Source organism: Ornithodoros turicata, chromosome 6 (assembly GCF_037126465.1).
Source record: "Ornithodoros turicata isolate Travis chromosome 6, ASM3712646v1, whole genome shotgun sequence".
Taxonomy (NCBI): Eukaryota; Metazoa; Arthropoda; class Arachnida; order Ixodida; family Argasidae; genus Ornithodoros; species Ornithodoros turicata.
In genome coordinates, this window is record NC_088206.1 from 15,210,084 (window position 1) to 15,354,262 (window position 144,179).

General features: G+C 46.6%; 3 protein-coding genes across 9 annotated transcripts; 1 reads left to right on the top strand and 2 right to left on the bottom strand.

Annotated features, from left to right (window-relative positions):
• Positions 1 to 12,673: 12,673 nt before the first annotated feature.
• On the top strand, positions 12,674 to 113,566 carry LOC135399238 (transcription factor Sox-17-alpha-A-like). Of its 3 annotated transcripts, none has more exons than XM_064631046.1 (3): positions 12,674 to 13,091; positions 108,297 to 108,807; positions 109,363 to 113,566. In XM_064631046.1, the coding sequence occupies exons 1-3, from the start codon at positions 12,743 to 12,745 to the stop codon at positions 109,904 to 109,906; spliced, it is 1,404 nt and encodes a 467-aa protein (XP_064487116.1). In that variant the 5' UTR covers positions 12,674 to 12,742; the 3' UTR covers positions 109,907 to 113,566. The 3 variants fall into 3 exon arrangements, with proteins under 3 accessions (XP_064487116.1, XP_064487118.1, XP_064487117.1); XM_064631048.1 differs by lacking the exon at positions 12,674 to 13,091 and adding an exon at positions 100,462 to 100,703; XM_064631047.1 differs by lacking the exon at positions 12,674 to 13,091 and adding an exon at positions 104,686 to 104,848.
• Positions 113,567 to 126,011: 12,445 nt separating this feature from the next.
• Positions 126,012 to 128,460, bottom strand: LOC135397649 (uncharacterized). Its single transcript, XM_064629260.1, has 2 exons — positions 128,391 to 128,460; positions 126,012 to 127,810 (listed from the first exon to the last, which is right to left on the bottom strand). Exon 2 carries the CDS (start codon positions 127,732 to 127,734, stop codon positions 126,163 to 126,165), a length of 1,572 nt encoding a protein of 523 aa, XP_064485330.1. The 5' UTR covers positions 127,735 to 127,810; positions 128,391 to 128,460; the 3' UTR covers positions 126,012 to 126,162.
• A 4,275-nt stretch (positions 128,461 to 132,735) lies between these two features.
• Positions 132,736 to 142,777, bottom strand: LOC135399239 (uncharacterized). Of its 5 annotated transcripts, none has more exons than XM_064631051.1 (2): positions 142,633 to 142,777; positions 132,736 to 136,206 (listed from the first exon to the last, which is right to left on the bottom strand). In XM_064631051.1, the coding sequence occupies exon 2, from the start codon at positions 136,153 to 136,155 to the stop codon at positions 134,293 to 134,295; it is 1,863 nt and encodes a 620-aa protein (XP_064487121.1). In that variant the 5' UTR covers positions 136,156 to 136,206; positions 142,633 to 142,777; the 3' UTR covers positions 132,736 to 134,292. The 5 variants fall into 5 exon arrangements, with proteins under 5 accessions (XP_064487121.1, XP_064487120.1, XP_064487123.1 ...); XM_064631050.1 differs by having other exon boundaries at positions 132,736 to 136,209; XM_064631053.1 differs by lacking the exon at positions 142,633 to 142,777 and adding an exon at positions 140,158 to 140,330.
• Between the last annotated feature and the right edge of the window lie 1,402 nt (positions 142,778 to 144,179).

Below are 144,179 nucleotides of genomic sequence, written 5' to 3' on the forward strand. Positions count from 1 at the left end.
AATTTGTTCAAGGAGATCAATGAGAGCCGGCTTCGCATTGTCGGCCATCTTGACAAAGGAGAGGGAAAGCGTTATTGAGTTTTCTTTCGCTCATAAATCACGAACAACGCAAGGGATGAATTTCGTTCCTTTTGTGTCGATGTCAAGGTAACGGCATTTTCATTGTGTAAAAGGAAATTTATGACGTGGGCGTGCACAACAAATCAGACAGCGCAAATGGGCATTAGATGAAACGTAGGAAGTGACATCACAGCAAGTATCAATGCCAGTGATGGGCCGCGGGAGAGATCACGTGCTTATACGACAACCAGTAGGAGTAGCGGATATTTCTATTGTTTATACGTATCTCACCGACTATACGACGCATAGAATAGCTCTTTCTTTTTCTTTTTGCTCAGTGTATACTGCAGTACAAGCAGCGTGTATTGCAATATAACCAGCAATTATCGTTCTTTAAACGATAGCCTTTCTAACGATATCCCTGTAGTCCTATCACCCTGCATGACAAATGCTAACTGTGCAGAACATATTTAGCTGTCTCTTTCTTTCTCTCTCTCTCTCCAGGAATTCCCTGAGTGACACAGATATCGAGTACCTATGTTGCACAGGTGTTATCAGCCGATTCCCGATCATCCTATTGTTTCAGGCGGACACCTCGTGCCAGCTCCGTCTACAAGAGATAAAGACCGTAATGTTTTTTCCTTTTTTTTTTTTCTTCTGATACTAGTGTACGCGTTGTCACTGTCAGATGCACGATAGCTGTGAGGATATTGGCAGCTTGAGTGTCTGCAAACTAACGGTGATAGGCGTATCTGTTAGGTTCATGGAAGCCGTTCCGTCTCGTCAAGCTTCGGTAAAGAGTTTGCTCGCTGAGCTCAAGATCGCGGGTTCAAAGCCGGTCGAGGACGGTAGCAATGGGGGGGAGGTAAACATTACTTCCAGCACCGTGTGTCGGAGATTTCCGGCGCACGTCAAAAGAACCCCAGGTGGTAGAAATTATCCGCCGTCCTATCCTGGCCAGTTGCGTGCAACATGTCGCCACACATACAGGCAGACAAACCTTATGTTTAACACCACGACAGCATTATTTTTTCTCGGTTGTGGAACACGTGGAACGCGGCGTGGGAAGGGTAGCATCAGATGCGTCAGAGTGGACGCAGCGGGAATTACGATCTCTCGTACTTGTGGGGCTGTACACTCGTAGGACTTGGGAAAAAGGTCCAAAGAAGACCGATGCACTTGTAGAGGAGGTCTACATGGGTCCCGGTTGGTGTTTATGGAAAGTCCCGGAGGGCCAAATATGCTGGGGAGTTTCTCAAGCCTCCCCAGGGCGCGGGGGAGCCGTGGCTTCACTACAGGACGTTGTCGATAGAACAGAAGCTGCTTCTGGTGCTGATGCAACCTTCCGTGTAAATCTACTATTGCTGCTGGTGGCGCGTGTCCGTAGCGGGGTGACTTTGTCTTTGTCCACGGACCGCCACAAACGTTCACGAAATGCCTATCTTAACTGTGTCATTGGAATTCAAAGTAACAGCCGTCCTAATGGTGAATTCGCGTGGCCATTTCCCGGTACATTTTTTTGCCAGATTCCGAGGAACTGCGTTCGCTTGGTCAAAACGTAGCAATCTCATGTATCCTCGTGGCTCTTTCCGAGCACTAGGGGGGAGGGGGATATGTTTATTAGACGAAAAGGAAAAAAAGGAAAAAACGGGGAAAGGTCTGCCAAACGGGACGTCGGCTTGCTATTCCAGAAATAAGAAATAATAATAAATAAATAAAAAGAAAAGATAAGAATTAAAGAAAGAAAGAAATAGGAAGGAATAAGAAATAAAAATAAAATAAATAAATAAAGAAAGAAAATTAAGAAATAAGAAATAAAGAAAAAGAAGTAGGAAAAAACGAAAAACGAGCACTAGGAATTTGCAAGCTATATCCCTTTTTCTGCCCGGCCTCGAAGCGACCGTGCAGCGGATGGCCCAACTATATCCGGTGTTGTCACATCCGCATCACGAGGGTGGCGAGGGCCCTCATTGACCCGCACGTCGAGCTTCACGTGGGTTAGCAGACGACGGAACCCGAAAACGAGCGACTGCGATGCCCCTAGGGTGGTCTGAGCGACTAACACCGCTAGACTCCTGCTGGCACTCATGTTCGGGTGGCAACGGTCACGTGATCCAGCGTGGGCGCCAACCTAGCAGTTTCCGAGCGCTGTAGGCCGTGTTGCCAAGAATTGACCACCCGAATTCGCCGTAAGTCTTTTTGTTACCGTGACAAAGGATGTACCAGCTCTCGTGGCATAGTGGTTAGGATGATCGCGTTCCACGCCAAGACTGGACGGTGACGCGGGCTCGAATCCTGTCACCGGCGGTGCTGTCTGAGGTTTTCCCTGGGTTTTCCGAAGGCTTTCCAGACGAATGTCGGCACAGTTGCCCCTGAAGTCGGCCCGGGACGCATACTAAACCCCTTTCCCCCACTCCTTCCTGCAGTCCTCTCTCAATCTGTCCACGTCTGTACGCTGCTCATAGCCACAGTTGCTTCGCGGCGCTAACGCGGCATAAAAACAAAACAAAGGATGCAATCCGCGCCAATCATCATCATCATCATGGCGCTGCTGCAGCAACAACAAGAACAACAACAAATAAATCGCGACTATATGACATGGGGTGATTCATCGCTGGAGAGCAGCACGCTACCCCATTACGCGCGAAACGTTGGATGTGAGATATGCTAGGCTATGACTAGGGACGTATGATTGTTTTACCGTATTTACTAGATGCTGTACCTGTAGAAGCTCTTAGATTTCTCCAGTTCTCCGTCATTCTGCTAAAGATATCAACACATACGCTGCTCTCATTGTGCCATTGATGGTCGCTTTTCTTCCTTCCTTCCTTTTCCTTTTTTTCCGACTCCCGAGAAGCAAGAATTCGACTGATTATACACGTGCAGATGGGCAATGGTATTGAAAGTAACGTTGAGTTGACTACGCTCGGTAATTATCACCGAAGGGAGAACATATGTTGCTAGGCCATCATCCACCCGCTTTTTACAGAGGGCGGTTTTCGGCTCGCATGACTCGTATACAGGTGTACGCCCGGGTATGGAGCGAACGCGAACACCAACCTGACAGGTTCCGGTACGGCCAGACACATCTTTCTTTCTCATTGCCTCCAATGTCCTCGGGTTGTCCAATGCGTGCGATGAAACGGTGTTGCACGATATACGAGACCGTCCGTTCATATTGGGGAAGAAAACGAAAGCTGTGCCATCAGCTTATGGCTATATATGGTGAGCTCACCATATTATGGCCGTACCTGCGACCTCTGCGTTGTCCCATCCATTATCATCACTTTTAAATTTTCATTCCCAGACTCAAAGTCAAAAGGAGCCGTGTGCGAACGTTAGTTCTTGAAGAGTTGCCAGCAGACATGATGCATATAGGAGGGTGGTGAACACACTACAGTCTCCACTGATTTGGATCATCTACTCTGGAATGCTCATAGGTTGCTTTTCTTTTTTTTTTTTTTTTTTTTTTTGTCCTGTGATGTTAGAGGTGTTGGTGTTTACCGTCTACCACATTGTACACCATCAACGTCGGCAGAATCCTGTAAATGAGAGATGCTATCTTCCTTAAAAGTACTATGTCCAAAGTATATTCAAGCAGACACCTGAAAGAACGAATCTTACAAACCTCTTCGTGAACCCTGAGTGCTGTCCCATTAGCAACCGATACGTCATTACAAAGCAAAAGTAAAAAGCTACAGTTGCACACAATTGCGTAATTTGTCTCGTTACTTGTTGGCAGCGTTCGCTGGTTGTTAGTGGCAAGTAAAGTGACGTTATACTGTCAAACAGCTAACAACAATTGAATGTGCACAGCAATGCTTTTTTTCTGCCTCTATCTGCTGCTTGTTTGCGCGGAAAATTATCATCTCGCGAGGCCTCTAGGTGATCAACCGATAAATTGTATTGTGTCCGCCGTGCAAACCCCACGCAGACACAACGTGTGCCGTGGAAACTTCTCACACTTCTCAGGGGCATCGACATCGAGAGTTCGGAAGGCGCCGGTTACGTCCGATCGAGTCATGATGGGTTAGTGTCCCTACGTGCTTCACCTAAGCGAGCATGCCCCGCAAAAAGACCTCTCGGAGTGGACGTATTTCTCGCCTCTACACCCTACACCCACCCACACCACAGCAAGACCTTGCGAACGACACATTTCAGTTCATAGGGTGGCGTTCTGTAGACAGCACTGTACCAGCAGCATTGGTAATCGCGTGTAAAACGCACCCACTCGTTGGTGGTGGTATTCAAGGTCGTGCTGAAGACTGGGAGGTGGTGTGTTCGAATCCTACCACGGGGCTGTGCCGTCTGAGGTTTTCCGGTAGTCTTTCTAGAAGAATGTCGGCACAGTTTTCCTTGAAGTCGGCTCGGGACGCAAACTAACTCCCCCCACGCTGTCCCCCACTCCTTCCTGCTGTCCTCTCTCCCTCTGTCCACATCTATACACCGCTCATAGCCACAGTTGCATCGCGGCGATAACACGGAATCAGAAAAGAGGAGACAACACGGCACAACGGAGGACAACCTGGAGTGTAGCAGCCATGGTTGCCAGGTTAAACTCCCGAAAAGTCGCGAGCGTCCTTGAGGAAGCAGCTAAAGGAAACCCCCATATACACATACACACGCGCGTGCACGCGCGCACCCTACGCACATACAGATGATGATGATGATGTATAACAGCTGTTAAGTTGTTACTCTATGTGGGAGCGGCAGCATGATTATCTTTATATTATATTCAAAAGTAGGTAATTTTCCTTGCGTGTAACCAATTCTGTAGCCAATGGTATGCAAGCGTCAGGCTATATGGGGAAGGAGTCCGCCTAAGCTAATTTTGCCGCATATGCATAAACTGTCATTTGGACTGGAACATAGCGGTATACATTGTGACAGCACAAAATTGCACGACATGTTTAGAGAGAACGATATGTCCAGAGGCGTGAATGTGTAATGTGTTTTCAGTTTCCACGCGAGTCATGGCCAGCCTATAGAGGCCACTACCAAATCTAAGAGAAAGCTCATGATAATCCGTGACTTCACGTCGCGAGATAGCTATATAGAGGGTGTTTATTTTTATCCTTCACAGAATTTTTAGAAAAAAAGCTATGAGAGCAGCACAGATGTCGTTTTTGCCGTTGAGTTATACGGCCATGCAGACATCCTCTGGAAGAGAGCGTGCAACTATAAGAGGACTAATTACCTAAAATTCGTTAATTAACTCTTTAATTAGGGTATTTTGGGCAAAAGCGAGATAGTAGAATGAAAGACTATCTTCGTTGAAAGCCACTCCATATCTAACAGATCGTAAAACAAAAACAGATACAACTAACAACAACTAACAGATCGTAAACCGAAACCGAAACCGCGTCGACCGGGAACGCCGGGAGCACAGCGCTCAATTCACGTCAGAGGGCCACGTGCTTTGAAGTGACGGAGATGATTGGAGAAGGTGCCGATCTGCCTGATATGTGTACATACGAATGAAAGATTGTAGATATTTTTAGCAGTATGACATTCTTGTAACGATAGTTTGCACGCAGAGCATCTACGAGGGGTGTTCAAGCGAAACCGGGACTTTCTGTCTCCCCAGTGTACAAATGGCTCGCGCCACTTCTTTTACGTCATTTTCACACGCGACAGGCCTCAGCGTTCAAACGTGGGGGTCCAAAATTTGTGCAAAACAGAAGACACGTGCTGGACGAGATGGCCGACAACGACGTGAGCGCGCAAATCGAACAGCGAATTGTCATGAAGTTCCTCGTGAATGAAGGCATAAAGTCACCTGAAATTCACAGAAGACTTCAGTATGGCCACGATACACTTAGCCGCAGCAAAGCGTTTGAGTGGTGCAAACGGTTCCGAGACGGCCGTACATCAGTGCAGGACGATCCCGGCCGGAGCGGCTCGGAGCCCAGTGTCAGAGTTCCCGAGAACATCCATCTTGTGGAGCGCCTGATCCTCAAGGACCGACGTATAACATATCTCGAACTGACTCGAAAGACGGCGCTTTCTGAGGGAACGTTGAACGCTATCATTCATGAACACCTCCAGTTTCGGAAAGTTAGTGCCCGTTGGGTCCCGAGGCAGCTCTCCGTGTTTGACCGGCAGAGAAGACTGGAAATCTCCCAAGAGCTAAGGTACCGTTTCAACAGTGAAGGACAGCCGTTCCTTGATCGGATCATCACGTGCGATGAAACGTGGGCGCACCATTTCACTCTTGAGTCTAAACGCACATGAAAAAATTCGGGAAGCATCCGGGCTCGCCAGCTCCCAAGAAGTTCCGAAGCACCCCGTCTGCGGGTAAGGTCATGGCCATGGTTTTCTGGGACAAGGCTGGCGTTGTTCATGTTGATTTTCAGCCAAGTTGTACCACTATCAATAGTTGCATATTACTACCAGGTTCTCAGGGATGTGCATAAGACGCTGAAGCAAAAGCGGCCGGGCCTCATCACCAAAGGAGTCTTCCTCCTACAGGACAATGCATCTCCGCATACGCGCAGGTAAGGATTTCTACGCTGCTGGCATCCAAGCCCTCGTGAAACGCTGGGACAAGTGCATTAGTGCAACTACGTTAAATAAAATATTCTGATCAACCGATCTCCAGCCCAGAGAAGCAAAGCCTCCGTCGGCGAAGGTCAACTGAGAGTCTTAGCGCAAAACCATGGAATATACAGGGTGAAAGATGAAAGTCACTGAAAAGACAATGAAAAAATGGCTAGGAAGCAAGCAAGCTGGTGAAGATGATGCATAATGTAAAAACCCCGAGACTAGGAAACACGAAGGGATAGACACAACACGAAGTCTCAAGAGACATCGTGTTGTGTCTGTCCCTTCGTGCTCCCTAGTCTCGGGGTTTTTACATTATGCATCACTGAAAAGGTTTGCCAGCTGTAGGAGTCGAACCCACACCTTCTGGATTGTCATCGTTAATTTCTTAGGCAAATTGAGGCTTTGTACGTATTTGTCCCTTCTATGTTGTTCCAGCCTCAGAACATCAGTTCTCTCATATACAAGGTGTTTCAGTCAAATCCCCGAGCTAAAGAATTCGCGAACGGATGCACCAACCGAAGAACTTTCTTTTCTGCAAGTATCTGTCCGATACCACCTACAAGCTGCGCACCGTGTGAATGAGTTGGAGCCCTCGTTATTTAAATAAAAATTAAAATGAGTTTCGTGAAAAAACGCAACTTCTAAAGCAGGGCGCTGTTGGCGTTAAAATGGGTACTACCCCTTTTAGGACCTTCAGTGGACACCTTTTAGAGAAAAATCTACCACCGAAGCGGGTCATTTGTTGCAGTAATTAATTGGTTCGGTTTACATATTTTTGACTTGGCTGGTTGCGTCGAGGCACAAAAGGACGTAATTCATTGGTGTAGTTCATTGGCATAAGGACTTCATTCATTGATATGTAAACCGAAACCAACTAATTATTGCAACAAATGACCGGCTTCCATGGTAGATTTTTCACTAAAAGGTGCCCACTGAAGGTCCCAAAAAGGGGTAGTGCCCATTTTAATGCCGATGGCGCCCTGCTTTAGAAGTAACGTTTTTTTCACGAAACTCATTTGAATTTTTATTTAAATTATGAGCCCTCCCACTCATTCACACGGTGCACAGCTGGTAGATGGTATCGGATAGATACTTGTAAAAAAGAAAGTTCTTGGATTGCTGCATCCGTTCGCGAATTATTGAGCCCGGGGATTTAACTGAAACACCCGGTATAACAAAAATGATGCAATATATGGATGACTGCACTGTAGTACACACGTTTATAACTCGAAAGTCACTGTACGAGAAGGAAAGTATTGTCACACATTATTTGTCCACTAAAATTTGGCCGGGAAGAGGGAGTACATACTTGCAGTGATGGAGTTACACGGTAAACGCAGGAAGAAAGAGGGAGTAAGCGACTGACAGGGTGAGTGCAAATGGAGTAAATGTGGGAAGTTACTCCCCCGTCATGTGGCGCTCTCTCGGTTTCGGCTCATTTGCGTACCGAAATTCAGCTGTGGATATTTCAACGCACGTGCGCGTTTCAGGGTGTTTTAAAACATGGAATGGCTTTCAACGAGGATTGTCTCCTGTTCTGCTATCTCGCTCTTGGCAAAATTCCCTAATTCAAGAGCTAATTAATTAATTTTAAGTAATAATTACTAGTCATCTTCTTGATACATCATATCTTCCAGAGCATGTTTGTCAGGCCGTATAACTGAACTACAATAACGATATCTGTGCTGCTCAGAGAGCTTTTTTTTTAAAAATAAATATCCTGTAAAGGATAAAAATAACTCCCTGTACTATCAACAGCGACGCCACGGCACGGCGTCTGTAGAGCGATGAAATTAAACGACTCAGGAAAAATTTGCTGATGCAAGGACTCGACCCTAGACCTTCCTGATTTCCGGTCACAGATACAACCACATTCTCCAGCTATATGCAACCGTTACACCAGCAGGGACTCTCTCCTGACGGTATAGCATCCCTGGCCGAAAATCAGGAGGGTCTACGTTCGAGGCTAATTGTGAGGGTGGGCTAGGCTAGGTTAGCTTAGCCTAGCCTGAGGCTAGGCAGGTTGTCTGTAGGGCAGTTTTATCCGTCCGATGCCTCTTTGATGGGCGCTTAAATACCTGTGGGGGGGGGGGGGTGAGAACGTTCCCAGCAGCCCCAGTGGAAAAGCAATATCAATGACGTCACAGTGACTGCGAGAAGGTCGATCATCAAGGGGGGGGGGGGGGTGAATGGATCGCACTACGACATTTCACCTGGCGCCACGTTGAAGCGAATTTTCCTGATTTAAGTACATAGGAATAGTACATAGGAATAGCAAAGTAGCCAGTTCGCCATCTTCATTTCTGCGCCACAACAGCCGGGACGCAGTCGTATCTGGCAACCCTGGCAACCACAGAGACGAATCGCGAGTGTCGGATTTCGTCGTTTGCTTGGGGACGTTGTTGTAAGGCCTCCTGGTTAGTGAAGCAGATAACACGTATCTAAATCTTCTTAGCAACATCTAACGATTACATAAAAGAAATTTATATCATAAGACGAACATCGTTCTGGCACCTGATGGGACAGCGGTGACGTCACACACGTACCATTTCATTATTAACCCGTAGAATCACTTCCTATGCTCACATATAAGTGAATAAAGTGAATAAGTGACTTTGACGTCACACATGTACTACGTCATTATCAACCCGTAGTGTGATTTCCTGACCGAAGTTCTTACTCCGGCAACTTGTTTCATTACTCCTCCGTGTTTCTTATACAAAACGTCACTTCTAACACCTGCGCATTTGTTTCTATAGAGAACTCGTGTCCCCTTTTAAGTCTTGGTTTTTGTTGTCTTTATAATACTTTTTATTGTTCCGACATCAGGTGGTTAGGCGCGCGTGTGGAATTGCCGTTTAGCGTGCCATTGTCAGACTCTTACCCTGAGGAAAAAAAAAAGAAAAAAGAAAGGAAGTGCCAGGAAAAACACGTCAACAGAAAGTCTAAGCACAGGACTTCACAACTGGACACGAACCACGATGTCGCTTTGTACCGCTGGTCTGAGTAGCTTGTCAACCACTGTGTCCATGTATTGTAAAATGTCTCTCAACTTACTGCAAACGACTTTTCAATGGACAATGGTATATTCTGTCTGGCTTTGTGCTACGGGAGCATTAAAGTTTGCGAGCATATGGTGCGCAACTGTATGTTTTGTGCTTATAGTATATGCTCTGCTTAGGTGTTAGAAAAAGCTGACAGGGGCTCAACATCGGCAAAAAAAAAAAAAAAAAATCGCAGCACGGTTACGGTTGTGTAACTCGAATTTCACCGACAGCACCGCCCCTGCATTGTCCATGGCAAGCGGCATGGCAAAGCAGCTGAAGACTGGGAGCTGGTGGGTTCGAGTCCTACCACCGGCAGACTTTCCAGACGAATGTCCACACAGTTCCCCCTGAAGTCGGCCCAGGACGCATACTAACCCCTTTGTCCCCCCCACTCCTTCTCGCTATCATCGATCCACGTCTGTACGGCGCTCAGCCACAGTTGCTTCGCGGCGCTAACACGGAGTTTTTAACGAAAATCGTACTCCCTATAGGCTCGCACGGGTGTCGTGATGCATCCAGTTATATTTGGTCATAAGACGCAAGGACATGGAAACGTTTTGCAAACTAGCTTGATGGGTCCGCACGATCTTGTTCACATTACGTATTTGACGTTAATAAACAACCGATAAACCATAAAAGATCTGCAGAGAGACGTCAAGCGCCGGTCAAAGCACCCTACGCGCCATACATCACCCAGTCTAGCCTCAATGTCCAAGAAATAGAAGTATTGAATCCTGAATTCGAATGTCAAGTGTACATGATTGCGTAGATACATAAAGAAGAAAGATGAAAGTCACTGAAAAGGTTAGCCAGCTGTAGGGAACGAACCCACATCTTCTGGATTACCGGTCCAGGGCTCTACCAATTGAGCTAAGCTAAGACGCCTCTCCAACGACTTTCGGGGTGCGTCATCTGAAGGGACGACAAACCAGCCGCTCACTCTCACTCACCCTCCTTTCACTCTTACATTTTTTTGCTCATTCATACACACATTCATACGACGGAAATCGACGCAAGCGGCACCTGTAGAACAAGAGAGAAACAGTTTCTCTCTTGTATAAAGAAGAATATGCAGATGATAGTTCCGCAAACGTGGATCCGTGTACTGCATGACACGGACTGCCGCATCCGATTCCGAAACTACGGTGCCGTTTTACGCGTCGTTCATCACCGACAATAGCGCCGAAAATTCGACACGAACTGGTGGAGTAGTTTTTCTGCACTTTGATGTGCATGGCAAGAGCAGACGACGGATGTTGAGAGTATGCCGGAATGCCCTCTCTGGAAATCGGAGGAAACGTCACTCGGACGTGCAATCAGAGAGCGACCGGATAGATACAGAAGGCGGGCTTATTGCCTCCTCTCCCTCCTTCGCTATATTCGGGCATATAAAGTCAGAAAATTCGTCTGCTACTGCGAATTCCCTGAAGACTTTTCACAGAGTATATCGTGGGCCGAAGCAGACGAGCTTGGAGACAATCTCTGCGCTGCGCTCCCATTGGTGTGCCTGGGTTACGTCATCATGGTGTTACTATCGCTGGGGATTCCTTAGCTGCAGAGGGAGTGGGAATCTTTAAAACTCGTTTATTTAATATATGAGAGGTTTTCGGAAGAGATACTTGGCCGAGAAAGACGGTGAAGCGGTGGCGAACATTACCTTGTCTGCGTCATACACACCTTTCCGGATGATAGTCTCTTTAAAACTGAGTGTCCAGCGACCGGGTCGGGGGATCGGAAGGACATGGAACATTACTAGTCAAGAATAAACGCATAAAACGTCAAAGCAGTCTAAGAGGAATCAAAGAAAGGACAGTCAGGATGGAGAGTTGAAATAAAATATAATGGTACAGCGCAGCAAACAAAACTAAAGGAAAAGAAAGAGAGGCGTGAGAAACAAAGCAAATGAGGGAGAGGGTAGAGATTGTCTATATCTTCTGGGCACTGTGCTAAACGCGTTTAAATATCGTACTTTTATAGGGCCATCATCGGCTGTAAACGTTTGGCGAACCCCTTTTGAAAACACAATGGGTCTGCACAGTGTTTGGCACTATACAAGCCTGTCCCTAGGAAAAGTTTGCCGTTTTTCTTTTTTTTTTCTTTTTTTTTTGCGGAGTTTTTTCGCCAGATTGTTGGTTGAACTTTAAAAAAAGGTTGGAGTTGGAGTTGGACGGACTCAAAAAAGTTAATTGTTCTCTAACAGCTGCAATTTTGCGATGCAACTGCACTGCTCCACATGAATGTTGGTTTGCGCGAGCGAAATTGCTAGGTTAGCTGCAGCAAGGTTAGCGAAACTAGGCATGACTGTCTGGAGTGTCCTTGCCAAGTAACTGTTGAGACCAAGGATATTATTCGTCTTCGTCTGAACGTAACGAAGGGCTAGAAGACGAAAACATTTCGAGTCGAAACATCCAATGAACTAAGATGTCCGAAAGGTCAAAGGTTACAGTCGGGAAAAAAAGTTTTTTTAAAACAAGGTGGTGACCTGCTGGACCATTTTGACTGGTGATCCATCAACGCTCAGCCTCGTTCGGAACATACGAAGGTAAGAAAAAACATCACCAGGAAGTTGAGCTCACCGCGCACCACACCTTCATGACAACCATCCTCAACGAGCGCGTGCTCAGTACTCGCGGAATGATACCCCGATTGAGAAACCTCTCAACTTCATCGCGCTTTCCTCAAACACCTATACCACAAGAAGGCCACATGAATCCATATCGCATTCATTGTTCTTCTTTTTTCTATTTCCTCTCCTTTTTTACATTTGTCTTTTTTTTCCCTGTTGTTTACAAACAACCACCACACTGCACGTTCCACCGAACTTTCTCCGTTGCCCTTATTCCGCTCGTAACTTGGCTTCGCATCGCCAACTTTACGCTCCTCCCATCCAGGAGCTCCCCACTCCTCATATCACGTGACGCTCTAACGTCACAGCTTACGTCTGCGGCGCACCGCCTTCTCATTGGGCCGCTTCCGCTGCCCTCGCCGCGGCGCTAGATCGCCGCGTCTGTCGGGCTCAGTCGAGCGGCAGGATGCATTCGCGCTGCCCGGAGTCATGAAGTGGTGCTTTGGATTATAAGCCTGGCAGCATGGCGTTCCATATAAAGCAAGAAGACCTGAGCTCTGAAGTGGCCAGCACTTGGGTGGGACCCTGGGGCTTCCCCCACGCGCCCGAGAGTGGTGGTGTGCTCTACGGTGGAAGTACTGGTGACTCCATGGGGGGTGATGCGTACTCGAGTCCGAAGCCGAGCAGCACACCCCCTAGTGATGGTGGTGGGGTAGTGATTGGGCAGCAGACAAAATCGGGGGGCAGGGGGTCGCAAGAGCAGCGTATCAGGAGACCCATGAATGCATTCATGGTGTGGGCCAAAGGAGAACGGAAGAGGTTGGCTGATGAGAATCCTGATCTGCATAACGCCGATCTGAGCAAGATGTTAGGTGAGTAGTGACTTCGTTTCTCGGTTCTGGACATGGTGCAGCGTGTGACAAACGTCGTGGTAGTATACAGCTGGGGTTAAGTTCGCTTTAGTCTCGGAGAAGGAGGGAAATGAGAGGATGAAGTTTCGCTTCTTTGAACAGTTCTGGTGTGGAGTTCATTTCATGCCTGTGGTACTTCCGTGCAGCGTTAAGGAAGTAGTAGATGCTACCTCGCTCATAGAAAAAAGAAAAGATAAGAGTAGTGGTTCATACAAAGTTTAGTAGACGTTTGTCAGTGACAAGTCTACTCCATTGACCATTTCTCTGTCTTCAATTCACGGCACCCAGCCACATCTACTCACCTCAGCACCTACAGCAGTGCAAGGAGTTCACATTTGTCGTGGCTCACAACCGTAACCGTACGATTTGTCGGTTGTTTTCTTTGCAAATTCGTGCGTGTTGAGCAACAATTTCAAAGAAGGTAGTAAGGCACAGGAAAGAAACTTTTGTTGATTACATTGCTTGACAAAAAACTTGATGAGGTTATGCCACACTCTTATGAGGTCGCACGCAATCTATTAACGTCTATGTCTATGTCTATTAACGTCTAAATCTATGGCAGCTTGTTGATGGAAGTACCAATATTATAGTGGATCGAAGAGCAGCATTACATTACACAGACCTGCAAGTGCTAAAGGCGGGAAATTTCCTGAAGCTCTCGCAAAAATCTTCCTGCGAGAGGAACGAGAGGAACACGCATGCTCTCAGAAAAAAAAAAAAAAGGAACAATTTTACTCCTTTTGGCGACTAAATGCAATGTCACAAAAAAATAGTCCTTTTAAGGAGTAAATGCACGGGACTAAAGGAAGAGTGGGGACTGCATTTCACGCTGCGTTCCAACAGTCTCAGGTACATGATTCATGTGCATGAATAAAAATACTTCGAATTAAACCATGATATGTCGAGTGATATCTTGCGACACGCATAGGGCACAATTTCGCAAGAAAACAACGCGAACTATTCCTCCCTCTGTGTGGTTGAAAAATTGCTAAGTTAGCTAAGTTATATAGCCTTATTCCGTGAAATTCGCGACGAGCACATATTTACGTAGATTGTTGCATATACCGGAGACCATTTGCGAAGCTTAGTGACTATATTGCAGTCCTGGCGGGAGTAGATTTTGGTGTTATGGAACTAAAATGGGGAGTAACTGGCGAATCTAGGGGACTAGAAGCTGCAATTACTGCCTGTTCTCCACTTGGATTGGGTTGAAAAGAAAAATAATGCGAACACGGTGGTTGCAACGCTAGCAGTTGACCGCTCTACGACCCCTATATAGGAGATGAAGTTAATCATGAAGCGACAGGGGAAAAAATGGAATGAAAAAGAACAACAGTTGAATATTGATCTTAAATGTATTCGGATTGTATAACGCAATATTTGCTCATAAATATATATATAAAAAAGACTTAATTGCGATATCGAACTTTCGCGTTTCCGTTCCATTCCTTGAACGTGCCTTCGGAACTAAAAGTAATCGATTCCCTGAATCAATTTATACGCATCTTTCCACGGCGTTTCTGCTTTTTTGCTTTTCCTATCGCTAAGCCATTTTCTTTGCGGATGATTGATTGATGGCATATTGCCCGGTTACTCACACACGCGAAATGTGGACGTGCAAAGCCGAACGCGCACACGTGAAATGTCGCACATGATTTGTATTTTCCTGTACATGTGATCTATGAATATTTCCGTGCGAAATAGTCGTTGCCTGAAAATAATAATGGCGGCAAAAAAAAAAAAAAACTAACTAACATCCGTTCTGATATCGCGCGATGTCCAACATCAACAACAATCAAATGGGTGACGACGATGACACCGTTGTTCCATCGCTGCGGAGCAGTTCCCTATACTGAGCTATATATGAGCCCCCCCCCCCCCCCTGCCCCCAGTAGCGAAAATAAAATTCATTCAGACGAACGTACACCTCCTGCAAAATATGCCTCATAAGTTACAAGACACAATATCACTCAGACCCCCCCCCCATCTGCATGCATTAAGGAGGGGGGAGGGAGGCTCCCTCAGCCTGAGCAGCCTGAGGTCAAACGGGGTAGCCACCCCCCTTGTCCCCACCTTCCAACACCCCTGGCAGGCTGCGAAACTATTCACTTAGTTGCTGTATACAACATCGCTTCCAGTTCGCCCACCGCCAGTCCCATCACCCGACGTATAGCTTATTACTTCATCAAACGAGGACCTTTACTTGAATCACATATCACCAGATGCTGCGCGGAAAAGGTCGATTCCACCGTAATATACGAGAAAACAGGCATCGTTCTGAAGTGTACTGCGTGCGCTATATACACTGGACGGACAGCTTTCGTCACGGAGATTTCATCGGTCATGTCTGGCAATTAAGGATAAACTTTCTTCTAGAACGTTCTACGAACCGTGCAGCTTCCATAATAAAATGTTTTCATGGGAAATTATCCAGACGTCGCGCAGTGAAAGGTTGGGTTCACCGTAATGCAGCCTGTGGTCCTTTCTGCTTCGGAGTGCAAATTTTGGTTAGATATTTCATCGCCGGGTCTTTGCACATCCGTTGTAATATTCGTGTTACGTCTTTGATGAAGCTTAACTATTTTGGGGTATATCACTTTGCTGATAAAAGAGAGAGAGAGAGAGAGAGAGAGAGAAGAAAAATAGCGTGTACGGTCATCGTTCTTCAGAAATATGGTGTGATTCAAAAGAGCATACGACAGCCTACTTAAACGTAACTATGGGATGACAAACATTTACTCATGGAAACGGATTAATATTGTCTAGTGCACGCATATGCTTGTATGTCTTGGGAGATGATGGTAAAATGGCACTGTCATTCGTTACCACGTATAAAAATGCCGGCGTAAAGAGGTTCGGTTTGTAAGAAATGCGACTATATATAGACTATAGAAGACTATACTTTATCATGCGTAAGTCGGTAAAAGAGCTATATGGAAACTACAGACTTCTTAACACGACCAAGCTGTAATGTATAACGCAATCAGCTATACTGTTCACCACTATCACCACATGCAAGGTCTGCAACGGGGCAGCGGATAGCGTCAACAGGGTGTTTTAGTGGATCGCCTATGAGCAAACGGTTCGCGAACGGTTCCTCCATTATACCCAACCGGAGGAATCCGTTCTGAGTCACTGCCCCTTCTCATTGGCAATCCCATTCACTAAAACTCTCCTAATGTCAAGCAACAATCCCGCTTCATCGTGAACTGTGTTTCTAGACATTCGTCCGTGCTGTATGAGAAGCGATCTGAGTTGATTGACCTCCATTAAAACCGTAACCCGAAACAGACTGGCTGTGCCTAACTCCAACAGTAGAAGCGCTACACATGAAAGTGTTGTATAGTATACGGCGTACGTGAGGTAACGGGATGTACGCTAGTGCGCTTGCATCGAATGTGGCTTTGCGTTTAGCGCGAGCGCAGAGTGAGCGCACTATATCCTTGCGCACGCAAGTCGATCGCGTGCTATAACAGGTAAAACTCTCTATTGTGAGATCTACAGGGCTGTACCCGTTACCGAAATATGGTATTGGTATCGCGATATCGATATCCGTTACTTCAGTAAAAAGTAGCGAAATACCGACCCAAGCAGCACAACAACTTGGCCCAATATTGGCGATATTGGGCCAATATTGGACCGGCATTGCGAATATTGGGCCAATATTGGACCAAGATGTTGTGCTGCTTGGGGATATCGATACTTCGCTTTCAATGTAACGGAGTACCGCTACCGTTAGTAGAAAAAAAGTAACGCGATACATACTGAAAATAATGAAGTTGCACGAAATCTACAACATAGAAATCTCGCCTACGTGAGCAGTCAATTTGTGTAACGGCAAATTGGGAGAAGACAAGTTTGCAACGAAAAAGCGGAACATTCGTCAAACAGCATAGACACTTTGGTTGACTTTTAGCAATATAGCTTATGCAAAAAGTTTTTGTCATTCCGCGCTAGGCGGATCAGTCACAATGAATAAAAGTAAGAAATCGTGTAAGAACGGTTGGGGGCACTGCAAAAGTATCGGTATCTGTAACGACACGGGAATCGCGTTAAATTTGTAACGGAAGTACTTTTCCGATACCGAATTTTATAATCAATATCGCGATCCACACTTCGATATCGAAAAAAGTATCGGTTTCAGTAACTGTGTTACGTACAACACTGGAAACCTGTCGTATATAGTCGCGGCGATCCCCCTCCAACTCTCTTGTTCTGCAAATTTTATCGACACGTGTTTTCACAGGTATTCCAGATGCACCCAATTTTATGTTTTCGCATTGCACTACGTTATCATATTGTAAAGATATAGCAGTACCCTGTAATGCTGTTATACGGGTACTAGTTTCGTCGTGTGACACTAACTGAGCAATAACTACCGACTAACGGTACCTGTGAAGTAGGGCAGTTCAATTAGTAGTCCATTAACCGAGTCGTACGATAAGGGTCACTTGTTCTGTTTTTCTCCTCCAGTTCTTGGACGTTATATACTCCGATAGGCTGTTCTCCTATAAGCCCCAAAATGGACTCGCAAACCAATACGTCGAAGTATAGTTGGTGGTGGTGGTAGCGTTTCGCGTAGTTAATGACTACTGCGACGTCTACTGCACAAATAATGCACTCCTAAGGTACAACAGCAACTAATACACGTAGTGACGATGAAAGAGGAAATTTGTCTCACTAGATTATGATGATGATGATGATGATGGTAGGGGAAAATATATGGAGATGTGAGCCCGCTCACCGCGGGAAAAGCTACTCCAGATCTAGTATAGAGGATAAAGAAAACTCACTAGAATATGCAGCTGACCACGTAGCTTTGCTGCAACGCAGCGTGGGTTTATCATATCGTTTGATGGTTTCCAAGACTTTAGCAAGCGCATACAACAACACCGCCCGACGATATGTGAACACGAATAGTTCTTTCTGGAGTATATCGATTCGTATCAGATTGGGAATTAGATTTGCAGTTCGTGGACCTAAAGTATAATTATATGATTGTTTTGTTGTGGGTAAATTCAATAAATGCCGTGGAATGCCCAACAGTAATAAGTTGGGCAGATAATCTTGGGTCAACCGTACGAACATGACCGATTCCCCAGCTTTGGCCCCAGTTTAAGTGGTAGGATCTGACAGTGTAAGAAAAATGGAATTTCCTTACTTTGCCTGTCAAAATAAATCGATCGCCCCCTCCCTGGAAAGGAGAGTTGAAGAAGCGCGGTCACAATATATTGAAATTCCTGCACATCTTAGATGTGGAAGTCACTTGTACCCGTGACAGACGGGCACCCTAAAGGACTTTCGAAAGGACACCTATCCGAACGGCGCCTGCGTCCAGTGACCCACGGCATCGGAGAACGGATTCTTTTTCTGTACCTGATGATGATGATGATGATGATGATGATGATGATGGATAGAAGAAGATTCGGAAGAAGATTCGGTATTCTACTCTGCGACTGAAAACGGGTAGCTTCGAACGCAGGGCCAGCCGATGATTTTGCATCTCACGAATATGCGAAACTAAAACGTGTTAGTTTTCTTTTTTATTACTATTTTTTATGTATCGTTAAAACAGTTTCGTAAACTTATTAGAGGGGCATTCGCCCGCTGGTAGTATCCAAGGTCGTGCTGGAGATCGCGAGGTGGTGGGTTCGAACCCTACCACACGCTGTGCTGTCTGAGGTTTACCCCGGGTTTTCCGGCAGAATTTCCAGGCGAATGTCGGCGCAGTTCTCGTTGAAGTCGGCCCAGGACGCGCACTGACCCCTCTATCCTCTCTCCATCTGTCCACGTCTGACGCCCATAGCCACAGTTGCTTCGCGGCGCTAACACGGAATAAAAAAAAAAAAACGCAACGGAGTGGATGAGTAGATTGGACTAGAAGCAAAATGAAAAAAATGGAGAACTGAAAATGAAAAACACGGTCGGCCAGTATCCAGTCAGTACGAAAGCACAAAAGTCACGAGCAAGAGTCCTTGCGTGTGATTTGATTTGAAAAGAAAAAAATGGAGATGGTAGTCTCGAGCCACTCGGGACTGGCTACTCCAGGACGCGTTATTAATAAAAGAAAGGGAAACTACACTAACCTCGACGCTTTGAAACGCTTTGAAAGACTAAATGAACATCATCACCGAGCTTGTCACCAAAAGCGAAGTCTCAAGGCACTTGGTTTTAGTCCTTGCGTGTATTCCTTCATGTCCGTATGTTTTGCTAACATTTATCTTAACCAACCGGGCCAACTTCAGGTGCTGAATTCAATCAATCAATCAATCAATTTATTGTACTCCCACATGTCCCATACGGGCGTTACATGGGAGGAATGGGTTACAGGAAGTGAAGCGAAAATAATACATAGAAAAAAGGCAGTAAAACAGCAACAGAATTCTGCACTGGTCCTTCTGTACGGGAGCCAGACGCAAAAACACGTCGTCTCATTTTTCCGCAGATTTTTTTTTAAATGTAGATTCCAGATTGGCTTTTGAATTTTTTTAAAATTCTGATTCCGTGTTAGCTCCGCGAAGCAACAGTGGCTATATGAGCAGCGTTATGTGGACAGATGGAGAAAGGACACAGCAGAACGAGGGAACTTTTCGCATTTTATAACGACTTGTAAACAAGGCGTACATTGGAAGACCGTCGAACGCAAATTGTGACAAACTGTTCAGATAAATAAACGAACGCCACCAAATGCCGTCGTCCAGCCCAGTGATGAATTGGCGACGGCGTGACAAATTGCCGACAACTGTCTATCGCCAACTTTTGTTATTATATACGCTCGATACATACTAGCATATAGCGCACGCCTGTAGCGCCACGAGTGTGAGTTACGTGCGCGCTCAACTGCGCGACGACATGTGTTTCGTGTAGCGGAGGTGACGACAGTGGAGTCAGCCGAAACACATGTTCCGATTGACAGGGTACGAGCTAGCTTCGGTAACAAGGTATACCGCGGGGGGAGGGGATAAGCCACAGCTGCTTTGGCTAATCACCAACGTCTGTGCTACAGTGCGGCAGATGGGTTTTTAATTTACCAGCTCCATTACAAAGATTGCTGACGCTCAGACGCTCAGACACCTGCGTTCGTGTAGGTTGGCGGGTAATTCTCGTGCGTAGGTCAGTCGTCGACTCCTAATTGGCTATTTCTTTTTTTTTCTTTTTTTGCGGTTTGAGCAGTGTAGTGACGGTAATGATCACATGTCTCCTTTTTTTTTACAAGTGAATCAATCAATAAATCTCCTTTTTTTTTGCTGCTTGCGTCTTACGAACCGTCGGACGGGGATCTCCCTCTTACACCGAGATGTTGAGGGAAAATTTATTATGAACGTAATATGCAAGCTGTACTCAACACACACCAATTCGATGCCAACACTAAGGGTCTATATACGGCACCCAAAAACACATGCAGGCACTATACGCACTGTGCAACTATAGAACTACTATATAACTATGCACACTATATACATCTAAAATTCATTAGTCGTATAGTCTGTAGGCCATATGTCCAAACGTGAAAGTATAAAGAGAAATAAGATCCTGGCGGCGATATGTCATCGAAACTTCCACTTCTTTATTTTTTGTGGCATTGTTAATTTAGTATGCAATATACAAGTTTATCTTAGGACTGTTTGGTTTCCTGTGCGTGACGTTATAGGTCAGTAGTGTCACTTTTCAGGGAGGTGAATGTATATATGACTGTTAAATTCCACCTCACGGAATGAAAGGTGCCGTTACCTTGGCAGCAATACAGAAGTAACTGGATTCATCGCTTGCGTCATTCGCGATTTATCGGATCGATAGGAGAAAAAAAAGAAAAAGAAAAACGCACTTTACGCTTTCCCTCTTCTGTCGTTCTCAAGAAGCACGTGGAGCAGCCTCTTATTGTTCTCCTCGAAATTTCTCCCCCTATAGGGCAAATCCGCATGTATCGAAATGTCACAGCCTCTATAGTACGAGGAACACAAATTTTATTTTCAAAAGCGGGAAATGAATTGGGCCCGAAACGTCTTTTCGTTCGTTTCTTTAAACTCACCTTCCCTCTTACCTCTTCTCTCTCTCTCTCTCTCTTTTAACCACTTATTATACTTTAGATAGAGCACGGAACAGGGAATGCCTATGACGATGACTTCCAACGATGACATGTGTAGGGCTGCCGTTTTGTTCCCTCATGCGTGCCATGCAAATCTTCGTCCGTCGCCACATCTTTCTCTTTTTTGTCTGTGCAGGAACAATGACCAGGCGATGAAACCCTCGCGTGTCCAACGTCATCGTCTCGCGACCACGTGGCTTTTCCTTCCTTTTTTTCTTTTTTGTTGACCAAAAGACACATAGGCTGTCAGACCGTTTCATTTTTCTTTACGTCTTCTTAGCAGCCAAGTGCTAAAATTCGTGTACGAACCTGACTCACTATAAGTCGCTCCACCGACAGATTAACAGTCGCGACAAAACCTACTTGGAATCTGTGAGATGTGGCAGTTACAATAATTGCGCGCATTCTGAGATTGCATTTTGAGCAAAAAATGGGAACGAAAAAATAAAGGCCAGAGTCACTGATATGAGCGGCACAAATGTACGATGAGGGATTTGTAAGAAAAAATAACAGTAATAACTGTTGCTACGACTACTATTACCTCCGCTCATAACATGCTAATAGCTACTACACAATACGAACAACTCCACATTTTTCTTTCTTCTCAAATCTAATCTAGTTCTGTTGTCTCAGGAGCAAAGTGGCAGATACATCTCTCGTAGTCTCGCGACACTTTTTTTAAACATATCCTCTCTCGTAACATCTGCAAAAAAGGGAGAGGTTCATATGGCAGCCTCTGGCTTGATGCTGAATATAGCTTTCCCCAATGACCCCTATATATCCACGTGCAACAGCGCGCAATCCTCGATAATTGGGCGCGCACACAAATCACATTAATTTTTGCTATAGATCATATTAACTGTAATTTAACATTCTGCTATTTAATTACAATCAGACGCTTTCGAGCAAGAGGTCATTTATATTGTTCTTTACTGTCACGAGAGTGGCAGGCTAATAACCATTTTCTGAGGGTGACTCCGGTCACATGGCAAATTGAATGTCATTCGCACTGAATGACATTCGTTCACTGCCATACGCGGTGATATCAAGTGGTATTTCATGAAACTGGCAGTGAATGACTTTGGGGAGATCATTCACTTTTCCCTGTCCCATCAACTGCGTCTGCGTACACTCGGTGTCAGAGAGGCAGCAAAAAATAAATAAATAAATAAAAATAATAATAATAAAATTAAATAAATAATAATAATAATAATAATAAAAATCAATAAAAGAAACAAACTCCAACGGGAAGTTTTAACGTGTTTTCGGAAAACGTTCAAGCTTCACGGTAACGTTTCCGAAAACATGATAAGCCAATCGCCTTTGGAGTGGCGACGTCACTTTGCTGATATCTGATTGGGTGACAGCGAAAGAGAGTCCGAATCGGAAGGTCGCTTACGATTCTCTAAAAAAAACTCCCTGATGGGGAGTTACCAGCTCCGGTGGCGCAGCGGTAACGCGTGCGCTTGGAGACTGGGAGGTCCGCGGTTCGAATCCGCGGGCCGGCTGTGCCGTCTGGGGTTTTTCTTGGGTTTCCCTCAGATGTGTAATAGGCGTATGCCGGCACAGTTCCCCTGAAGTCGGCCCATGGACGCAGCTATCCTCCCCCCGAGCGGATTCCGCTCGGTCTTCCACTTCACCCTTTCCTCTCCTCCTTTCCACCACCTTTCCCTTCCCGAGAAACATGCCGCCTAATCAGGCAGGCAGACCTCTCGGGTTCCTCCCAACGACACTCCTCCTCCTCCTGATGGGGAGTTTTAGGGAACCGTGAGCGGCGTCAGTCAATCGGCTATCAGCGTAGCAATAGGTGATTGGCTGATAGCGATACGAAAAAGGAATCTGAGGGTGCTCACGGTTTCCTAAAGCTCCTTATTGTCCGATAAGCCTTTCTGTGTTTCTTTATTTCTGAAATTAGGGAGAGTTTTAGGAAATCGGGTACGCGCCCTCCGATTCCGACTCCGTATCGCTGTCAGCCAATCAGATATCAGCAACATGATGTCACCCACTCCAAAGGAATCAGACAATTGGCTTATCATGCCTCGGATACGTTATCGTGAAACTTTTACGTTTTCCTGAAACTCCTTATTGAAGAACGGAATCTTTACGCAATAATAATAATAAAAAAAAATTCCCAGCCAACTTGTTCAGAAACAAGCTGATTCGCGCCATGCCTACACATCATACTGCCGTACTAACCGCCATCTTGCCTGCCCATTGGGATTCGCTTATGTACTTCTCTGCGGTTGTGCCTTCCACGATCGTCAAATCGAAGCAAATAGTTCAGTTGGTTTAATTGTGCCAACGCCGTCCATAAGTACTTTTTAGTGTAGTAGACAAGTAGACAATAAATTTATAAGAAATGCTGATATTCTTATTCATAAAAAAAAAAGCACGGTCAAACTATTTCACGGATCGTCATCGTCGAATAACATTTCCTTGCCGTATAGCTCCATCTTGCTCGAACACATGACGGTCAACGTGAATGTCATTCATTGGGAATGACATTCACTTTGCCGTGTGACAGTGACGCGCTATGGGCGATCCTTACCGTACGGCACTCTCGAAAGCGTTTATCTGCGCGAGGACGCTGTTTCTTTTTAAAGAAGTAAGGAAGATAAACACACGGGGAGGGAGGCGTATCGGAGTGGGACATATCCTGTTCGCCGTGGCAATCCGTGCTCACGCTCCGCTTGCGATTCGTTGTGTTGAAAATAATCAGGACTATATAGATTCGAGGACAACGAAGGGGGAGGCGTTTTCTACTTTTCGGATTCTCCCCGTGTTATGTTCCTGTATATCTTACAATATAGACCCCAGATAGAGTTAATTTGATTTTTGAAATCTTTCGGTGTGCATCCACGCTGTGTACTTTCATGCCAGAAGTATAGCCTCGCGATATTCTAGCTGGTACGTTAGCGAAAGTTCGTGTTCAAGTGCATGAAGCTCGAACATTTAAAGGCTTCTCGAAAAGCTTTTCTTCGGCATCGAGGTTTTCATCGACTATTATAGAGCGAGTTGAATTACACATTTCTGCTCACTCAAAAGTCAAAACGTCTCTCGAAACTCTGTGCGCGCCATCCAAGGGCAATGGAGTGCGACCAAAACCTCTCCCCTATCCCCTCGATGGCCGGCAGTACCAACATCACCTATGTGCAGAACACCTCCTCTCTCTCCTTCGCACGTAGACATATAAGGTCAAGATGTCGACCAATCGTCACACACAATTTCAAACAGAGGCTTGCTGTGGCTACCAGTAGCTTCCCATGCGACTCATGGCGGCCCGTCTCCATGTACATACGGCTGCCGAAATCACGGTCGTGATTGGCGGACGCTTAATTGTTACGTCACGCCGTTTAAGCGATCAGGCCTTGTTTGTAGGTGGTGTTGGCAGAACCTCGTGATCGTGACATTGAATATGACGTCAAAAATTTAGCCAATCGCGACCTGGAGTGCCAATGGGTCGTCGTCTGCCGAGGTCTGTCGCCTGTCGGTTTTCATATTTCTGCTGCGCTATATATAGTCGAAAAATATAAAACATTTCTGACACTGTGAGTATTAAGAGGTCTATCTTTTACTTGAGGAAGTGCTTTTAGTCGACGTGACAACGCCCCCGAGCTGCTGTGACGAACTACAGAGAAGCAGAGCCGTCGCGAGGCGAGTTTGCGCCCACGAAAGGGCAAATCTGGAGCTCACCCCCCCCCCCCCCCCCTATTGCCGTCAGAGACCCTGTAAACACTGCCGAGATCGTAAATTGAAATTCTCTTCATTCCCACTTTATACTGTCCAACCAACCTGCCAGGGCCTGCCGTTGGGTGCCGCCTCTGGCGAGGGCGCCCGGGGCGGCCGCCCCTCTCGCACTACGGCTCTGCAGAGGAGTATAGAATACTGAATCGTCACTTCATTCTAGGACGATGTACGACAACAATGCACTTAACTTTTACTCCATCATCCAAGCGGTTCGGAAACAAACGTACGCAGAGACTTCCGATTCATTGCATTGTTACGTCGTCCGTGCGCTGTGTACGACGCAGTCGTCATTTTGTTTACCTCGCTTGGGACTTTCTCGTCGGCCAAGCATGTGTACCGGTGTGTGTGTGGCCGTTCCCCGTGTGTGTACCTCGTACTGTCGCCTAACCAAGGTCGGCCGGGCTTCAAACGGGCAACATACTTGAACTGCGCTCCTGTGCAGTAGATTAGATAATAATTAGACACGTCCGTTGTCCCTCCATTGTCTCTGACACATTTTGTTGTCGCAACGTGTGGAAAAAAAAGATCCCTTTCCTTCCTCCTCCTTCTCTTTTTTAAGGTGCCCTCCCGCGTTATCTTGTACGTTTGTACTTGCGCGATATCGGAGATTCTTCTAGATGTGGAACGGCAGCCATACTATGTCCTGTGCTTTCTCCCTCATTAGGTTTTTCACTTGCTAGCCTGCCTATACGAACCAAGCAAAAAAGGAGGCAATTCTGAGGATTGCACGCTGTAATGACGTCACACGGCACAAGCGCGGATACCGTCCTGTACGATTAGTAAATCGGAAAGGTGCCCATGATAACGGTTACGAAAAAAAGATAAGCCAACTGCCTGATTCCGTTGAAGTGGCTGACGTCACGCTGCTGACCTCCGATTTGACAGCATCCTTTTTCGTGTGTCGTCGTGTGAGTGCTAGCACTTCTTTCGGTTGCTGTCCGAGCTTGTATCTTCCCGAATCGGAACTCATGTGAAACACTCGTCAAATCGAGTCCATGAAAAGATATCGCTCGGGTATCGAACTTTACGCTTTGTTCCGATACGCCACCTGTACTTACCGATCCATGTGTTTCTGCCCGCGTGAAGAATTAAAAGCAGGCGCTTCAACTCTCGCTCGAAAGAAAGAGCAAAAATAAATAGGAAAACTACGTATTTCCCCACCTTGTGAAAACTGTTACGCCCCGATTGAATTTCACTGGGACAATGATAAACTGAGAAGTTCTGCGCAGTGCTTATGCTTACGACTAGCTCCGCCCCTGAAACCGAAAGACAACAGACAGAAACTGCGAAATGTCTAGAGAATACTTCCGATCCTTAGGTGCATACTCGTGTAATCACACGAACGACATTCCCCGTAATACTTCAGCGGAAGATGCGCAAAACGTCATGGCTTTCTGCCGCCACGTGAGCACGAGCGCTGAACGTCATGTCTCTTCGTGGTCTTCTAGCCATGGGGGACATCCTGCGGCCCAGCCGCAAGACATTCGGTAGCAGACGACAAGGTCGACGGTGTCGTCTGCAATGTGCTCATTACGTCACTTCAGATATACCGGCGCCTTGTGAATGCTCAACGTAAGACCCGGCTGCTCTTCCGCCCCGCGAGCATCCTTTTGCCCTTTCTTCCACTAGAATATTCCGTCGGAATGTCTGTGGTGTAAATACACGGTACACCTTTTGTGCTGTGTATTATATAGACGTTAACGCAGCATGTATACATACACCCGTAGTGGAATCTTTTCTACACCGTTTCGCTTCTGTTCTCTCTATAGCGGGTTCCAGAAGGCAGGATGTGCAGACCCTATACTCCGGCGGGTGCGTTCGCTTGTAGTAGAAGAAGCAATGTACGGTTCGCACAACTGCAAAGTGTCAACGTGTAGGTAACGCACAGCTTGCGGCTGCTGTGAGCGAAGCACCTGTTGTTTTGCTGTGTCCGCGCTGGAAATACACGCTATTGGAGGTTCCACGGTACCGCTTGTAGGTTAAATAACACCACGTGAGTTTCTTTGCTGGAACAGAGTGCGTTTATCTCTGAGAATGGCCGCTCAACTCGGAGCCCGCTGACATTGATGGATAACTTTGCTGTTGATCGGGACATAACGGCTTATTCCACCTTTTTCAGATTCATGTGGTATGCCAACGGCCAAATGTGCTCTGCAGACACTGCGGTACTATAGCTGCGTACTCTTTCTTTCCCTTCCTATACTGCAAGCCTGTAGGTACTCTGTAAATGGGAGATGGAGATAGGAAAAAAAAGAGTTCAGGAGGACGAAATGTGTTCGTAACCGTTAGAAACAGGGTGTCCCCTGCCTTTACCGTCTAAAAATAGCTGAATAACAGATCTCAGAATGTTCAGATCTCACATCTTCATATTTTTCTCTCAATCTTTTCATCTCAATTTTCATCTCTATTTTTCATCTCAATCAGTCAATCGGTTTCTCAGTAAGCGACAACGCGCAGTCTGCAACGATTTTTCTGTAACACCACTCGGTTGCAGCAAACCACAGCATCACGTCAATTACTTGCTTATTACTGCGCTTAAATCGATACATGCTGGTGTCCTGAGTGCTTTTCGAAACAGAAGGCAGAATTTTCGTCTGCTCCGATGATGTCGTCCGCAAAAGAGATCACCCATTCAAAGGAGAGGGGACAGTTACAGTGTAGTCGTATTATTTTATTCATAACGTGTCCTTTTCGTAACTATACTCTCGCGCATAGTTCGTAGACACTCGTGTATAACTGAGGGAAAGTAAGCGTTATCGTTTAGGAAATGTCGTGAAGAAATTGAATGTCGATGGAGCTCTTTACAACCCGCGTAAAATAGATTGCGCTGTGCTCTTTTACTGACATATGGTTTGTTGAAATGCAATTTTGTTAGGGTCACCTTGTGAGTGATGTTTCCGAGGCTTCATGTTGTAAGGACTTGTGGAACTCACCTCGTACACACTCGTATATTGTGAGCTACCAGAATTAAGGTATACATACAAATAAAAATGGGTAGGCCTCCAGTCCACATTTGTGCCGTCTATATACACGCGAGTGTCTAAGAAATCTACAGTATATAGTACCATTGACGCTCGCTAATTCACAAACATAACCAGCACATTTTTGCGAAGTATGAGATACAGATGCAAGCAAAATTTCCTTCTAGCTGGACATAACGAAAGTAATAGAAGTATCGGATTATCTTGCCGGTGTAAATGGAACGGTTCTACTGGTAACGCACGTAGTTGTGTCTTAGACGAAACCATCGGCCGTCCATGACATACACGAGCATTATTAGAAACATTGATGAAAATCACCGTACCAGCTCGCGTGGCGTAGAGGTTATAATGGTCACCTTCCACGCAGAGGCGGGGGGAGTGACGCGGGTTCGAGTCCCGGCACCGGTCGTTGCTCTCTCTGAGGTTTTTCCCTGGATTTTCCGGCAGACCTCCCAGACGAATGTCGGCGCACTTCCCCTCGAAGTCGGCCCAGGACGCATACTAACCCCTCTATCCCCTACTCTTTCCTGCTGTCCTGTTCTCCGTCTGTCCACATCTATACGTCGCTCATAGCCATAGCTGCTTCGCGGCGCTGACACGGAATATAGAAAAACACCCATCAATGTGACAGATAAAATCTCTCGCAGACAAACATTATCTAATGTGACAAATCTTGCTGTGGTTAAAGTGACCAAGGGATCATAATATCTGCAAAAGAGCATCGCATGCAGTTCCTGATTGACATGATTGATTGATTGATTGAAAAAAAACAAAAGCGTGGAGACGTTAGTCCCGAAACACTCGGGACCGGCTACTCCAGAGACGATTTTAAACAGATGCGCGCGCCACCAAGCGCGCGGCGCAAAGCAGCATGGAACCTTTGAGGCACACTGCTCCATCGTCTCCTTCGCTTATGGTTTATCACGGCTGACGCTGCTGCTGCGCGCACCGAGAATGTTGTTGTTCTTCTTCTACCTCCGCCTCTGGCCGTCTCGTAGTGCGCTAAGGTGCGCTAAGTTCCGATGATCCCTTGCGTGCCACAGGTGGCGGTAAAGGGTGGCCACAGGTAAAGGGAAAGGTGGCCCCCGACGCGAGCAAACTCGGCTCATCTCATAGAGTCAACAATACAAACTCGATAAAAAAAAAAGAAAATTGAACGCCACAGAGTACTATGTACTGTTGTAGGATTTCACGTCAATGGACCTCATTGACATGAAATCCTACAATAGTACATTACCTAATTGTGTCTGCTTCTGCATAAACCCGTGGATGGACAGCATTGTTAAGTTGTCGGTCCTCCTTGAAATCGGAAAATGCGCAACGTTGCATAGCATAGCAACGCCACGTGACGATAGCGCGTTGATATATGCGCAGCGTAACATAGGATGAACCTCTAATACGCACTAGGGCTCTTTCGCGAGATCGGACACTGATGCTGATTAGAGATATATACTTTCTATTCTATAGGACAGGATGGACACAGCATCTATGGCACGTTGGTGGTACATCACGGGTCGTGCTAAAGACCTGGAGGTGCCGGTGCATTGTTAAAACAGCACTTCGCCACATAACACAGCTCGGAACCAACAGTCATTCAAAATGATATCGTTTTGTCTCCTGGTTTGTTGGGAATGGGATGTATCTACTTATTTTCAACGAATCAGGACAGAGGACAGTCGGTACGCTGATTCTCTATAGTATAGTGTTCACGCGGTGAGGTTCTGTTTTAACACTGCAGGTTCGAATCGTACAAACGGCTGTGCTGTTCGAGATTTCACCCGCAGGCTTTTTGTGCTGTTTAAGCTTTTCACTCGGACTTTTCAGGCGGACGTTCGCACAGTTTCCCCCGAAGTCGGACCACGAGGCGCATTAACTCCTCCAGCTTTTTGCTATGCTTTGAACACCTGCACATGTCTCTAAGCAGTTGCTTCGTGCTGCACGTAACTTTTATCGGTTGGAGCGGTGTCCAGGTAATGAGTTGTCCTCCTGACCGTGACTGGAAATGAAGTCAAAATATTGCACCGCCTATACTACGTAACTTTTATCGGTTGCAGCAGTGTCCAAGTAATTAGCTGTCCTCCTGGCGGGACTGGAAATGAAGCCAAAATATAGCGCCACCTACTCCGAGCTTTTTTATTTTTATTTTCTAACGAACTCGATAATTTTTCGGTCCAGAAACCTCTCTAATAGCCTCCTGTCGCTGTCCACTGCCATATAGTTACATGCTCTGCCGAATTTCGCTCGTGAAGTTGATAATCCGATTGCCGCGTGTATCCGTTGATTTCCGTTCCCGTCCACCGTCAAGACGGGTGATTACACTGACAATAAAGTGTAACAGTGCACGTGCCCTGTGTCGTTTCCGGTTCCGCCTTGTCACTGAAATTGCATCACTCGGTGATGATGGCGAGCGTTCGAGATTTTCGCGTTCAAGACGGCTTCTTTTCGCGCGAGGTTCTCTTCAGAAAGTGTTTCCTGTCAAATATCATCCGTAAAATAAATTTGTACTCTGTGGGTCACTATAGCGAAGATATTGTGTATATAGCCTACCCACCCTTGTCGGCGCTGACCAGAACATTATCCTGGAGCAGCCGCATGATCATTACTGCATAGGGCAGACAGACTTTGCAAATATGCAAGACCGCTCTAGTGTAGGTATAGAACGAGTCCGACGTCACTCGTAATCATATAGTCGGCAAGCATGCGTTGGACGCCGAATTATCATCGCCATCTTGTATACTGGGAGGCCAGCAGGGCGGTAGAATAGCTGGCGTTTGGTTCTTGATGTAGGAAAACCGAGAGGCACGGACAAAAAAGGGGACAACACAGCACACACCCCTTTTTTTTTTTTTTGTCCGTGCCTCTCGGTTTTCCTGCATCATGATGAAGGACCGCTTGCCTGCGCCCTACCTCTATACTCTCGTTTGATTCTTACGTCATTAGGGCGGATAGTTTGAAAAATTTAGAAGTTCTGTCAAACTGACTACTCCACAGTAGCAATAACTCTCCAACTCTGTGTCGGACCAACGAGGTCCCACGCGAAAGATATATTTCACCTCTGAGGGTGTGAAACGTATGTTGCGCTGCATCCAGCGTCGTTCAGTTCGTAGTCAGTGGTCGAATTCCGCAGAGCCGACGTCGCTGCTGCGCAGAATTGACCGCGGACCTGTCTTACCGAATCCCTCCGCGGATGTCCCGGCCGCTCGAAGCTTTGATTCACAGACTCAGACTCAATGTCCCGTTGACCAACGCATTTCTGTTCAAGGTATGCGCCCATCCTTCGTCGTTGTGTTCAACGTGTGGTGTGCGCGAAGGTTCGGAACATATTCTTCTCGAATGTGCGCGGTTTCCTCCGAAGTTCTGTAGGCACAGTTTTGGCAAGCTATTTCTGCCTCATGCATGACTTCTGATCCTCGTAAATATTTACGTTTTTGCAGAACAGTGAGTGTGTATAGTGTCCATCAAGTAGCTGTGTGCATCAATGTGACGTCATTTCCGGTGTGCAGGCGCCGTGCCGCCTGAATGCGCACGGCATTGCATGATTGGCTGTTTGTCGTCGCACGGGAACTCTGGAAAGATTCCGTCACTCTGTGGGGACGGATCCCCCGCTGGCAATTGGCACCTTGCTTGCATGGCAGTCCAAGTATATGCACGTTGCAGCGTCGGGCCCTACTTCTAACGCGAGAGAACGTAAAGAAGAAGAAGAAAAAAAAAAAAAAACTGCCACGAACTGAGACCTGTATATCACACTTCTTCACTTGTATAGTGTGTGTGTGTGTGTGTGCGTGCGTACGTGGCTGCAAAGTGCTCTCTAGCCTATTTGTCGTCTCCGCTTCTTGTTGTAGTAGGCCTCGGAAGTTATATGCGCTCCGCTCACTAAAAGAAATAATAACACAGGCCGTCTTGCAGGTGAACCATTCCCGTCATTTTCTAATGAACGTGAAAAGAGAAAATTATGCGTTAAATATTGCCTTAATACGCTTTACCGCATATAATAGGGAATAATCCGCAGGCATACTCTTGCGTGATCCTGCCTACTTTGAGGTAAACAACAACAAATACACTTTGAGGTAAAAATATGTGGGTAAACATGAGGGTGTAGCATCTTGCAGTGGTAACGGGACGGGATAGGTCCTTGTCTCGCTTGCACGAACGTTGAGAAAATTCCTCAGTGCTGTCCTCAGTAGTCTTGCTCGTGCTCTAGCAGCGAGCAGCACTGAGAACAGGAGCGTTCGGCCGAAACATTAATAAAGCTTCTGAGGACGGCATTCTTCAGCGTTCGGGCATGCCAGCTATGTTGGCACACCTGAAGCATTGGTCGTATAGGTTGTCCTCTTGTGCTCTTTTGCCATGGCTCTGAACTATAGCAGTGGAACGCACAGCTCTCTTTCTCTCTCTCTCTCTCTCTTTTCGTCTAGTTTTAGGCTACGATCAGGCACATACAAGCATGCAACATTGTCAGTAAAGTGCGATGGGACGTAGCCCAACCATACGCAGCCTTCCGTGCGATGCTGCGTGCGTGTGCAGATTACGGAAGGACTAAGTCCCGCATAATATTATCCTTGTACATATTGCTCCTCTAAGGATGACTGGCCTGGATGACCACTCCCACGTGTGGTGATCCCAAGACTTCCTGCTCCGTGGGATAGATTGCGTCGACCGAGCGAGCAACCTACAATTTGAGGAAAGCTGGATGTGTGATGGTGGTTAGCCCCTCTCACACCTCTCATACCGCGTGTAACGGTCACACAGCGATTTTCCGCTACTAACTTTTGGTGTCAGTAGAATTTTACTGACGAGTCCCCCTGGAGCCACGACCGTGTTGAACTTACCGCATCGGCTCCGTTCTTTTACGATCCCTAAATAGGTGGTATCGTAGACGTCAATGACGTCAGCCCTGCTTTCCATTCTTTCGGGACCTATTCGTTAGGACACGCGATCTCAAAACTGAACAACTTCATCGCAATGCAAATTGCGGTGGGGGGGGGGGGATATGTTTATTGAAAAGAGAAAGGAAGGAAAGGTTAGGCGTAGGCCGACTTGCTATTCCGGAGGGATGAACATGCCCGTTGCTTCTGGGCGCTTACGTTTTCGCGGTGAAGGCTGTGTCGTTTCTTGAGGGAGGATTAGTAGAAGATTTGTAAGAAGTATTTGCTCGGCGGCATGCCAGCGTTGACTTCTTGTTTTCCTTTTTGCTAGAAGTGGCTATTCTTGTTCTGCGAAGGAGGTCGGTGGCAGTTTGTCTTTTATGAACGCTGGCTTGAGCATGGAACGCAGAGAGACTTCGTATTCCGACATTTGAGTTACGGCAGGTGCCTTACCGATCGTCCTTCGAGGCAGGAATATTTTCTTCATGAAGTAAAGGCAGAAGCGGCAAAGGCCTCACGAGGAAGGCATTAAATTTGTCCTCGAAATTAACCGTGCTTTTCATCAGGTAGGTTACGCGTCGTGAGCATTGTTTGCGTTGGTAACCGTAAACCGTTCGAAGCTGAGATTCTGCCTCGGGAGCAACTTTCATCCTTAGAGCAAGTGATTTATCCAGACCATCCCACCCTCACCCCCCAAATGTTTGGTGACGATCCGTTGTTCTGCACCCCCGCGTATGTCGGCTAAAGCTGTTACAAACCCTCACCAGATTCTTCTTCTTCTTCTTTTTTTTTTTTTTTGTGTGCAACATCTGCCCCCCCCCCCCCCGCAAATGCCTGTAAGCAAGTCATTGTGTCACATTATGACGTTTTCTCGCACAGCGACGATAATCGAACAATTGCTGTTGGCCAGCTTGTCTACAACACATAGGGTCTCCCAAACAGAATTCTGAAACCGCGGTGTCCTCTCTTGGGACCCAAAGGGAAGAATTCTGAAGCCGCGGTGTCTTAGCTGAATCTTAGGGCCCAAAGGGAATGTGACCATAACCATTTCTGTCGTCACTCTATACTAAAGCCGTGTAGAGTGCTTCATTAGCTGCGTGGAAATATCGTGACACGTCTCGAAGACAGGCTAGCTCTGCACACAAGCCAGACTCCTCTTACGAACAGTCCGGGCGTCGGCGACCGTCCTACTTCTAGTCTGGCGTGAGAACGTAGGCCCGAGGAGGGAGGAGGCGGCGTCGAAGGCGCAATCCAGGCTTTGGACGGACGCTGATCACGATTCGCGGCCCCATGATCGCTATCGATGCTGGCAGACCGGCCAGTGGTCATTGTTGTTGTTAGCTCGTGTGTTACAGTATAAGTACACGGTTGAGCGGGAGAGTGAAGAAGCTGGAAATTGTGGGGTGGGGGGAGAGGGGGTCAGCGAAGGGCTGTGACCTCTTCGCCCCCTCTGCGCCAGTGTGATGATAACGGGTTGTTAAGGCAGTGGAGAAACTAGGAGCAGGTCAGTGAAGAAAGTGATGTGATGGCGGTGCTTTGAGGTGTGCCCTGTTCCACAGGAAGGCGTTGGTGAAGGAAAGTGTCTAATGGTTGAGTGAAGGATGAAGGTTTCGTGCAAGAACTGTAGGGCACGGTTATGAAGGTGGAAAAAATTGTTTGATTTTGGTGGAAAGGGCGAAATAAAATGGCGGAGAGCGGCGCCCATGAAGAGGGAAGCTGCTCCAGTTCTCGCAATTGGAAGAGAAAAGAAATGACAGATGAAACAGAGATTTTCTCGGCACCTCATAGATCTCATAACACTCCCTCAAAATACCTCGCAAAAAGACCGGAAAATTCCGAAAAACCAGCAACCATAGGCATCCTCTTACTGATATGAAAAGCCTGCGCATAGGTGACCCTGACAGGGACATAAAAAATCACGTTCATGCTTGTCCAACAACTTCGTGTCTGTAAGAAACCGCGGAAAAGCCTGCAAGGTTTGGATATGTTCGATTGCAGGCTACTGGGACCAGCATGTTCCTCACGTTGGAAGGTTTGCTGTTCAGTCAGGCTAAGGGGTGCCTGGAGATGCTGTCGGTGCTGCTATGGGTGAAAACTGACCAGGAGCAAATGAGCGTTGTCTTTGCTTGCTGTAGCATAGTTGAGAGTTTATTCGTCAGCGAATGTTTTTTTTCCTCTTGGGAGTCTCATTCGTTTTTTTTTGTCTAAGTGCGTGTCTAAATTTGTCTAAATGCGTAAAAGTCTAATATGGGAGCGGTTGTCGCATGTTTTGCGCGTAGCTTATAACTTATTGTTTTGTTATCACCTGCATTGCAGTCTTAGTGCGGCTACGAGCCTCCAGAACTATCTGAACGTTGTTCCTACTTATGCCTTTTTCTCTCTCTCTTTTTTTTTTTTCGCAAAGAATTCTGCATGCATCTGTGTAGACTTCGTGAAAAGCAACTTCATCAAGTACTCTTGTCATCAAGTAGGGGAACTACTTATGGAAGTGAGCCCGTTTACACAAATAAAAGAACCATCTCATCGCTTAAGCGTAACTGAGCGGTCAAAGCAACAATAAAACGAACAATGGGAATTCGTGGCAAAATCCATGAATGAACACGCAATGTCGCCGGTTTCCCCGCCCAATCGCTTACATCATCGCAACACCAACCGAACAAGCGCCGTCTCATTATGGCCACCACAATTTTGCCCACCCTCCTTCTCCATGTTTGGGAGAGGGCCACATGTAGGGGGAGAACGACGTGGTGTCAGAGGTCGCTGGAGAGGTCGCACCCCGAAGAGCAGGTGCGGACGGGTAAAGCCGATCGCGCGTGATGGCACGACGCCGGCGCGTGAGCGTGCAGTCGCCATATCCTTAAGCCTCGTTGTAGCGTGCGTTAGGCTTAGCTCTTTAGGCCTAGAAAGAGTACGGAGCGAACCGTACGTTGTGAACACAATGTGCATGTGAGAAAGCGAGATCAAAAGGAGGGCACGGCGAACAAGGTGCACGGTTTGGAACAAGGGCGGGCAAAGTGCTGGGGCAGGGCCAAAGTGGTAAACTTCCTCATAACTCTTCAGCACCGTACGTCCTTATGAATCAGTACCTGTATACAACCAGTGTTTAAGACCAGTGGATACATCCGCCGAAAGAAAGTAAAAGACAGTCGTTATCAAATGGAAAGGTTGCGAAACGATATGGACATCGATTAGAGCCTCGCGCAGTGCACCCGTGTGTCTGCTGAACTGTCCTTTTTACCGCCCTACCTTTGGAAAGGTTATCGGGGCAAAATAATTCGCTCTGGGTCGGAACAATAGCAATTTGTTTTTGTAATCTTGCCTTGGAACACATCATCGTCGTAAAAATGATGTCGCCTCTGAAAAATGATAACTCTAATGAGCGAAGTTGGCAAGTTACAGATTGAGGTTTGATTTGATTGAGCTTAGATAGCATTTTCACATTTAGACTCTCTTTCTGTGCTTGCGTTCATGAGTTTTCTACCAGATGACCGTTTGCACGTCACAGCATACGCTACGTGCCATTTACAGTCCACCTATTCAAGAACATCTCCTTTTTTTTTTTTTGCTAACCAGTCAATCAATCTATATTCAAGAATGCTGTTCGCCTTAGTAAGCCTTTGATAGCTTGAGAGAACGAAGTTTGTCGGCAAAACATTTCCTGCTATCAGCTGCAAAACGCAAGGTTAGTATCGCGACATTGGGTAATCGGTCCAAGGACATAATCGGTCTACGTATCATATGTTGTGGGTACTGTCAAGCCCACTATCTGCCCTTCTAATGCATGCAGACTTTTATGTTTAATTGCTTGTATTCATTAGAGGGCGTCATCTAGACAAACACTGCTGTCTTCCACAGCCGACACTATTTGTATAGCAGTCTTGCGCACGTATGAAATCAGTACAATCGCCATTACGAGTAATTTAATGTGAAACGCGAATAACATGTTACAGCCGTAAATGTCCGGAACGTTAGCTGTCGACAGCTTGGCATCGCTTAGCACAGACGACAGCAGGCGTAAGCTTAGCAGACGACAGCTTCGCTGACACGACGCTGCTGTCGTCTGCTACGTTTTTGGCATTATGTATTGCTACATCTTTAGTTGTAACATCTTACGCTACGTTGCTGCGTTGCGAAAATTTTGCTCTATATCCGTGTGCAACCTAAGAGCGCCACGAGATGTAGTCTGCCAACCCCACCAGGTGGTCGGCGCACTACTATACGTAATGTGATAGGGTGGTGCCGCTATTGCAGTCAATAGGAACAGTCGTATAGGGCTGGACTTAAGTTTGACTTTCTGTAATTCTAGTCGAAATGACTATAGTCATGTTCAACTCATGAAAGTCCCGCTTATCCTCTGTAACTTCTCGAATTGGAAAGTCTCTAACTTCCGTTTCCCCTATTATTGCCATCCAACCTGTCTAGAAAAAAAGTCCAAGAATGACACACTGCAAATACTGCAGGAAGCGCAGTTGGAGAGTGCAGAAAGAGTGCAGCAACATTGCACATAGAAACGATGGAACACGATCACAGTATAGGTACTACTACATCCGAAGATCTCGTTATTTCTTCGAACAGCGCCTCCGCATGTGTATATCTTTTCGTCAGAACATGTATGACGATGTAATATCTGTAGAATCCAATTTTCTGTTAGCGCGAAATTATGTACTTTTGGCTTCACTCAGATAGCAATAATTCCCGCTTCGTTTAAAAGCGATCCCGGTGAGCCCGTCTAATCACGTTCATTTTTAATCATCGAAGCAGGCTAACAGATGTATCTTGATTCAACCGGCAGCTGGAAGACTTGCACAGGTGCTTGTACGGAAGAAAGGTCAGAACAGTGAGGCAGGGATATATACTGTATACGCGAAGATCTGTTGCACGTACTCATCAGATTGCGATGACGAATGACTGCCAGCTGAATTTCGAAGACAACTTTTCAGAGAAGTCGTAATCTGTTCGTGAAAAGATCTCTTTCCTCGTGGATCCAAATACCTGGGCTCTAAAATCCTCCGTCGTTAGAAACAGGTGCTGCTCAAGAGGGTGATGATATCGAGGTTGTACGTCTACGTCAAGAGATGTAGATTGCGGTATAGAGGTATCCAGTTTACGGGGAAGCGCTGAAAGTATAGATTGTTCTGGAAAACGATAACACGAAGTAGTTGGTATAGTGATGGTGGCAGTGATGACGGCAGCTTGCCAATGCTAGCCTCACTCATGTGTGGGCAGCGCCACGACTGTACCAACGCCAGCTGTAGAAAGAGAAAGTCTTCTTAATGCCTCCTCTTCCGGCACGTATTCACAGGAGCGACATCCCCAAAGAATATTCTAGTGGAGGAAACAGCAAAAAACTGCTCACGGGGCTGAAGTTCCGCCGCGTCTTACGATGAGCACTCGCACGCGCCGGAATATCGGGAGTGGCTTACTGCGCACATAGCAGACGACACCATCGGCTCTGTCGTCTGCTACGAAATATCCTTTGGCTGAGTTGCAGGATATATTCCTCATGGTGCGAAGAACACAAAATGCATTGGCATTGAGCGCTGGTGCTCACGTAGCAGCAGAAAGCTATGACGTTCTGCGCATCTTTCACTGGAGTATTTTGGAAAATGTCGGTGTAAATACATGGTTTCAGTCTCGATGTCGTCTGCTGCAGCCAATCTTCGCAGATTTCAAATAGAGGCTTTCCGTGGCTTCCAGTGACTGCCCATGTGGCTGATGGCGGCTTGTCTCCATAGCTACGGCTGCCAGAAGCACAGTCATGATTGGTGGACTCAGAATGAGTATACGCCATGTCGTTCAAGGGATGTGGGTGACGTTGCCCCAGGGCGTGAGTCGTGACGTTGCCCACATACGTGAGGCCGACAACGGCAAGCCCTATCACCACCACCACCACCACCATGTGGGTGACGTTGACTGCATCCGAGATTGTATGAGAGAGAAACTCACTTGAGGCGTAGTTTTGGTTTATGTTGTCCGAGGAGCCAATCTTGTAAATTGACAATTTAGTGAACGCAGATCCAGTTCGCAGCCTACAAAGCATATAGTTCGTATGTTTCGGGGAAGCCCTTTCATGGGAAGATATAGCCTATGATTTTGCAGAATTTCCTCGATCCCAGGGTGTTATATTTACCTGTACCAGCTCATTAAGAACAATACGTCTGTCGTTGCTTCCAGGGATTGGCAATCTTGGGTTGCAGCTGAGGTGTTGATCCCCTGTCTCGTTTCCTCTAATCCCGACTAGCTTCAATTAGCTTTGTTGACATTTCGCGGTAGGCACAGAAGTCATGATTAAATCGTTTCTGAAACTTCAGACTGCGGTTTCGAAGAACGAGAAGAACGATGATGTGGGAAAATTCGCCGATTCAGATTGATATATACCGCGAATCGTAACAGCTTGGCAGTTGCGTCAACATTGGTTTCGGTAGTTCTGTGTAACTTGTGTCGCTTGGAAATCACACACATACAAAAGGCAACATTATGATGGTTGACTTCGAATATGGGAATACCTCGTTGGATGGTATCCGAGTGCACGTGATGTGTTCTCTGTAATTGGTTGTCTTTTAGTGCGAAAACTGTAAGAGACCTATCGTACACTCTTAAGAAAAGAGTGTACAGTAACTCCTTTTCGGGGAGTACACCCTTGCCACATATATCACTCCCTTTTTGAGAGTACAATTACTCTCAAAAAGGAGTTTCCTCACTCCCTTTAGGAAGTAAGGAGACCCTTTAACTCCCTACTGGAGAGACTGGAGAGTAACTGTACACTCCGAAGGGAGTGAGTGACGAGGAAAAGGAGTTAAAGTACACCCTTTCTAAGAGTGTATACACTCTTTAAAAAAGTGTATACAGTAACCCCTTTTTTGGGGAGTACACCCTTTCCACTGGCCACCCAGACTCCTTTTTAAGAGTAATTGTACTCTCCAAAAGGGAGTGATATACGTATGTGGCAAGGAAAAGGAGCTAAAGTACACCCTTTTTTTTAAAGAGTGTACAAGACGCATGGTATACGTGTGACGCGGGAGGTGATATCTGCTACTGTACGGTTGCTTGCATCCGGTAGTTGCGGCTTCCCCCAGCCAAATTTCACGCCTCATTGCCTCCCTCTCTCCCTCTCTCCCACATCATGGCCGACACGGATGCGACGACACATCGACCTCGCCAAAGAGACACGTTGCCGTCATTATGCTTGTTTCATATATATGTGGAGCTCTTGATTCCTTCGAGGCACATTAATGACGTTACCTGGTGGGCAGCTATGATACACGTAGGGCATAGTAGAGGTTTTTCCTTTCTTGTTTGAGAAAATTTATTAGGCGACTCATACTATAGAGCACACTACGAGTACTAATACTAATATTAATACACTAGTTGGAATTAGTTATAATGCACAAGACACAATGTATATATGGTTGCATGACTATGGGACTGTACATATATGACTACACGACTGTGACTATATACACATGACCACCATTTTCCTTTCTTCTGCGGTGGTCGTGCTCCCGCGATCCTTTGCTTCTGGAGCCGCGCTCGACAAGGAGACTGCCTTACTATAACACTGCTATGCGGTGTTATGTGTTTTATGCCTATTATGTGTCTATGATGCACCTTGCAACTGTCGCATGACACCTACATCTTACGGAGTATTGCCGGCTAACCGTATAGCTGGCAAGAGATCGTGTATAAGGTATATATGAGGTTGATCAACGCGGGGGAAATATTTTTGGATGTAATGAGTGTTAGGTAGTATGATTTTCTTGCGCTTACTGAGATTGGAATTCTCGTTTGAGGTGCCATTATTTTTTTAAGTGATCAAAAAGTGAACGTGAAACAGGAAAGCGCCTTCTGAGCTCGAGATTATCCACTTATTCCCACTACATGCGTTTGTTGTTGTAGAAAACTTTAGAACTAAACTTTGTAGAAAATTATAGAAAACTTTGTAGAAAACTTAGTTGTTGGAGAAAACCGAGGCCCAAAAACCGAAAATCTAGCCTCTTTTGCGCTAGAAATCATTTGAAATCTATCAGCCCGCTTAAAGGGACACTAAAGTGCGAAAGTTTTTCCTCGCAGATTGGAAGATGCCGTTACCTTGACACTAACACAAAAGGAACGATAGTCATCGATTGCGTCGTTCGTGATTTATGATCGATAGAAAAAAATGCAAGTTACGATTTCCCTCTCTCTCTCTCGTTCTCAAGATGGACTACAATGCGGCGTGGACTCTCATTGGTCTCCTCGCACGATTTGTCCAATCATCTCGAGAGATCGTTTGAGGTGACCAGTCGGAGGCCTCTCCGCATTGTCGCGCTTCAGAGGAACAAGTAGGGAGAGGGAAGATGTTAGTCACGAACGACGTAACCGATGAACCCCGTTCCTTTTGTGTTGATGTCAAAGTAACGGTAACGTTGACTTGACTCAGAGGTGGGGATATTACTTTTATTTTGTAATGCATATACCATTACTCACTATGGTTTTGCAGAGGAATGGATTACTTTGTTCGTTACTTTTTGTGCGTAGTAATAATACATTTCTAATGTCATTATTTTGGCATTGCATTTTCCCAGAAACCTCTTGATGCGCGTGCTATATAGAGGCATGTATTTGTAACTTGACGGCTTGAAACAATGCGTGAATTTTCAGCCGAAATACAACAACAACAAACACATCGTGACTGTGACATGGGGTGATTCACTCAGCGCAAATAATGAGTAATGTCGGTACTCATTACTCGGCGAAAATGTAATGTCGTTAATTACTGAGTCCTTCTCCAGAAAACGTCCTTCGTAGTATTACGTATTACAAAGATCGAGATGTAAGTGGGTGAGTGTAAAAAAAATAATATGGAGAAATTACCTCAAGATGTAATGCATTACTTCCCACTCCTGGCTTAACTCACATGACCGTTTTTCTTGTATTCACATTTTTATTGCAAGAACGACAAAAATGGACTGTGCGTCGTTGCTCCCTCTATATTTTGTTTCTCTATCCAATCCAATCCAATCCAATGCAATCATCCGTTGTAACGTACTCCCAGACTGGTTACACGTGCCGTCAGGAGTGAAGACGAGTGCGAAGACCGTCAGAAGCGTTTCTCCATCCGGCTTTGTGAGTGCCATTACTGACATTCGTAAGGAACGTGTGCCAGGAGCACTTTGCCCAGAGGCCGCAGTAATTGACTGGCTATTTCAAGCAAGCATGTGTAGGCATCTCATCAGTGCCGGATTTAAGGGAAGGGGAGGGCAGACGGGGCGTGTGCCCCAGGGCCTCAACCAAATAAGGGCCCCCCACTGTCGCAAGGTCCGATTGTTATAAAAGCTATTTTCTTTAAAGCCTCATAGAAATCACTTATATCGAGTCAAAAAATTTTTCCGTGCAATATTTCTGCTACGGCAGATTAGAAAAACAGAAGTGATAGCTCATAAAAAACGGTAGTCCTATGGCGAGTACCTCGACGTTATGACGGATGACAACTACCCGGTGGTAATCGCCATTGTTTGAAATTTGGCGCGGTGCCAATAAGTTGAAATAAGTGAATCAGTATATTTTTGACAAGAGCCTGTTAACAACAACAACAACAACCAAACTCTGACTACCGCATGCTGTAGGGGTATGTTAATAAATCAGCCAAACTCTGTATACCGCGCAATTTATTTTGTACGTCAACTTGTGATCTGTTACACAGTAATATGGGTAAAAATGTCCATCATATACTTTCATGTAGAACAATCGATGCAGAGTGACGCAATCTTCGAGTTACAAATTTTGCCTGGCCAGCATGACGTTTGTCCCACCCGCTGTCTTCGTGTACCCTACATGGTAGAATTTCAAAAATAACGCATCGGTATCGGAGCGCGAAAACCAAGTTGGCAGTTTTGCCTTGCTGCAACCGGCAGAATTACACAAATTACCGCCGAGGCAATTTTCATCTAAGGTCATACCTCGTGCAGCTCCGAGTAAGTGACTAGTCGCATCCGCAAGGCCATAGCAGTCTGCCTGCCCTTGAAGGAGTCGTGTCATCCCCAGCTGTATCGGAATGTTTCAATTACTACGTTGGCTACCCGATGCGCACCATTCGCACACTTCGTGACCTTACGTCGGAGTACCTCTGCTAATGGGACAGCTGATTCGGTACAGCGCTCGTTGTGCGTGCTGATACCCCAAGCTCAACCGCGCCGTACATCGAGGACCCGGCAACCGAGGCGCCGGCTATGTCACTTGCGCAAAAAGAAGGGAAAAGCCAACTATGAAATATGTCACCAATGTCCACAATGAATTTGACAAAGGCTCCCAACGGCAGTCCGCATTAGATCGTCCTCCGGCTATTTCCTAATCTGGACGGTGCGGGACAGCGTGAAGACCGCTTCGATGGAAACTATATCGAGTGCAGCACGGAGTAAGATGGATGTTCGGCATCTTTCGTATCTGCAGTTACGAACATTTGGGGGATTCGTCTTAACGGTCTTGTAAAGAACAGCGCGATGTTCTGCGCTTTCCATGGTCAGCGTCTGTTTCTGCACCTCTGTACTCAGCAATACTGCTAAAAAAGCTGCCTGCCCCTGCATTGTCCCAATGCGCAAGCCTTTCCCTTACCTTGCAGGACAGCCATTAATCCATTCTTCCACTAGTGCGCTCCCAGTCGCAATTTGTCAAGTGTGCCCTTTCGTCCAGAGGTCGCGGTGCTGATACGAGCCACCCAGTGTAAACAGAACATGTATGGTTGCACTGCTAATTGGACCGGAAGCAGAGCGTGGGTCGAAATGCTAATCGATCGCTCAACGCCGGTCACACACTATAAATAAGAAGAGGCGATTGGCGCATAATTACAGTGTGCTTAGTAATTAGGTCTCGTTCCAGTTTCGTTCGACTTTTGATCCGTCGATTGCCTCTCGATGTTAGCACTGTATTTTGTGGGCCGGACACACAGCTTCCTTTACTTTGCATGTCTCGAGGATTGCACGCTGAAGTGCATGTGGAAGCTGAGGCAAATGATACAAAGACGAACAGATCAATCGTTTGCTCACAAGAGCGACACTCCCAAGAATAGCCTACTCCAGCGCAAGATGTGAAAAAACGTCATTATATATAGTTTTCTGCTTCCACGTAAACGCCAGCGCTCAGCGTCATAATTTTTCGTGCTCTTCTACCACGGGGAAAATCGTGGGGCTCAGCCACAAGATACTTCGTAGCAGACGACAGGGCCGACGGTGTCGTCTGCTATAATTGCGCTCTCTGCCACTCCTGATATTCCGACGCTGTGCGATTGCTCAACAAAAGACGCAGAGGAACTTCCGCCCCGTGCGCAGTATTCTGCTTTTTCTTCCACAAGAATATTCCGCGAGCGTAGTTGCTCGTGTAATCACACGGATAAAGGAGCAAGGAAATGACACGTAACGTTGCTCTAAACGCTGCTTCATTCCCCAAACAGTCCCTCAGGAGCCTTGTACAGTGTCTTGTCACCGCGCAACGAATTTTACAAATACGCCCTGAAGCCACGAGTTGTGCGGCGTGAACTTGGAGTATATTACTCTGCCCGAATTCTTGGCGTGACGTAATCAGGTCCGTGTGACGTAGCATCACCGGTAGCGAGGAGCCGCGATGCCTTCTTTCCCACTGAAATTTCGTCTGCTACGGACACGGCGCTTCCCTACTTGCGACGGACTCTCGGACTTACACACACTCTGAAGGAGGGAAGGGTTTTTCTAAAGGATGCCCAGACAAAAAAAAAAAAAAAAAATTCTCTCCCTCGTGCGCTACAGGTCACTTACGATTACAGTTCTTGCGTAAGAACGCGTGTTACTTGTTGTACAGTCCGCCGAAGCCAAAAACAAAGCAAAAAAATGGAGGGAGTCTTTGCTGGTCCTTTAACTCTTACAACGCCATATTTCGATTCACTGGCTTCAGCTACTACTTCATTACATGAAAAGAGTGGCGCCCTCCTCGTTTGCGTGAATATCAGTCTGAAAGGGAAATGTGCATGAGATGATGGATAGAAGGCGAGTGCGTGTCGTTGTGTTCCTGAACGAGCCCTGCCCTATCCATGAGAGAATAGCGGGTATCGTGTAATGGAATAAAGACAAGCAATAAGAACAACACCACCTCTGATCTGAACGCGTATGATGTGAGACCGAGCAGCGCCACCTAGATACAGAAAGTCCGCTTAATGCCTCCTCTCCCTCCTTCGACACGTGGGCATTTTGAGTGGCGATGACGTCAGCTTCAGCTAATCTCCGCAGCGGACTTCAAACACTGGCTTTCGGTGGCTATATACCAGTGGCTATACCTGTGGCTTGTTTCCATAGCTTCGCCCGCCGAATGCATGTCGTGATTGGATGGCTTTTAATGCCCACGTCACGTCGTTTGACCAATGAGGCTTTGTCTGTTCTAGGTGGCATTGGCCCGACTCCCACTTCATCAACTACCTTTCTTCAACCGCGTCGTTGCGTGTGACTTAACGCGTGAGCTTGCACAACGATGATCAAACGTAAATTGCATAGGCTGAACGAACAATTAGAATGATCCTGTAACACGTGCGCGAATCATTGGTTGCATAGCTGATGATGACGATGGTAGGAGAAAAAAAAAAGACATCAGTTGACATGTACTGCAGCTATATGGACGGTATATATTACCACGAGCTCATCTTGCAAGAACTTTGTGCCGCTGTGAAGGGAACCTCGCAACTCCAAGCGTCCGATTCGCAAGAAGAATTCGATATAGACAGTCGCGTACTTAATGCGGCAAATGGGATATGTTTCTTCTCCTTGCGATCCTCTGTACGCTTCAGACGAATGTGCATTGCTCTGTGTAATGTTGACAATGTAAGGTGCAAGATAATGTCATTTCTAATGTAATTATGAATACACTTCTCAGTCGAACGTTCAGAACAACGCACGTCGGGCAGATTATCCCGCATTACTACTGAAAGGAGAGGTTATCGCTTGTTCCGGAAAACAAGGTCTTTAATCGTACCTTCGACAAAGCTTGCACAGAATTCTGAGATCCACGTTATTCAGGCTTAATTGTAAAATCAAAACCAGATAGTTGGATCCGTTCACTGAAATTGTTTGCTGACAAGCTTGTACATTTTCCCCGTAGCACTCTTCAGGAAACAAACAAAACAACCTGCGAAATAGCGTCGCCAAGACGTAGATCGTAGACGCAATCGCTTTGCGTGCGTACCCAATCGCTGCGCGTACGCAAATACATAGCGGGTGCACACTCCGCATGCTCCGAACATGGCTTTGCATTTAGCGCGAGTGCAATGTCTGCCCGCTATTTCCTAGCCAACGCAAGGCGATTGCGTACGCTACGCTTCAAACTCCCTAAGCTCCCCCAGAACACACACAAGCATGTTGAATAACACAACATTGAAGTTATGTAAATGACATACAGTTGCATAAAAGAGAGACTGTGCAGACACGACGGTATAAGCGCTGCACAGGGCAACCAGGTACACCATCCTGCTTCCCCTCATGTAAGGTCCTCATGTACCTATCTCTTGATGCTGTAGTCGGCATTTCCGGGCTCTGGGCCAGCTTGCGAATCGCAGCGATTTCCGAAAATACGCCTAAGCACGAGCCCTAAGTAAGCCTCCACAAAAGAAACCTCACGAGTCTATTGTTGTCGTTGCGGTGACTGCCTGCGCGACGTTCAGAGGGGTGACAAAAGCGACGGGCCAGAACTCCCAGAAGCACGTCGGGTGGCTCAGAACGGAATGTAGGCGTGCGTCAAAGGGTTGCAACTCTCATTAAGGAGACAGCCGGTTGTGTCGTCGACTGAGCTTGAGATTGGATTTGCATGACGCTATAAGGTACGTGCAGATGCCACATGCAAAGTTTCGTCCAGCAGAGCACCGTAGTTTCTGAGATGGAAAAGAAACAGACACACACATGTTTGCGACCGGCATGCGTCCGGCCATGCCCGGCAACCAACGCCACCTATGTACAGAAGGCCTACTTAATGTCTCATCTCACTTAGCCATCTCTTAGACATCTTTTCTTTATCATCTCACTCCTTCGCACGTAGAGGTATAAAGTCAGGATGTCAACCAATTGCCACCGACAGTTTCAAACACAGGCTTGCTATTTGGCTACCAGCGGCTTCCCACGTGGCTAATGATGGCTCGCTTCCAAAGCACGGTCGTGATTGGCGGGCTATCCCCGGGAATCAACTGTGGCTACAAGCTGTGAACACGTGAACACTCGTTGAGGGAATAACGGGGAGGAATGGCAACAGTGGAAGTATCTTGCGTCCCGGGCCGACTTCAGTGGCAACTGTGCCGACGTCCGTCTGGATCGTCTGTCGGAAATCCTTCAGACAGCACGCCTCGCCTGTCTCAGACTTTCGTAACAAATACTGTACCGTTGAGGTAATGAGTGCAATGAGGCAAATCCCGTAGAACACAAATCAGAAAGATGAAGAAGGCATGAAAGATTGGGCGGAGCTAGTTTCTGCATGCAGTAGACCAGATATCTTCGCCGTAATTATTGATACGCGTATTGCATCGGCAGTCCGCCTCAAAGAGGATGCTTTGCCGCGACGGTTCGTATATGGCAGAGTTCGTTTGCCCGTCGCCAGAGTTGGCTCGTTGACGCACATGAATGAGTTAGCCGGCTCTGTCCGCCGGTGGAGGTTCGTAAGGGCGCGACCGTGTACATGCCGTGGTTCCTGCTCAGGGCGTGTGAACCTCCGCGGCCAGTTCAGCGGAACGACCGGTCTATCGCACATGGAACGGCTCCGGCAAGGACGTTACCCAGGAGGAGTCTGCTCACCTTCCTTATATAATGTACGGATCTTTATGAAAAATGAAGCGTATGAGTGAGACAGCAAGGGCTGCATGGGACGGCATCCTGGCCGCCTTTCATAAACAAAGCCCACGAAAGCTATAGACCTGGGTACTGGATGCTTTGTCTAGTGTTTTGTCGAACGGACTTGGTGACTCTTGACTTGGTGACGAACAGAACAGCCCCACATCATCATCATCATTACCACCACCACCACCACCACCACCACCACCACCACCACCATCATCATCATCATCATCATCATCATCGTATATGTGTATATCATTAACTGTTCCTCGCTGGGACTGTTTTCTTCAACAAGGCTATATTGACCGGTCTACTTCGATATCTCTTACTGACACCGCACTGTAATCATTTAGCTATACGTCCACTTTTTGTGTTTGCCTTTCGTGAAATACCCTCTATGAGTTGAGTTGAGTTGAAAGAGAAAAAATGGAGAAAGAGGCACCCATTATGAGATCCGGCTACTCCAGATCACTTAGAAAAACGAAAATGGCTTACCACCCTCCATACTGTCCTCTACTCAGGCTATTTCATCGATGTGTCTCAGTGCCCTTCCTCAGGTTCCCGTACTGAACTCCTCCGTAGCGTCGTTCTTCTTTCTTTTTCTTTTTTTTTTACCGGCCTCGGTGGCTCAGTCGGTAGCGTGTTCGCCTACTGATCCCGCGATCGCGGGTTCGAACCCGGCCGAGGACGCCAGCAACTTGGTGGCAGGGTACAAGTTGCTTAGACACGCCGTCTTCCGCGAGGGACGTTAAATACGGGGAGCCGTGTGATGAGCTTTCATCGCACGTTAAAGAACCCTCAGGTGGGCAAAAGCAATCCACAGACCGACCGCTGTGGCGTCGCTCATGATCTCAGTTGTTTCGCGACGTAAACACCCAATTATTATTATTATTATTTCTTTTTTTTTTTCTGTGTACATTACATACACTGCCTGTTTCTCAAGTTTATTGCTGCTGGGTTTGCTATTTACTCTGAGTATATACATACATTACTGCCATCATTTTCGCAGAAGACATGATTCCCTTACGAGGAACACGTGTGACGACCGTGAATGCGGGCCAATGTAGATTTTCCCCTCCTCACGCGTCAGTGGCACAGGATCGCGTGTTCCGTATGAGTTATGTGCGTGATGCGTCTGTTGGTAGCTGGAGATGCGGCCAGCCGTGCGCTACTGTTGGCTACATAACACGCAACGACAGAACGTCTACAAAGAGCAGCAGAACGGCTTCCTCCTCCTCCTCCTCCTCCGACGGAATCAGCCACGGATGGACGATCCCGAGACCTCGCGCATATACGGGATAGATATAGGTAGATATGCGCGGCTTGGAAGGAAGAATGCATGAGATATACGAGATACGCGTTAGACTTCTTGATAAATGATATTGCATTTCAAACTTTGATGAAACGATATATTGCACATGTAGCGCGGACGTGTACTCACCCGGCAAGGACTCTGAATTTCCTTAAAGGGTGGTAATTATTTTTTCTGATTTTGCGGTAGGTGCGTCTATCGTCGTTTAAATTTTTCTGTGTTTTGTTGTTCTTCTTTAGGACTCCTCAAAATTTTTATGAAACAAAGTGTTTTGCTAAGCATTGTTGCGCATAATTGTCGCGATAGATAATCTTCCTATCTATCTATGGTTTATCATTCTGTGCTTCACAACTTAACAGTTGAGGTCTGGTTTGTACTAAACAAAAGGCCGTGTATCGTTCCGATAATGCCGTTTATAATTTATAGTTTACGGGTGAGAAAGTTGAAAAGCAATAATTCACACTGGTAAAACAGAACTACAGATTTTCCCACCGTATAGTCTCTGTGTACGTTGCAGTATATCTTGATATTATTCGTACGAACTCACAGACAAATGGGTCAGGGTAGGCGCAGCTTAAGAAGTGAAACACGCCATAACATCGTCATAACGCGTTTCTTGTTCTTGTTGTTATTAAAACAGATGGCAGGCCTCACATCCCTTCCCCCGTTACACACCTCCATGTGCAACGCTTTATATTGAACGCCACTCTTAATGTTTCAGTTTCTACGGCATTCGTTCAATACTCACTCCCGTAAAAATCTGAATAACGCAGCTCTCTTTTACGTCCAGCGTCCGCTGTATGGTGTAACTAAACTTGTTTCAATAACACACATAGAAGGCAACCTTCGTGCTGTCTGTCCCTCCGAGCTGCATGAAAATCCTAGTGGGGGCCGCAATACTCACTCGTCCTTGCCTGGAACTCAACGGGTTGGCAGATTGGTTTCAATCTGACTGACGCTCCGAGCCGACGAGTAAAAGCTGTAAATGGCAGCTTAATGGCGGGGTCTGGTCCTTTTTAATAGCCGTACGCTTGGGAAAATCCCCCTTGCCTTGAGATGCAGCAGCGCTCTGCATGTTGACGGCTGCGTGATTGCGACGCTTCGGAGGCCGAACCGGTACCAGACCAGGGAGATTCCGGCAGCCTTTCCCTTCGTGCTTTCGTGAACAGCTCTCGTGCAGCATATAGTCGGTTCATGTAGATCCGATCGGTGTAGCTGTCCAAAGTGATTTGCTATGCAAGAAAGGAGCTAGCGTTAAAGCCACACTTAGGCCGTGATGTACAAACACGAGCAAAGAATTGTGGGTAGACTTTATAACCTCGTCTTATCTATGCAATCCGATAAGCTACACCACGCACTCCTTTACAATACTGAGGTTTCGACTTGCACCAGGTGAATCAAATACGTGTGCAACTGCCAAACTAGTTATTTCATGACGTTGGCAACATGTCCCTGAGATTGGGGGAAGGACAAAAGACAAAAACACAAAAACGAACAGCACAAGACAAGGCTCAAAGGAGCAAGTATAACACCAGCTCGCTTGCATTTTACTTCTATGTCCAACATTTCATGTAGTTTACGTAGAAAGTAAACTCCTAGCATACCTAGGAGTTGTATATACAATGTCTGTGCGTGGACACGAGCTGCGGAACAAGAAATACGACGAAGAGATTTGGCACTTAATGGGAATCATTACCCCATTGAGCACATTGGTTAGTGTTTGATGAAATGATGTGGGTACGGAGGAAAATATGATAGTGTATCCTTATCCTTGGTATGACGTGGCTTTACGATGCCCCATGGGTCAGAGCACAAAGGCATGAAAGGAAGAAATGGGTGGAGGTCCTCATTTGAAAAAAGAATGTCCGCTGCCAGAAGAATTCTGAGAAGAGCACAGTATTCGTATAGTGTAATAATAATCTTAAAGGGGTGTTTTTTTTACACTTCTTTGTTTATATAACTTATTTATTGCCATTTGAGAGTTTGCGAGAGAGTCTCCGAGACGTTTCTAAAGTTCGCATGAAGCATAAGCATCACGGCATGAATTGAAGCAAAAGAAGTCCTTTGTCGAAATAATGCAAATGCTTCCTATTGATCCTCTGAGACAATAAGTATCCTTGCCATGCAGCTTCGAAGCGGAGATGATTCCTCGTATATTTATACGGGCTTCAGCGGGTGTAAAGATGCTCGGTTATAAATCATACCTGGCGAAATGGCGAAGAAAGATTTCCTACCTGCTGTTTGGTCACTTCCAACGGAGGGGTCAGTCGCGGGGTCAGCAGGTCACAGCTGTTGAGTGTGTAGTAGGTGGAGGGAGGGGGGCGAAGGTTACACTCGTTTCCGGGGGGGAAGGAGGGGGGAGGCATAGCGGTCGTGAGAAATCGCGCGAGCGTCAAGGGCGATAGCAAATCGCGTCCCTGAACAGCCCAGTTTGCACGCAGAGGAAAAGGGTGATGCTTATTCGTGATCGCCTCTTAGAGCAGCAGGTGTAGAGATGGGCCTTTTGGTTATATACAGGGGAATAACAGTACGTAACGTCTGCGTGTGGTGTGGGCTACTAGATTATAGCGACCATGTCATCGGTATCTCTCCCTATAGCGGCGCAATTTGGAGGCTAGCGGTGGCGCTGGTCATCGTCCCGCTTGTTGCTTCTTCAACTTAAAATAAATGGAACGGTTAGCATCAATATAGTTTAATTTGGCAAGCTTCGTCCTTCATCAGGTGCGACCTGATGAAGGACGGACTTCGTCCGAAAGCTTGTCAAATGAAACTATGATGATGCTTCTAACCGTTCCATTTATTTTTCGTGGCTATTCCTTCCTGGACTTGACATCGTTTTTGTTTATTATTTTTTTCTAGCAGCCAGAGGCTCATATCATCACGCTTTAGCTACGTTATGTTTTTCATTTCAAGGTACATTGTTCTCGGCCCTGGAAAGGTACACCTATCAGGGGCCACAAAGAAACAGCTGTCAGTAAAGGGTTGCACCTCCGATGATAAGGCGGCTGACAAGTACATCGTATTAATCATTCCAGGCTGTCACCAAACCGCGCAAGGGGTTTTACACTAACTCAGCGCGATTTTTTTTTTTCCACCCATGGTCGAAAGTGAGTGAGGCTGCCTATGAACGGCGTTTTGCGGTAGTAAACAATGCGGCGCGTGCCTTTGTTTGGGTCCTTCCTTAATCGTCTCCCCATTGTGTTGTGGAAGCCATTGTTCAGTGCCAGTCCTTCTGTGATGCATGCCACTTGCTTTACTGCACCGGCCCTGCACGGATTGCCACTTACGAACGGCGCATCGTTGTATAGCTCTTTTCCGACCGTTAGCTTATCGTTCCTTACCGTCGAGTATAATTTCTGCTTCAATACGATTCGTTTGACCAACTTTTGCCCCGGGTACATGTAAAAGATGCCGTCTTTGTCCACACTATCTTCCACGGTAAGCTACTCATCTTTAGGTAGACATTCGTATCTGTTCCTTTGTGCCGTTGTTTATCGCACTTGAACGCAGCTTATCGATTCGGTACTGATCGCGATTCTGCTTCTAATTCATCTTGCGAGCTCCCCCTAGGAATCGCTAGGTGCACCAATATATATAAATAACTCAGTGTTTGTGGGCGGATAGGGTTATTTGTCGAAAGCAAGCCTTAGCCAAGCATTGTTAATTGATCTGGAGTGTGGAGCTGATGAATTGATGTCAGTCAACTCAATGTTGCTGCTTATTGGTGCCGTGATTGACGTACGAATCTTAACGAACGTTCTTTTCTCTTTGCAGGTGAGTGATCCGTACCAGAATACGTCTACATCCTTATGTGTGTGAGTCATACTCATAACCTACTTGCATCCGGTTATCGCCCGATATACATCCAGGTAAATGCAATTAGAGTTTTGCAACCGCCGTTCCAACACAAGGAAACATTGGCGTTGTCATGTACAAAACGCCCCTGAATCTTAATGGCATATACGAGTACGTGTACGCTGTTGCAGCCACGAGACACGTTCGGTCATTAATGCGCATGCGTGGTGTATCCATAGTAGACACGACACTCTTGGGAACCACCGAATGTGCAATAGTGGGTTCGTTCTATCAATATTCCATGCAATCTGAGTCCCGGTGTCATAACTGGAGGGCATATATGAACGAAGCTATTTAATCAGTGATTGGTGGATGATGTTTTTTTGACATTTTTCAGAGTCGGTGTGTACTTGTACTAATAGAAAGACATTCGCAATGGTCACGTACTTCATTGCGTAACCACCCGCCCCCATCACCGCCCCTTTACGATAGGCTAGGTGCTAGCTGGGCCCATGGTCCAGTAGCATTCATATGCACAGGGGTCTCCGTCACCTTTGGGATTTCCTGTCATGAACAGGCCTTTCCACCGTGCTTTGATCACCTGAATCCTCATCTCCATCATCATCTCTCACTATCTACAAATGCCACTCGGGCAGCGCCCAGTCTGCTGGTCGGCATCAGCTCTATCTCATCATCGTCTCTTTATGTGTGTGGTGTGTGTGGGTAACCACTGTCTCGTCGTCCAACTGCTGTTATACGATACTAGTTATTTCATCTGCTTACACTCTGTAAGTAGTCCGATCCCGTATACATATATACAGTCGCACAGCATATACGTGACAATATCGACGTATACTTATCGAATGCTAATATCGCCTTCACGGATGCGTCGTAATCAGCGTACACGTTGCCTCGCAAGGACTAGTACACGTTAGACATATAGAGGACGTTGTCTTTAGTTGTCTCGGTCGAGTAGCTGAGGTGCCGTACGGCCATGACCCGCAGGATGCTTCGACTCCTCCCTCGACGACGACCTCTTTCGATCCGCCGTTGTGAGTACGCGGACAAGGTCGCCTTCACGCTGGCGTCGTCCAAGCCGCGTTGCGTCCCAGCTATGGTTCCTTACGAGATCGTCCGCTTTGTTTTGGGCGGCGACAGCGACTCCTCATCTGGATGCTCCAAATGTGGCGTCGTAGCGAACATTGAGCACGTCCTGACAGAATGTGAACTCTACTAAACGGAGAGGCGGCAACTCTGTGCTCAGTTGAGTACTGCTAGCCGACAGGCATTCAACCTGGCTGCGATTCTTGGCCCATGTCAGGCCCACGTACAACACCGTCGATGTCTTCTGATGTTCTTGGAGTTCCTCTTGTCTACTGGTTTGCTCCAGACGCTGTAAAGTCATACTCTGTATCTCCATAACCATTGGTGCTCCTTTCATGAGCGTTCCTTTTTTCATCAGCTTCCTTTTTGCGGCGTATAGCGTAGCCAGTGGAGGACAGCTCGATTGTTGTACTTGCACATAACTTCATTCTCATATCTCATATCTAATGTTTCGCGTGGGGTAGTGTACTGCTCTCCAGTGGTGAATCACCCCAGGTCATAGGCACGATTTATTTGTTGTTGTTGTTCATCTGGATGCCTTCGTTACCTTTCGTGTACAGCGACAAGCATTTGCTCAGCGCTGCGCCGCGCCTAGTTCTGTTGTGGTGGCATCGAAGACAATTTTATTTCGCGAATGAGGGACAGCCGGAATCCTCAAACGTTCTGCTATAACCTTTTGTCTTCGCACTCGGAGTTTATGTCCACAGCCTTTTTTACATTATAGTTGTATATTCAGCACTTCCTAAAACGCGCGGCTGTCGCGACACAGTTATATCTTCGGACGAAAAAGAAGTACTGTATTGAGAAACATCCCGGAGATTTCGGCGGGCCAAGTGCTAGTTAGAGACAACTACGCAATATCTAGAGACAAAAGCTGTACAGTAGCTCGCGTCGCTGAACTGGAGAGGGTAAGCAATGAGGCAGAAAGAGATGGACACCAACAACTGCGTCCCGTAGCTGGCGACAGATATGCTGGCACGGAAGCTAGTTGGCGAAGATGTAGGACGGTTAGACCGACTGGGCGACTGTGAGCACGGGCAGATATAGGTACAGTCAAGCGAATAGCAAGTGTATACGCGACACGATCAGTCTCGCAGTGACCGCGAATCAAACCTTTTACCGTAAATAAGTTGGAGCCTTCTGTCTGCAACCCGTCCAAATGACACACTTCAATTACATCAACCACCGGGCAAATATTTCACCGCGAGTATCCGCTGTTCCCTATAAGCATATACCACGCATCTATACACATGAACCACTTTATATTTACAGCCCGATGAACCAGGCCCCCCCCCCTTTTTTTTTACGCATACATATACGTGTACTGCTCTATCTTAAGTGGCGCAACAGCAAAGCGTCCTCTACATTCTGTGGATGTTCGGTTTCGCTTGGCAGAACAGGTTGGTGGCGGATCGGCGCGTTTCGCTTGGTGGCTCTCGGCGCCCGTTCGGCCGCGGCGAACCTTGTGGGCGGGGGAGGAATCCCCCCCTCAGGTACCCTCTAACGAAATCCCTCCACCAGTCTGTTGAAGATTGGCATCGCTGCTGTGGTATAGACGATGACGTGGAAAAATGGGTATACGGAGGCAATATGGCTTAGCCGCAACCTCACGGTGGTGGGATATGGAGCATTGCCACACCTCTCAGAAAATAATGCGGGTTGTGTGTGGGGGGGGGGGGGGATCACGGGGAGTAATCTGGCGATCGGGAAATGACAGGTGTCTTCGGCCTCGCCGTGATGTAATTATGTCCTTCGTCGTTTGGTGTGTGCCTCAATAACAACAACAACGAATAGATGATGCTGATGACATGGTGTGGCTCAGGTGACAGTGGTGATGTATGCTGTGTAGAGGGATACATGCTTTAGAGGACTCGAAGACAGCAATTCGGATTGGCGAAACGAACTGAACGACCGCGTGTTCGAAGTTCTCCTTAGTGCAGATCTATAGGTTAAAGGGATCGTGACATCATTTCTCCCCAGGTTGTGCTGAGTAAATGTAGAAGACCGTTTCTGTATCGGTGCGAACCATCCATTCAAGTCTTACAGCAGAAGTGGAAATAGATGCGTAGAAAATAGTCACCGCGAATTCCGAAAAGCATCCTGCTGTGACCTGACGGCAGGCACCTCCTGCAGTGAAGCGACCGCGGGGGAGGTCACGTGCGTACGGCACCCAATTGGAACGGCAGCGGCTCTGCTGCTCCGCTGACGTCAGATCTCGACGCCCAAGCTTCTTCGAGGGTCCGTATCTCGCTAACTGCGACAGCTAGAGCAGTATTTCTTTCCGGAATATTCTGCTGTGTGGTATGATGCAATATATCTTACTACTTGTGCATAGCGCCGCAACTCCTTTAATGTCATCCAGATGTTTCCTTCTCATTCCGTTCTTACATTTACTGTGAAATTAAATACGTACTGCGTGACCAGCTGCAATAGTACTGTTCTTGTTGTACGAACGATGTACTCTTGAGAACACATCCTTTAACCTTGGACACACAAGCGGTGCGGAAGCGAGCTCGTGTGTACTGTTGAGAATATATTTGATATGTTGATATATTGTGAGACAGAATCTGCAGCCCTCATCACCACAATCGTCATCTTCCGGGCGCGAACGTTCGAGCCCTCAAGAAGGACATCTCGTTCGCTATCGTTTTTCATTTCAATTATTTATTTGCTCATAAACGGCTTTATATAGCATTCTTAACGGGGCAAGGTGGTGGTTTGTCTCACATAAAAGTGCCTCTTAGTACGTCTCACTCCTGCTGTCATATTTCATACTTCATACTTAACATGAGGTATGGTACCGCAGTTGTTGCGGTGACTCACCTGATCCCATCGTCACTAATGTAGTTGTTGTTGGTGTTGTTCATATTTAACGATATTTAATATACTTAACGTGTATACTTGGCATATGGACAGCATATCACTGAGAGGGAGGACATACGTTTGTTCGAAGAAAAGTGTATGGGAAAAGAGACTATTCATATATCCCTAAGTCTGGCCCTGTGGTCAAGGCAATGAAACAATGAAACGAACAACGCAGTACAAGACTCAATGACTCGCAAGTCCTGCCCCGTTGACTACCCCAGTCGAGACCTAACCATTTACCACACCGTGTTAACCACCTCGTCAGTTGCGATGCTTAGCCGCCAAAATTCAAGTGTGGAAGCCATTTCCGCCGCAGTGCCTTTGAGCGCATTGCGAAGTGCTTGACATCTCCTATACGTTCCTCCCCATCATATAGTGCGTTACCAAGTGTGTCGCTGCTGACAAATGCCCCCCACATTTGTCATCTCCGCTGAAGAGCAACACGTGAGCGTCTGTTTCCCAGCGTTCGGCTGCTGTCCTGTGAACCTGGTCGGTCGCCCCACAGGTTGCAGGGGTCGGGCATCCGTCATCTACTACGGCACCACGGGAGCCTTTTCCTTCTCTCTCTCTCTCTCTCTCTCTCTATTGTGCTAGGAAGAGGCGTTACAAGCTGTGTTAGCGGGTTCAGTAGTGTCGTTCGCTTTGTAGGGATTATGCCTACGCACATGCAGTGGAACGAGTATATACGATAACGATAAAAACGGGACTATAGTTTTCTGGTTTTGATACGATAAGGGGGTGCTTGATAGGTAGTGCGTTATCCTCGTGACTAACGTTGTAGATATTGGAGCCTTGTTGCAGAAAGAACGACAAGAGAATATAGAGAAAGAATGTATACGCGAGCTGGTATATAAACTATTGAACTGTGACATTGTCCTGAGTCTGCCATGGGGTGATGACGGACCAGACGACACGAACAGAGGACAGAAATGTGTCCTCCTGTTCGTGTCGTCCGGTGCGTCATCACCTGAGGCTCGGGGTGATGTCACAGCCACAACACAACGCATAATGACGATTAGTACATGGCACGTTTTACCGCTGGTATGCTGTACCCTATAGTATACCCCATCACATTAGATGGGTGATTATGAGGCTGAAGTGAGTGCTCGAAATGGGTGAAGTGTTAGTCTTTCACGGGACGATTGAGATGTGTGGCGCTGTACCATACAGAAAAGAAAGAAAAAGAGGGTGAAATTAAGAAGAAACGCAGCAACGAAAGTAGAGAGAGACGCACTGCGTATTGGAAACTAACCAACGAAGCGAACCCTGTTTGCATCCGTATCAACTATAGACGACGACCTCCTTCTCTTAGCAAGCCGGCTCTTTGCCTGGCTAACCTTTCCTGTTTCTCCTTTCTTTTTTAATAAACATATCCCCCCTTCTCTTAGTCGGTGTCACGAAAAACTTTTCTGTTTCTTTTTACGATTTCCATGGTACATGCCACGAACGTTTCCTTAACATGCCGGCAATGAATGTCGCTAGCTCGAGGCAACATTCCAGCGTAATCATCACCACCAGGTTGAAGTCGAATTTGGAGTAAAATAGTAACTATATAGTACGATCATCATCCGACATCTGTTTTTCTTTCTCACCATTTCACTACGCTTTATGTCTACTTTGCTTATTATGTTCATGTGCTCGCGAAAAGGTGCTTTATTGTGTCTGTGAATGATGGGAGCAACAAATTAAATCCTCTTGTAGCGCGAACAATACAAAAATCATCCAGGCAATCGGAAAACCATATAGCCGTTACGCATTCTTCATCTTCACCTCTCGGCTCTTCGGGTTCCTTTGATGCCCCCCCCCCCCCCTTACATCGCCATTTCTCAGCGTACAAGAAGATGAGACCCCCGGCAAACAAGCAAACAATCAGAAACGCAGGTACCAGCAAACAACACTTGAAAGTGTGCTGTCACAATAAGCGGTTGGGCGCCTCGAGAGGGCGCTAACACAAACATCTGCGAACGCCCGTCACCGCGGGGGAGCTAGAGCCGTCAGCGTTTCTTTTTTTTTTTTTTTTTTCTGTTAACGTCTGGCCGGACGAGCAGGCTTCCTCCCGGTGTATATGGAGTACCTGCCATGTAGCGCACAGCGGCCGACACAGCAGGACGTTATCTTGCGTTTTTTGGGGCCCCCAGCGTCGGCTTCCTGTCTTACATGGGGCCCCCTTCTCCCCCTCTATACATAGAGGGATTAAAACAAAACAAGACACCGAGAAAGTGCGTCGTCACACGAAGGTGACGATTGAGTCGTCCGTTTAAATCTTTCGTCTGTCGACATTGTTTGGGGATATGTGTAAGGAGATATCATGGGGATACGTTGAAGATGTATATCGTCGGATCAGACCTCTCCTCCTTTCATTAAAGAAACGGTGTTGGTGTTTGTAGCGCGCTGCAGGATTAGAATGTCCTTTATTCGTGCCTGTTTCCTTCTTTTATCCACCTCCGTCTCGGTGACGTATATATATTTCATATAGTTATATGTCCATGCAATGCAGTCTACGATGTGTTACAATCAGGATCCTGGATACCTATAGGTAATCATGTCTGATACCTTACCTTGCGAGACGCGGAAGTTCACGACATGAGCAGTTGGTCATGTCGCGTGCTCTCTATTCAACGTAGGTACTGTTCTGCAGGGTGTGCATTCCATGGTTTCACATTCTGTGAAGTCATTTATCGACTATACTGCGTAACCGAAAATACCTAGCCGTTAAAGAAATCTGAAGCTAGCAGGATCAGTGCAACTTAGCACAACAGGAATCTAGTACAAAGGCGTGAGCATAACAGAAATTGTGACCTGGTGGGCCTTATGTAGCCACGATGTGGAGTAAACAAGAGAAGGAGCTAGGCCTCGAAGAAAAAAATATGAAGCTTAAGTCTGGAGCGCTCTCCTAACGCTGGGTTAAGCCAAAGTACATCTGTTAAGTTTATGTCCTTTTCTTGCTGAGGACAGCCATCGACAGCTTGCAGTCGACGTTTCAGCACCATCACCCCCCACGATAACATGCCCAAATCGCCCGTTCGCGCAGTCACTCAAACCCCGTTGCAAGCTTCGATTGAGCTTCTCACACTTTACCGCGTATTTACAAGAGCGACTTTCCCTAGAATACGTCAGCGGAATATGTACAAAACGTCATAGCTTTCTGCTGTCACGTGTGTACTCGACGTCACGTCTTTTCGTACTCTCCTACCCATGGGGAATATCCAGCCACAAGATATTCTAGAGCAGACGACAGGGCCGATGGTGTCGTCTGCTATCTGTGCAGTACACCGCTCTCAAGATTCAAGCGCCCTGAGAACACTCAATAAAGACACGGAGGACCTTCCATCCCATGAGCAGTTCTCTCGCTTTTTCTTCCACTAGAATATTCCGTGGGGACGTTGCCCGTATGAGCACACGGTTGAGATCACGTTCTTCTAGCCAGTGACACCTCGAACCATTTGAAAAGTACTGATCGTCTGAACCAGGTGCCCGCAAAATGCAACTTCGAATGAGAGGCAATTCCGATGGCGTCTGACGGGGAGAGCTATCTGAAGAGTATTACAAAATGACGCGGGGTCGTCCATGTTAAACACTACAACGTGACTCCGCATACGAATTAGACGCACTGGGCGGTTGTCTTCGTTGCCACCTTTTCTCTCTGTGTATCCATCCTGCCGTTTGGTCGGCGGTGCGGCGCTTCAACGCGTGAGCAGTGCTAACACGAGCTATACGCAGCTTGTTTGTTGAAGAAAAGCCAAGGTGGGATGCGATTGAATAATGACTGCACGTGTGGATAATGTTTCAGTTTCGAAAGTAATTACAAGGGTGCTGCGGCACAAGTGTGAAGTAGGGGGAAGAAAATAGGAACACGAGCAAGGGGAAAGGCTCATAGTGGTGAAAATGGCACGGTGTTGTCCTTTGGTCCCCATTCATCATCATCAGTGTATTCGTTGTTGTTGTTGTTTGGTATTACTACTAACAACCAAGTTGTCCCTATTGTATCCACAAAAGAAAAATAAACAAGAAAAACAAACAAAATCGTCGGGTTTTCAAAGTGACGTAACCTTGATAGCGGTTACAATATTGGAACGAAGATGTTTTTGTTCTTGAAGTTTTAAAGTCGATATACGGGTAGACTGTGCAAGGTGTATCACGTTTAATTTCACTTTACGATACGATAACGTATTAGACATCTCGTTGGGCCTGTTGGTCTCACGGTAAAAGCGCTAAAAAATACACAAGACATAGGCGTGTATCGATTATTCGTGCTCAGTCCTATGTGTATTTTTTAGCGCATTTATCCCTTTTTAAATACGATAACATAATACCAGAGGCGACCAAATTTTTTTTTTTAAATTCTGTGTTAGCTCTGCCAAGCAACTGTGGCTATGAGTGACTTACACATCAGGACAGATGGAGAGAGGACAGCTGGAAGCATTGGGGGACAGGGGGGTTAGTATGCGTCCTGGGCCGACTTCAGGGGGGAACTGTGCCGACGTTCGTCTGAAAAGTTTTTGGAAAACCGAGAGAAAACCTCAGAAATGGTGGTAGGATAAGGATACGAACCCACCACCTCCCAGTCTTCAACACGCTCGGCCATGTCGCTGGTAGCTGTGTAAGTGAAAATCTAATAAGATGGCATACATTCAACTAAATGGGATGCCATTGAAGTTTACATTATTGGGGGATGCTGCTTTTGTTCTGCTGTAACTTTTAGGACTTTACTCGAAACACACTGCACGTACTTTCGACATTTATTCTTGTTCAACACGATCTGTTTCTGACATGTCTTCTTAACACTCAGGTACACAGAAAGGCAGTCTGCTCCGCTGAGAATAAACACTGCTTAAACGCGCATTGTAAGGTACGCTGCGCTAAAAATACGTGCATTGCACACGGACCATAATAAGTAGATTAGCCATTACTTCCTTCGAGAAATAATTGGAACAAAGTATTAATGATTTTATCGTCGCCGTTCGGAAAACGGGAAGGAAACAATGAAAGAAAGACCTTCATTCTAACGTGCTGATCATGCGATAACAATATAGCCAGTTGGAATCCAGGATGCTTGCTGTACGAATCTCGGCTTAGCTTGGATCCCGATTGGAGGCCAGTGGCGTGAGATGACGTCATCGACGTTTCACGACGCCTTCTGCACAAGATCACGTCGCGTAAAGTGAGGTGCATATAAAGTTCGAATAGAACGCGTTCATTTGCGCTTTCGTCGAGACTTTTTGCTGTAGGTAGACACTAATCACGCAGATGTTTTTAGTACATCACAGTGGTTATGACATGAATGATTCCTGCTTTGATTCTTGTAATGATTCCGCCTTTAGTTTACGCTTTATGTAGATAGGTGTGAATAAACTGTTATTATTATTATGAAGCACGGTTTGCTGGAGAAACCTTTCCTCTCACTATCATGCGCTAGGCAAAAGGGATAACACACGGCACAACGAAGTAAATAGCTGTTAGGAGCATGGGGTACGGTTTTCCAACATTCTGCGAGAAGTCACTTATATATAAAGAAAATTTATTACATTAACCTGATTATATGCACAGTGTAAGCAGTGAATAACAGTGGTATATACAGTGAAACCAGTTAATAACTTATGTAACTTCAGGTGGGCGCTAACTGGACCACCTTGTCCCGTGTACCTCGTGTTATCTGTCTTGTGTCTCTTCATTCGAACTCAACGAAACGACACGTTATTGGCATCTACACCAGCTTGCTAGTATTCTACACTTTTATCGCCATATATCTTGTTTCATATGTATTGTTTGGTTTCTTTTCCTTCCTTTTGTATATTGCTTTGCTCGACTATGTATTATTATAGTTCTGGTCTTTCGTTGTGATTTTACTACCGCGTTGAGTCAGTGCATCTCTTAAGTGTATGCCTCGTTCGTTATATAAGCAATTCGTTATATCCCACCAAACATTCGTCTCACGTTCGTCCAAAACAAAATTCTACAAATTGCGTCGACTGTTTGTTCATTAATAACACGTACCATACTTCCCAATCTCTGTTCAGTTGTAATATATCGCTGTGTGATTCGAGAGATACTTTGATATAACGATGTATGGCCAACGTTCGCTCTGCATGAACGAGAGTTGTTTATGCGATATTTGTCACCAGGCGTGTCCGTCATGGAGTCGATCGACCTTGAAAGTCTCATAGCTGGACGATTTACACGTCCGTCCCCGCCCACATCGTCGTCCGTCGTTGGAACGTCAAGCGTGTCGTTGCGGTCTGCTTACCGTTCAGGGACACTCCCTCCGTCTGACACTCCACAGGCTGATTTATGTTCTTCTCTATTACTCCTCCGTGGTATTCGCCTCTTGCACAGCGCACAACGGTGTCGGAAATGCACTTCCGTGTCGGAATATGCCGTTGGCAGAGCTGGAGTGGTTGTCAGGACTGAGAAAATGGGGGAGAGGGGGGAGGGGGGAGTCGAAATCTGAGTGCTTACTACACCGTAGGTCCAGTGCCCACTGGCGTTTACTCCAATGTTACGCTGATGACAGGGAGGTGGCGGAAGTGCATCTAACCGCTGGCTGTGCTGTCTCGTGTTTTGCCTGGATTTTTCGAACGGGTTTCGGCAGAAGGCGTCGACAAGTCTTTGTAGACGCCTTAGAGATTACGGGATGTTGTCGATGAAAGACTGACAGAAGATGTTGGACAGCCTTCGCGTATACGATGATATCTGCACATCAGTTCCTCCGGAAGACGGCCACCGGTTTTGCGGAAGAGTAATTTATGGTAATGAGTGGAAATTAAGAGAGAAGTTCACAACAAGCATGAAGTGCGTCTAAACTAAGAGTTCCACCCCCTCTAGCTGTGCCCTCTCTCTTAAAGCATCTTTCGCATGCTTTCCGCTACTAATTGCAGAAGTCTACGAAGGCAAATTTTCCCAGCACACCCTCGAAAATATAAAAATAACATGCCAAAGACGCCACAAAAGCAGCAGGTATGGGCATCATCCCCCCACGAGTTGACGACGGTACAGTGAAAGTGAATAAGAGAAGTGTGAAGAAATAGAAGCCGTCCCTCTGCACTTACTTTGGTTAAAGTATAGATGTATAACAATAAAATGTACTTACGACCGCGCTCTGATTTCTCAGCAAGATTCCCTGAACCGAAAAAAAATCTGACTGTGGGTATGGCATCATTGCCGCATGCAGAGTTTCCGGTCCTGACTATCGTTGTTTGGAGTACAGTATCCGTAGCTACCTTCGATATATGCCTTATTGGAAGGAGCGCGATTCACGATGCTGTGTTTGTTCTCAGAGACTAGCAGTCGAGCGTGACGTCACATCCTGCTTCTTCCGGAAGCCGATAAATTACACCCTATCCACCACGTCCACACTGGGTGTCGTGTCCTGATATTGCACGGTGAAATCTAATCGTCGCGCCGGTGCCTGAAGCCTTTGATCTGGGATGCGACCTGCATGGCTCATAGGACTCTCATGTGAAAGTGACGGGGACACACGTATTGGATTACCCGACCAGGTGTTGTTGTCGCCTGACTGTTTTCTTGCGGAGCAAATCGGCAAGACAAGCACCTCAGACGTTGTCGGTATCTGTGTTGTGTTTCACTTTAGGATTCATTTATTGGGATTGTTCTTTCAATAATATTTGCATGTAATGTAGTAAACTATTAAGTGCTTTCTATGCACAAAATAGTACAGAAAACACTCTTGTACAAAGATCCACAACGTAATGCTTTGCCTTGTTGAGTCTTTTGCCCTGGAATCCTGGAAGTGTTGCAGTGCACCAGTAACTGTCTATGTTGTTTGCAATAATGGCCTAACATCTTCCTGTCCTTGCAGTAAATTTCTTTCAGTCGCACCGATACAAAGCAACACTGATACGAGTGCAGTTTTAAAAGAAATGTAACTATGGTATCTTGTTAGTATGTGGGTACATGGCAGGCATCAGGCGAAGTAGTCATATATGATCGACATATGTAACTTTTCAAGTATGTTTTCTACCAGTGCCAGCCTTGTCTGACAAGGAAAACGGATTACGATACACACTTAACATACATTGCGTGTAAATAATTACTTGAGAATGCCTTGAGGGAGAGCGTGAGGAACAATTAAGGTTCTGTGAATATCAAGACACAGTTTCGTAGGCAAACGTTGCTTAGCTTAGCGAGAGCTGTCTGGCCCATCCCTTCGATAATCACCGACGTTGCAGCGTCGTAGATTTGGTCCCTCGGACGTGTCTTCTACTACATACTGAAACCTCATTCAGCTGTGTGTGTGTGTGGGGGGGGGGGGGGGATCTATTTGTTTTGACAGGGAAGTCAGCCAGAAAAGAAGGCTTGCTATTCAGCTGTAGGCTGCGCCAATGTAAGAACACGCAAGTGCATAGTTCCCTTGTTAGGAACAGAATGAGGCTCGGGCCCCATTGGCTTGTCTCTTCACCCTATACACTAAATAAGCTTATTTAGTGGCTACTTAACCCTATATCTCTCTTTTAAAAATTCAATAGAATTATAAGTCTTCGATGAGGCTTCCAATGCTGGTTGAAAGGCACCACGTTCATTGTACAATTTAATGAAAACCCGGAAAAGCATTCCTCGCCGTAAAAATAGCCGCTCAGCAGGAGCTGAAAGGAGACGATAAGGGACTTCCGTGAGAGGTGTGCCACGCCGGAGTCCCTTCCATATTCCCACGACAGAATCTCCTTGTGCATGCGCTGCCATCCCTGCAGCCGCCGCCGTCGTCGTCGTCATCTTATGCCACCAACTGGTTCTTTGTTGGAGGCTATGGGAACTGGGCACTTGGCGCGGCAGTGTACGCTGCTTGCCGCATATCCTGGATGCAACGGGATGCACGACGTTTGTTCCAAACCAGGCACAGTTTAATTGATATAATTACTGCAGCTGAGCCGTCGTTTAGCACTGCCAGATTCGCGCGTTCAGAATAGGAAAAGAAATGAGTAAGCTGCACACACAAGGATACGGATGCATTATCCACGGACATGCTTCGCGCGATATCGTTCATTAATGTCGTGCTTATATATACTAAGCTACTAAGATATAAATACTGCCGATTTTAAAAAGGGAATCTAAGGGCGTATGCCCGCAAATAAGCGCTACAGGACAACGAATCGGAGCTTTCACGGGGGGGGGGGAGCTACCGAAAACGCTGACCTATACTCTCAGGGGTTACTTTACCCCTCAACAACAATATACTCGGGGTCATGAACTGAAAGAGCAGGTTGCATTGTTCTGGAGTTGTGCCACTTCGTCCCAGTTATACTATAATATGAAAGGTATAGTTATTATTAATTATATTAATTAATGTATGTATGTGCCTTAATTTCAAAATTTACAGCAAGGGTGGTAATAGACGCGAAGAAAAATGTCACCGCGAATACCGAAACTCCTTCGATAACGTCACGCGTGCATAATGTAATGAGCAATTAAGATCAAGGTCACAACCACTTTAATCGATGGAGAAAGTCCCAGTGTGTTAATGTCGTTCATGGCCCGCTCTCCGACCACGAAGTCTTAGTTAACCTGCAGTACGTAGATCAAAATGAACTGAATGAGAAGAATAATGACATACAGAGTTGCTTGGATGGCTATCAGGCGTTCAAGCGTTCCCGATCTTGGAAATTTCCTATACCTAGATTATCGCGCGAAGCCCATGCAGCTCTCGCAACCCAGGTACCTTCGTACCGATCATGGCGTATCTGGTCTACTCGCTTTTAAAAGTGAATTTCACTAGAAAATGCAAAAGAAAGGGTACTGACTCTACAAACGCTGGATCCTTCTATGAATTATGGTTTTCGAAGTCCCTTTCCAGGCTGGCATCTGTCTGTTCAGGAGAATACTGCGCACTAAATACTGAGCGTTTCCATTGGCTGTCAGTGTGTCAGCCATGACGTCTAGCGAAGATATCATTAGTTTTTTTGTTTGTTTGTTTTTTTCGCTGGGGGATACAGTGATACAGGGGATACCCAGGAGAAAAAGCTGCTAAAAGCAGCTTATAACTTCAATAATTTGTGTTTATATAACAATTATAATTATTTACTCTTTACTGATATCTACATAAAGATAACTCATTAATTGCATATATAAATTTAATAAAGATTCAATTAAGGTTGTTAGGAGATACAACAAAAATTTTAAAAAAAGTGGCGAACTAACTTTAATAGATGCACTGCGCGCAAGCAAACATTTCTTCTTGATTCCTCGATTTCAGCACCTGCTTCTATATAACCTCCTCCGCTATACCTTCTCCGCTATACCTTCTCGGCCTGTATGACTCATTGCTTTGCTCCATTTCTGGAAAACCTTGACGATTAAGATATCCATGGGCCGTATCTCTGAATATCTGAGTAAGAACCTGCCAAAAGCGTGAAAAGGGTATCAGTATCTTTGCATGTATTACGAGTGTAATAAAATAAAGAGCTCCACGGCACACACACACACACCACACACCTTGAGATCAGGCGTAATCGCAGAAGCGGATGCCGAGGGTTACGTGGAGCGCACATAAAGCCGGCCAGATCAGTGAGCGCTGCAGGAAATCATTTTGCTGTTGAACGAGTTTTCTCTCTGTTTTTTTTTTTTTTTTTTTCTGTGGCGCTTTTTTCTTGGGTGTCTCCAGCGTGGGAAAATTGAGGAAACAGAAAAGAGAAAAACAGGAGCAGAAACGGAAAGCGTTTGCTCTTTAGTTTCGCCACTTAATGGTTGCATAAATGCTTATCTTATGTATACGGCGTTCAGGTATACGTAACATATATATACACGTCGCACGAGAGGTGCGTAAGCAAGTGTGCTATAAAGTGTACGGGGCGTCGAAGTATAAACTTTCTTTATGTGTCTTTGGACGATCAACAACAGGAAATACATAATGACAATGTTGTTCAATTTAATTCAATTTGTATTTTTGTGGTGCCCACGAGCAACCGTTATGGACTGTATTACCGATGAAAGCGACAGGCGGAACCCAAACCAAAGTTATGAACTGCCAAATACTTTGAGTTGAGTTGAGTTGATAAGAAAAGAATTAAAAAAATTGATAAATAGGCACTCACTATACGGGAACAGGCTACTCCAGATCACTTAGAAGAACAAAAATGGCTAACTACAATAAGAACAAGAGTGACAAAGACCCTCAGTCAGTCACTCACACAGACGTTGTCCACACACACTGTCCACACACACTGTCAGTCACACTGTGTCCACCAACTTGGAGTCTGCGCAAAATCGCACAAATGCCTGCATGGCGTGGAACCGTGGAACTGATGGTCGAATACTTTCTTATGATGCTTGCAGCTAGTTACCGTGTAAAATATTTCGGTTAACAACACAGACACACACTTAAATGGGATGATGATGTGGTGGGTCACTCACCGCCGTAACGGCGGTACACTGCCCCATTGCGCTTATGGAAGGGATGAGAAAGTGATGATGATGGAAAGGTGACCTTTTGGAGTTCGTCCATTAGTCGAGTGCTGAAGGGGAACTCAGCAACAACTCGTAGACCTTGCATCTGATGTGAGGGGTCCGACCACGGCAGGAGAATTTTGGCCAAGTCGAACTGGCGTTGATCGACGCGTTGCAGAGCATTTTCCATGAGGGCACGCTCGCGATCGTACTGTACTCAGACCAGGAGGGCGTGATGGAAACAAAAAAACACGGACCTATTGTATTTTTCCTGTCAGACCTATAGTACCCATCCTTTTTTTTTTTTTTGACCGCGCTTTAGCTACCGTGACATCACTGTTAGTGTGCTCCAGGCGTTGACTGGGAGGTGATGGGTTCGAGTCCCACCTGAGGTCGTGCTGAGTGAGGTTCTCCCTGGGTTTTCCGGCAGATTTCCCAGACTTATGTCGGCAAGAGTTCGCTCTGCAGTCAGCCCAGGGCGCGTACTAACCCCGCCGTCTCTCACCCCACTCCTTCCTGCTGTCCTCTCTCCATCTGTCGTCGTCTGTACGCCACGCATAGCCAAAGCTGCTTCGCGGCGCCTAACATGGAATAAAAAGAAAATCCAATTCCTGATACGCCGTGCAATCAAGGTACCGGTTCGAGGTGAAGCCTACCAGCTACGTTTTACGGTACATCTCAAAGCATTCCTCTGTCATCGTTAGCTGACGTCAGAGCTCGACTTCGAAGTTCATCCGAGTGTTTTTATCTCGCCAACTACGAACACGTAAGAATAATTAGTTACACAATCACAATTTTGGAAGTGTCACAACCCCTTTGAGAGAATGTGTGTGGTGGTGGTGGTGGGGGGGGGGGGGGGGGTATATGTTTATTAAGAAAAAAAAGAGGAAAGGTTAGACTTTCCAGGCGAATGTCGGCACAGTTCCTCCAGAAGTCGGCCCAGGACGCATACTAACCCCCCTGTCTCCCACTCCTTCCTGCTGTCCTCTCTCCATCTGTACGCCGCTCATAGCCACAGTTGCTTCGCGGCGCTAGCACGTAATAAAAAAAGGAAAGGTTAGCCAGGAAAAAGAGCCGGCTTGCTATTCTAAAAAAAAGGGAAAAGGAAAAGAAGGACAAGAGAAAAAAAACGGAAAAGAATGTTAACGTTGCGCGCACAACAAATGCACAGTTATTGAAACATATATTCAGGTCAGGTATTGGTTTTCCTAATTCCAACTCCATACATTCAGGTTCCAAAACAGCCCACAGTTTAAACCATATGTCTGTTATAGCAGATGCACCGCATGTTACAGCAAACATGAAATCAATTGTGAATTTATTATAAGGTTTACAGCACCTGACGTAGGAAAGTTAAAAAAAAAACATGCGCAACGAAGATAGGATGACAAAATTTACGTTGAAAGAATATATAAAAAAATAGGTTTTGAAAGAAATCAAGATGACACTTGTAAACATTAACAAGCATCTCTAAACAGGTTATCGTGAGAAACTTCGTCAACCCGGTGCCCTGCGGCGGCGAGATCCTCCTTTTAACCGTCGTTGCGACCGAACCGTCAACGCATGACTGCGTAACGCCAAAAGAAGGAAACGTACCTTCCGCAAAGCGTCCTCTCCCCCCCCTCCCCTCCACCCCTTATGCTAACCTTACCGAGGGTCGTCTTCCCCCCATCAAGCATTCTGGCCACTTGTGCACATTATGCTCACCCTTATACGTATCTAATGATAGCGTGCGACCCGAAATGCGTTTTAATGAACCCCAAAACTCATTAAAATGCTCGAGTCAAATGGTCGGGCTCGCGGAAACAATGGACAGCGCGACACTATAGTAGTTTCGCGAGAGGGGTGATGTGGGTCTGCGTCAGGAAGGGGGCGCACGACTTCGTAAAAATAAAGGTGTATGAAACAGAGCATTCTGTGCGTGTGCGAAGGGAGAGAGAGAGAGAGAATGATGGTATGATAGCGTCTCTATACTTCCTTGGACTACAGAGTGATAGGGCCAGGATAGCGTGATGGTCTTTATTTTTAGGTTTAGGTCAGCATGAGTATATACTTTAACCAGCACGCGCACGCAGGTTTAGAGTGCACTTGATTCTCGACTTAATCCACAAATCGTAAACTGCACTACTCCCACTAATCCTACTCTACTAAACTCCACTAAAGCTATAAAAGCTCGAAAAATCACCTGGATTGAGGGTGGGTGGGGCGGTGTCGAAGTAGCTTGCTATTGTTGGCCGCACTCAAGTGGGCATCGGGCACCTGAACTGAAGTATCAGATCCTCCAAACCAATCGATACTTTTGCACATTATGAGGTTAGCTTAATTCGGAATGCACTGTACTTTAGATCGGGACTGTATTACAGGGCCTGCCCTAGCAGTCCCTATTGCTCTTGCATTTAAATGTAATGAGACGTTCGACTGACTGCTAGGCTGGAAGAAAAGCAGGTTCAGTGTTCCGTAACGATTAGCGTTTTTTTTTTTTTTTTTTGTGAAGTACGTGCTCCTCAAAATATTTCGCAATTGTTACGGTGAATCACCTCATACCATCGTGATTCATGTAGTAGTTGTTGTTTCACACCAAACAAGTTGCACTGACTCATAAACTGTACCGAACTGTACCGGACTGTGCCGCTACAGTAAAGAGTGTTAGTAGGCAGTTAATAGGCAGTTTTAGCAAACCGTTGGTAGGTTATCGTTCCTATCGGAACCAATTGCAGTCGTGCGTGACTCAGAATGCTTTCCACTGATTGGTTTCGGTTGATACGGTTCGACGCAAACCACGCTATCAACGGTCTGCTAAAACTTTCTAATAGCGAATTTAGTGCAGCGGAATAACCCTACGAAAACGATACGATAAAGGGAGTTCTGAAATCCAAAATTAGCAATGTGATGTCACCAGCTTCGCAGAAACAGCCGATTGGCTTATCACGTTTTCGGAACCGTTATCGTGAACACCTTCCGATCTCCTAAAACGTGCTATTAATAGCGAGCGTGAGTATACCGTTGATAACGTCACCGTGTACGTACCGTACCTACCGGAACAAGTGGCAGCGTACATGACTCAGCATCTCTTCAGTGGATTGAGTGCGGTAGACACGGTATTCGGGAAGCCACGTTATCAACGTTTCTACTAACACACACTAATGTTCCCTCCGAAGCACCGTATCTGCCACACCCAATCAATGGATAACATTCTGAGTCGTGCATATCAGCAGTCTACTGTAACACTCTCTACTACTTTCCGCACGATCGCTACTGTTCCGAAAAACGAAATCCCACGGACCTCCCAAATTAAACCGAACATTCTTCCCGTCGAGATAGCTTTCAAGGATGAGCTCGGCAGAGATGGATCGAGCAGCGAACAGTGCAGCTTCCCAAGAACGCAGCCGCTTGTCCGGAGGGATTCCGTCTGTACGTGCGCGCTAAATCATTTCAAACGATCGTGTCAAACCGTCTCCCGCCACCACTTCCACGCGGGGGAGGGGGGGCCTTGGAACGTTTGCCAACTTGGCCAAGCGGAACGTTGGTAGACCCCCCCCCTCTTAACGTTGACGGGCGCGTTTTTTGTGTGTTTGGTCCACCGTATTGCCCCCGATGTTATGCGTTGTTGCGTCACTTGTGTTTCGATAAGATGGCGTTGGCAGGGCATGCTGGGTAGAAATTGAAAGGAGAGGTGACGTGCCCTTCGCAGGTGAAGCGACGACATATGCGTTGCAAGAGCTGCGGCAGGTCGCGACGTCATTGGCCTTTCATAGCGTTGCAGTTGTTGACAATATTTTATTAACGTAATTATCTAATTACACGAGTAACTGCCCAAATTACATTTTGCTTTCCACTAACACTGTAACAACGTTGTAGTTGTGTACTGTCTGCGTTGAACGATGGTGGTGATAGGAGTCGAATCTACTTAATGGGGCCTGTTAATTGAATGCATTTAAGAACATTGATTTTATAATGGATTTAATGGTGATGCAATGACAGCTGGAGGAGAGTGAGGTCTAGATTCCGAAGAAATCGTAAAAAAAGAAGAAAAAACTGCCTGGCTACTCAAGTTTTATCTACCTTTGACTCTTTGGGAGCTAATCATTGTTTGAACCGCCCGGAACTCACGTGATGAAATGTACAATGGCAACGTATCAACTTACCCGTCTTATGAGACTCTTATTTGTTTTAATTACGATATTTCATGCAGTCTCAATGTTAATTGCATTGTATTTCTTATAGTTTGTACAACCACTTCGCTTTCCTTTCTTTCTTTCCTTTTTTTTTTTCTAGTACCTCAATGGCTGCCACAAATGCCAAATAGCGGGTCCTAATTGTTTGCGACCAACCCCGCTCTCTGCATAAAAGTTTTTATATAACCCCACCTACCAAGATTGATCACGTGTTGAAGACGTCAGTCCATTAATTCTGTAGAACACAACTATGTATGACTTCATTTTTAATTGGGAACCTATAAATGACGTCATTCATAGTCATTTTCAATGACGTTATCATAGAGGTAATGACGTTTTAGCATGCATGCCTGCCTGGAAGAAAAGTAAGCTGTTTTTACGTATAGTTATGTACCAACTTGCCCAAATCTCCGCCTTAACTAAGAAAAGTATACCAACTCTAACTCTCTAGTTCTCAGATTCTGCTCCGTCCCCAAGGTCGCGGGCTCAAACCCTGCCGATGACGTGAGCAACATTGTCAACTTGCAAGGCTCGTTGTCTTAAGCGAGAAACGTTTAACACTTGGGGAATTTTAGTGCACGGTATAGTATATTAGGGCGTAAGGCGATAAACTAGTAGCAAATTAATTTAAGTAAAAGGCCACCACTCCAGGGTCGCGGCAGCTAATATATTAGCTGCTACAAAAGATACACGTACGTAAGCGACAGATAGTATCGCTTTGAAAGTCTTTTGCAATACATGGGGAGGTCGATGCCTGTAACACGTATCCTCTTCATTGGCTCGCGCAGACACCTGGTTGAAGAGCATAACACGTGATCAATCTCGGTATAGGTGGAAAGGGAAGAAAATTGGATCAGGCGACACACAGACGTCAAGGAATTGCCATGTAGGGCTCGACGCATGAGACTCAGATGGCTGGCGGCGCTTGTTATCTGCACTGGTTGGAATGTACGGTTGACCTAAGAACAATAGGGTGGTTGCGATAACCACTCACCGGTATCTCACCGATAGATATCGGGCCTGCAGTTTGGCTCATTAGCGGTTAGATAGGCTTCTCTCGCTGCTCTCTTAGGTGAACGGTGTTCTAGGAACTAATGGTGCGATGTAGAGGTATACTTCATTACATTTGCGTTAAGTAAAATACGTTTGCGGTTTTCATTCTGCGTCGTGCCTCGTTGTACGACAAATAGGCTAGGCGGATAGATTGGCCAGGTTGCAGCTAATCGAAATCGTGGTTCTTAAACGCAAAGGGTGCCTAAAATTCCTTAAAGGGGTTCCAAGTAACGCTGGGTACCTCTCCATCATCATCATCATCATCATCATAATGGCTGTACATGATAAAATCGCTAAAACACTGCTAAAAACAATAAGGACGACACAGGACGGACGCACTGCTTGGTCACACACAATAAAATCACTGAAACGCTAAATAAATCGTTGTGTCGTCTTTATTGTTTTTAGCACTGTTTCAGCGATTTTATTATGTGTGACCAACAGGCCCAAATTGGTACTTTATTCAATTGTATACATGAATGACAAGAAGCACAATCTAAAAGAGACACCCTTGCCTACATTCTAGCTACCTACAGCTTGTGAAGGCTATACGCAGGCCATCCAGAAGGGGCAAGCATGGCTTGTACTAACAGTCAACAGATTGCTTAATCTGTGCCGCTATGTCAGTGTCCGTGTCCTGAATGCTCGTCTCATGTGAAGACGCGGTGCTTTGGGGGGGAGCACTTTTTTGGCCCACACTTGCTTGACAAATTGAGTGTGTTGTCATCTGTCACGGAGGACCGCGCGTTCGTGCCTGATGCCAGGGCGGCGTAGCTTATCAGCCGTGGCGCATCAGTCTGCTCGCTATACCCGCATACCCGCTGATGGGGCTCGCTATCCTACGATGCCTAAACTAAGAATGAAGCCGGTGCGCTCAATTTCCTGATCTCTCTCTCTCCCGTAGCCCTCTCTTAGAGGTAATTTTTAGAATGTGCATCAGAGTCTTCCTCTGTACCATCGGACTTCGTTCAGACTACGTTAGTTTGTTTCCTAAAATGAAAGTGTGCAAACCTGGCCACGTCGACGACACGCAGTGCGATTGAGGAAAGTGTAGTTATGATATCAGCGGACAAAGTTTTAGCACTGCGTACGGAAAGAAATTGCGTGTACACACTCCGCGTGTGCCGAACGTGGCTTCGCGTACAGCGAGTGCGCAGTGTTTCAGGTAGAACTCTATAGTGGCATTTAATAAGACCGTTTTTCAAGCTAATATGACGAAAGAACAGAGGGCTTGGTCGGGATGAATAGGCCAATTAAACTCCGTTTAATTTTAGGTCATCCGTAACTCTCTCAAATGCAGCGTATCCATTTTGAAATTTGACCGAAATTGAGCAGTCATCCTCACGGCAATATCAGAACGAATAAATCTTCGGTTTTTCGAACATCTTGCGAACCACGTCGTACATCCAAAGAAAGTTCAATTTTTGTATTTTTTTCGAACGCAAGGGAGTATAGGAGGTGATCTAACGAGCTGATATATAACGGACAACAAGCAACATATTTTTTGCGTATAAAGAGAAGACAGAAAACACACCTCCCCCCCCCCCCCTCCTTGTGTGTTTTCTGTTTCTCTTCATGCTCAAGGAATATATTGTCCACAAGCCTGTTTCCCTGTCCTTGCGTCGTATCGAAGACAAGCCTGACTGAAACGCGTGCTCTTAGAGCTGAAGACTAACTAGAAAATGAAGATAAAAATGTCTTCAGAACCGGCCACGTCAAGTCGTGAGAACGTCGTCGCAAACAGCAGTAGCAAGAAGGCCTCGCGGTGAGGCATTAACCTCCTCTCTCTCTCTCATATGGGTTTCGAGCGGTCAGCTCATCCACCGCGGGGGTGCGGGCCATCACCAAGTTACCACCTTCCGTACGCAAGACGTACTGAATGCCCCTCACACAGAAAGAAGAGGACAAACCGCATTGCGAAAACAGAAATCAAAGAGGGCGACGTCCATTATCGTCATCATCGTCATCATCATAACCACCACCAGAAGAAGTAGTGGTAAGCACACTTGGCCCACATAGATATGACGACGGGAAGCGCCGACTCCTCCCTTGCCTGCTTCTCTTTTTGTCCCTCGCAAGAGACAGAGAGAGAGAGAGAAAGTAGTTTTATTTTCTCCCGGTGTACTTTTTTATTTTATAAAGGCGGGTGTTATATTGGAACGTCACTATATGAGAGCGCGAGAAGTCGGTCGGTCTTAATACGGCCGGTCACAGAGGAACATACGTGAAAGAGAGAGTGCAATCATAGCATAATGTTCATAATAATAACTTCCTCGTGAAAGTCGCGCTGTTTGGGTGAGCGGACGAATGGTTCCAGACCGGTTGAATGGAAGGGTTGCGCGTGAAAAAGTAGGGCAAGGTTCGACTACGTCGTGTGTGCGTGTTGTCTATCGAAAATTCATCGTCAATAACGCATTTCTTTCTCTTTCTGCCAGGGGGGGGGGGGGGGGGGGGCAGGTTATGCGAGTCCTTCTTGGTGCTGTGTACCCCGCAATCATTTTCTGAAGTGTAATATTGCGAGTTTCCTGTCAGTTATACCGTAGCCATGCAAGTTGCAGACCACCCCTTTATTCACAACAACACATACGCTTCGGATGTTACGGTAGGCCAGTTCTGTGAGTTTTACACCGTCCTTCTAAATTTTCCGAAGAGTTCGGGTGAATGTACGCGAGGTTTACTTTCGGAAGTAGCGCATACCGCAAGTTACTTCGTTGACCTCAGGAATGGCAACTTGTTTTCGAGGAAACGTAATTGTTGCCTCCAATTTCATAATGCATTATTTTCTGCAAATCAATGCATCGTGTTGCCCGGTATCGCTCTTCTACAATGTTACTCACATTTTATGTTATTGTTATTTATGTTTCAACGTGTGAAGAATGTGCTAACGCAGTGGAAGAGGAAGGCGTGTAGCAAAGCTAGATGAGCCTGGAGCCTAGATGAGCTTGTGTGATTGCGCCTGAAGTTTATGTGGGCATGCGGAGCGCTCTCACCTCTGTTGTGTGAAGGACATGTAACTCCGCGCTTGAAGACGTCAAAATCCTGACAGAGCAAGAGATGTTGTGAAGACAGATGAAAAAAAAAATTAAAAGAACAAAAACAAAAGAGATACTAGTACGAAAAAGTATAAAAGCAAAAGCGAAGGTCTAGAACCTCTCAAATGGCGGCACTAAAGTCGTTAGTGTCCGTGAGGGGGCGGGACCCGTTTGCTTCAAATGACTGCCGCCGCCGCTTCTGGTCTGACTCCACTCCGCTTTGTGGAAAAAACAAACTCCGCTTAATGCGGACATATATGTGTGTCCACGGCGAATGTAGCACAGTTCCCGCGTTCACGTGTAATTTTTTCTTCTTCTTTTTTTTCTCCAATTGCCGAAGGAGGGTCACAGTTTTTTCGCGGCACGCAACCTTCAGTGCCACATCACGGAACCGGATCGCTCTTACTTCTCACTTTCGAATCATTGAGGGTGCATGACTGTGTTTTCGCAACCGTATGCTGTGCGTGTTGTTGTTGTTGCCTTGTGCAAGTTGGGCGAAGGCGTGTTAAACGAAGCATACGTCGTCACCATGATCGTGAGCGATTTTTTTTTATATTATTTGAAAAATATCTCTGAATTGGTACGAAGCACAAGGATGACCTACACACCCGCCATTTTTAACGCACCCCTCAAGAGGTCGCTTGGTGGCGAAATCGCAATCGTCTCATGGCCACACGTCATAGGCATAGGAAACATCGTTTTGAGGTCATGTGACTTTGTTTATTTGTTCGATTTTGGCGCTTGCCGCCATTTCCCTGCCTACACAAAACGATGACATGAGCACATTTCGTTGGTGTAAATTATACGATGCTGCTTACTCGGCATGGAAGATTGTTCCTCCGAAGTCTGAGTACATCGCATCAGCTGGCCGAGCCTTAGCAGTGGTGTAGTTGTCGTATCATTGGGAATGGCCCTCAGAAATAGCAGACCAGTTTGTTTTACTGCAAGCGTATTTGATCAAGCTACTTATTGAGGTATAGGGACGCTACAAAATTACACACAGAAAAACAATGGCGTTGTTTACAGTAGACTTGGACGTCGTGTACGTTGACGTGCACGTTGGCGTGTATCTTGACGTTTGGAATGACGTATAACCAGAATCTGCCCAGAATGCGTTGCGTTTGTCCAATACGCTATCGTCTGGAAAGATACATGATGGGGCGTACCTGTGATTACAAGGGCTGCTCTGGAAGAAAAAGCGAAATAAGTGTTCCTGCCACAGACTCGTCAATCGTTAAAGTGTCTTTCGGCAGTCTTTTATTAACAGCTGCTCATAATATTTTATTAACATAATTATCTAATTACACAAGTAACTGCCCAGATTACACTTTGGTTTTAACTAACACAATAACAACGTTCTACGTGCCAACTATCGCTGTCCATGTACTGACCGTTCCACGTCGTATTAAATTTTCCTACAACAACTATCGTTACAAGTATGTCAAACTGCTAAAAATATGTACAATCTACCATTCGTATGTACACACATCAGGCAAAATTCGAATGAAAATTTGGTTACACTATTTACATATTACACTATTTACACTATCAACAGCTAGCTAGTCCTAGCTAGCAAGCAGAACGTGCCGAAACATCGAATGTGTCGCTGTATGCACAAACTACTGTGCCTATGTCGTTTTTGTCCTTCAGAGCTAATTTATAATTATAACTAATGTAGCTGTTTGCCGGTAGGGTGATCCACGCATTCCCTTGGTACTTAAGGTTCCGGTCGCCTAACCACAAGCCATGCGCAGTTACTCGACAAAGATAATTCAGGGTTCATGTTTGTACTTACCTCTTATATGCATCGGACCTATTATACGAACCTCTGCTGCTCATTTGGAATTCAGCTCTGGAAAGTGTCCTTTCTTTACTTAAACTAAACCAAAAAGGACGTGAAATTAGCATGACGACATGCATTTCTGTTGGTTGCTCCTCCGTCCACTACTCGGACACCGTATGTCGTTCGCGGGCACATATTACAAAGAAATACCTGGAATGCACGAAAGAGGTGGTACGGCGTAGTTCGTCGTACAGTGTAGAACTCGATCCAAGTACGTTGCACATAAACCGAAAGGATGACCATCTCATCAAGGTTCACAGAGGAACCAGCTGGACCATCGTCCATGCACGCGGTATACTTTGGGCGGAATCAAAATAAAAAGAGAAATACCGGGCGGGCGCCGCCGACCTAACGAGGACTTCGTGCGCCCAGACACCACGGAGTAGCCGTCGTCTCCTTGCTGCTTAGCGGCGAGCGTGGGATGGGAAAAAAGCTTCATCCGCGTGCAGGCACTGTCTGCGGTACATGGCTACTCTATATGGCTGCACTCTGTGATTTAGGAAGATCACATAGACGTCGCGTAACCTTTTCTCTTGAGATACGAGAACTTCAATGTCATTATTTCACGCTGGAAAACTCTTCGTATAGAACGGAATATGACGAATGATCTCTCTCTCTCTCTCTCTCTCTCTTTCGTTTCCGCTTTATGTTTTTCTGTCCGCTTGATCGTGCGTTGACATCAGAGTTGTGCCTAACTCGTTACAAGTAACTCGTTACTTGGTAACGGTTACTTTTTTTGGTAACGAAGTAACGATTCAGTTACTTTTTAAAAAATGGTAATAGTAACGGAATCAGTTACAAAAATTGGTAACTGGCTACTGACGTTACTCGTTCCTTTTCTTGAGCGCGGGGGAGCACATTTCGGCACTCCGTGTGGCGCAATGCGTGCAGATTTGACCTGCGTGACGTGTGACTCAAAGTATTATTGCAGTCCCTCACTGGATGTGTTGTTGTCCTTTCTCTTATTTCCGTAATCTCCGACCATCACTCCTTCCCAATTGTGCTATGGCTAGAAAAAACGACTTCTAGCCTTTTCTGGTCTTTGCTAAGCTTCAGAGCGCTCTAAATTATGACGCAGCCCCTCGTCTGTTTTTGGGAACCGTTGGTGATCGGTGGCCGAAAACCAGTGTTTTTTCTTGTGTTTTCGTAATCTCCGATCCCCCACCCCCACCCCCCCACTTCGGAAATAAGGGAGAAGGTCTAGGCAAACTGATATAGATTCATGGTAACGGGCCGAGAGACACGGAACACGAAGGACGGACGACAAATTTCGAGTATCAACGTCTTCTGAAGTGCAATTCCTCATTACTAAAGAGTTGAAGGCAAGTGACGGCATGTTTGTTGGCTCCTTTAACTATGCTGCGGTAACGTAAAAGTAACTCGTTACCTGTGAGTAACGAGAACTCGTTACTTTTGTAAGTTGGTAACGAGTAACGTATTTAGTTACTTTTTTCTGAAGTAACGGGTAACGGTATTTAGTTCCTTTTTTTCGGTAACGGGCACAAGTCTGGCTGACATTACACTTTCGAACCTGAACTTCACCGCATAGCACGCTCTGCGCCAGCCATTGCCACGAATGATAGGGTTATAGTTCCTGATTCGAGGGGAGAGGGAGGCGTACGCCTTTTCGTGTCAATTTGGATACATAATAATTGACACAAAAAGGCGTACCCCCGCATCTATCGTCGAATCAGAAGCGATAACCCGATCATTAGTGGCAGTGGTTAGCACAGAGCGTGCTATGCGGTGAAGTTTAGTTTTTAGAGTGTACGGAATTGGTGACATGTGCGGAAGGACATTCGATTTTCAGTCGTAGCTAGAGGTAAGTGCGGATAACGTGGACAGTATCCGCATCCGCACGATCCCCGCGAGCGTGTAATACTCCGGTCACACGGGTCGTCTTCAACGATAATTGAAACCAGTAGACGTTGAACATACGCGTAGCGCCATCTAGCATGTAACGTGTAAACTCCTCAAAGAGCATTGGGTCCAGGGCTTTCCGACAGGTTGACACGTTACACGCATGGTGGCGCTACGCCTATGTTCAATGTCTATTGGTATGAATGATCCTTGAATAACATTTGTTATCTGTAAAGCAAAAGAACGAAAGAGAAGAGAAGGTGATCGCACTTCGAAGTTACTGATCGCAGGTTCCTATACCTTGTTCAAGCAGTCTGCTGCCTGCAAGGGTAAGAACTATTTACTGTGAGGACAAAAGCGTGAAATGCAGTCCCAACTCTGTAACGCCGATGAAGGAGAGAGCCAGAGCTTGGTCAGCAACACACACACAAAAAAAGACGACACGGACGAGACACGACACTTTTTTATGTGTTTGCTGTCCATGCTCAGACTGTTTTCTCCGTTGATCTCATCCGCCAGCTTGCCTGCGTCCATGCCATCTTGTTCAAGGGCGCCTACATCTCTAGACAATGCATCTAGTCCCAAAAAGGGTTATAAATGCTTTTTTGTTTTTTCGTAGGGTTAGGATTGTGCTGCTGAACGCACTGCGAGACAGCTCTGCGTCATTCAGGATGGGTGCCGCATTCCACAAGACTATGTCACCTCTCGCGCTCTATAGGCATATCCTGAGGGGTATCAACATCACGACCTAGCTGTAAAGTACGTAATAGACTCGTGTTTAAGAACGTAGGTGTCGCTTTGCATAAGTGAGACCCAGCTGGGGATCCCTTTGGAAGAAGAGTTCTTCTCTGGGGAGTCTGGTCGGGTTCGGGTGACGGCTGTCGACGTCTCAAAGCAACGCGAGATGTGGACCGGCGGACTCGAAATTAGCATCGCTGTGGGATCGAGTATCGTCAGGCGACACCAGGACAGCAGGCGACGGTTCGAAGGCCGTCTCCGCCGCGACGTTTACGTCAGGAACGCCTCCGCTTACGGCATTTTTGTGCTGCGCGACAGTTGCCGCCGCCTTACACCGCGAAGCGAACCGAAAAATAACACCACGCAGCTGCACCTGCAATGTGTATGTACTGTTCTGCTCTTTTATTTATTTTTTATTTATTTATTTTTTCACATTCCCTCTGCCGCGGTAGGCATGGGTACATGTAACATGAACCCTTACTTGCGTTCTTCAGGAGCTAGAGATGTATGGCACATTTTATTGTTCGTTGCTGCTGTCCGCAGGGATCATTAAAGTGAAACGTAAACTGTATATCTTGTTTGATTTAGTGTTATATAGAACTACCTACCTCAAACAAAGTCTCCAGGGGATGTTCCCATAAGCTCGAAATAAATGATGAAGCGCCAATAAAACATGCTAGCAAATGCTATGCACTGCTGCTAGCACATGCTATTCCTGCATGAGGCTCCACTTCTTATGTGGAGGATTGTTTCTTTAGGATCCTCATTCTTTGTTGCTTATTATCGTATATGTTTACATTTATGTGTTTCCTCTTCCACTCAGCGAGGGCACTATGCAAGCACATAGCAAATATCCGGTGAGTTTTCACCGAAGAAGTGCCGCCCACGGAAGCCTGTCATTTCATGTTTTTATTGGTGCTTCGTTGTGTTTCATTTATTTCAAGTTTTACTTTTTGGCCTTGACTGACCTGTAAGCCTTAATCTGCATTACTCCGTATTTTTAAGCCAGTAACGCAGCTACAGACGGAGGCCCTGGAAGGTCGCCTCGCCACGTGCGATAGACGTATTGCGGAGAAGCAACTAAACCGGAGCGATGACGTTAGAAAAATTATTGTCAGTGCTAGTTTGATTAATCCAGCTTGCTTCGTGGGTTTTACGGTCCTTCTGTACCGTTTTCATGCCCAGATTGGATCCCTTTCGCCGCTGTGTCAGTGGTTTTTTGTTTTTGTTTTTTGTTTTTGTTTTTGTTGTTCAGTCGAAAGAGAAGCAAAGTGCTGACGTCACCAGTGAAGTAGTGTGCGTTAGGACGGCATAGGACACTTCAGTGACAGTCAGCCTTCAGAAAAGCTGCGTCGCATCGAAAAGACGCATTGCGGTCGGGATTTAGAGTGCCACACATCCTATTTAAATCGAAACCAGAAAGAACCTCCAAAATATCTTCCGAAAGCCCCTCATTGTTGCCCAAAATTTCACCCCTCCCCGTGGCAGAGGCAGTGGCAGTGGCAGAGGTCGAACGTCGAAAACCTGCAAGAAATTCGTTTTAATGTGACGTTTTCCACATCTTGTGCGAGCTTTCATACGCTGAGCCAACGCCACCCCTAGATAGTCAATAAAAGTCCGTCAATCACGGAAGTGCATTCGGCGGCCATAGCTATATGATGGACGAGCCGCCATCGGCTCACATGGGAAGCCACACTGTGGTAGCCACAAAGTGCTGCGTTTGAAACCTTCTGCGACAATTGGCTGAAGCAGCGATGACGTGGCGGCTGTATATGCCCACGTAGCCAAGGAGTGAGCGGAGGCATTAAGCAAGTTGATTTTAACTATAGGTGGCGTGGGCTGAGCGCACTTTTGTGACGTCATATGATAGATCCATCCGGCAAGCAAACACAGCAATAATGCAAAATCCCCCCCCCCCCCCAAGTATGTCAACCACGGCCGCCCAAATAAGGTGCGGAATGTACGGCGTTCTGCACTGTACAGACTAACCAGCTTAACCATCGCTATATAACTTCACCGGCAGAAGAGGGCAGCAGCAGCGGGCGGTTTCTCAGGTTCCTCTCGAGGAAGTGACCGCACTTGCGCAATTTGAATCTGAAAGCCGGAGCCTCTCCTTTTGTCTTCCGAAACGACGATTGGCCGATAAAGCAGACGACAAGTGTGGATGATCTAAAGGAGCTTTTACGATGTATCTCGCACGCGCGGGCCTTTGTCAGCGGACCTTTTCAACCTATACCTCGCATGTAAGGTGCAGAAGGCCGGCTTGTACGAGCCGTGCTTTCAACGGAGCACGTTTCGAAAGAACCGCAGATGCCCAGGAACTGTCCTTTGATGGCCTACCGTGCGTTCTGAAAAGACTTTTTTTTTCTCGCGCGCGTAACCTCCTAACCTAAAACGCTGCGCACTCAAAAGTTTGAGATATCGAGCCGATGTTTTCTCGCGTTCCTCTTTAATAAAAGCCGGGTCTTTTATTATGATGCGAGGTTTATGTGAACCTGCTGCTGATAGGACGAAGCCGTTTGCGGTAGCTTTTACCCTGTACACTCGTAGGAGATTGGAATACCCTCTTCTTCTGGTTTCATCTCGAAGCTATTTTAAAAGCGGATCGCTGCTTTCTATCATAAAAGGTGTTCTGGTGAAATTTTCACGACGCGCGCAGCTTAGAAGCATTTTATGGTCTTCGATTCGTCTGCTCCATCGTTTGGCTCCGATATAGTATCACCGGCGGGGAATATTCTCTCGCGATGCCGTATCTCACTCTATGCACTCATTGCTCGTTCAGCTACACTTGCTTTTCGACGGCATAAATGTCCTGCATGGGACTCGGGCAGGCATACGTCCTATACACGGTTCTGTTACGAGCTAACGTGACGCGCCACCTTTTGGAGATATTTTGAAACCACTGATGACTATGTACACCATACCGCATGCGCTCCTTTCTTCTTGTCATGGTTGGCATACGAATGACCACAATGACCTACAGACGTCGTCAGAAAGCGGACAGTCCAGCGATCCGTGAAACAGTGGTTCCACAAGTCCAGAACCCCCCCCCCCAAATGTTTGGCGATACCATTTAACTATTGTTGTCTGTGTACCCTCTACAAAAGGGGAGACTTTGTTATTCCAGCTTTAGGCACATGCCGGTAATGATAGAGCTGTTATGACGTAACCGTAATAATGACCCTCAGTTTTCTGCAAACTCTCCCCCCCCCCTTTTTCTTTTTTTTTTTTTGCTTGTGATTCTGGATAAACCATGTAAACAAAATGTGACACGGCGGTAAAATACGTTCTATCGGCACCTTGATGGACATTGATGCGACATCCGTATGTGTTCGAATTAAATGTGCCTACGTTCCAGAATACGTCAAGAATAACATAGCATATGGTACGACACGTATACATCGATATAAGACTATGGTACATAAGAATGGGTGTGTTGAATCCACGCACCCAGATATGGGTGTGTTGAATCCACGTTATGCATACTTGGATAGGTTAGGTCCGGACATCCATTGTTCTCATTTCTCTGGCTCCGAACATTTCCATATTCTTCTTTTTTTTTCTTCTAATTCTGTCTCCACTCCGTGACAATCGTTCATTTTCTCTGTGATGAGCTTGGACAGCCTGCTATACGTGCGACAATGCGAACATTTGGCGTTATGATCGAGTGTGCCGAACTAGAGTTAGAATACTGTAAAGCCTCGTCATAACGAAGTCAACTGGACCCGGAAGAAATTCGACATAAGCTGCAGTTCGATATAAGCGCACGTCCCACAAAGACAGCGACGGTTGCATCGGAAGTGCAGGGAAACGCCGCGGAAGTCTTTAAAAGGGTATTCAAGCAAGCAAAGAAATGTTCGTGACGAGCACCTTAGTAGCCTTTTAGTTTCAGAGCAAAAAAAAATAAAAAAAAAAGACATCAGCTGGGTTTGTCATGTGGACTTCCGCATGTTGGCTCGCCCATCGCACTAAGCGTAGTCAGCTGGCAGGGCAAACGAATGCATTTCCGCGACCGGGACTGCGTAAAATATTGAATAAACCCATAATTCGAATAAAGCGGTCTCGTCATAACATATCATCGAGGACTGTATACCGCTACACGTGTTTCGGCAGAGTGTTACGACGCCAATTTGAGTTCCTTGACCATAGACCATTCAGCTTGTCCAAAGTACTTGACCCATGGAGCTCCCCTGCGCATCAGTGCCGGGCTCTTCGCTCCCTTTTTGCTTTCATGCAAGCCACTGGACTCCTCGAAGAGCTCTAAACAGAACTCCGACCTCTCGTCGCTTCGCGGTTCACCATAATTCATGTAGGCTCATGTGGCTACCACGGGGAAACATTCCATGTCATCACCACTTCTCCTTCATTTGTTGTTGTTGTTGTTTACTGTATAACGAATTCTTAGCTTCATTCACTCTGGGCATTACAAACTAGATTTGCTCTGTCTCCAAGATTCTGTTGTCTTCCGTTCTAGCTGGAAGGTGAATCATATATACAAATTCCTCGCTCCCAGATATTGAATCTGACCCAAAACATTTCCTTCTGAAGGAAAGAAGTGAATCATTGGCGTCCCCCTTGTCTGTTGCATGGCGTCCATGCAGCGCGCTGTATTCGGTAATGAACGCTTACGCTGGCGTGCAGACGTCTTGCTCGCCGCCCGTAATTGTAGGCCTTGCTCGTCAAAAGGAACTTGCCACAAGTGGAAGAAAGCAAAGGAAAAAGAAAAAAAAATGAAACGCCAAACACACCTACCGTAAGGCACTGACGTAAAGTGCAGGAAACGATTTATTTCCTCTTGGTGCTTGGTTTCTGCTCGACTTCTACCGGTACGTTTTCAGAATTCAGTGCGCATATTAGGGTACTCTGGTATGACCTGTCAGCACACTCTGTGCGTGCAGCAACTCTTGAAAGAGTGGTCACGGTGGAGCAATGGTGATGGCGATAAAAGCGTTTCAAGCTTATCTGGTTGCATTCTTGCAATAATGATTCGATTGTGCTCGCATTATTGTCCTTATTCTTTCTTTGGTGCGATGAAAGTAATGAAGTGGTACGTGCAAAGCGACCAATTTGCGGTAATGTAACGATGTGCGCTGATACAGTTTTCGAGAAGTAATTGTGAGAGTAAATTTTCTTTTCTCTTGATTGGCGCATTCATGAGCATTAAACGCTAACGCACAATGTAATGTCAATGGAAATAAGTAAAAAAAAGTGCATATGTTGGTCACAAACTATTACTGCAGGTCGTACTCAAGTACTCATACCACATCATCGGTACGGATTAATAATTACATGTTGTACCAATCGCAAACAACAGAGTATTTTTACGAATTTCCCACGGGCAGCCTCTTGTCGGTCTGCGACGGGCGTTTGAGTTTCAACTGTTTGGCTTTGCTCGTCTCCCATTGGTGGGAAGGGATGGGTAGGAAGGAGCCCACAACTATGAGGCCAACAACGGCACAGGCTGTTACCATGACCACCACTACCGGGTAGCAAGGTGGTATATGGTTCCCTTGGAGCCACCTATTTCTTCTCTGTTTCATGAATTTCTTCACGCGTCTATGAAGCTCGCTGTCACGCGCACTCTTTGTTGCATTCACCGATGCAGGCTACGATGCTCGGTCCAACCTTTCCGCAGGTGAACGAGTATAAAGCAGACAAAGGGCTCAAATGAGGCTACGAAAATATCTGTCTTCGACGCTACCTGGTAGGTCCCGGCTGAGCCATCGGGCGACAGCTGCTGGCAGGCGTCCATTGATGGAGACGCCTTGTGGTTGCAGTTTGCTTACGACGAAGCCGCTGTGGATCCCATACTCGCTCGTAAATAGGCACTCAATTCATTCAACTCCCACCGACGTAATCGCATGTAATCGCATTTCTCTTAGACAAAAATAAAGCTCTATGTGGTAACGAGATCAAGCAACTATTAGAAAACGAAGTCGATACAAAATACCCCCAAAACAGCTAAAGATCGATAGGGTTGACGCTGGTGTGTTGTATGAGGACTTGGGTGGTACGGTCACATCGAACTTGAAAAAAAAATAGATTGTCTCGAATGTCGAGAAAGTTATTCAAAATCATTCTTTGTGCCGCGAAGACCTTGAGTTGAGTTGAGTGGATTAGAAAAGAAAAAAAAAATGGAGAAATAGGCACTCGTTACGAGAGCCGGCTACTCCAGATCACTTAGGAAAACACAAATGGCTATCTACAATAAAACCAATGAGTATCAAATACCTTCTTTCTCGAAAACTAAATGATATCTTGGAGCGCAGCTGTCTGTTGGGTGCTCAGATCAAGTACTGCACTAACTGATTCTGTCGATGTCCTTTCCCTCTCGTGACTACAAGTTACCAAACCACCGGGTGATGAGGCAGATGAGGCATTTCTGCTTTTGAGGAGCCGTTGTACCTTGTTCCTTTGTCTCCTCTTCCGTAGATAGCATGGTGCATGTGTACCTTCTCCTACGGCCTCTGCTTTACATACGTGAAGATTCTCTCTTCCTGTACTATTTCTCCTATCGTGTTTCCTACTGGTTTACTCGCAGACGACGCCATGTCTGACAGACAGACAGTTACCATGGCGAATCGCACCTCTTCGACCACTTCCTGCGCGTCACCGTTTGTAACAAGAGCGGCTTTTTTTTTTTTTTTTTTTGTAGAAATGCAGTCCATATTTCTTGGCTTACCATGAGATCTCCTCGGCCTACTGAAACCGCCGTGCGGGGTACATATCTGATGTTACGAGACGCCCCCTCCCCACTTCTTTCCGCACGAGCAACGAAGCGTGCATACGGGAATTTGAAAAGACGCGAAGCCGCAGGAGGAACTGGTGCAGATTGAAACAACCAGAGGAAAATAAATGAAAAACACCTTGCGAACGCTTCTCTGTTTCCGTTTTTCTTTGTTTACGTGCGTGTAACTATATCTAGCCATGTAAAGAAGTGATGATGCTTTTGCGCATGCGCGGTACAGTGCACAGTGACCCTAAGGGGGACCTGATGGACCCTCAGAAGGACAAAAAAACATTTTTGTTTGTTTGTCTGTTTGTTTAGATACGTACAATCGACCAGAACGATTGCTCGCTTTTGTCCAAATCGCAAGCACCTGTTCTCGGACAATATAATTTTTCTTTGTTGCTTCATTGCATGGTTTTTACTCAGACCTATTGCGCGAGCATGTCTTTTGCTGAACGTTTACAGGTCAACAACTACTTTATTTTGATGATGATGATGATGATGATGACGATGTTGTTTGGAATGTTTCATCGCCAGGCTACAAATCAGTTTGCATACACGTACTCGTACTTTAAGCAGTGAACCTACGTGTGCACTATGTCTCTAACCAACGAAATACATCGGATTCTATGCCTATATAGACTGGGGGGTGACGCGGCGCTTTCGAATCCCGGCACTGACTGTGCTCTCTGGAGTTTCCCCTGGGTTTTTCGCAACACGAATATCGCCTCAGTTCCCCCAGAAGTCGGTCCAGGATGCATACTAACCCCCCCTGCCCCCACTCCCTCCTGCTGTCCTATCTCCATGTGTCCACGTCTGTACACCGTTCATAGCACGGAACTAAAAATCAAAATAAAAGAAGCTCTCGTTATTTCCAAACGTGTTAATAAACCTGACGTTCCGGACCTCTTTATGTAAAAAAAAAAAAAAAAAAAAAACACAAAAGAAAAGGCAGCCAAAGAAATTGTGGATCTCAGCATAAGGACTCCACAAGTGACTTGCACAAGAATGCCCCGCGACGTTCGGTTCAACACGTGTCCTAATATCCTTCCGCTTGTCTTCTGAGACGTAACAGGGAGGAATCGCTCATCTTTACTGCTAATATTTTTCGAACAGAAAAGAAGAAGCCAAAAAGAAGGAAACGAAAAAGAAAAAAAAAACTGTGCGTGGTTTGCCGGGCGCTCGAGCGAAAACAATTTGAGGCCTTTTTCACGCATTGGGTAGCGGGGAGCGTCGCGGCTGGATAGCCCTTGAAGCAGGAGACGCCTTGCGGCGATTTGCGTCGACTGCAATCTCGAACCGCGAATTTGCAACCACGCGGCCGTGAATGGAAGGAACGATGCCCGGAAACGGCGACGGCTAAATCAGGGTTGTCGAGCATGCCTGTCATCGTCTGACGGCTATTCGCCTCGGTCGCTGTTCAGCGTTCTTTATGCAGAAAAACTTGAATGCTATGATGCGGAAGCACATCGCTGTTGTTATATGCTACGAGTCTGCGACACTGATGAATGGAGTGGTCGAAATGTTGAGACCAATCACTGATGACAAGTTGCGGTGAATGTGCGCCGACTGGTGCTGCTGGGCGGTGGTAGACGCGACAACTATGCTTCTTCAAAAAGTTATTGACACTACTACATTTTAGGACATCGAATTCAGCTGCGCCTGTAACAGTAAGAAGTTAGTTTTGAACTGCCTTCGTAATTTACGTTTCCGTGCAATGTGAAATACCACACAGCTTTACAGCGCTCAGGTCAAACAAAAACAGTTCTGGTGGCAATGTCCCTCAACTGAATATCGTATTGTGATAGCAGAACGGCTGCAAATGTTGATAGACGAGTATCAACACTGGGAGGATTCTTCGTGCATAACACGAAGAAAACGTTTCTTTTATCTGTAAAATTTATTGTGGCAATCTAGTGACAATGAGTGAAGGAGTAGTAAAACTACTGCAGTTAGATAGAAAAAAAATGTTGTTTAACTCTATACTTTCGCCTGGTAGTTGCCTTTTCCATACGACTACATAAAAAGCCAGTAGTTGGACTAGATGTAGTTGACCTATACTGCCCATCACTGCAAGGCTGCCACTTTTTAACAGATATTTCTTAGTGTTTCCTCCTTTTGTTTATTTATACATATGAACTGCTGCCGAGGGCGTACGTTATTACAGCTATCCCGCACTAACAAAATAACGTTGCATCTAGGCCTGTAGTAGTTGGGCAAGTACCCCAGCTGTATCCAGGGGACTACGGTCATAGCCTCTTACGGCTTTCAGGTGTGTAGGGGATACGTTTGATGGAACACTTTTCTTATTGATATTATGAACCTCGCTTCTTTTGCAACCATTATGCGTTCGTACACCTCTTCCAATCCCATATATATAGCCTCTCTCAAATTACTTCGAGCCTCATCAAGGAACCGTCATGACATTTCCCCCCTCTCTCACAACAAACGTCTTCCTCCCCCCCAGTGCAAGGTAGCCCTCCACTTAATCTATTTCCCACGAAGGCCTGCATCCTCCGACGCAGAATGCCAGGGCCGGATTGTCTCAGCACCCATCATGCTATTCGAGCACTCCAATCTCTGTACTCAGGATATAAAACCCTATATCATGCGACCTCACCTCATGACCGCACCGTCACGAGAGGCTTTAGAGGAAAACTGCTGAAGCATCAATCAAGGGTGCATCGAGACAGTTCTGGATTTCTTCCGTTATCCCCTCAAGAAGGAACTGGGCGATCTCTCTTTGTTAGAGTCGCCGAAGAGAACGCCCTAATAGCCGAGCCCGATTGTTTTTCGATAGCCTCGTCATGGCGATCGGTAAGGCTACTTCGTCCTGCCTTGATGACGACTCAGTTTCATGAATGGTCTCGCGAACGCGTAGCGTGGTAGTAACGGTTGCCTCGAGTCTTAATGGTGCATTGTAGTGTAGCGTGAGAAACCGTCTTGTTTTAGGCTAAGACGGGGCTATTGCTCGCGTTTCGATTTGATGTCGCTCGTTTTTACCGTTCTCATTGCTTGGGGAGTGATACAGGAAGGGGGATCGAGTGCGATGACTGGGCCAGGGGTGGGTGCAGGGAGAGTGCGTTGTGTTCCGGGGTGGTGAACACTTGAGGAACGGGTGTGAGCGTGGACTAATACACGACGGGTGTTGGTGCGAGCGGGAGGGGGTCTATATGCGTATCCGGGGAAAGATTCGGGGAGGTACGCTTCGAGCAGAGAGCACTAAATGCTCAATCTGTACACTTCTGGACAAATATCTGTCCTGTTGTTCCTTGTCGTCCCCGGCCCCACTCCTCAGCCTCAAGGAGGTGCTATACCTTCCTTAACATTAAAACCTTTGAGGACTTCCACTGGTTCCACTGGAGTGGTGCTTCCGTCTGCCGCCAGGGTGTCACCGAGGGAGAGAATGGCAGCGCTGCTGTGTTCCATAAGCTTTTGCCCAGCACCGTACTTTTCGTTCCTCCACTGGCCGGCATCAGCCCCATCTCATCATCGTATCTCTATTTGTGTGTGTGTGTGTGTTCCTCCACTGCAATAGTATCCGAAATGCGCGTCTCATGCTGAAGATTTGGTGTAGGGTATCAGCCTAAACTTTCCGGGCTCCTCAACTGCCACATTGCCATGATGCCACCAGGACATCGAAAGTGATAACAGGTGTCATGTTGTGAAGTTCTTCTATTTGAATCATATGTATAGATCACTCGAAGACCAGCTCTGCTAGATATGTTGGCGACCGACATGAACCATAGCATAGGTCACATGTGACGGTATACGCACGTTCCCTCTTCTGTAACTCCATTAGGCATGCAGAAAAGGTGCGTGCCTTATCATATCGACACTTGCGACAACACATTCTCATCTTAACGCACCCACATGTCCAACGCGCGTCATTTATTACCACCCATGCTTTTGCAACCACTCAATCCCGCGCTGTTGCATGCAGAATCACTACCTTGTACGTCGCTCCTCGTGCTTCAAGTGGAACACAGCGCCAATAAATAAGGAAATAGCGATATTAAATCGCCACTCCCGTGTTATGCGAGCGAATGACCGAACATTTATTGCCCCCTTAACGCATCCCCCCCTTCTCATCATTCAAAGCTCACTATGCACCTTCCTATAGGGTGAATATAGCGGAGATGCTCTCGTTTATATTTCCCGGGCTCAGGGCGGGACCATTTCCTCATGAGAGCGGCAGCCGTCTTACAAGGCCCCTCAGAGAGCCACACGCTGAACGTCGTGCATACTGAGTCCTTATAGCGTTCGCATTTCGCATGCTGCACCTGCCTGCCCTTTTGTATGGGCCCGACTCCGCTCTCCTTTCTATTTTACTTGATTTCTTTTTGCTTCTTTTTGCTCGCATATCTGGTCTAGGTTTTCCCTTTTTCTTTTCATGCCAGGAGGGTGGAGGTCGGCGTCTCCGCTCTTATATAAGAGCCGCCGTGCAGTTATGGGAACTGTTCTGTTTCAGGTTTTCTGACGAGTGATGGCGTTCTTTGTCGTCTGGGAGCTCGTTTGCTGGTGTGAGAATTAATGGACGAAGAAGGCATTCAATTAATTTGATTCAATTAATGCCGTGACGCCTTCATTGATTGCGCGCCAGGAAAACGTATCCGTACAGCTCGCGGGGACTATGCCCACGTGGTGTTGGTGTCTCCTATTCTGTCTAACTTCCGAATGGTTCGCAGGAGCACAGGTGCGAACTGTCATTAGCAGTGTACGCAGCTGCATTACATTCATGCACTTGTGATGTGTACTGGCATTAGTCGACATATTTCTCTTAACCGATGGCTCGTATGACGTCAGCCATTACGCTATAATCTCGCCTGCATTTATTGTCTCGCGATATCTCGAGTCTTCTGTGCCGTACCACTTTTCGGGTGAAATGGTATGGCACCCGAAACGGCTTTCGGGTGAAATGGTATGGCACCCGGAACGGCTTTCGAGTGAAATGGCTTCTCCTGTGGCATATAGCTCTGCGGCGCTGCACCATGCAGGGGGGTGTTTTGCAAAACGCCCTTCTAAGCGGAGTAATCTACAAGCCAGACGAAACTTTATTTTAATGATGATGATAGGAGAGTTTCATCGGTATTCTACAAAAATATTATTTCGAGGTGAACGTCCTACGGGGAACACCATTTTAGGAGGATGTATGTTCCATTTAGAACACTGTAGTGACCTGGAAGATATAGTGCACATCCTTGGTTGCGGTGGTGGTGGTGACGAAAACCGGTCACATCCTTAATTTCCCAGTGCCCGCACTACCAACCTTTCAGAACTACACTTTCAGTGTCTCGAAATCAGCTGCACCAGCGGCAAGGCCGAGCGGGTTAAGGCGTCCCGCTCGTTCGTGGTTAGCCAAGGTCGTGCTGAAGACTGGGAAGGTGGTGGGTTCGAATCCTACCACCTGTGCTGTGCTGTCTCAGGTTTTTCCTGGGTGTTCCGATGACTTTCCAGACGAATGTCGGCAAGGGTCCCCCCCTGAAGTCGTCCCAGGACGCATACTAACGCCCTTGTTCTCCACTCCTTCCTGCTGTCCTCTCTCCATCTATCTACGTCTGTATGCCATTCATAGCCACAGTTGCTTCGCGGCGCTAACGCGGAACTAAAAAAAAAATCAGCTGTACTCTGGCCGTCTCACCGTGTCAAAAAATTCCTTGGTCCATGGCCAAATCCATCGCCACCAACGCTCTGGCCTAAAAGCATTTCTAAACTTTTTGGGCGTTTAACCATTTAATAAGGAATAGCAAGCCGTCCATTCTGGCTGACCCTTCCTGTGAAAATAAATAGATCCCCCCCTTTTTTTTTTGGACATCGTAGTAGGACGTCGGTCCTCATCGTGAGGTGCCTCATTATTCCTCTTCACCACATCCCCACCAACGCTCTGGCCTAAAAGCGCTTCTAAACTTTTTGGGCGTTTAATCATTTAGTAAGGAATAGCAGGCCGCCCATTCTGGCTGACCTTTCCTGTGAAAATAAATAGAACCCCCTTCCCTTTTTTTTTTTTTTTTGACATCGTAGTAGGACGTCGGTCCTCATCGTGAGGTGCCTCATTATTCCTCTTCACCACATCCCCACCAACGCTCTGGCCTAAAAGCGCTTCTAAACTTTTTGGGCGTTTAATCATTTAGTAAGGAATAGCAGGCCGCCCATTCTGGCTGACCTTTCCTGTGAAAATAAATAGAACCCCCTTCCCTTTTTTTTTTTTTTTTTTGACATCGTAGTAGGACGTCGGTCCTCATCGTGAGGTGCCTCATTATTCCTCTTCACCACATCCCCACCAACGCTCTGGCCTAAAAGCGCTTCTAAACTTTTTGGGCGTTTAATCATTTAGTAAGGAATAGCAGGCCGCCCATTCTGGCTGACCTTTCCTGTGAAAATAAATAGAACCCCCTTCCCTTTTTTTTTTTTTTTTTGACATCGTAGTAGGACGTCGGTCCTCATCGTGAGGTGCCTCATTATTCCTCTTCACCACATCCCCACCAACGCTCTGGCCTAAAAGCGCTTCTAAACTTTTTGGGCGTTTAATCATTTAGTAAGGAATAGCAGGCCGCCCATTCTGGCTGACCTTTCCTGTGAAAATAAATAGAACCCCCCCTTTTTTTTTTGACATCGTAGTAGGACGTCGGTCCTCATCGTGAGGTGTCTGATTATTCCTCTTCACCACATTACCGCCAGCATCATCATCATTAAAATAAAGTTATTTGTTTTTGTCTTTTTCGACACTGTTGTTACACCTTTCATTTGAGCCCGCGGAATAAAGAAAAAAAAAGGCGTTTATTTACGTAAACACCCCTTTCACGTTCTGAGAAATGCGAAAAAAAAATGATCGCGTACTCCAGCGAAGGGCAGGTTTTCTGTATGCGAACTACGAAAGAATGGAATAGTGTTCAACTATTTAGGAACTGCCATGTCTTCCGATCGTGGGATCCTATGAGACCTCATATTTGGGACATGGGATACATTGAGCTAAAGAGGTCACTGACCGAGACTACCTTTTCATTTTCATATTTCATTCGCGTAATGCGTTTCGCATATTACGGCCCCATACATATACGCCTATTTCATCATGGGGTAATGCATTCCGGGTAGAATTACTCCAAAATGAGCTCAGTTAAGCGAAGAAAAGAAAATTACTAGGCAAAGGAGGAAAGAGAAAGAAAATCGGCAAAGTCTGGCGGCAACCGCTAGTTGACCGGAAGTCGGAACGCGGTTCAGAAAACTGTTCCCGCCGTTCGTGCTTGGAAATACGTTCACCACATCCGCTTAATGTACCCCGCCTTGCTTACACTAATGCGGTTTTTATTATGTAAGCAACGCCGGCTTCTACGTGTATTGTGAACATGGGAACTATAACAGGGACATTTGTTGTTGTTTTCTCTCTCTCCCTCTCGCTTGAGTCCGTAACGAAACTCTCGAGTATATGGTATACACTATTGCGAAATTTCGTCTCGTGTTTCTTTTTTCCTTTTCTAATGGAAAAACTTCTCAGTTTCAGCTGCTACAGTAGTGCGTCATGCGTTTAGTTAAACTGTCTGCAACGTATAAAGCGGTGAATTGACGCTGGACTTCCTTCCTACACAGATGCTGCGGTGAAAGAGACGATAGCGTTAATGCATGCGGTATGTGGCCATTTAAGAGTATTTAAAGCGAGGTACTAAACTGTAAAGTATTCGAAGGAAACTATTCTTAGGAAGCGCAGTTCGAAGAAGCGCAGTTTCGTTTAATGAATTGTGCGGGATTCTATCCTCCTCTCCCGATGTACATCCCGGCCTGGCAGTATTAAAGTATAAAGTATTTAAAGTAAAGTATCAAGTATTTAAAGGAACATATTAAAGTATCACGTATTTAACATGTTAAAGTACGAAGTATTTAAAGTAAACTAAAGTACTCAATATGTGTGTTTTGTCTACAAGTAACGCGAATTTGGAATCATCCGATTCGTATTTCCTCATTTCCATTTTATGGGGAGATTAGTGCTCATTCTCTTGCTATGGAAGGTACACAGAAATGCTCTCGACACTTACAAAGAGGGCGTCACGTGGCTTCGTAAAGCCACGGACGGACATACGCTGAGGTTGGCCCTACAAAGCCGTCGCTCTAAAATATACTGCAGACACGTCGCAATAGATACGGTACGGCGCGAGTGGTTCTCCCTAACATAACCTATTACGTATTTCTACCATGTGCTATACTGCCCTCATTCCTCTAGAGGTGTGTGCTACGCACGCATGTCTCGCGAATACGTGCGGCCAGCCTCCTAATATACGCAGCTCTCTTTGGCCGTCAGTTTCCGAGAAGTGCGGGCTATGCGAGCGAGACATTGCGTGGCATGCCAAGTGTTTTCCTCGCTTTGTGTACAGGCGCACGATATTAGCATGAGCTACTGTCTCGTCCCAGCTCTTTCGGAGGCGGAACTACTTTTTTTTTTGAAACGCCAGGTCCCATTTCCGCCTCAGCGACGAAACCGGTAGCACGGTGCTGCCTGTTTCGCCACATGGGTTCGCAGCACTGTGGTGAAAGCGCGCTTTACAGGGTGTGCACACTTTGCTTGCTTTGAAGAAAATTTAGGTGAGGTGTATTGGAGTAAAGGGGAAAAAAAGGGATGTATCGCTTTCTCGTCTTTCATCGGGTTGCACTGCGTACGTGATTTACGTTACATTATCCTATGTACGGTAGATCGCGAATGGTAACGAGACAATGGTAGAGAAATTTCGAGTGGCCAGCATGGAGCACATTATGAGCACACATATAGGCACACGTCCCATTGCACACTATATTTTGTAAACACTATTTTCTTTATGTGATGATGCGTAAAATGTACAATAACGTATCCTCCTTTGCATCGTCTTGTACATCCACATTCTCCCTCCTATCCTGGACATCCTATTTGCCCTCCTACAGTGCTACGAAAGCGCAACCTCCCACCTACCACTTTCTTTAGACGCATTGAAGGCCTGAACGCACTCCATATTCTTGATGCCTCTTGGATCCCCTTATAAAATATATTCCGAAATCCAGGCGAGTTGATGGGGTCCATATATAAAGAAGCGGCTTCACGGTTTTCCGGCGTTAATCGCTCAGCAAACAAAGCCTCATTGGGAAGCGTATTGGACGACATGACAGCTGTTGTCCCGGAAAGTCAACGGCCCGTGCACACCTTTCCACGCCTGTCACCTCTCATACAAATCCTGCCAGTTGATGACGACCTTCTCGCGTCGACATCGATGCTACGCACTGTGTTATACGTTGTCGCTCGTAAGTGGGGCCACGTACATTGCTGCTGAGTATCATGACGGAAGGGATTCGTCCCCCTTCGCCGTTAGTCCCGGCTTCGTACGCGTTTTAGCTCTTGCAAAGCGGAAGCACATGTGGTGCTGATTAATGTGGAGGTGGACTCGATCACCCCGACATGCAGGGACACAGTATTTGTTTTACATTTTTCAGCGTCTAAACGGGGTGTTTTCTCTCTCTCTCTCTCTCTCTCTCTCTCGTTCTCTCTCTGTAAATAACCACTTCTTGTGTTATTTCGAAGGCTCAACTGAAAGGTGTCATAGCTGTTTTGAAAAGAAAAAGGAAAAAAAAACTGTTTCCTGAACATCATCCCCCCCCCCCCTGTTTCCCACATAAAAAATTAAAAAATAAACACCCGAAATAGTGCTACGAAATGGAATGCACCCCCGAAGTGGTGTTTTCTGTAGAATATTGCCCTTTAAACTGTGTTTTTTTTTGTTTTTGTTTTTTGCATAATACACCGTTGAGACGGGTGTTTTACAAAACAGCCTTCAGTATGGCGTGAAACTTACACTACAAAGGTGTGTGCCATTCTGAACAATATATTTACACCCGAAAACCGGTAAAAAATGTTTTCGTAGAACTAGGGATTTCCTCTAAGGGGAAGAAAAATATCCGTGGGACGAGACGATTTGAGGTCGAGTAGTCGTTTCATTTCAGCCCGTTGTATTCTCACTAAATTTAAAGGGATACTAAAGTGCGACAAAGCGTGGCAATGCTCCCTCAGAGAGTTAGAAAAGAAAAACATGGCGATGGTGGCTCCTACAAAACACAACAGCCGGCTACTCCAAAACACATGAAAATGAAAATTAGTCCGTCTAATAAGTTAGAGGCGCTGCTATGTCCACAAGGAAATATCATCGAAGCAGCTGTCGCACGATGTCTAAGATCCCTCGGCCATTCTCCGAGGTCCCTCAATTGGCAATAGGTCCGCTTTCGAATGGCAAGGTTGTGGGTTCGAACCCGGCCGAGGACGCCAGTAACATGGAACATTCGACGAGCTGCCACATTCCGAACTTCTCGCACGGATGTTCATCTCGGAGGCCTTTGGATATCACACAAGCACGTACAGAAAACCCGAACGCGCTTTGGTCTGCTCGCAAATATGATCAGAAAGGCCACTCGCGTGAGCATGGTCGTTCTTCCGGTTTGCCGGTCGTGCCTGTCTTGGATCTCGTTTCTTGACGCGGGCGTAGTCGCAGCGTGCACGGCCCTGGGTGGACCGAGCTGTCCGCCCATGCGCTCACTTGATACGCGCGGCCCGCCTCGATGTCCCATCTGGTCCGCCCCGGCCCGCGGCGAAGGCTGGCCACGAAACACAAGGGTGTGTATGTGCAACAAATTCGCTCGTGTTGCGAAGCGTATATATCTTGGTCGCGTGCTTAATTGAGGAAACCCATCGTGTACTCCAGAAGCTCGCCCTGGGGTCGATGCAGTTCTCTATCTGTGTGGCTCGTAGGGCTTCGTGAAAATCAAAGGGAGCAACACGTTCTGAGATACATGGTCATGACACGGTTCTTGGAAGCCGTCGACATTACACAGGTGTCGACAGAGAGAGAGAGAGAAAAAAAAGTGCATCTTTGGGCATTGTGCCACGCACTTCTAAATGTCATAGTTCTATATAGGGCCGTCACGTGGCCATGTTATGTGACCAGGTGGTCACGCATGGTCACATGTTGTCACGTGGTGTTTGGCCTTACAAAGGCACGGACGATGTTTGGCTTTAAAAAAGTTGTCCCTTTTAAATATAAGCTTGACCGCTTAAAGTCCAATTTACCCGTAGTCTTCTTTTAGTAGTCTCTAGTGTAATCCAAACAGTACTTGGCTCTAATATAGGCTCGCTCTGTTCTCGTATTGTCTTTGCGCAGTATGACCTCCGTTGTCGTTGCGCCATTAAGCATCCGATCAATCAATCAATCTGTTCTTGTAGGTGGAAGATGCCGCGTTGAATTTTCGAGGTGGCTGGGAGTCGTGATGTGTTCGTGTTACGCTTTTCGTCCTCAAGGCCTGGGAGTCGCATCTTGATTTCATACACGTCAACAAACGCCCGTTAAAAGGAGTTGCTCGTCAGCATTCCTCCACGCAAAGATTTCTTCTTTACATTATTTCTTCTGCTGATTATCTAATATCATTAATAGTCACTATCATTTCCAATAACGCGAGTCGGTGGTGGTGTCGCTTTCTTTTCTCTTTGTCGTTATTTTTTCTTTTCTTCTCTCTTTCTTTTTTTCGACGAGGCGTTATGCGACTTGGAGGGGGGCGAGGCGACTTTACAGGGAACTGTGCCGACATTTATACATTTGGACGTCTAAGGAAAACACTGGGAAAGCACGAAGACACGCACAGCTTCCATTTTGGATGGGTGTCCACTGTCGAGCACCTATCTCAGGATACCTAACACAATCCCAGTATTATAACGCGGCTGGTATCCCATTCAGTAATCGCGGAAGGCACTTTGTAAGCAGGCGGGAAACGAAACATACGACCCGCGCAAAGACACTGCTACTGAGCAGTTTAGTGCTGCCACCTGGAGGAAGCGGGCGGGAACGGATCGTCACCTGCTCTCTCGTGTTGGTAGATCGCGCCACTGCTTCAATGCTGCTTCCTGGTTCTATGTTCCTTATTATTTCTCTTCTGTTCCAGTTGTTGGTGTCATTTGCGCGCATCGCTCTGGCCAGTTGATTTCAAGACTGATATGATACGCCCTTGTACCTGGTGGGAACCTGCCATGCCACATTATGGTGGGAACCTGCCATGCCACATTACGGTCATTTGGGAATGTGTTGGGTTGCAGCATGCCCCCTTTCATGCTATTGAAAATATAGTTATGATTAGTGGCCTAGTGACGTAGTCAGAAAGGGGGGAGTTAACCCCCCTCGAAATCGTACCCTTTTTAGTGCATTTGGAAGAGCAAAACAAGAAAGAAGTCCTCCTCCCCCATGTGAAGTCCTCATAGAACCTCTCCCGAAATATTTTTCTGGATACGCCACTGATGATGCCCGCTGATGAGAAGAGGAGCGTGTATACAACCTGGAGTTTGAAACTCCACAGTGTTTGTTTGCGTGTAGACATACTTATTTTCCATACGTGTATAAGAGAAGAAACTGTTTAATGTTGGCACAAAATACGAAACATAAAAAATCGTATAAAAACGACAAAAAAAAAAAAAACAGTGCGGGGGAAACATAAAGGAACCTGTGCTCGTCCTGTCCTTTATGTTTCCTCTGCACTGGTTTTTTTAAAATCGTTTTTGTATGACTCATCAAGCTGCCCGGCTCTTGCCTTATTTTATTTAAAAAAATTAGTTAGGAACGTTCACGAGAATATCTTGTATTCCCACGCAAATATACGATCGACGTGAGAACTTGTATTTCGGGTCGTTTGGTCTTCTCTACACGCCCCTCCACTTGCCTACAACAGCGTGGCCCCTCACAATTCTACCATTCGCACTCAACCTTCATTATTTGCCGGAAATCATCGACAATCAATGTGTGAGTACACGAACTATACTATACTATACGTAGGATTCGCGCATACCTTAGACCTAGACAAAACGAAAACACACACACACACAACCCACCGCCAGACGTCCCTGCGCGTGTCACGCATGACGTTTAAAGCCATGTGACCGCAACGAAGCGTCACGTGGCCTGTCACGGGCCAGGTGGTTTGAGCACAGTCTTGCGTCGTGCTCTCGGTGCGACAGCATCGACGATGACTGCAGCGTGGCATGACATTCAAGACTTGTCTTGGGACCAGAGCTGGACATCGGACTGGGGTTCGTCGAGCCCGGGTCCGCCGTGCCTGGCGGCAGGAGTTCCAAGACTCCCCGGGGTGTCAATATCGGGCTGTCTGTTACATCAGCATACACCGCCTTGCGATTCGGAATGTGAGCAGCTTTACAATGTACGAATTTTTCACTTAGCTTGCAGCAACCAGGATTTTCACTGCATGCATCTTCTTTTCGTTTTTTTTTTTTTTTTTTTTTTCTGGTTGATATTATCACTGTCAGCGTACTATGTCTCCTTGTTATGACGTGCATGTCGGCGGACAGTGTCACATATATAATCCCAGATTCCTTTTTTTTTTTTTTTTCAAGTATTAGAAAAGGTCGTGCGGCTCCCTGTAGTAGTTCGAGAGAGAGAGAGAAGAAAAAATAAAGAGACAACAATGTTCATTGCTATGAACATGCAAAAAGTGCACGACAACAAGTGTAATTGGTTAGAAGGCTGATGAAGGCTTTGTGTTGCGCGACAACTATATGATCACTGAAAAGTGTACAACACCTTGTCCCTCACGAGATCTATACGTAAGGATATTTGTGTCTTGACTGTCCTGGCACGCAAACCTCCAAATTTTAATTTAACAATGTATCGCCAGGTCGTGCGAATCCCCATTCCCCTCTGTCCTTTCTTGCTCTCTCGATTGTTTTTCGTCTTCTTTTTCTTTCTTTTTTTTTTTTTTTTTTTTTTTTTTGCTGTAGGCATTATTTTGATGCCCGATAGGAAAATTTACCTTTTCAGCAAGGTCACATATAGGAAACATCAAATCAGTCGCAATTCACTGAAGAATGCTAGCTGCTAATTGGATGTACCAGATATGATGTAAAACAAATACACTTCTTCTTCTCAAGTTTTTTTTCTTCTACCGATCAATCAATCAAATACCTTTATTTACGTAATCTTTGATACGGTTGTTCCTCCAAGTGTATGATGATTTCAGATGGTGCTAAGGACGTCGGAAGACAAGAGTATTCCTCACAACACTTTATTTCAATCAGAGATCACACAAATGTGAGCAAGGTTTCATTCACTATACGCCATACTCTACCATACTTCTGTCATACCCTGCATCACCTTTTGTGATGTACTAATATTCTGCCGGTATAACTCGAAACGGTTCCCAGCCTTATAAAAATAAATGCCTTTGACGCTTCGTCTTGAGCCGACAATGCTAATGTTGTTAATCCTATTTCGTCTGTCATGCAGGTTCTATAGTGTATATTCTGTTCCGTTCTATATTCTCGCACGATATAACTTACTCGAAGAGACAGCGTGGAACAGCCGTCTGGCTTTGAGATTGGAGTTGGCAGTTGCGTGTAGGTTCTGCATGCACAGTTTCATTCAAGGGGGCTTCTTTGTTTTTGATATGATGTCAACGAAAACACGGAAAGAATGTCATGCGCCCATATCGTTTCGATTCTTCTTCCGATGACGTAAGCATGAGTAGGCGTTCATTTCGCAGACGTCACAGAGGTGTGCGAACGAATACTATTTTGGAAATTCATAAATGATCAAAAAAAAATCGTCTGTGGGGGGCAATACCATAATCACTGTCACGACGGTGACGCGCCTTTTTATCTGTACCTGGATGGTGCTACATGATTTACTTGAAATGTTTTAGTTCAACTTTAGTTGAAGGCTATTCAACTACAGTTGAACTGCGCGCCTGTCTTGGTTCCTGTCATATGGGAATATATATCTCTCCAAGACATGCAGCTTTCAATTGACCACCACCACTAACGATGATATGGTTGTCTTTTTTTCTTATGTTTTTGCTTGAAAAACACTAGTGTAACTTATCCTACCTTCCTCCGTGGGGAAAAAGTTACCCTCTCAAGGTACCGTAGCACTATACCAACCAATAAAATTAAGTCACGTTCGAATCACATGGTGACTTCGCCATTTCTGCTTAGCGTGGTAAACAGTGTCTCTCGAGCCTATTGAAAAAAATAAAACTGCTCGTGTATTTCACATTTCACACACAATGTAAACCTGATTCCGAGCGTTATGTTCTTCTTACTTGACGGTACACGTATAAGGAGCCCCGAAATGAGTGTATAAGTATCGAGAGTGGCGTATGTGTGTTAAGGGCGTTTTGTAATGAGGAGCATCGTGAAAGCCTTGCGTTACAGGAAGGAGCGAAAAAATACCTTAGAAATGCACCTTTAACATCTGGGCGCCTGGAAGCAATATACATTTTACGACACCGTGCAGCAACCACTGGCATTCTGTGGGCTTCATTAAGAGTCTGTATTTGCAACAGCTGTGAAAAGCTCGCCCTGATAGATAGAACATTCAGACCCACCTGTTCTATAATGCATCCGATTGTAGTAATCGTTGCATGACTTGCATCCTGCCATACTAGCTGAGGATGAACTCGCGTACCAAAGAAGCCACTGGCACGATGAAGACGATAGATCCGTTTTTGGACTACGTCTCAAAATTTCCTTGAAAATTCAAAACCTGAGTGTACGGCGTAAGGTGTGTAAATTTGCTCAACAAAAATTTATACAGAGCGACAGGTACAGGGACATGAAAGCATGGCATTTGTTTACGTGTGTGTGTGTGGGGGGGGGGGATATTCATTTATTAAAAGGAAAGGTCTGCCAGACCAAGGTCGGCATGCTATTCCATTAAAAAAAATTGTTTATGTCTTGTTCGCCATCTGATTGCTTTTTCGGTTCCTCTTTTGCCCCAATTTTTGTTTCTCGAATTGTCCGCTGATTTTTTCGCCTTTTCTATCTTTTTGTACCGTTCATAAGTTTGTGTTGTAAGTGACTTTCCGCGCTTTCTTCTTTTTCCTTTTTTCTTAACATAGCCATGTTAGATTTCTCGCTAGTCTCGTCGCAATTCACCATCAAAGCCCAAATTGTTATCGTCATCAAGGTCGCGTGTAACACGATGTACTTTTTTTTTTAACAAATTTGTTCGCTGGTTTGTTAAAAAAAGGTACAAAGTGGAAACCCTCGTTGGGAAACAGACGCAACGTCCAGGAGTCTAGGAGGTTAAAGAACTGTTGTTTTTTGCTTGACTTGAGTTGCATTTGTTTATTTATTTTTTTTCCCTCTCTTTACGTGTTCTGGGAGTGACGTGTCCTTTGTCGGGACTCACAACTCCATATTTTTCTTTTTTCAATCAATCAGTCAATCGTCTGTTCGATGTATATAGACTGGGATAGCTTATTTAGTGACTCTAGACTGGGAGCGTCTGTCCCTGCCGAATGAAACTTTTTCCTCTCCCAGTCTTTTTTACCCATCACGCTTTCTGGCATCGACGCCGCGGCCCCACCTAGTTTCGGTTTTAGGTCCATCCTTGTCGCTTGAGCAGGTACTTATATTTGGAGCTCACCAAAGTCTTTTCACACGATATTTCAAACAGAGACTGTCCTCCTGAACTTTAAGAACAGCACTTCACCTCACAGCACGCTGAATGCCAACCATGGCATATATAGAGTCATTACGCCTTATCTGCGGAAAGCGCTGGACGTACGGTTTTCTTTCTTTCCTTTTTCTGTCTTTGTGTGTGTGTGTGTGACGATTAACGTATTGCTCCATAAGTATCACAAAGAGGCGTATACCTCCCATTTTCAGCGAATCGGAGGAAAAAAGCGATTCGGGATTATGGTTGACTATATAGGATCGTGGCATGCGGTTAAGCGCTGTTTTGAGAATGTACGCTCTTAGAAAGTATATCGTTCTCTCCTTCCGATTCGCTGAAAATGAGGGGCGTATATACGCGTTTTTTGACAATCATGATGCTACGTTAATCGTCACAAAAAGGCGTACGCCCAGCGCTTCTCACAAAATATCACCCTGCGCAATGTCGGCTGTAGCGTGCATTGTGGTGAAGTTGTGTTCTTTGAGTGTACTGGATCAACGGCTAATGACCTGCGAGGCTTTCTCTTCAATCTATACCGCCACGGGATCGCTAGATTCTGCACTTTTCGATGTATTATTGTATATGTTACACACAGTGTACAGCACCGCTATCCCGTCGAAGCCCACATGCTCTAGGCGGCCAGGGCTCAGCTGCTTGCACTGTGATCTTTGCGTTTCGTGCCGCTCTGAAAGACAGAAAAAGAAGAAACGCGTGCAGCTCCAGTTGATGCGGACTTCGCACAGCTGTTCTGGGCCAGCTTTTGTTCGCTGCTTCCCGAATACAAGTAGCTCGTGCCTGCTGCCGCGGTTGGGTTGCTTCGTTGTCGCTGTTGCCACGTCACCGAGGTTTCTTCCAAGTTCTCGTAGCGTTGCACGTACGTTAAATGATGTATTCGAATTTTGATAGCTGAAAGACAAAGAAAGAAAAGGGGGACGACGCCAAGCGCAGTTTAGGAGAAGGTCGTGTCGTTTCGCAGTGTTACATATAATCAAGACGGCATAGTCTGTAGTACATGTCAGTGTGATATACCTTTGAAAGTAGTTTAAGTTGAACTGGAGCTTTAATTTTGTGCCTAGATCTACTTGCACACTAGAAACAGAACTTCACTGCATAAAACACATAGGCAATCGAACGTCATTCTGAGCGGTATCGTTCCCTTTCATGGTTTGTGCAAAACGAGAGATATACGCACCATTTTAGTACGCATTCATGCGTCCAAATTGACGTATACGTCAATTTGGACGCATGTTAATTGATACGAAAGGGCGTACGACCCACTCCCTGCCTTTTTCTTCTTCTTCTTCTTCTTCTTATAGAGCGCACGCTGCTGTTGACAACGCAACCAATACAAACATTGCACTGCACGCGAGGTAGTCCGACCTATGAGAAACGTTTTTTCCCGGTCCAGCTGTCTTGAAATTCACGGAGGCAGTGTGAGGCTTAAGTCTGTATGTTGATTTTGCCTGTGTGCACTGCTATACTGCTGCTGCTCGTCGCTGTGTCGTCAACGCTTATGCGAAATTTTATGTTCGCAAGTGTAATGCAAAGTCGTCGTAAACATATGGATAATCCTGCATCTACAGGGCTGATTTCGTGAAGAGTTTCATTATAGTTCCCCGCCCAACTGATATTTCTCTCGCGTTCGCACTTACACATGTTTATAGTGAACCTCTCATTTTCATGTGTCTAAGATTGATCTTGTTTTCCATTGAGTGCGTTCTACCTTACTCTGACTATAAATTGTACTCTGCTCTGCTCTGAACATACACATCATGCTCCGTCTGTGTCCCGCAGGACAACGTAGAATGTAAGGTGAGCACTGAGGCTGCTCTCTTTGCACCTCTTGTGCTTTTGAAGAGGCGTAGGTGCAACACTTCTGGACTGGGCCTTGCAGGATGTCAACTGACTGATCATTGAGACAGCATTTGCACGTACGAGTGTCCAATTCACGCAGTTAATATTTTGAAAGTGTGTATGGTAGGGAGAGCTTCGAACTCTCGTAAGGATTATATACGCGCCCTATGGGTCTCGTGCAGAATTGCAGATATATGATATATCGAGGATGCAAGAAACCTGATTTTTGCACAATTTTTTATTTCCTGCAGTGACGATTAGAAATCCTGGGAGCAAGCTCGAGTTCAATGAACGCGTGCAGTAACACGATGGGTAGCAGCGCACCTTCTGCGACATATGTGCACCTGCTATGCACGCAACAAGAACATGCTGTACTGTCGCAGTACAACACTACATGTTCACTCGAATTTGCGCACATGAGAGAGAGGGGCACCCGCATGTGCAGTGCAGGTGTGGCACGGTTGAAGGGCTTCCTTCACGACCCAGCCTGTGCAACTTTTCGCCCAGATTTACAAGTACACAGTATAGGGTTAAATCCCCGGAATTTGTCAAATGTCAAATGATTCGAGGCAATAAGGCTGTTGCTGGAATCAAAACTGGCAAGCTTTGAGCTGCAAGAGCCAACCTCTGGAAAGCAAACTTGGAGAACCTAGAGGGTGCCACCTTTTTCTGGGTGTACGACGTATAGTTACCGCAGTACCTTCTCTTTCTTCCTCTTGATGATGATGGCTGCTGTTAAAAAAAAAAAAAGAGAGAGAATAAGACTATCCCAGTGCACCAAATGTGCAAAAGGTAACCTCACTTTACCTTGACTTTTCCTTAACAGCACCTGGGCGTGTCCACCCATGAAAATTCTTGCCTTCCTGGTATTTGTTTGCATTGATTTCTTCCTACCGTTACGGGTTGCTACGCGACGAGTGTGCAACTTCGACCATTCGAACCCATGTTTACCTATTGATCTGGAACGAGAACGGACCCTATCGACCTAGTTGCTTGCGCTCTTGAAACAGTGCGAATCGAAACGAGGAAAACTTTCCACGTCAAGCCGGCAGTATACGGAGACCACAACTGCGACGATTGTGTGGACAGCTGGACTGAGTTTTTCCTCGACGTTCACATTCCGCCAGTCGAGCAACAGCTGATACAATAGTCCTAGTCTTCCCGAATCTGATACATGTATGTGCACAGCTTCACTGCCCGCTGTTGTAGGTGTGTAAAGGAGTCAGATATGCATCCTTGTGCGAACATAGGAACGATGGATGATACGCTGCTTGCCTATTAGACGTCCGCGGTTGCAGGTATTATTTAGAATCCAACTAAGAGTCCTTCGGAGAGTAAAAGGAATCGTGAACCTTCTATCAACTCCACAGACGCATTTGGACGCGGTATATGATGACAGTATAGGCTTTTCGGTATCCGTGGTAATGTCCTTGAAGTTCCTGCGAAATTCGCTGTTATGGGAGAAAGATTTCTTCATGAACTGATATTTTAAATTCGAATATAGACACTCGATTGGTTGGAACTCCCAACTCCAGTGCTATTACTCTAGGAGTGCGCTTGCAAATCTCGGAAGAATTCGTGGGAATTGGAGCTCAAGCAATGTGTAATGAGACGGCTCAGCATCAAGTCTATACCATAGCAGTATGCGTTTGTACGCAGGTATGTCTAGCACAGTGTACAGTAAGGGGCGGTTGGAGCTCCGAAATAGATTTTCGGGGAAGTAGTTTGAATAGATAGTCGCAAATATGCTCTTTATTACTGGATGAGCTATTTCAACGAATACTAATGAAAATTAAGTTATAGCTAGCTCAGTCGGCGTTCCTTGGAGAACGCCTGAAGAGGTTCGCTCGCCGTAGAGTCATTTCAGTGATTTCACGCAGAACCGCTGAAGGTGTATTCTCTACACCGGTGGAATGCCCCCTGTCTTGTCATCGTCGTGTTCATTGTTAATCATTATGTTTAATTGTTGTTTTTATTGTCTACATAAATATCCATTTATCTGTATATACCTCTATCAGAAGCACTCCGCTTTACATGAGGTCTTACCTGCCTGGTGGTTGGTTGGTTACCTGTCATTGTGGCGGCATACTGCTTGGGACTGCTTAGAAGTCGGCCCAAGACTCGCATTCCCCCCAGAGCGTTAGTCCTGACGTTGCCCACCTCTGTGAGGCCGACAACGGCGACCTCTTTCAGTACTACCACGACCAACACCTACTGCTTGGGACGGATTGTGCGTCCAGGGCCCGACTTCACGGGGAATTGTGCTGACATGTATACTAAAGCGAGTGATCAAAACACAGGGGAAACACACAGGTAGCTCCAGCTCTACGGAGGTTCGAAGCGGGGTCGCCTCCGAGTTTCCAATCATTTACCTCTTTGTACAAAACTTCGACATCATTCTTTGTGGACTATTATCCACCAAATCCCCAATTAATTTACATATTTCTTTGTCTCTCTCTCCCGCCCAGGCAAAAAATGGCGAAGCCTGACCCTGCAGGAAAGACGCCCGTATGTCGAGGAAGCCGAGAGACTCCGCCTGCAGCACATGCAGGACTACCCTAACTACAAGTACAGGCCCCGTCGGCGCAAGCATGCTAAGCGGAGCTCCCGCAAGGGAAGTCCTTCGCCACCCGCTTCGGCATCGCCTCCGGGCTACAGCCAGTATGCGTACGAAACCCCTACCGACGTGGCAGGACTGCAGACGCCGGACGCAAGTCCCCACGGCAGCCCGTGTTCCGACGCCATGCGCCGTCCCGAGAACACCAACTTGGTGTACCAGCCAATCTCTGTGAAGGAACCTCCTCAGCTGACGATGTCCCACGCGATGCGGTCCTCTTTGCCGACTCCCGAGATGTCGCCCATAGAACCCGAGCAAGATGGCATCATCCTGGTTAAGGACGACAACAGCCATCTGACGCAACTCATGTGCAAGTTCGATAACAAGTCGCAGTTTCTGAAGAACATACGTCCACCGTACAGGTAGGTTTGTATTGCAAGCTGTATAGGATGGGACAAGCGCAATGCTTGCCCACATCGCGCTTCAAAAATAGTACTGCTCTCGCCCTCAAAACGAAGCTTCCCATGTCTGTCAGTGATAGCAACTTTGTGACAAATTCTTGCAAAGTCAGTGCTGTCTAACAGTGAGCTTGCTGAGGCTTTTGTTGTCACTCCATCGAGAATGTCTCCACACGAGGTGCATTTGGTATGGCTGAGCTACAAATATTGTATGCCTCTTGGTTTAGACTTCAGCTGGTGCCACAACTTTTCATTAGCTTGCAGACACTACCGTTAGTAGGCCATAAGACTGTTGCCTATCTCAGGCTCTCCTGTGGTTGCTGTTTGCTCGTTATTCCAATGAAGTAACGTCATTTTCCTTTGTATAAGGGATGGGTCCATGGGATGCAACAGCATTAAAGCGCACATACCGTTGTCACACTGAGCTCATTCATTGTTTGCAGCTTTGTGCCAGGTAGCTCAACACGGTGCTACTTTTATTTCGTAATCACACGTCAACGTCTTGTTTTTCTTCTCCAGGACGCAAGTGAATATGCGCCAGCAGCATCAGCAGCAGCATTTCCAAAGCGGCCCCGCTCCACAACTCCGAGCTCTCATGGCGGGCTACCCGTACCCCACCAATCCAGGCCATCCGTACTACCAGGACCGTTCCGCCTGTGCAGTACAGTCGTCCGGATATCAGCCCAGCGCACCTCCGCCATACCCTCAACAGGGCTACTATGCGGAAATGCAGTACCAGGACCAGCAGTTCCTGGACCACAATGAGCTTCAGCAGTACTTCGACCCTACCGTGTCATCATCATCAGTCTCCTACACTCAAGGCACTCCTGTCGTGACATCCTCGGGGATGTACGACACAGAAAGCATGTACGGTCACAGCATGTACCCTCAGGAAGCGGCGGCTGCAGAAGACTACGCTATGTACGGTTCGCAGTCGTCATCTCAGTGTCCCGTCTACCCAATGACCGAGTCTGCGCTCACTGGTGAAAGTGACGGGAATTCCGTGGCACCAGGCGGCGGGATCATTGCAGCTCTGGCAGAGACGCGTCAGATTATGTCTTGATCATGATTGGCCGACTAAGCGAGCAGGACTTCTGGCGCGAGTCTTTCTACCAAAGAGCCTTCTCTCTCAACTCCGTGTGCTCGTGCCTTCGTTTGTTGACCGTCTATGACGTCATGCAGGAGCCGTCACAGACTTCTCAAGACGACTTGAAGTGCTTTTCTAGGACCGGTGAAATTTTGACCTAACAGACGTTGTCGCTCGTATGTGATAGCGCTTGTCTAGGGCTGCAATCGAGCCGCAGCTGCCCAAGTTTGTTCCGCCTGTAGGCGAGGCGCGATGAACTGCGTGATATGTTCTTTCTTTCCCCTCGCAATATTTTTGTCCAGCATTGACGTGCGTCCGAGTTCACTTTATTAAGCCAGCTTCAATTACCTGAAATCTACACGGTCTGCAGTCTCTCATAAAGCGATGTTTGCATAGTGACACCGATAGGATCCGATTCGGCTTTTATCATCTTTTATTACCTCTACCCTTACTATTATTATTTTAGTAGAAACTGTAAGAAAACTCTTCGGTGTTATAAGTTTTTCTCCTATATATAAGGTTTCCCCTATAAGGTTTTCCCTTCATCTCCACCGTAGCGAACGTTGACCATACAGTCTGTTAAACGTTAACTGTTTTTGTGACTCGTATTTATTTGCTGATGTTTCAGCATGTATCCAATCTTTTGACTTTCGGAAGCTGGCTTAATTAACTGCCCTCTGGATCGCATGTGTGCGCGTCTTGTAAGCATGGCCTACCGTCAGTGCAGCATGACGGACCAACGCAAGCCTTCTATGGCTCCAGTTGAGCCAACCGGTGATTATGTGATGCTGCACTTCACACATGGCCTCCTATTGTCGTGTATGCGATGAGCAGGTGAGGCCTGGCGTGACTGGACCGGGTGGTACTAGTCACAGACACGTCCGACACCTCCGGTCCCCCTCGTCACCCAGTCCTGCATCTGGTCACATGTGGTGACCCTCATATTTTCTTGCGAGAAACGTGAAAAGTGTTTGGGGGACTATTGCTCGAGCAGCGGCTACAACTGTGTTTGAGGATCTCAGATAGTAAAGGTGGCCACTTATCTGAAAGTACAACTGCACTTTAGTGCTTATCAATTCAGGAGTATGCAGATCAGGTTGGAACTCGAAGCTGATAAAGTATGCTTACTACATATATAGGTAGCACAGTTCGGGCCCACAGCTAAGTCCCACCAATGAGAGAAAGAGGAAATCGTTACGTATCTTTATCAATGCGAGCTTAGGCATGTTTTGGCAAGTGTGTCATTCCTCTTGCGAAGATGGTGTTTGCCCTGGTACCCTCTTGGTCGATTCCTCACGGCTGTCATAGGCTGACTGTCTTTCTTTTCTTCTGAAGCCTAGTTCTTGCGAGACGATATTAACGTGGTTCCGGTACCATCAACACCGAGCCCCGTACAACATGATTTACAACTTTGTTGATGTCATAATGACCATTGAGTCTTACATCATTACATCGGCACTTTCTCCGCCTGAGTGTACTAGGCTTGAGAGGGAGGGACACAGGGCGATAAGGGACAACGGCACCTAGGTACAGAAGGCCTGTCTAGTGCTTCTTCTCCCTCCTTCGCCACGCGGACGAAAAAGTCGGGTTGTCGTCTGCTTCGGCCAATCTCCGCAGACGATCTCAAACACAGGCTTCCTCTGGCTACCAGTGGCTTCCCACGCGGCTGATGGCGACTTGTCGCCATAGACCAGACTTTGTCTACCTAGGTGGCGTTGCAAAGGGCAAGATTGGCGTGCTTAAACTTGAGATGACAGAAGTACAGCTGTGTTATGCGTGATCCTTGATGGATATTTCTCTGAAACGACTGAATGTCCTCAAGGCTGAAGTGCCTCCCACCGACCAATGGTGAAATTAAGTGAAGTATATTGGCGGAGTCTTTGTCATAATGAAATACGATGAAACGGCGTCACCGCGCGAAGCTCCCCCTAGCGTGACATTCCGAAGTATTATGGGTGGCTTTTGTTTGGCGGTTTCGTTGTCTGTTTGTGGCTCAACCGTTACTTTCTGTTTTCTCCCGGTCGGTACTTTCATCGTCTCTGTAAATAGAAAAAGTTATTATTAATATTATTGTACAGTACCGAGAAAGAAAGAAGTATATATTATTATATATTATGATGAGAAGGAGTTAATGAGCATAGGTAATTATGCACGTGTGTCTTTTTCTGTCGTTTCTCTCTCTTTCCTCTCTCTTTTTCTCTTATTTTTTTTTCGTCACATTCCACGGTGTTCCGCAAAAGTATTGGACAGGGTGCGTGTTTGATTTCTTCCTTCTGTTTTTCCTGCGACGCGAATAGGGCCCTTTGCAATGACGTAGTACGTTTCCGTGTACTTGTAGCTTTAGGTCTAAAAAGCTAATTAAATACGACCTTACATTTCGTGTGTGCAGTAGGCACACTTCGGGAACCGGTTTAAGCACAATCCAGAAATCACAAAATGCCTACAATGCGTTTATTCATCGACGTGCCTTACAGATAATGGTGCTTCCCTAACATTGGCGAGAAGTCTCCTCTTTACAAGATATGACCAACTGGTTAAACCGGGACTACATGGTGCTATGATGTCTCACCGTAGTTTCGAAGTGGGTGCTTCACAGTCCCGTTTCTCAAGTTGCGATGATGTGATACAAGAGTTAACCAATTGGATGAGCTCCTATTATTGAGACATTTATCTCTGAAGCACCAAAGTGCCTGCATTTTGCCAGTCTTGGAATCATTGGTAGGTTGCCAAGCTATCATATTTTATACTGTTAACTTTACCTTTTCTAACAATGGTTTCTAAGCTCACGATCTCTCAAGTACACATCTTTCACAACATGCTGTATTGCACCAAACAACTCTACAAACCGAGTTCTATCGAGCAGTATATAGGGTGCGAGCATCCGTAGTGACAGTAAAATTGCTTACCTTTACTGGCTGCACGAATAATGCCACACAGTATTCCGTCCACGTTTTATAGTGCAATATTTCCCATCTTTGTACTCGTGTCAATTATTTCTGTTGAACTATAATGCATTGATTTGGATTCAAACTTTGTTAGGACTCACTTGTACTGCACGTTGATAATTGTTTCTGGTACGCGTACCATCCGTACGGGAGATAGAATAGCGAGTTTTTCGTGCACCGTACGCTATAGCCTTTGCGTGCGTGGTGGTTCTCCGCAATGCGCGAAGCTCTCATTATGCTTTGCACACGCGCAGAACCACCAACACGCAAACCTTACCCTTACGTACGCAAAGGCAATAGCGTACGGTGTACTAAAACTCACTAGTGATAAGTTAACGTTGTGATAAGTGATAACGTTACCGTTTAGACGTACCAACAGATATAAATCAAACGTTAATTTCCTGTAGGAAGCACAGCTCCCTGTAAACCAAAATTCTCAGGTTGCTGCGACGAATTACTGCTGTCCTTTCCATTATTTATGTCTTCTATGTCTTTTGAATGGGAAAGGAGGACATGCTGGTGGCACCTGAGTGGACCGTACTTTTGTGATGGGCCACAGATGGAGACACGCCACCTGTGCATGTCACGTTTCTGTTTTTCCTTGATGGATGAGCACCGAGTGAGTTTTGTCGCATGTGTCCCGGAGCTATAAGAACGGTTTTTCGAATAAACTTGTTCTGTGTTTCCAACTTCACGTGTCCCCTGTCATATTATTTGGTTGTGGCGGGCGGCTGTGGGTATGCATTTTCTTACACTGGTCATGTGACCAACAGCATAAACACGGACGAAAATAAGGAAAGGTAGCACAGTGATCACGTGAATCCACTTTCGCTTTCAACTCGGACACGCAACAACAACTATACATGAATGACGAATGGATGAGGTGATTCACCGCAACAATTGCGGTACCATACCTCAGTGCATGCGGGTTAATATATGAGTGGGATGACGACGAAAAAGAGGAGGCATACACACTCGCACACATACAAATGAGATATCACACACGAGGATGCGCCATAACTGATGGGGATAGTAGTTCATCCGGTCGGCCACCGGAGCTGTAGTGCTGTGAAGATCACATCTCCGCATTCATGGCAAAAGCTCTGACGTCAGAGGAGTTCAAGCAGGTTAGTAGACGTCAAGAACAGATAGAATGAGTGCAGGCATTGACTGTGCTGGACAGGGTTAGAACAAGGACCGAAGATTGCGGCAAGGCTGAGCGGCTTGTCGTTTCATGTCAGTTGGGACTGGAGCATTGCTCTCTCCGAACTCGGACGCGCAACCATTCTGTCAATGGAAGCCTGTCTGTGGATGGCGCATAGGGAATTGCTTAGTGGTTCAAGTCATGCGAACTCCAGAAGGTACACGGCCGTAAATCGGAGAGTTCGCAACCTTTCCAAGCAACAAACAAAGGTTGGGCAAAGCTAGGCTATAGTTAGGCTGGCCTACCTGGCCTTGCTTGGTCCATCATCGGCCAACAAGCTTGTTTCTTGATATGGATCTGTACCTTGACCAACGATTTGCCAAGCGTTGGCCAGCCTACGTTGTGTCAGGCTTGTGCCAAGATACAAACCAAAGCATTCCTGCGGCGTCCCTCATTTTCAGACTCAATTGTCTCGCGGCGTAAGGTAACGACGTACCATTATTTGTTTGTTGCTCGTATTTCCCACAACGTTTCACGAGGAAAAACAGATACTATACATAACTTGGCTCGAGAGCTTCCGCAAATTCGAGAGACCTGTTCGCGTATGTGTCAAAATGAAGGGTGAGGCGTGTCTAAGTTTAATTTGGCGCGTATATACACAAACGACACTGAAATGATGAATTGCTTGTCGTATTAACTCGCCATGAAGGTAATGCTTCTGTTTCTTACTGCTTTAGTTTTGAGAAGTTCCCTTGGTCCATCGAAAGTCGAACTTATGCAGCGCTAGACCACTCTACGTTTCCCTCTCGCCCAGGCGAGATTAATCAAAGCTTTTGCAAGTGCTTGGCCAACGAGCTCGTTTCTTGATACGGATCTGTGCCTTGGCCGACGGCTTTCCAATCCTCGCTCTGCCTATCACAATGCAACGCTGCGCCAACGTTGGATGGCCGAAAGAGTGGTTGGCCAACTGTCATTCCACCTTTTGCCAACCGTCGGCCATGGGCCATTGCTTGCTTGTGTTAGTACCTCTTCACAAGCGTGGAAAGGCAGGATAGTTGCTATACTGGCATGTGAAGGAATAAACTAGTGGTCAAATAACTTAGAGACGGAGAGAGAAACAGTATTGTGTTCGCCGTGTCCATCCGTGTCTGTGTCTGATTGGCTGCTAATGTATTCCTTCACATCTTAGAACCTCTATAGAGCTCACTCCTCAGACTGGTAGTTACGAACGCAAGTTTTTGAGAAGCAATACTTAGTGCTAAAATAACTCATACACACTGCGGGACTTCTGTGCGACTATGAAGGCAATTGATGTTCTGAGGCTGGAACACAGATAAAAGGACAACACACAAGCCTCTAGTGCCTAAGAACAATGAAAGAAGGAAGTCCCTGAAAAGGTTAGCCAGCTGTAGGACTCGAACCCACATCTACGATAATCGAACCCATCATAAAGACCGGTAATCCAGAAGATGCGGGTTCGAGACCAACAGCTGGCTAACCTTTTCAGTGACTTCCTTCTTTCTTCTGTGCGACCACCACTGACGTTAGCTGTCGTCTCGGAATGCCTGCCTCTCGTGATGTCGGAAAGCAAAGAAAGTTGTCCCACTCAGCGGATACCTTTGTATACAACCTGAAGCCTAAAACCAATCACTATCCAGAGTCACCTCTAATAATCAGTCTCGTTGCTACCTGCTTAGAATCCATAACTCATGAGGGCATGCAGCATATCACGCTGGCACACAAGCGTGATAGAGACGGTACTCGCGTATACGTCCAGTGCTTCCTCAGTATAGTTCTTCTGGTTTCCATGGGTAGGTCCTGTACTGCACTGTAAAGTGTGCTAAGGCGCCCCTCTTCAATCTCATCAGTACAGGAAGCACAATCGCAAGTCGAGCCACGCAATATCCGAAAGGGAAAGAGAGAGAGAAAAAACAAAGAAGAAGAACGGAAAAGCGATTGCCTTGTGGAGTTTCCTGCAAGCGACGCAAAATTAGTCAACCGAAAAGCGGACATATACTGCCTACGCACGGGTGAGTACATGGCCTCACAGATGATGTCGCTATTTTCACGAAGGGGTTCCTTATTCATGTATTCAATTACCTCTCTTGGACAGTTGTTGACGTGCGCGCAGCTGGTGAAATATGGCCAGAGATACGGCGAATCCATTTTGTTCTGCAGCACTCCCGCTTGGCTGCATGGATGTCGTCCAGCTTTTGAGAGGCACGTGTCTTAAACCCCTGTCACAGAGGCAGCCTTCAATGACCATTGGAACCAACGGCCATTTAACATGTCGCCCAGCGCCACCCAGCGTGTAACTTGTCAACTTGTGAAACAGCTTTGTATCCAATACTCCCTGACAGGTTGGCGCGTTGCACGGTTGAGGGCGCTACGCACATGTTCAAAGTAGGGTTCCTGAATACGAGTTTTAGTATTGAGGCACCCTCGTTCAAATGCCATTGGTTTCAAATTACATTATAATCGAGGACTGCCCAGTGTGACAGGGATAGGAGACTTACAGTACGACTCAGAACAGCTGTAGTAGTTTAGCTCTCTTATTGTGACAGCCGAGTACGCCACACAAATAAAAAAGAATTTTAAAGAGAAATACATAAAGCTTGAAGTACGTACATTTTCATGTTTTGTATAGGAGTGACAGTACAGGGCTGATGTCTGCCAGACCTGACAAAGAAGACGGCGACATGCTCATTGACCTTCTGATATACGTTTATTTCGGATGGAGCATTGAGGTGGTAATGGCCAGAATTCAGAGACACCGCTCAGAAAGCCGACTTCGCCTGATAGCAGATTACCATGCAAGAAAGCCAACTAGACAGGTTAGCGCGAGCATATATGAGAAGAAAAAACTATGTAAGGGACGAGAAAGAGAAAATTTACGTCATCTATCCATCAGCGCGTGCACATACGATAGCAACGACGCGGGCTTTGGAAACGTGCATCAAGCTATTTTCGTTTTTTTCAAAATTCCCGCTAGAAGCGCGTAGAAGGAACTGATTGGTCCGCGTGACAAAGGCACGGTCTATTTGTGGTGCAAAACCAATTTTAGCTTTGACTTGCTAACCTTCACTGGGATTAGTAGATACATAAAAGAATGTATTCGATAATAATTTCTGTTGCAATATAAACGCAGTAGACCCGAATGGAAGAAAGATAATTGCAGACCTGCAGTTCATCAATCAGTACCAAAGTACCAGCGGCATGGCCGAGCTGGTTAAGGCGTCCCGTTCATTGGTGGTAGCCGAGGTCGTGCTGAAGACTGGGAGGTGGGGCGTTCGAATCCTACCACCGGCTATACTGTCTGAGGTTTTCCCTGGGTTTTCCGAAGACTTTTCCAGACGAATGTCGGCCCAGTTCGCCCTAAAGTCGGCCAATACTAACCCCCTGACCCCCACTCCTTCCTACTGTCCTCTCTCCATCTGTCCGCATCTGTACACCGCTCATAGCCACAGTTGCTTCGCGGCGCTAATCCGGAATAAAAAAAAAGGTAGCTGCAGTCATCGGTGCACTTGTTTTCTAGCAAAATATTTCGTTTTCTTGCATGATCGCTTGGAATCGGCGCCAATGGAGCGTCCTTCATCTGATCTTCTGTTAATGCGGTCGCTCTGCTTGACCACTTGTGTATTCCTCTTCGCCTTTCTGCAGACTTTTTGCCGACTGAATGAAAAAGCAAGAAACATTACACATTCATCCCAGAATGCGAAATACTTGAGAAACAAAGACAAAAATGGTTATGTCTATATGCAAATGCCAATGGGGAGGTGATGGGTACGCAGGTGAAGCGAACTTTCAGAAGAGGTATCCTTCCATTCTGGGAATAGTTTCAGACGACGGGCCCGTCTTGTGAAGTTGACGCCGCAGGCACTCTGGTCAGCAGTGAGGGATTAGCCTGAAGTGCGCTGCGCCGTACAATCCGGCATTCGACACCATGGTGGAACCTGGGACAACCGAAGCGCCGCGCCCAATGCGGAATACAAAAGGAGATGTAAATGTCCTTTGGAGGTGGCAGTGGATCACCACAATGGATCGCACACCACTGCTCTAAGCACTTTGCAGCATTCATCCAGGTTCCTGTACTTCAAGCAGACGGTAGTGGTGGTGATGTGGAGGCGGCTTGCCGTTGTTCGCCTCGCCGCTGTGGGCATCCTCGCGACCATATGTCGTATATGAGGTGTGGATGATAAAAGAAGATGAGGCTGTAAAGCGAGCAGGATGGATGGTTGATCTACCATAGTTGATCCGCACTCGAAATCGAAAACCGAGCTTGGCCTAACACGTTACAGAGGCTTCCAAGGTATCCGCGTTACGCGAAAGAAGCGTCCCAAGTTGTGGACCCTCGTGCGCCTCGCGGAGAGCGAGTCGCTGGTGTGTACAGTGACCTATGAGGACCTGTAGGTTAATCGACATTCGGGAACCAATGTGCTAAATACCGGACCAATACAGTTCATTAGGCATGCTACAACAAGACGAAGATTACTAGGCTATTATGAATGGCTACTTTGACAAACGACACAACATCAAAAATCCCGCAATCATTGTTCGACAAGGAAATAAACACAATTCCTTGGTACTGATACCGTCACTAAGATCTTTCTGCAAAACGTAGTATTCAAGGCAATTGACTATAGCGGATCTCAGAACGGCATCGTGACGAAGGCCACCATAGAAAGTACCAGACCATACCATCCAGGAGTGGGATGGCTTATGAAGTGAGGGAGTGATGTGGCGCGAAGTCTGTTCCTTCAAATTCAAATCGCATCACCATTTCACCTTCGGCTTCAGGACTTTTCTGAGCTGCAGAAACGATCAAACGCTCTGCGAATATGTGCATCAACGAAAGCCCAGGCTTTTGCTTGTTGAAAGAACGACAGGAAGCAAAAATCTATGGCTCGCACTGGTGTTCCTTTGGGACACTTACTGCGTCCTGCCTAAAGAACAAAGCCTGAAGAGGCTGAAGGTTCTAGCAAAAGTAAGTAGATCTTTCTTCACTGTATAACAGTGCTTGATCTCTCTCTCTCTCTCTCTCTCTCTCTCTCCCTCTGTCACTCTCGTTGTCAAGGGTGTTTGACCGAAATATAAGGATGACTAAGAACTATTTCGAGGTATGTGGCTCCCCAATTAGTTGCTCGATTGCCTGCGGAACAAAACCGAGAAGCGACTGACAGTGACATGGAAAGTCCTGGCTATAAAATAGTTCAGTGGTAAGTGACTGGCCGCGAATTTAATTGAAATAACTTGCACGGTGACGCTGAGCATTACATGAACCACGTGACAAGTATTGGTTGGACCAGGACTATCGCTGTAAACGCTTCAAGCGTACCATTAAGCAAATGGGGTGGGCGCGGAGTTCCTAAAAGAACTCCATCGCATTTCAGCACCAGCGGCATGGCCGAGCCGGTGAAACCGCCAGCTGGTTGGTGGGAGCCAACTTCGTGCTGACGACTGGAAGGTGGTGGGTTCGAATCCTACCAGAGGCTATGTTGTCTGGGCTGTTTTCCAGCAGAGGTTCTAGACGAATGTCGGCACAGTTCTCCTTGAAGTCGGCCCAGGACGCATACTAGCCCCCCTGTCCCCGCCTCAATCCCTTCTCCACCGCCTACGAGGCAATGTTGCCCGTACCCCCTCGCTTCTCTACAAAATGGGCCAGTTAAGTTCCCCTAACTACCTACCTACCCTACCTACCCTACCTACCTACCTACATGCGCTACCTGCGGCATGGAAGCTGCCATCCCCCACCATCTCCTGTATTGCTCACAGCACGTCCATCGTCGAAAGACCCCCCGACGTGGTCTACTTCAAATTGGCTGTAAGAACTTTTCTTTGGCAACTCTGCTTGACCTCGTCCTGCACCCCAACCTGTGGGCTATCACCACAGCTCTCCTCCGTCTTCTCCGAGCCTCAGGACTCATGGACAGCCTGTGACATTGTCACGTTGTTGTACTCACCTTTCTTTTCTTTCTTCTTTTTTATGTTTATGTTTTTAAGGAATAGCAAGCCGGTTCTTTGCCTGGCTAACCTTTCCTTTTCCTCCTTTTCTTTTTTAATAAACATATCCCCCTCCTTCATTCCGTCCTCTCCCCATCTGTCCACGTCTGTACGTCTGTCAAAAATTCAGCAGATTGGATGATGTTCACAACCCGAAACAAAGATAACGCAATCGGTCTGTTCCAACACCTCCTAGATAGCGTCAGGCTTGCGCCCCGCGTGACACAGCGTCACACACGAAGGCCTGCTGTGGACGCTGCTATGACGTCAATGAAAGAGCGAACAAGAGAAAAGCTCGAAGCAGCTCGCAAAGTTCACGCAGGCTTCCGTGAGTTGGGCAGTGCGCAGGCCTTCTACTATCTAGGAGGTGTTTCCTGTTCCTTCGAAGTGGCTGACATACCACTGCTCAGCTTGGACTTGATAGTTTCCTTTATCCTATCGTTGCAGTAGAGTTATCTACTGGATATCGCAATTGTGTAACCCAGTAGTTTGTGCATGGTCGCATGTTCCTTGTGTTGCCCACGTCACGTATTATCTGGTTCCTTCTCTCCCTATCTTTACCTCCAGGACATCTTCGTGGAAGTCGACACATGTGCAACGCATCGGTACGTCAACATCTGTAAGTTTCAACCAGTCTATTTTTGAAGGCCACGCCCAATACAAGAAACAGTACGCCCAATCCAGGAACGGAATAACGCCATCAACAACAGTGCTTCAGGCCGAGCATGCGCGCATTCAGCTGTGGACACGACATTCATAACAGAATTATGTCTGCGCCGGTTCTTCTGCCTCCCCCCCCCCCCACACACACACACACACATGGTCTACCCGGTAGTTTCTGTCTGCAAGCAGGTAAGTGGCACATATTTTACACGTAGCAATGTATTGTTATTTATGTGCTGTGTCCCCATATGTCGTGTGAAGTTGTGTGTGATTGCGTCAACGTCGTTAAATTGCTGCTGCTGGTATGGAGACACCAGACTAAACCCCGATTCCTGAAACGAAATGAAGAGCAGAAAGAGCAACGTAGGACGGCCATGCTTGGCCGGCTTGGGAAATTGAGGAACAAATGATGACTGATGACTTGCTGCGTGCAGGGTATAACAGCGTCTCGAGAAGATGCATTTGTTCTAATGTAGTTCTAAGTCTAGTCTAGGTCCGCCACTGGATTTTAACCTTGAAATCTACATATACTTGATCGTAATTATATAAGGTGGATCAAAATCCATTATTAATATTTGGTATACTCGCTTCTACAAATTCCTCCAGTTGCTCAACGACAGTTTCAGCAGCGACGGCCATGTCATCTCCATGCCTTGCGTGGCCTTGGCACACATGGTATAACTTGTGTGGTACACTGTGGCATAACTGTGGTACCGGGAGCATCCCACTGAAAGCTACTGAAGGAATTTCGCATGTTGTCTGTGTGTGGGTAGTTCTCTTGGTCTACCCAAATACCATAGCAAGAGGGACTGCACAGTCCCCCCTCTCCTGTGCCACCATCATCTCTCCCCTCCCTCTTACACCCTTCGCTCTTCTCCCTCCCTGGGTGCACCGGGCAGCCACCCCCGAGTAGGCCTACTGCTTCTTCCCCCAACATCACCCCCCCCCCCCCGTTGCAGTCCCTCCCTCTTCCCGGCATTCTTTTCGGCATCTCTCTCGCCCGCTGCTAAGAACGCATAGCGGTTCCGCTAGCTGACGGCATCTGCGCTTGCTAAGAAAATGCATTTGACGCTTCGATTTGGTTCTGAGTGACCGTAGATACCCACTTTACAGTTTTCTGAAGTGCCTGCAGCTAGAGCCCTGCACCATCCGCGGATGGAAGCGGATATCCGCGGATATCCGCAAGATACTTGCGGATCCGGATGAAAATTTAGCACTTCCTGCGGTGTGCGGATCGGATGCGGATGGCTCGAGGTCGGATGCGGATCGTATGCGGATGTGAAAGCAGCGGATCGGTAGTGGATCGGATGCGGATATACCGCGTGCTGTGGCCCGGCTGCGGAAGGGGCCCGACCTCTTCCACCAGAACGGCTGGTTGGCTGTTCCCAACGAGGCACCTTCGATGGTGGTTCGTCGAAGGACCGGCTGAATGGCGTAGAACTCGATTTAAGAGCTTCCACGGCTTTCGCTTGCTTTAGAATTCTGTCGAAAACGCCATCAGCGAACAGGAAACGCCGCCCGAATACAGCACCGTCGTCCGGCTCCTGAGGTATTACAGACCGCAAGCGGGCAGGTAGTTGAGATACGAGGAAGCGTCGGCGTTCTTCGGACAGGAGGTCAAAGGTATGTCCGAGATGTACGACTGCTGCTGCCACCCGATCGGCTACTTCCTTTCTTGCATCAACAACTGGTACACCGGACGAAACTTCCAATCCCGGAGGGCTCGAAATGACTCCCCGAAAACATAGATCTAAAATGTCGATGAGTGGAGCCATTACCCAGGATAAGGTGCCTTAGACATCCCTGAGAGCCGTGTCCCGACGTCCCGCCGAAACTAAGCCCGTGTTTATTAGCTCCGAGTTAAGTTTGGGCACTCGGAGACAGGCCAAGTCTGGCAATTTGAACAATTCTCTGGCTCATCTTCGACGTTCGACTCTAGACTCCCCGGCCCAGTTACTGTGGATGAATTCTTCGATTGCTCGGGAACACTGCCGCTGAGTAGAATCCGAAGATGCACCCAACCATCTTGGTGTAGATGTGTCATCTGCCATGGAGGCGATAGGAGCTGACTCTGTAGTCACCTGGTTCCCCAGCGGTATTGTAGCCGCAGGGACGGAGAGCCCCGAGTGAGGGCCTTCCGTAGTCGAGGGGTTGGGCTCCTCCTCCTGAGCCGATCGCTCATCCTCAAAGCGGGGATCCCATTCAGAGGGATAGTCCCCAGATGGATCTGGTCTGCCTTGTTCAGAGAGAGTGACTTCCGTCTCCGCCCTCGGAGGGAATTGTTCCAGGATGTGATTTACAGCTGGGGTGAGTCCGGCCAGGATGACTTCTAATGCAGTGAGTCGTTCCTCAAGTGCCATAGCGTTGAGAGGACTCAACCTAAAGGTAACCCCAAGGAGCAATGAAGAATTAGATTAGTAAGCATTGACTGGTCCCTCATATAAAAGAAAATTAAACCTCGGCCACAAAGGACCTACGGGTTCTAGGCCACGACGGACCTAAAGGTTGTAGGTCAGCGTGGACCTGAGGATTTTAGGTCACGATGGACCTATGGGTTTTAGGCCACGGCGGACCTATGGGTTCGAGGTCACGGCGGACCTATGGGTTCTAAGCCGTGTTTGGACCTGTGATTTGTAGGTCACGATGGACCTGTGAGTTCTAGGTCACGACGGACCTAAGGCCACGACGGACCTAGCGTTCTAGGCCGCAACGGACCTAGCGTTCTAGGTCACAACGGACCTAAGGGTTGCGGGTCACAACGGACCTGAGTGTTCTAGGTCACAACGGACCTGAGGATTTTAGGCCACGGCGGACCTATGGGTTCTAGGCCACGACGGACCTATGGGTTCTGGGCCACGGCGGACCTATGGGTTCTAGGCCACGACGGACCTGGGAGTTTTAGGTCACGATGGACCTGTGGGTTGTAAGTCACGACGGACCTAAGGCCACGACGGACCTATGGGTCCTAGGTCACAACGGACCTGAGGGTTTTAGGCCACGATGGACCTAACGGTTTTAGTTCACGACGGACCTAAGGTTCCAGGTCACAACGGCTTAAGTATGATAGCCCACCAAAAGCAATCCTAGATTAATGTAGAGATTAAACCTACTAAGGGTAGGAAGGGACAACTTACCTGAACAAACAAAACAAGGAGAGAGAGAGATGTTCGAATTAGCGAACGAAAACCACGTTGCCGCTTAGCCACGCAAACGAGGGAAGATGAAGTTGCTGGAGACGAGCACGCGGACTATGGGGACGCTCAGCACCATCTATGGAGGGAGTCTCCAAGTTTTCTTTGAAGTTTGCCGCTAAGTTACGCTGACCGAGAGGAAAAGCAATCGTAAACCATGATAGTAAGTGTCGACGAGGGGTTCACCGCACCCCGGCGCTCTTTCACTGCCGGCCGCAACACTCGAGCCTCGCGCTCACCTGCCGGCCGCGGCAGCCGACGCCACGGCTCGCTCAGCCTCAGCCTCATTGTCACCTAACCTGGGACTTTCAGAGCTTCAGCTCCCGTGCCGATCGCGGCACCCCAGGACCACGACTCCGACAGCGCCTCATTCTCTTCCCCGCTTTTCTCGGGCTAACGGATCGTCGTTCCCGTTGCTCATCAGCTGTGATCGTTCGTTAACGAGTGCCGTGTGATGCACCTGTTAAAACCGTGCACGTCATCCACGGTCGCCCTCGCTGTCCTCCTCCAGTGAAGTCGTGGGTTTCTACTGCGTTATCGCCGCTCCGCGTCTGACGGGGGAGTGATGTGGCGGACCGTGGACAACGACGAGGGTGGTCACGCGCATGGAGCACCTTCACAAACTTCACCCTCCCATACCGCGGTCGCGGTACGCCGCTGGCGACAGCACGGCCCCATGCGCACCACCATGCCAGTCCCAAGAACCCTGCCCGCTTTGTCTTCCCATCTGGCTTCGATACAAGATTCTGACAGTTCATCCAGTTGCGGTCAAGAGGCCCCGCGACCGACCGTACCTACTTCGCCGCCACGGCGCCACTGAATTTAACCCATTTCAAGGCACGCTTCTCACATTGTCCCAAAATGTTGTTTCTTTATGAGACATGGGGAAGTATCATGAAATAAAAGAAGTATGATTCATCGAGTAGCCCAATCTGCTAACACTTCTGGCAACGTTCCTCCTCGAACGTCGATTTCCATCTCCTCAACACAGCCGCTGGCAATCTTTCAACATCATGCGGAGAGCGAAGACTGGAAAGGTACCTCCGCTGTTGCTAGGAGACAGACGCGATCGTTCGCGATGACGTCACCTATAGTTGGAGAACACTGAACTATGGAGCTTACTGAGTCTTATCAGCGAGGCTTATTCAAAATACAAAATGAAATATCTTTTTATTATTATTAGGTAGTGACACTTCTGCACTCTGCATAGATATCTGATCAGCGTTCCCCGAGTGTCGCTGCCCGATTCTTGAAGCTTCGTTTACTTTTGTACTGAGCATTGATAGTTGAAATAAATACATGCAGATTCAAGGATGTTGGACGTGTTGCCAACGGCTTCCAACAGCAACAGTTCGAGACGTCCGAGATAAGAACGTTTCCTCCGCAGAATGGCGACATAAAGAGTATTCCGGACGGAAAGGCGTCCATTGTCTGCGACCTTACAGTTACACTAAAGGGCGAGGAAGCGAAGCGAAGCGAACCAAGTGAAGTACCGTTCATAAGTGGCGCACGTAGTCTCTTCGGTTGCGTCCACCACAATGAACGATGCATGGTCTTTTCCGCGGCCGTTCCGCAGCTATGGCTGACCAAAGTAGAAATGCGCCTGCGGCTTGTGTATATATCGTACGTGTGTAAGACCTTCTGGTATTCGAGATTTATTGGACTTTCGTGCTGCAGTACAACTGGGCGTGACAATTTGTCTTGAAGAGGATAGAGTAAGTGTAAGTAGTAAGTAGGTAGTAGTAAGTCTATAGTAATAATAATAATAATGCGGGACTTTACGTCGCGAGACAACTGCGATCATGAGCGACGTCACAGTGGTCGGGTCTGTGGATTAATTTTACCTAGATAGTAGTATCTAGACAAGTAGACAGTAGTCAGATAGCAGAGGGTCGTGATAGAAGTAAGATCCGCTAATGAGGAAACAGTTGATGGACACCGCCAGAGTCATCGATCATGACTCTGTAAAACTTGACCTTGTAAAACTCTGTTTACACTCTTGTAAAAGCTCTTATAAAGCTAAGTACCTGAAACTCATTACGGCGCAGTGCGTGCATCACATAACTAGCTATCTGTGTTGAAGTGTCGCAACCTTTTTAATTCTTCCATTGGTACAAATCACGTACTTGGTACAGCAGGAACCATTGGTACAAAAGACTGTTTCATACGCTCAAAACATTCAAGTACTCTGCTCTTATTACTTACTTATTAGTTATATACACTTATTACTTACATGGAAGAAGGGTATATATAAGGGTGGTGCCCGTGGGCCCTTGCAATAAACCATGTCTAGGCCGTGCTCGAGTACACCGTGCATCTAGAAGAGTGACTTCGCGAACACCGGTGTACAGTGGGCGTTCTCGTACGGGAAGGACACAGCGCAACGAAGTGCTTGTAGTCCCTGAACCCGAAAAAGAGGTACGCGCCCTGAAGTGACCTGACCATATCGGTTATGACACAGCAAATTCCCTCTGTTGGAAACAAGTTTATAAGGCTGGGTACGAGTTGTCCAACACCCATGATCAGGGCAAGTTTAGTGATGAGCAGGGCTTGGGAACGACAACGTTGTGCTTTCGCAATACTTCCTTCAACGTTCTTCGCGGTCGTTTTGAGAACGAAAATAATGTGAATGTAGAGGCCGCAATTTATGAAAAGCAATGCCAGGTACGGGCCTGCGAAGGAGACCGAAAATAACACCCATCCGTGCAAAGTAGTAGGCATGTTCGGGCTGTAAATTTGCACAAGTGTGCACGCGTCTGATACTTTCACAAATGACATGGATCCGATGGCAAACGGGATAGCGGCGCCCCATCCAATAACGCAGTACGTGAGAAGGCTACCGCTATGTCCAGAACGCATGGATACAATGGTGTACCATATGTCGTACGACAAGATGGTCATCCATGTTACAGTGCTCAAGCTGACGTACTGTACGGCCACAGAAAAATATTTGCTTGCTCGTTGAGTATTTAGGCTTATAATCAGAAACACAAGCGCGACAAACATGGTTGTGGAAAGGCACATGATGCATTTGGAAGAAAAGGTTTTCGGCCTCTGCAGGGTGAATGCAACCGCTTTGAGTAACAGACAAACAAGAGATATCCATCGGCAGACACCAACCGTTGGCATCCAAGGGTCAATCTTGCATTTAGGAGGCGGCGTCACTAAATCATTAATGTGGCACTGTGCAACGAGGATCGTTAAATTACTGTACGCGTTGAGCGAGCAGGAGAGACACGCATTCTTCTGAAACAATGTAAGATAGTGCACAGCAAGCGGAGTGCTGTCCTTACCGTTAAACTCTTCAACGACAATGAAAACGGTTTTGAATTCGAGAGCAAGCATGCTACCACTGTGTGCGTTCACGACACCGTGCCAGTTCCAGACGTCAAAATAACGTTCAATGTTGAACTGTGACCTCTCTTTGGCGGCGGTCACGTAGATGTCATCGCTCTGTAGGTGATGTGACGTGACATTTGAAGCGTTCCAGCAGAAGATAAACGACGCTGAACTTGTCTCCTCCGTGCTACGGTTGTAGGTGCAGAATGGACAGTCGTTTGTACACGTCGTTGAATTTTGAGCTTGGCCGCATGCACTGTACTCCGTGTTGCTGGCGAGTACGGCATTGCTGCTCTTCTGCGACCGTTCTTGAGACCGGATCGCCAGGACAGCGGGCGCCTCGTCGTAGCTCTTGCTTCCAATCGTGAGCGTGAGCCACAATATCTGCGTCCAAGTCACGTTTGTCACGTGAACCACGTGGTTGACACTTGCACCAGGAGCAGGGAGAGTGCAGAGACCGGTATGCCGGCACAGGAGGATGACGAGAACGTGCCGTGTGCGCACCGCTGAGCGTGCAAGCATTCTGATCCGGTGCTGGCTTCTTGTGCTACTTATCGTGCTCTTTCATGGTGTTTTGTTTTGGCGTGAGTGGGAATTTCTGTTAAGCACAAGTGAGAAAAAATTATTCTTAGACATGGAATGTACACGGCATGGTGGCAATGTTCCTTCCAGCTTTCATTGTGTGCGTGAGTACATGCATACATTGTTATACAGCTACGGTTCCGTGTTTTCTTCACTTGTTTTTGCACAGATTCGGGGAGCACGGGCATAATACGGAGCTGTACTTTTATCGGCATGGCTAGCCGGATGGGTACGTGCTGTACTTTTATGAGATCGACATTTGATATCCACATCTACATACTTGTCGGCGTTTAACTTGCCTAAACCATGCGTAAAAGTATGTAGCAGCTGGGACATTTTCAGTGAGAAATCCAGGGTATACATTTGAACCTGGGAAAATAATTTGGGATTTTTCACAACTTGCTGAATTACGAGAAAAAATATTCGGCGTTTTTTTTTGTTTTGCTTTGTCCTCGGCGTTCATCGGCAAGTGCAGTAAATACGGAACCCTAGTTATACCATTCGACGTAATTCATTTGAACAGTTTGTTTGTTTGTTTGTTTTGTTTTTTTTTACGTTCTGTATTTGGTTGGTAGATAAAAGACGTTGCAACATACACTGACGTGACGGGACAGCAGTCCGAGCGCGCAGGGGCAACATTACAATCTTCTTCCATGGGGAGACCCTGGAATCAGCAAACTCTGAACTACTCCAATTGCAAGACGAGTGATTAGAATTGGTGAGCTCAATGGAGGTAAACGTAGGCACGAGCATTAGAGTACTAGAACGTAGTAGATTTCCTCGCGCTATGTTGGGTTAGCTCGTGCTTCTGACTCGTGTTTCTGCAACGGAATCTGCTCACCAAATGCAACAGAGGTTGCGGTGAATTACAAAGTTTGTTAATCAAAATTAATTAGCACAAAGCCTCGCCCCTAGACCGGACACCCCTCCCCACCAAGGAAATCTTCGATCCGCCCCTGAGCGCATTGAGTAATACAAACGCGATTAATGCTATACAATGGTAACAATGCAACGTTTTGGAGGTTTAGTAAGAAACGTTGTTTGGTATCGTAATATATTATACGAAATGTATCCGCATGCAATTTTTAGTCGGATAGCGGATACGGAATAGCGGATCCCGTTTTCCTAGCTGCTGCACACGGGAACAGTATAATGCGTATCTGGCGGTTTCACTGGATGACACGAAGGTACGAGATTGAAGGAGCTGCCTTACCTGAAGTTCAGCACGGGGAACACGGAGAGTGACAACTCGACGCGGCGTGCATATACTGCAAATGGCCGAAACGCGAAGGCGACGTTCCATTTTATTTTTGATTCCACTAAACCAAGCCAGACCAATAAATGAGACGCAAGGTCTTGCTTGTATTTGGATAGCAATATCTACACTTAACTGCCCGTCAGCCCACTTCATTCCATGCGAAGCATGATTAGTTTCCCCGGGGTTGCTATGACAACAACACACACGAACAACGGAGCCAATTTCCGGCTATCGCAAACCTTAATTGCAACTTGGTCTGGCAACTTTCCTTATCGATAACGAATGATAACTTTCATCCCCGGCGTGTTCTATATACATATATATATATAGAGAGAGAGAGGGCGTTTTATTTTATTTTTATTTTTTTGTCGCACCAGATCCTATATGCAGTTTTTGCACTTGAAGTTAGTGAGCACTAAAAGCAAGACCATAAAAACGACGACACGCAACAAGCGTGACAAAGTTCGAGCGACGGCACAGTGGCCGGGTCTGTGAATTAATTTTGCCCATCTGAGGGTTCTTTAACATGGGCCGAAATCTCGACACACCACATTTAACGTCACTCGCGGAAGACGGCGTGGCTGAGCAACTTGTACCCTTCCACCAAGTTGCCCCCGTCGTCGGCCGGGTTTGAACCCGCGTTCTTCGATAGAGCTACCGAGGGACAACTTACACAACTAGTTTCGTAAAAGCAGAAATGGTGTAAAGCAGATTCAGTAGCAGCGTTGCGCTTAAAGGAGCAGTCTAGAGGCACACAACTTTGTTTCTGTCTTTGGTCGGTATGGAATGTTAGGCGGCCGAAAACAGTTTTCGCACAATTAGTGCAACCGTAGCGAAATTGGGACGCCTGGGGCTTGATCTTCAACTGGTCGTTACTCCATCATGCGCGTTAAATGCATCACTTTGACCCGTGATACGCCATGCACGAGCTCTTGCGCGAGCCTACCAAAGCGGCTTTGGACCGCGCGAACTTTAAATATAACGATAACGACAAGTTGAAGATCGGGGCCCTGCAATAGCACCCGGAATCTCCCGTGCGCGAAACACCCTCCTCCGCCTTCACGATAGACACGTGATGAGCGCCGCCACGCGCGTCACTATGTGACATGAGTGGTAGGGACGCTCCTAATTGGACCTGGGATCACGTGATCGAGGTGAGCAACACCGCGCAGGCCGGAGCGTCTGCTACCGCTTCGGAGACGCCAGGCGTTCTCCGGCTGCGTGATGTCCGAAACGGAGGATTTGAAGGCTGTCAACGACACGACTTCGATTTTATGGGACCGCTGACACCACGGGAAGAACGAGTGGTGCAGCTCGAATCTAACTGTGCGTTGTCCAGTGCTTCCCGACAGTGTGCAGCCTGTCTGACCGTTTTCACCGCACAGTTGGTTCAGTGACTAACAGGTGGCGCCACAATAGCGCCGTCATTGCTTGCTTTCTGCTACTGTGAGTTTTGAGATTGCACAGAAGCCACGGATATATTACGTTCGTAGCAGACGGTTTTTCCTACCAACGAATGAGGGGGCTTTCTGCCACAAACGTCACAGTCTAGAGTAGGTCTGGTCTGCAGTTGGAGCGCTCCGACCTGTCACCGCGGCAGCGATTTTGCAAATTACTTGCGCCGCGGTGAAACAACTTTGCACAGAAATATTTTGTGGGAATGCTTTTCACATTCTGCTTTACAAGATGACAGCAGTTTTTAGCCATGTTAAATACCACTTTAATGCTCCTTTAAGGACAGGTGCAAAGGAAAAGAAGGATAGGGAGCTGTTTGAAGCGTTCCTGATAAACGGTTATGGAACTAGGTGTGTCAGCTCTCCCTCGGTCGCTCTATCAAAGAAAGTACTGGATGTATAAATACGTCTCTGTACAGTGTGTGTGAGTGACTGACTGAGAGTCTTTGTCACTCATTGGTTTTATTGTAGATAGCCATTTGTGTTTTCCTACGTGATCTGAAGTAGCCGGCTCTCGTAATGAGTGCCTATTTCTCCATTTCTTTCTTTTCTTATCAACTCAACTCAACGTCTCTGTATTAAAGCATTGTTGCAAGCGCGCTTGCTGTGTGTCGTTGTTTTTACCGTCTTACTTTTAGCGCTTTCTAACTTCAGCATGCAAGTGCTAACAGGTTGTTCTTCCTTTTGCAGTTGAGTTTACCGGCAGGCCGCGCACATCCTCTATGTATGTAGCTACTATGTATGCGCACATTTGGTCAACGAGTGAAATAAATATTCTATTCAGCTACTAGCCTAAATTTCCTAAAATTCGTTAATTAACTCTTTAGTTACGGGGCTTTCGGGCAAAAAGTGAGATATCAGAATGGGTGACAAACCTCCTTGAAAGCAATCCTGTTTTTTTTTTTTTATCGTGAAACGAGCACGTAGGTTGAAATATCTATATCGAATGTATATATCGAAAATATATATATCGAATTTTGCTACCGCGCGGAATCCGAGCGCAGGGAGGACATCGCTCGTTCCACGTGAGAGGATAACGTGCTTTGGAGCGATGGAGATGATTGGAGTGTAGGTTCTGATCTGCTGGCCGGATCAACCGCTTCGCGGCCCAGATAGGCCTCCAACGGCATAAGGCCATATGTGCTCCTGAGGCTCGAGGTTTCGGTTTCAGATCATTTGCGTAACAAAATTCGGCGATTGATATCTCAACGTACGTGCTCTTTCCGGGATCTTTAAAAAAAAAATAGAATGGATTTCAACGGGGATCGTGTCCTATTCTGCCATCTCTTTTTTGCACGAAAGCCCCTAATTAAAGAGTTAATTAATGAATTTGAGCTAATTAGTCATAATGGTTAATATCGCTCAACCACGTATCTGTGAGTGGTACCACACATGTTAGGCTGCACTTGACATAATAATTTTTTTTTTAAATTCATCATAAACATAATTTAAACATAATTTTTAATGTTTTCTCAAACTACGGACATTCACATGAGCAACAGAAAAACTTGCATCAATTACATTCTTAGCGAAATCATGCATTAATACGAACACTAGTCATGTACTCACAAAGAAACTAAAATTGTACAAAATGGTATAAAAAGGACAGTGATACAGGAATACTGTACATCCCAGCACCGTAAGATCGTCGTTGTGCCTGACGCACGAAGCATTGGCCCCATGCTTTTGCCTGATATAGATTCTCCCGTTACACACTCAAACGTACGCGAAACCCTTCTCCTTTGCAAACTTTCGTGCCTCCCACAGAAGAGGCCTTATTAGCTGCTGTCAAGTTCTCGTAAATGGAACGGGACTTCTTCCAACGTGTTCTTCATTCGTCCGATGATTGCTTTCTGGGCTGCCGTGGGCTGGATAACCGTAGGTCTCTCATTTGTCGTTCTCTAAATAGGATTAATATATAGGTGGAGTAGGGTTATTCACTCTAGTCAGAGTTCGATGTACAGCATCAACATCGGATGAAGATATAACATCGGAACTTCTAACTTCGAGGCCATCTCATTCACTTTAGCCCTAATATCATCATCGTCGACAAAAGGAACGGTAAAAAAGATGAGTAAGTTACTGCACTACTTCTTGGATTGAAGAATGCCGGTAACAGTTGTTCACGTCCAGATGTATATGTAACGTCACTACGAGCCAAATGTCTTGCTGCTGGGAGGAAACTTATTTTTCTTAACTTCTCTTCATTAACAAAGTTGTAAAGTTGTGCAAGCACTCTATTTGCCTAGACCTACTCAGCCGTTCGTTCGTGCAGTGCAATTGCTGCAGTGCCAAAGCGTGTCACACCTATTAATTAGAAAACGTTATCGTATCATCAAATAAGCAAGTACGAGTAAAGCTTGTAAACAATATAATGAACGATGTAAACAACTCAACATCAATGTGATCATAGTTGTCTCGCGAAGTAAAGCCACGAATTTATTATCAGAACAGCAATATAAAACATCATTAAAAATGAATAAAGGCACTATGAGAAAATTCTACAACTTAACCTTCCTTGCTTTCACTGCAGTCAATTGATCTCAGAGGTGATCAAAAATATTTTTCTACGCTCAGGAAAATCGAGTCTCACTTGACCCAAGGAGGCCCTCAAATGCCAAAGATATAGTTTTAACGTGCTGAATAATAGTTGCGGATTGAAACTGCATTTGAATTGTTGCACTTCTAAGTACGCTTGTCAGGCTTCACAAGTCCAATGCAAACTTGTTCAATCACTGCTAGTATGAGAGCTGGAGTCCAGTTCACTAGGTCCCTTGTCTTCAGCTTCAGTCTCATGAAGTACAACCTCCCTCCTCTCATCTTTTCATCGTCCTCACACTTGTAATTCCCATCATTTATGTCCCCTGCTCAAGTGGCGCCCAGGACAGGTAATCCCCACTTGCCATACCCTAGATACGCCTCTGCATGAAATGAAGAAAAGTACTATCCATACTTGACACAAGGATGCCGCAAGTTATGACACTTTTTCATGTGATGGAGCCTCACTCCATCCACGGCCACAAGGCAGACGGAGGAAGCAGACGACAGCCCCAAGAAGCGCATCACTATTGTGTCGTCTGCTATACTTAGAGTGAGATACGCTTGGCTACAACAAAATATTCGTAGTAGACGCGTGAAATGCGGTGCATAAACGCAGATTCTTTCTTGCGTGACTTTGAATCGGTCTGGAACGACTTCATGGACAGAATGTTCTTTTTTTTTTTTTTCTGTGGCTATGAGCGGCGTACAGACGTGGACAGATGGAGAGAGGACAGCAGGAAGGAGTGGGAGACAGGGGGGTCATGGACAGAATGGGCTCTTTCTCTCTCTATACGTTTTCTGGGCGGTCTGCCCGCAATTGCGGGGTGCTGCTCGAAAAAAAAAACAAAAAAACATTCTCACCACCTCCGTGACATTGTGTTGTATACACTGAAAACCCTCTCTGCTGAACTGTACATGACACGACATCACACCACAGTATATTAAATGTGATACTGCCACGTCACTGCAATATACGTTCCCAGTAACAAACACAAACCGTGCATGAATATACAGCAGTTAGCACGTGATGACAATGAAAAATGAAGGCAAAACATAACAATACTGACCATTCTGCACATCTGTAGTGTGGCAGCCACCATGCTCCAAGACTGTTTTCATTTTCTTTTTTGTTTCGATAATACTTACATACGTACTTACTGCACATCTCTATACATACATATCACAGAATTTAGGCAACCTTGCTACAGAAAATTGCAGCATTTTTGTAAAGAAGGTTGGACAAGGCTATGTATCTGGAACGACGGCAGTGTTCACGTGGCCGCCTTCATGTGCCCTAACACTCGACATTGAATGTGCGTCCGCCAGGGTGCTCGTCGACGTGGTCGACCTCTGTCCCGGTATTGTTCCCTTGCCGAACCGTCTTCGGCATGACTGGACCAAGAATTTATAGTCCTTGAAGCCAAAGAACAAGTAAACACCTTGTAAGCCAATCACGACGCTGCTGATGGTTTCGATAGCATCGGAATACGCGAACTGCTTTAGTAGTGCAATCAACCACTCAATTCCCATTATCAACGCCAGTTTTGCGAAAAGAAATGCCCGAGAGTATTTTTCGTTGCCCTTGAAGTCGAACTTCTTGGCTTGCTTCGCAGTTTTCACTATGATGATCACGATATGGGTGTAGAACGCCACGTCAACCAAGAATAAGATGGTCATTGGTCCGATGAAAAAGGTGAAGTAGGCTGCGCGACCGGCAATGAAGCAGTACATGTTGAAGCCGTAGTGCGGTGAAAAGGGGAAACCACCCCAGTTCAGAACAGACGAGATTCCAATAACAATGAAAGCCGCTCCCCAGCCAACCAGACAATAGCGAAAGAACTTCTGGCTGCGCTTTGTAGAAACAATGGCAATACTCTCCCAAATGTCATAAGACAGTACCGTAGTCCAGAAGAAGGTGCACAGGAAGCCGTAGTGCAAAATGACAGCGGAAGCTTTGCAGGCGGCCGCAGTAATATCGTCTAGACACATGGCAAGAAGAAAGAGCAGTTGCGTGAGGAACAGAGTCATGGAGAGACACAGTATGCATTTGGACGAGAAAGATCTCGACTTCTTGTAGACGCCATAAACAACGGCCTTGAGAAGAAGACAGATCATGGACAGAACGAGGCTTATCACGATGAGGTATCCTTGTAGATGCCAGCCTTCTTCTGGAGCGGCACCGGATGCGTCGTCGGATCCGTCTTCATCGGACTCGATGTAGCACGTGTCATTATACCAGGCAAAGCAAGAATTTCGTCTCTCAACGTTCCACGTTTCCGGCTTGCTATCCAAAGACAGCGAAGGAGTTCTACTAATGATGTGCGGCGTCGTATCCAAATGGCACGATAAAAACACCGGATCTACGCCGTTGCAGAGAGCGCAGTACGCGTTCTTGTAGAGGACGCCTCCTTCGGTCCTCACGGGAGTTAGAAACTTGCGGCATAACTCCGAAATTGCGGGTAACGTACTCGGTGGACACGAGCTTATCCACTTGAAAGGACTGCACGTTCTGACGTAGTGGGACGCGTTAGAAACAACAAAGCTCGGCGCACTGTAGACAACAACGCTGGAGTCATTTGCGCTGCGGACTTCTGAAGCGTACCAGAAAGATGCATTTCTTATGTCGTTGTTGCACATCGCGCAGAACGCATTCCTGTAGGTCACGTTGGACTGTCCCATCACCGGAAGCATGTAGAAGGAATCGTTCGTCGCCTGAGCTTCGCAATTCGTCCGCATGGTGTCGTTGACCGAACTAGTGGCGTCGCACTGTGACACCATGAAAAGCGGGAGTGATATTTCGTTTCCGATTGGAACGTCTTCGCACGACCACCGTTTGTCGACATCCTGTTGAAAATTCTGCTGAGACGCGGACCTTGCAACTTCCCAGCAGCAGTCACCAAACTTGTGACAGTCCGTGCTACAAGAGCAGGTCATCTGACTGGAATTTCGTGGACACCGCAGTATATCTTCGAGGATGATTGCAGGGACGCTTGGAAAGAGTTGCTGTTCTTCTGGTGAAATTTCGGTGGTGACATTTTCTCTGCAGTCGTGTCTCATGTTCTGGAGTAAGGACAGCATGAGAAGGAACATCGGTTGATGAAGCGCCATTCTGGGGATTCGTCATTCAGGGCTCTTCAGGAAGCATGGCTGCAGCTTGGTCTGCTAGAAGAAACATAGCAAAATAAAGCAAAAACCAATGCGTTGACACACTCAAGAAGCAGTGCAAGACCAGAAAAATGAAATCCGTTCCTGATTGTTGTGTAGTATTTTACCGCCAAATAACATTTCCGCACATGAAGTACGAGGGCAGTGCATCTGAGCACAACGGATGGTGCAGTTAAACGTGCACGTCTGACAGGTCTTCCTATACAGGATTCCAGGGCTCCCTCTTTCAGTCCTGTTTCTTTGTACGAAATTTGTATTGTATTGAAATAAAAAGAAAGAAAGAAAGATTACTAGTGGCATGGGGGTGAGTGAATCACGTAATGAGTGTTCAGTGTCTCGTTCCGGTGTAAAGCCCTGCAACTATATCGGCAACGCGTCCTTATCTAAGGAGTACCACAATGTTGGTCACATTCATGCATATCAATCATATGCCGGTCTCTGCGGATCAGTCCTTAACACGTCCACAATTGAACACAATGGCTGCGTTCCAATACCTCGCGCCCTCGATGCCGCCTGACTAGGCAGCTGAGTAGATCCCTTTGCTTGTCATTGTTGGAACAGGCTTGCCTAGCCAAGTCGCCTGTGGCGCCATCTCGTTGCTCACGCAAGAAATGCGTACGGCGCAAGCGCAGCAGGTACTAGCGTTTCCCGCTGTCAGCCATCCCGGCTGTCAGATGGTCATGCGTATAACTAGAGTGCATCGATGCGCACTAGGCGGTAGCCGACTGAATAGCGGACTTGGCGAGATTTGGAACGAGACTTAACATGGCGGCACTTCCGGTTAGACCGCTAGGCAGTCGACTAACCGGGGTATTGGAACGCAGCCAATGTTGCGAGTTTTAACCCTGTCAATGGCGTTGGCAGCCTAGCAACCACGAAGGAGAATATCCCTTTGAGTACGTCTCCTTTTCGGAAAGGAAGATCGGCATTTCTTTACGACAGAAAAGGGAGTGGCCTCTATTCTTGAACGCACCATTTACGCATATTGGAGTAAAAGAAGCAAGTCGCTTGTCCCGCAGCGAGATCCTCATGAGGAGTGAATCGCGTGTCCAACACGACACTTCTTCTACAGACCTCTCGAGACCTCTTCTACTATTTATGAACTTGGCTGTCACGTGCACTTGCTGAATAATGTGAGCAAAATACGCACATACTTAGTGCTCTAAACATTATAGCTCGAAAAGACGTGGTATTGCCCTGCCATGTCTTGTGTCAACAGTGCCCTACTTCTGGTGGCGCGCTGAGGCGCTGATAGACACATATCCACATACATTGTTCCCTCGTTTAACCGAGCTCTCTTATTTTTACACATAATTCTAATCCTAGAGGATTGGTAAGTGGCAGCGTGGTAGGCCCACTATGGTGAGCTAGAAGTCCTTCTAGCTCACCATAGGCCCACTAGTAACTTTAATTGATGATGATGATGATGATGATGATGATGATTGGGGAGCTCGCGCGACAACCTGTCGCGCTCCAAACGAGCCTACCCGCAGTACCACACCAGTATTGATCTTTATTAGTTTCAACCGCACCGGCTTTCAACAAACATAACAAAATACAGTTAACGTTTCGGGTCCCATTCGGGACCCATCATCAGAATGACGCTGTCCTGGTCGTCACCGGGTATTTACGTAGAAGAGGAGCGTAGCATTCTGGGAGGGGGCCTGGTTGTCGATTGATAGCTTCTTCTGTTTTCTTTATGTGCCATGACTCCAGCTGTCTCCTCACCCCCCATTTGTTCTTTTTCGCCAGAATGCATGGGTTGTCCAGGTCTAACACGTGTCCTGTTTTGCGCGCGTGTTCACACAGTTCTGTTGGGTTTGTTGCTGATTTCTCGATATCTTTCTTGTGTTCTTTCATTCTTGTTCCTGTCTTCCTTCCTGTTTCTCCGATGTACACGGCAGGGCAATCAACTGATTGATCAAATGATTGCCCTGCCGTGTACATCGGAGAAACAGGAAGGAAGACAGGAACAAGAATGAAAGAACACAAGAAAGATATCGAGAAATCAGCAACAAACCCAACAGAACTGTGTGAACACGCGCGCAAAACAGGACACGTGTTAGACCTGGACAACCCATGCATTCTGGCGAAAAAGAACAAATGGGGGGTGAGGAGACAGCTGGAGTCATGGCACATAAAGAAAACAGAAGAAGCTATCAATCGACAACCAGGCCCCCTCCCAGAATGCTACGCTCCTTTTCTACGTAAATACCCGGTGACGACCAGGACAGCGTCATTCTGATGATGGGTCCCGAATGGGACCCGAAACGTTAACTGTATTTTGTTATGTTTGTTGAAAGCCGGTGCGGCTGAAACTAGTAAAGATGTCTACTCCCGGTAATTGGACTATATTCAGACCAGTATTGATGTAAGAACATACAAGATTATCGTTCAACACGATGAAATATTCTGCGATATTACATCTAGTCATTGGTACAGGTTGGGATAAAAGTTTACGGAACACGCGAGCGACGTACTTTTTCTTCGGTGCGACACCTAGCGGCTGCCGGAAGTGGGCGAGTTCACTGTTTCGGAGGGGTGGAAGGGTGCGCTGTTAGCGACACACAGTGGTAGTGGTGTCGCTTAGGTGTGCCTGGGAAGTGCAGGCTCCCTCTGTGTGTCGCTAATAGCGCACCCTTCCCGGACCCTTCCACCCCTCCGAAACAGTGAACTCACTCGCTTCCGGCAGCCGCTATAGGGTGTCGCACCGAAGAAAAAGTACGTCGCTCGCGTGTTCCGTAAACTTTTGTCCCAACCTGTACAGCTTGGATGAAGACGTTGACGGTGACGACGACGCGACGGTGATAATAAGTCTAAAGCGGCTCATCTGCTCAAACCAAAGCTAAGCAATCGCTGACACGTGCTTTCCTATGGTGCTCAGACTCACCGCGCAAAATATCTCAATTAAAGTCGCAGTCATTCATTTGCTCCAGCATACTGTTCCGCCAAGCAATCGAATGCCACCGATGCACCGATGCGATGCAAAACTTTCTGATTGCGTTTCACCTATATTGCGAAAGAGTCCCCATTCACCTTTATCTGCGTCGTACACACCCCTGTGACGTCAGCCAAGGTCCGGTATCTAAGGCTTACGTCATCGTAAAGCCGAGACAGGATGTGAACGCGCCGGTCTTTATGTATCTGTATAAAAAGCTAGTACCCTGCCTTTAAAAAATGAAAATAAATAAGAATAATAAGCGTTTGACCTCTACACGTATCTACACAACTATAATTCACAAACCAGTCCACAGCTATACAGACTGTTCCTTACCGTGTATTCACACGAGTGACATCCCCACGGAATATTCTAATGGAAGAAAAAGCAAGGAAACTGCTTCCGGATGTAAGTTCCGCCGCGTCTCACGTTGAGGATTAGCACGGTGCTGGATTATCGGGAGTGGCGTACTGCAGACACATAGCAGACGACAGGGATGATGGTGTCGTCTGCTACGGTACCGTGCTACGTGCTACCGTGCCGTGGTACGTCTGCCATCGTCCCTGTCGTCTGCTACGGTACCGTGTTGTCTACTAATGTTTTGAAGAGCACGAAAACACGTGACGTACGTCGCAGCTGAAAGATATGACGTTCCCCGCATCTTCTGCAGGAATATTCTAGGGAATGTCGCTGGTGTGAAGACACGGGCAATTGCGCAAAAACATCTATGGCTGCGATGCGCCAGAGAAACGTGATTGAACGAGGTGTGCCAACACGTGTCTATGCATAGAAATCTAAGATTTCTATGTGTCTATGTAACGAACGTAACCGCTACGAGAGGGAGCAACATCAGAAATACTACCAGCAGGACTTACCTCAAGCCACGCCGCTGATCAATACAAACAAAAACGATCCCCACGAAGCTAGCCGAGGCCACGAGATAGAGGGCACTAAACGCGCGATTTTACTCGAAAGCCTTTAAAAAAAGATACACAGGGCTTCTTTACCTTTACGAGTCTCTAAAGCGGTGCTGTCCCATGCTGTCGCTTCCGTTGATTACCTTGGAATGACCGCATTGCGTAAAACTCCAAACAAAATGCACGACACACGCGGAGAGCTGAGAGAAATGTTGCCCTTGAATGGGATGGGGGCGGGAATGCCTGTCTTTCTTTGAGCTTTAATGGCCTTCAATCAACGAACCAATGTGTCGGCGGAACGCCAAGTGGTTGCCTCCAGAAAAGCGGATGCACAGCAGGAAGCTGGGTCACATGTGTCCATTTCCCCGAAATGCTATGATGGAGCTTTACCAGAATATCTGCATGAGAACTGAGAAAGAGGAGAACTTACGCCCCTTTAATGATGATGATTGCGGATAGAAATAAGGAACCCAGAGCGATTAACAGCACATGGCTAAAAAATCTTAAAATGAAATCTCCTTCCGCAGGATCTTAAGACAGGATATGAGTTGATCGACGTTCCAAGTTTAATGCTTAAGACGATGCGTATTATACCAGTTGCAGGCGAGTAGGTTCGTATACTGGAGCTTCTTTGAGCTCATGTGGTCATATGCTACGTCGTTACCTTGACAAAGGAAAGCGAACACGCTTTGAGGTAAATATATACCAAGGTGCATTTATAATTTTCATTATTTTCAAACGCAAAAAGGAAACTAACAGTCTGTTCGGAGCAGTCTTATATAACGTCGTAGCTTGAGCTCGGTGTCTAATACAGTCAACCCTCGATTTATGAACACCCTCGGTTCCTCGAAAAATCGTTCATTAATCGAGGGATTCATAAATCGAAAATTCAGTTAACGGAGTACTATCGAGCAAATGCAACAGTATTTCCGAGTTGCGATTGTGCTTATAATGCATTATAATGTGTAATTTTGCTTTGGACCATGCCTTCCGCTGTGTCAATCTTGGAAATAAGAGATGTCACCACATTCGCACTGGACTGGTCTCGGATTTCCTCCGGGATTTTTAACCTCCGTTTATTATTCTCCGGGTGACAGCGACCACCTTATTCATCAACTGAGGTCAGGAACACTTGGTCGCACCTTGTGCGACCCCGGAAAACCCGTTTGTTGTTCGGGTTTCGAGGGGTTAAGAACCGAGGGTGCAATACCTGGAAAACGTTTTGTCCGTTCAGGCGTCATTCATTAAGACCACGGAATTATCCCTTTGAAGGTTTCTGTTGTCGTCGGAACGATCCGTTCATAAATTGAGGGCAAAAACGGTGGGCAACTCCTAGTTGGTTCCCAGAAATTCCGTTCAATTTCAATTTTCAATTTTATTAGTTTCAATTCCAATTTTATTAGTAGTATTTGCAATACATAGTACAGAGTGGGGGCCCCATAGCATAGCTAGAGGTGGGGCCTCCCGGAAACAATCTGAATATCATATCATATGTGGCGACAACATCAGAACAAGGCATCCAATATAGCAATGTACTGTCACAGTATGGGACAAAGCACAATACGCACAAAAGAAAAAGAAGAACAAACAAATTAAATAAATATAAGAAATAAAAACAACTGAGATTGAGCAAAATTGTGACGTTTATGAAGGTGAACAGCGTAGGCGAAAAAACCCATAGGAGAAAAAAGACAAATAGTTGAAAAAGCGTGCATGAAAAGAATGTGTATGAATATGAGTAACTAATTCATGAAATGGTTCCTTAAGATGATCCGAAGACGATGGAACGAACGTACTGACTTTAGGTTATCGGGCAAGGCGTTCCATAGTTTGGCAGCAACGAAGGTGAATGTTTGCTTCCCGTAGTTGGTTGTTGTGCGTGGCAGGAGAAAATTACCGGAGCGAGGTGATCTAGATGGAACGACTACTGCAAGACACTGATTGTTGAAGACACCTGACAAATGCTTGTACAGAAGCAGTAGAACGCGGAAATGAAACAGCTGCATGAGTGGCAAAATACGCAGTGATATGAAGAGGTGGCGACTGCTGCATACTGTGGGAGTGAATGTAATGATGCGAATAGCTCTTCTTTGTAAGCGGTTTAGAGACGAGAGATGAGAGATATATGTGGATCCCCATGATGTGATGCAGTAAGAGAGGTGGGAATGTATGAAAGCGTAATATAATGACACAAGTGTATGGAGTGGAAAAAATACTTGACCTTGGATAACGCTTGGTGGCATATTCGAATATCGAGGTTCATAAAACGAGGGGAAAATGAATGCAAAAAGTTTGGTTCGCCGTGCTCGTGTTCATACAACGAGGGAATTCATAAATCGAAGGTTCATAAATCGAGGGTTGACTGTACATCTTATTGGATCCCTATGTTTAAACAGGTGAGGAAGTAGCCTCCCAGCTTCCAATTTTACACGCGCATTACCTTTCGCGCGCATCATATCGGCTCCAGCTTTAACGTGAGCCACCCAATATACCAACAACATAGCCTCGATCACCTTGCTTAAAAAGCGCATGCTTCGAATAACAACGTAGCAGATCTAATCTTACCCTCTCGACTCCTCTGCATCCACACGTGCATTCGAACACTATCGTAAAGCAAAAACTCGAGGGATAAAGTAGCACCACATGTAGCGCACACACACACACTGGCGCTGTTTGTAGCCTTGTGTTCTACGCGATGGCCGACAACTGGTTTCTCGGCATTCCCTCCACGTGTTCTTTTTTTTTTCTTTCTGCTGTGTCCCCTGTGACGAGACGGCCACCTTTCACCTTCGAGAAGCGGATGTGACCACAGGCCTTGATCTCTGCGCGCGAATCACCAAATTTCGTGCGCGTACACCAGTGGTAAACACGTACCCTGAATGATCCCGCAGCAGTGGACGTACACGGTACCTCTACACGAAACGTGTCGTGTTAGAGGCGTGTGTGTTGGCCACAACCATCGCGACTTGAGTTGTGTGAAGTGAATCGTCGGCAGAAGTAATAGGGCGCCAAGGAGCACGGGGACGTCCATAAATTCTCATGCGGAGTTGAAGCGTGTCCGAATACGGTAACATTTTCTTGAGTATAAGGGAAAGGATATCGACACGAGACAAAACACGAAATATATACACAAGTCTCTCGTGCATCTCCTTTCCCTTAAACTCGAAAGAATTTTACCTCACAAACACACAGCACACAGCAGCTCACCATTGCACAATATACGAAGGACGTTCCAATCATCAACCAACAAGTCAAATAAACTCGTTTCTACCCCTTATGATCTTGTTGATGCTCACCTAGAGTTTCCTCACCATGCGCTAACTGTTTTCGCCGGTCCTATACACCTACACTCTGCATGTGCTGGCACTGAGTCACTTCTGCCCTCGACAACGCAGTGGAAATCTCGACGTCTATCAACGCAGGGATCTCGCGTCCTTGCCTTATTCGTGCGCTGCTCTCCTCTATCGTCTTCTGCCAGAGTATTGTACACGCTACCCAAAATAACGCTACTCGCTAATTTCACCCGAAGGAGGCGCCGCTACCAATCTGAAAAAGTAACGCTATACACTTACAGCGCTATAAAAGCCGCACAATAGAGTTTTAGATCGTACGCTATCGCCTTTGCGTACGTAAGGGATAGTGGCAGATCATCGGCAGGGATAGTGGCAGCTTCGCACAGTGCGCAGAAGCACCACGCTATCCCTTACGTACGCAAAGGCGATAGCGTACGAACTAAAACTCTATTGTGGGGCTTTTATTTCGTATATAGCGTTTCGTATTTTTATTATTTATTGTTATTATTTATTTATTATTTATTATATTTTACATATTATTTTTATATTTTATTTCTTATAGCGCACGATGCCACTATAAAGCTCACAAATCCACTTCCTGCGAATTTTCCGCTATGCCGCATATAGCTTCGTTATTCGAACACCTGCATGACCGACAAGTTCATCTAACGACAGTGTATAGTTGTTGCAAATAATCAGCACGGACAATAAGATATAGTCGACCTCCGTTTATCGGGCAGTGGCAGTTTGCAGCGAAGATTTCCGGATTTGCGAGGGAGGGGTTCGCACAAGCGAAGCGAGAGAGTATAGAGAGGCATG

What these genes read in the sequence shown, in the direction of transcription:
- LOC135399238 (XM_064631046.1), top strand. Translation starts at nt 12,743, where the DNA reads ATGGCGTTCCATATAAAGCAAGAAGACCTGAGCTCTGAAGTGGCCAGC. An exon ending in CGATCTGAGCAAGATGTTAG is followed by an intron (nt 13,092 to 108,296) that starts GTGAGTAGTGAC and finishes TCTCCCGCCCAG; the next exon opens with GCAAAAAATGGCGAAGCCTG. An exon ending in AACATACGTCCACCGTACAG is followed by an intron (nt 108,808 to 109,362) that starts GTAGGTTTGTAT and finishes TTTCTTCTCCAG; the next exon opens with GACGCAAGTGAATATGCGCC.
- LOC135397649 (XM_064629260.1), bottom strand. Translation starts at nt 127,734, where the DNA reads ATGCTTGCACGCTCAGCGGTGCGCACACGGCACGTTCTCGTCATCCTC.
- LOC135399239 (XM_064631051.1), bottom strand. Translation starts at nt 136,155, where the DNA reads ATGGCGCTTCATCAACCGATGTTCCTTCTCATGCTGTCCTTACTCCAG.